Source organism: Rhinolophus sinicus, linkage group LG01 (genome assembly GCF_036562045.2).
Source record: "Rhinolophus sinicus isolate RSC01 linkage group LG01, ASM3656204v1, whole genome shotgun sequence".
Taxonomy (NCBI): Eukaryota; Metazoa; Chordata; class Mammalia; order Chiroptera; family Rhinolophidae; genus Rhinolophus; species Rhinolophus sinicus.
Window position 1 is genome coordinate 202,241,652 of NC_133751.1, and position 117,044 is coordinate 202,358,695.

The following is a 117,044-nucleotide window of genomic DNA, read 5'->3' on the forward strand; positions in this document are numbered from 1 at the left end:
GAAATTACAGCTATTTTCATATCACACCACAGTTGCTGCCGATATTTCAAAATATTGTTTCATCTCAAGTCATCATTAATTCAAAATTATGATAGTTATCGAACTGTAACTAGACCTTATTCAAAGGCCTAAGTAAAGATGCACATATATTTCTATATCACAACTTTCAAATTTTGACAACTGTATTTTAATATATTAGGTTGCCTTTGTAATTCTATGCATTTTACTTTAAGCATTTAAAACCGTTATTCTGGGGAAATTTTACAAGCTTCTCCAGATGGCAGGAGGAATCCATGGCACAAAATTGACTGAGACCCATGGCCACACAGAGAGCAACTGGCCACATCTTTTGTTAAAAAAGGAAAAAAACAGTTTTTAAAGGAGCTCACCACAGTTCTAAGAGCTAACGTTTATCGAGTCCTTGCCAGGTGCCTGACGTTTTCTACATGTTATTATGTCAGAGGTAGAGTTGTCATTTCCACTTGAAACTGAGGCATGGTACATTGAATGCAGTAACTTGGCAATGAGCACACAGAGGTCAGGGTTGGAGCCAGGAGTCAGCCTTGACTTTTTGACCCAGCACCCGAGTTTTCACCATCCTCAGGCAAGCTGTCTCTGAGGCCCTGGCAGCCGACTCCAGTGAGTGTGTGTGTATTGTGTGTGTGTGTGTGTGTGTGTGTGTGTGTGTGTGTGTGTGTGGCCAGGGCCAGTTCAGGCCAGGGGAGGGGATTGGTCGCAGATCATGCAGCATTCAGCCCACCAGAGGTGGTTGTGGCCTGCTCTGAACCACAGGCACCAAGCAACAGTCAGTTTCCCCAGGTCACCCCAGCTCCCTGCTCCTTGAAGGCTTAGCTACGCCTGACCAGAACCCTAATGGCACAGTCTTGAGGGGGAACGGAGCCCTCTCTATGTCAACCAAGCATTTTAGAGCTGACATCCTTCCGCATCTCTTTTTCCTGGTGCTGCCTCAGGCCCCAGGCCTCCCATTCCTGTTTCCACGTTTGTTCACACCAGGCACTGCACGGCTTTCCATCGTTTACTGGAGATTTTCCTGGTCACACGTGTCCTCTGCTGTCCTACTGGTTCTTTCCAGCTCCCTGACCCTCTCTCGTGTCCCTCCTTCCTTTCTATTTTTCTGCAGCAAGATTCTGGCCCCTTCCCCTCTTGGGACAGTTTCTCCCATTTTCACCCCCAAGGACTTTCCCAAATTCTTTCCTTTCTGAGGGGGAATTTTGGTAAATAACACTTGCTCAATCTCACTGACATCTAATTACTAAATTGTGTCCTGTGTTCGTTCAGGCTGCTATAACAGAATACCATAGACTGGGCGGCTTAACCAACAGTTTATTTCTCACAGTTCTGGAGGCTGGGGTTCTGAGCTCAGGTTCTGGTGAGCCCTCTCTTCCTGTTCCTAGACTGATTTCTCACTGTGCCCCCACATGGTGGAAGGAGCGAGGGGGCTCTCTGGGGTCTCTTTTATCAGAGCACTAATCCCATCAGGAGGGCTCCACCCTTGTGACCTAATGACCTCCCAAAGGCCCCACCTCCTCAACCATCACACTGGGGTTAGGGTTTCAACATCTGAATTTGGGAGAACAGACACATTCAGTCTATGAGGCCCCAATTGCCCCAACCGAGGGAGGGAGCCCTGGGTAGGATATGTGCACACCTGGTCGTTGGAATCAGGCATCACTCATTCACATCATTGGTACCCAGGCTTTCTCAGCTGGTCTGCTGCATGTCCAGCTGCCTGGAGGCGGGCAGCATCAGTTAGGCACTGAGAAAGCCCACTCTTTAGCCCACCTGCCCCCATCAGTCTACCATTCAAGGTGGGACTCTGACACTTCATGCCCTCAGAGAGTCTCAACGTTACTTCAAGGCAAAGACTCTGGGTCTGGCTTCTGTAAAATCCCCACACTGGGCACCAAGGTCTCCAGCTGCCTTTGTTTCCCAGGACCTTCTCTGCCCAGCTGCCTATTTTGCATTCCTTTCCAGAACAACGTGACTTGCTCTGCCCTCTGTGGCTTCCCACCCACCTCAGACTGGGCCACCTTGCTTCCTGGGGCCGGCCACATGTGCACCCCTGCCCTCTCCTCCCAGGGCTGAGCCGGCCCCAGAGTAGGTCCAGCCGAGTGGCCTGCTCACCCCTGAGTGGACCCTGGGAGGCACAGCCCAGGACCCCTCCAGTGAGGACTTACTGCCCGGCTGCTCTCAGGCCCTCAGCCCAGGGAGCTGCTATCCAAGGTCACGCCCCTCTCCAGGCGCACATCCAAGATTAGGCCACTTGGGGCCTCCTGGCCTAGGGTCCCATTCCTACTGAGGAGACTCATAGCTGCAGAGGTCTCCCGGGGTTGGCTGAGGCTGTCCCAGGGCCTGCATCCCAGCTCAACTTCTCCACCTGCCCCCACTGTTTCCATCCCCTCCCTCCTCAGGTGTCGGTCCTCAGGGAGCTCCTTAATAAACCTTCCACATTCTAATTTCCATCTCAGAGTCAGCTTTTCAGGAAAGCTATCGTGTAGGGCAGCTCTGTGGCTCCAGCCTAGGGTGGAAGCCAGGCTTTCTCGAGAGGAGAGCGTGGGGTTGAGGGTAGGTGTGGGTGGCTGGAGGGCCTGTGGGCACCACCGGAACCCCACAGACCTGCCCACTCGCACGAAGGTATCAGGATGCCCTGTGTGCTCACAGGTTAGTGCAGCTGGTGGTGGGGGTGGGAACTTCTGTAGAAAGGCTTGGGGAACCCGCCCACCACAGTTCCTCCTTATTCATCCTTTTACACATCAGACCACCCTACGCAGCCATTTAAACTGCTGTTATGATTTTTCTTTTTTTTTAAGAAACCACATGCTACACGCAAGGCCTGCAGCTGGCATGGGTTCAGGAATCACCCTGTTCTCCGCTCCCCAGATGTTCACTGGTCTCTCAGAGGGGCTGTGAGCCCCCTGTTCTGTCCGTCCTGTCCCACACAGGACTGGACTCACATGAGTTGCCCAGGAAACATGATGCCAGTTGAACTGAATTGAAGCTGAAAGTGTTCCATCCACGGATAGCAGGGGGCACTGCCCACCAGGACTGCAAGTCGCAGGGACTGCTGGTAAGAAGAGACTGCCTAGAAAGTAGGCTGGGCTGTGTACCCAGAGGTTGGATGAAGAAAGCCCTGCACAGTTGTTGGGGAGAGGGCGCAGAGAGGAGTGTGACCATAGGGGATTAGAGCGGCAGCTCCCTGAATCTGGAACGTACAGGGCTGTTCCAGTTCTAAGAAGAGCCAAGACAAACAAGCCCCTGTGTCCTCACAGCGTGACAGGTTAGCTGAAGGGTGCCACAGGCTTGAATGAGAAAGACCACTTAACACTGAGGTCTCAGAAGCTGCAGGCATGAACCTCATGCCCAAGTATGACACGGATGCCTCATTGAAGGGCCTGCTAAATGGACACTGTATCTGTGACTAGTGTAAACCGAGACCCAAAGATCTCTGCAAATAGTGTGGCCGTAGAACTTGCGCAGGGTCCTAGGAGTTGGAGGGGACCCCAGACGATAGAGCTGGAATACCCTACATTGAAGCTCATGAGCTCAGAGCAGGTTACATTCAATGTGAAGAAACAAAAGCAGCGCAACACTTTTTTTACTCAAGGTTACAGAGTACATAAATCCATATGCAATGAGTAGTCTGAATTGTATCCTCCAAAATTCATGTTTTGGAGCCCTACTCCCCAATGTGACTATATTTGGAAATAGGACCACAGGGAACACACTTTGCAGAGGATGTCACACAGCCACACCTTGGGTGACTTGCGTGACTGTAGGTGGCCCAAAGAGCCCCAGGTCTCAACAGCCTCCCTCAAAGACAGCGTCTTGGTTATACTTGCTCAAGCAACAGCCCCCCAGAACAAAGGCTGACTGAACCTCAAGGTGAACTCAGGGCCCCTCCACCAAGCAGAACTAATGTCAGGCTTTGAAGTGACAGTGCTTCAGATCCTACCTTCAAAACTTCAAAGGTCTGAGAGCCAAGTTTAGTTCATGACTCACGACCAAGAGCCATGTGGCCCCTCCTGCAGCAGCTTTGTGAAGAGGGCACATCTCACAGGCTCTTGGAGGGGGATGGGGTGCGTGAGACTGAATTGGGGAGGAGGGATGTCTCTTTGTTCTTCCTCTTCAAACTCCTAGAGTCCACCTTGACCTGCCATACAGACCCTCTCAAATACCCATTCAGACTCTATGTCTTGAGCTCAGAAGAGAGGCCAGCTCTGGGTGGAAAAGAGCAAGAAGTGGCTGTGATGGTAGTTTCAGGGCTGTTCCCCCCAAAAAAGCACCACCTTTGTGGGTCTTTGAGTGCCCTGCCCGATCAGCAGTGGGGTTTTCATGATGGCCTCAGCTGCCATTCCATGGCCCTGGAAGGTCGCTGTCCACAACACAGCCTACCCTCTAGGCTAGATGGAGGGTGGTGTGGTGTGGGCATCTCCACCATCTCCCCATGGTTCCTATGTGCGGATGCCTCCATCCCTACCTCGTGACTGTACTGCACACCAAGCTGTCCTCACACCCATATGGTTGCTCTTCTCAATTTCTATTAACAAAATCCTTTTTAACCTCTATTAGTCTCTACAATCACCTACCAGATCTCAGCCATTTCATTCATCTTTGCAATTACTATTTATTTGTGGCAACTTGCTACAAGGCTACTTATTATCTTACTGTTCCAAATGCCATTAACACCCTGTTGCAGCTATACACATTAATATAATGACTTTCAGCTTCATAGGCCCTCCAGAGAGGGACTCAAGAGGAATATAGTTGACAAATGCAGCTTGTGGACTAGCAATCTTCCTGGGCGCCAGTATCCCAAGGGAGGGTCATTCCTTGCCCCTGAGGGAGCATGGCCCCGATGGGAGGTGGCTCCTGGGTTAGCAGGAGATGGCTGTTGTATCAGCCTTCTCAGGCGGCCATAACAACATGCCAAATCCTGAGTGGCTTTAACAAAACACGAATTTATTTCTCATGGTCTGGAGGCTGGAAGTCCAAGATCAAGGCACCAATGGGGTTAATGGCTACTGAGGGCTCTCTCCTCTGGTTGCAGACAGCCACCTTCTCCCTGTGCCCACATTTCCTCAGTGTGTGCAGGTGGAGAGAGGAAGTAAGCGCTCTGGTGTCTCTTCTTATAAGGGCACTAATCGCATCATGAGGGCCCCACCCTGAGGGCTTCATCTCAACCTCTGTATCTCCCACAGGCCCCATCTCCAAATACCAATATATGAATTTGGGGGAGACACATTTCAATCCATAGCAACTGTCAAGGAATAAGGATGTCCATAGTTAGTACTAACACCCAGGTCATGACTAGGCTGTGCTCAGGATTGTGGGGAACTCAGGAGAAAGGGGTGGCCTGGGCCAGTATGTAGCAATTCACCTTCTCCAGGAGGTTGCAGGATTCACATGTGAGGAACCACAAAGGAAAACACAGATCTAACCTGGGAGAGTCGGACTCATTTGGTTGGTGGTCAGAGAAGGGAGGGGTCAGCAGGGGAGGACTCCTAGAGAACTGAACCTGTGTCTTCAGCTCATTAGTGGTCAGCAGGCCTTCTAGGCTGGACTAGAAGAGCCCAGAGCCTTTGAAAGCAGCTCCAGTGTCACAGTGGTAGTGGGATAAGATGGTGGGAGAAGAGTGGGATGGACCCTGTGCTGCAGGGACCACAGCAGGGCTTTTGGGGTCTGTTGCTACCACAGAGAACCAAGTACCCAAGTGGATGTGGGGAGCTGTAACTAGACCCTGCAGGGTGTGGCTCCTGGCCCCAGCAGTGCTCCTATGGCAGGCCTGAGGTCACCTCCCTGTGCTCTCACTCCTGGTGTCCAGGTGGCTACTTCCACCTATTCCCTTCTTGGTCTTTTGGACCATGATCGTTGGGTCACCTGGCAAGGGCTTCAGGAGCCAGCTCTTCTCTGGAGCCAGTAAGTACAGCCCAAGACAAGGTCATACACATCACAGTAATCTTTTTTTTTTTTTTTTTTTTTGACAAATCACATTAATCAAATCATTTTTTTCCAATTAATTGTGCTAGTTTCACACATGTACAAGTAACAAGTATGTCCCAGGGTTTTCCAGTCTAGGAGTACAAAGGTCACATTTATGGCCAAACAACATCTCCAAGCTTCTACTGTCTTTAGTAGCAGGAATTTCAGCCTTTTCCACCCCTAAGTTCAAGGTTCCCCAACTCATTGGCTGCCACTTGCTGCAGGATTGGACCCTTGGGTGCATCTTCACCGTAACCCTAACCCTGACCCTGACCCTCTGCCCCTTCCTTGCCTGCTGGATCCAAGTGCTGATAGAGGGCCGGGCTCAGGCCCAGAGTGTGGATCCTCTTACAGAGCAGCCTGGCCTCAGTGTTGGACCTGTGCCCACTCCCGAGGACCCTGATGAGTCCTCTGTGACTCACAGGACTAGGTGGGTCACCATGGGGAGAGAAGAGGCGCCCCTTTCCTCACCTCAGTGTGTTGGCATCGGTCAAAAGGTCATTAAGTTTCACCCACCAGTCCACAATTGTCACATCAACCCAAGACTGCTGTACCCCTCCAAGGACCTACACCTTATAGTTACACCCTCTCCGTCACCTGGCTAGGCAGGGTCATACTGACCACAATCCAAGATCTTATGTTTATGAACATCCCTGGAATGATGGGTGCTTAGGGCCCTGCTGTCCCTTTTCTCTTAGGAAGCCTGTTTGGCCCTAAGCACGTTGGTAGATCCAATTGCAGCTTGAAGGACGCCACTCACCTCCAGTGAGCAGGCTCTCAGTTCCCAGTGCAACGAAAGAAAGGAGGAGGAGTGGTCCCTAACTCTACCCACACATGGGCTCTGATCCCAGTCCAGCCCCCAGAGTCCCGCTGGATCCAGCAGTCTGGCTTTCTAAGAGTAGAACAGGCGTGCCTCTGTCTAGGATGGCTGTGGGACAGTGGAACCTGCGGGCAGGGGAAGGAGTGTCAGTGCTTGGGGCAGCTGGGCAGGACTCCCCTTCTGGGTCTGCAGAGCCCCTGACTCTGGGTGCTGGTCCCTAGAGGCCCAGTCTAAGGGGCAGTAGCCTCTGGTCCTGGGCATGATCGAGCCTCCAGACCCATTTCCACCCCTTCATTGCTACTTTCTTCATCACCCTTCCCTCCAGCCGCACAGAGTGCCACCTGACCACTGAGTCAGAGGCAGGAGAAGACTGGGCTCCTGACCTTGGATGGCTCTCAGTCAAGAGGGGACTGTCAGGCAGGAAGCAGCTCTGCCCTCCATCCTTCCTGCCCACCCCACCCCCTTACAGAGCTCCATCACATCAAGTGCTGGGCAATCGCCCAGCCTTGCATCCTCCTCCCGTCAGGGTTTTATTTAAGTCACCCTCTTCCTCCCACACAGCCACCCCTCCCTTCCGTCCACTACTTGGTGGTGGAAGCCTCCTGTCCCACAGGTGGAAGGTGGCGGCTCTTCTTCTGAAAGACCTTCCCCTTGTCTCTTTTGTTACTTCTCGTCCCACTCATTTCATCTTGCAAAACCACCCCAAAATGTATCCTGATAGTCATTTGACTCTCTGGAGCAGCTGAATCATCTAAGGCTTTCGGTTGTCACTGCTGCTCCTTCTCTGGATCATTAGAGGAGCCGGAGCCAAGCCGTGATTCAATTGTTTCGTTTCCAACCAGGAACTGCCAAGAGCCTGTGCCCTCAAGATGGTTCCTCCATTCCTGGCTGACCCATTTTCTCCGCCCGCCCCCCCCCCCACCAGCACTGGAGAGGGACAACTCTATGGACAGTGCCACCATGGCCAGTTGCCCAGTTGGGACTCAGGTGGACCTGACACACACATGTTCCTTATTCTCCTCTGGCTGAAGCAAATCGAGCCTGATTCTTTGTCATCGTTCTCAAAGAAACCAAGTTTAACAACTTCCCAGTCTGTTCAAGATAGCAAGTTGGTCACGTTCAGGAACTTCCCCTCTCCCAGGCTTGTCTCCACTGCCTCTCCCACACCAGCCCAGTGCTAAAGCTCCATGGAGTGGGTTTGCCAGTGGCAATGTGGGAGGGGCTGTCCACTTCCAACCCTTGGCCTGTTTCCTTCCTTCCCCAGGTGTATCCTGTACCCTCCTGGCTCTCAGGTGTCATCAACAACTATCCACTCTGTCCCCACTGCTTCTACAAAATATCCACAGCTTCACCACAGCCTGGTCCACACCACACCCCCTCATTTTTCTGCAGCCTCCTGGTGGGCACAGAAAGGTTTAGGTGTCTTTACAGGCCTTTCAAAAGCCCATAGGAAACTTGTACGAGTCCACTCTCTTTGCATATTTGCTCTGCTCTGACCACCTCCACGTCCTGTCATCTCTGCAAGGTTATTGGTCAACAGAGCCCCAGAAGGGACTGGAAAGCACAAGTCTGCTCTGCCCCAGGACCCCCAAACTAAAAAGGAGCTTGATCCATCCCTACCACTCCATCTCTGCTCAGGACACCTTCCACCATGACCAGCTCTCTTGATTCTCTCTCCTAACTCCTCTCTGTCTTCCCTTCCAGAATTTTCTAATCTAATGGAAGGATAGGGGAGAGTTGGGAACCAATCTCGTTCAGATGGTTTCATTTTCTTTCCCAATTCTTCTGCTTCATGCGTTTTAGGCTGAGAAATCAAGAATTCACCTGGTTCTTAGGTTCATCAGAAACCCCAAACACTGGGTGATTTATGTTGAGCTGTCTGGGTGTGGGCGGAAGGTCTTTGGGGCATAATGAGCACAGACAGCATTCAATGAGCATCTAAAGGAAAAGCACACCAATCAATGAACTACATATCACCCCATCATATCAAAATCCTGACACAGGACATCTGCTACTGGAATTCGGGATTGGGGTTTCCTTCTTCTGATCAGGGCTTTCTTCCCTGAGGCCCTGGTGGTCAACTATGGTATCCTGGGGAACCAGGGAGCCTCTGGAACGCTGGGAGGCCATGAGGCCCATGCGGAATTCTTTGATGACAAAGTAGTAGCAGAAAACATCCAGGCAGCAGTTGATGTTGGAGAAACACATCGACAGCTGCAAGAACAAGCTGATGTTCTGCTTAGCTCTGCAGTCCTCAATAAAGCCGTTCCTCACCAAGAACTGCAAGAAGAAACCCAGGTGGACTGGAAGAAAAGAGGCCACAAAGACAGCCAGATTGGAGGCGATGGTCCAGATGCATGCCCTCTCCTGGACCCAGTTCTGGGTGTGGTTTCGACGGCTGACCAGAATGAAAATGCTCCTGCAGGAGCAGAAACCCATGACACTCAAGGGAAGAAGGAAGCCAAACACCTGGAGAGGCAAGATGACCTTGGCACTCCAGGTGCCGTCGGACATATTGTGGAAGCACGTGGACTTGCCCTCTTTCCCATGGAAGTTGTAGATGGGGATACTGCCGGCCCACACCAGCACCCAGATGGTGCAGCAGATTCCAAAGATCTTCCTGGGGGACCGGCAGTGCTTGACCAGGAACGGGTACTGAATGGCCAAGAATCTGTCCAGGCTGATGAAGCAGATCATGAAGACGCTGCCGTACATGCTGATGAAGTAGAGGCACTCGGCCAAGGTACAGAGGGATGGGAAGGGGTTCCGCCCATGGCTCAGGACTGTCTTGAATGGGAGGGAAAGCACCAGCAGCAGGTCAAAGATGGCCAGGTTGATCATGTAGATGGAGGTGGCAGAATACTCCGACCACTTCTTCTTCAGGAAGGCGTGGAAGCCTCGAATGGCCAGGAGGTTGAGGAGGAGGCCCAGGAGGAAGGTGGGGACATGGACCACCAGCTGCACGGTTTTCATCAGCTTGTCCACATCTTGGAAGGAGCAGTCCTCACTTGTGTTTGGCTGGCTCATGTTCTTCCCTACAACGTCAGCAATAAAGTAGATGAAGTTCCTCTCACTTTGTAAAAGTGATTGAGTCAAATGACTTTATCAAAACTAATAAACTCTTCTTTTTATCACACAGCAATTCATGCTCATTGAATAACAATTAGAAAACACAGGAAAGAAAAATTACCTTTAATCCTGCTGCCCAGATACATTCAACCACTGTTACTTTTTCATGGGTATCAGGGAGACTCTCTTTCTATACACAAAGTCACACACACACACCTTTTCCTTTTATAAAAATGGAACTGTGCCTGAACGTCTATTCCTTTTTCATTCAGGACTCCTTCTGCTAAAAGTAGTAACAATGACACAAACCCTGACCCAAACTGGTTTTAAGCAAGGAGAGAATTTCATATAATTGAAAACACGAAAACTGCAGCAGGGCTGACTTGAGCTGCAGCTTGATACGGGATTCAAACACCGTTTCCAGGCCCCAGCTCCAATTTTTACGTTGTCCCTCTGCATCACATTGCGCTGGACACAGTCACTGGTTCACTGGTTCAGCGATGGACCCATGAACCACCAGAGGCAATGAAAAGCAACAAAACTCTGGCTTGGGTTTCTAGGAAGGGGGCTGGGGTTCTTTCTGTGGGACTTTAAGTTGGGAAGATACACAGTCTGGAGTTGCCACTGCCTCTTGCTACCCTGAGGAGAAAACCAGACAGAAAATGGAGAAATATGGAAGAAAGAACATCCCCAGAGGGAATGAAGTGAGGGCTTCAGGACTCCATAGGGCACAGGAAGGCCTTAGACAGGTAGAAAACTAGTGCTGGTCTCAGGGACAAGAGAACCAAGGCTGTAGGTGTGGCTGCACAGGGATGCTGGATGCCAGCAGACAAAGAGGGGAGTGTCACAAGTCAGGGCTTCTGATCAGGCCAAAGACAAGGGTCCAAGGCAGGCCCTGGCCAGGTCTTACGTAAGAGCCTGGCTAATTTGGGGTTTGGGCACAGGGGTCTTGCCATTGTGGAGTTTTGTATCAACGTAGGAGGCTGCTGTAACAATACCATCAACTGTGTGGCTTATAAACAACAGAAACTTATTTTTCACAGTTCTGGAGGCTGGACGTTCAGGATCACGGTGCACCACGGTCAGGTGAGGGCTCTCTTCCAGGTTGCAGACTGCCAACTTCTCGCTGTGTCCTCACAAGGCAGAGAGAGGGTGAGAGAGCTCTCTGGGGTCTCTTAGAAGGGCACTAATCCCATTCATGAGGGCTCTACCTTCATGACCTAATAAATTCCCAAAGTTCTCATCTCCTAATACCATTATGTTGGGGATTAGAATTTCAACATATGATTGAAAATGTATTCTATGCCCTCAATAAGATATTCAAACAGTACAAAAAACCCAGATATGACAGTAGCCTCCATCACAGCCCAGGGCTTCAGTTGTCCTTTCTCGAAGCAACCCCAGTTAATAGTTTGTGCATACTTCTACCAGAAATTTTCCATGTAGATGTATGTGTGTGTGTGTGTGTGTGCACACACGTGTATACATATACCGAGGGTACCAAAAAATGTATACATATTTTAAGAAAGGAATCTGTATTAAAATTGTAATACTCAATATATACTGATAACAAAAGATGAATACAAGTCACGTTTGACTTCTGCAGTTACAAGAGGTGCTCAAAGTGGTTACCACCAGCGTTCAGACACTTCCGATTACGGCCAACTACTGCTTGAGCAACGTTGACCAAAGTGTCCACTTGTATACATTTTTTTGGCACCCCCAGTATATATTTGACTTCTTTAAATTTGGAAAATATTATACCCACAGTTCTGTTCCTTACTTTTTCACGTTATCATGTTTCTTGGAAATTGTTTCACATCAGAATCCATGAATTGACTTTTTCTTTCTAATGGCATCATTGCATTCCACTGGGTGAATACATCACAACTCATTTAGCCAGTAGCTTATTGATGAACATTTAGGTTCCTTAGGGTTTTCCTGGGAAACAAAAAATTCCACCACAAACATCCCTGTGACTTATTTCTCTGCTACAGAGCTATAGGTAAGGGAATTCCGTTTCTTCTACTGTTTCTTGTTACTGCAGCAACCTTGGGAGACTTTGGGAAGGAAAAATTTGAGTATTTTTAAGACCCTATATAGAATGTCATCCCCAAACCCTCTCTAAGTGCTAGCAAAGAGGGAAAAAGAAAACATATTATATATGGCATTCATTGAGAACTATGTGGTAAAAATTTAACATACATGACTTGATTTGGTGGCTTTCCAAAGATTCTATGCTTTCTTATGTGTTTACATTTCTTATGGGTTTATGTCACAAGAAATCTAGGAAAATGTATTTCATCATATTTAAAGCTTTAGACTCCTGTGGTCTATTCAGTGGTGCCTCCTGGAGTCGTGCAGGATAGAGCCCCAGGTGTCACTGCTCCCACCCCAGGATGCCTAGAATAAATGCAAGATGGCTGGCTGCCTCTTCCTGACTCAATATGCCAACATATCCACAGGTCTGTCTCAAAAAGTAGTTAGAATAACTTGGAACCCACAAGACAAATTTCAGAAATGGTGAGCAAAGCAGGCAAAAACCTAGTTCTGGTCTCACTGAAAAGCATTGAAACACCAAATTGGCTCCGAGAAGTCACCTTCAACATCAGAAACAGCAGAAAACCAAGACCCACAAAGATAAGAGAGAATACAGGTTTGTGTTTAAAGAGATTCAACAAGACTGCAGAAAAGGAACTCGGGGCAACTGCTTTGGGCTCGGCACACAGAACTAAAACGGCTAACGAAAAAAATAAATGAAAAACAGAGATAAATATTCTGATGGAAAGCATACTCTCTAGAATGCTGGGGCTTGTCTGAATTGACTGTACCAAGTGTCTGTACAGAAAATAGATGGCATTTGGCTATCAGTGTCCCCAGTAGGATGATCCTAAAGGTCACATTTGAATTACTGAGAGACTGCAAATGGGAATCTTTGAAACCACAGAAAGTCCTCTATGAACTGACAGAAAGAAATTAGGTTGAAAAAAAAATACTTCCCGCTAATGGCAGAAGGAGCAGAGAATCTGAAAGATTAATCCTCTCAATTCCCTTTGAAAGTTCAAGGAAACCTTTTTTTTTTAAAAAAATATTTAAAAAACTAAGATCAAGAACTTCACTGGAATCAGATAAAAAGACTCCAGGCTGCAGCAAGAGATAAAACAGGCACTTTTCTCAAAGATGGGTTGCCAATAAAATCCAGGTCAGTTGCAGTGGGGGCCAGCAAGCTCCCCACACAGGTTGCCTGGGGCCGTTGATAGTTCTGTCCCTGCCAACCCAGGGATCCACACCAATCAATCTGTTGTACTAGAAGGTGAGTGGGCAGGAGGCTGAGAAGCAGATGCTAAGACAGTATTAGACATTTGCTAGATGTATTAGGGGAAATACCCATGAAGGAAAGGGGAGAGGAAGCAGAAGCAGACAGGGAGAGTCTTCAGACCACAAAGCAAGTCTGACACCCGTGGAAGCAGTGAAGGAAGGAAAGACTGCATAGAAAGAGACTCAGGCCACCATGCAGCTCTGAGAACGTCCTGGCCAGGCTGACAGGGAGTCCCTGTCACAGGGACTGCCCATTGAAGGCATCCCAGGTGGAAGAGGAATCACCCAGGACTAGTACCTCTGCCAGGCTCAGTCACTGGCTGGCAGCAGCCCAAGAAGAGCAGGACCCCCATGTCAACATCACTTCTGCAGCTGAAGGGGCAGAGCGGAGCTGTCAATCACAGTGCTCTCAGCAGACAATAGGTTCTTCTGAAGAGGGGTGGAGCCACCACCACCTGATAGCCACCACAGAGGCTATCCCAATGTTTCCATTTGTGTAGGAATCTGGTTAGTGTGTTCCAGGCAGCAGTGGCAACATTCTCAGTGACCATTCCCAGTAGGATCATTGTAGTGTGTTATTTTTCTTCAGCAAGGATGGTGGCTCCCTTTGCCTCATAGGAAGATTTGACTGGGACCTGGGCCCAGTCTCATACCAGGAAGGAAATAGAATTGAATGGAGAAAGGTCATGGGTCAAGCAAATCGGGTCTGTGAATAGATCTGAAGGACCCAACATGGCCTTTGTTAGTCTCCAGAGCTTGGTGCCTGAGAGGTGGGGTTGAATCGAACAGTGAGAGGAACCATGTTTCATGCAAAATAATAGAAAGAGAGCCATTCCCAGATGTTCCACTTATATCTTTCAATGTCATTAATATGGAACTTTACAAACCAAGCCCCTTGGGAACCTCTCTGAAAAACATGATTAACACCAGAAGACATTTGAGAGAGAAAAATTTAGACACAGAATTTTATACCCAATTGGGTTGCTATTCAGGTGAGACGGTCAAAGAAAGCCACCCTCAGGTATGTGTGGCTTCCAGAAAGACGTTGCCTCCAAGAGGCAAAAATTTAGATTTCCAAGAGATAATAACAATGAAGAATGAAAACATCAAAGTGGGGAAGCTTGGAGCTGAGCATTAAAAGCAGGAAACCATGGGAAAAGACTTATGATGATGAATATAGTTCCAAAATTGAAAGATTTAAAATTAAAATTAAAAAAGAAATAACAGTGAGAGAAATCATCCATGTCCTTTAAAAAAGACAAAAAGTAATACTTTATATCGATTAACAGAGGAAGAATGCTCTTAGATTGTAGGGGGTAGGGATAGTGGAAAGTAATAGGACTTGGGCAAGGCCAATATTCCATAAAAGGAAATGAAAAGTTACTGGGTTTGGTCTTTTTTTCACTTTTATAATTAACCGAAAGTATAAGATTTTTTAAACCTCGAAGTAACCACTGACTATTAAAAACAGGACTCTTATCTTCAAAATCACTGAAGACAAAAAGAAACAAACAAATCCAACTACATAGCAAAGGAGTACATAGAACAAAAAAAGAAACTAAGCATAGAAATTACAACAGTTAATATGAAAAATTCAAACTTCCCTTTTTTAACTAACATTTTCAGTTCAATTACAAAATAAAAGTAACTCTTTGTTGCATATAAAGGACATACTTAATGACAGAGAAGTGGTCAGAGTAGAAGTCCCACGATGATATAGCAGACAAATAGAAGCAAAAAGAAAGTCAAAGTGGTAACGTTCATACCTAGAATTGTAGAATTTAAGAATAAAACCATACATCAGGATTAAGGTTACTTTATGTTAATTGAAGAACAATTGTGACAGCAAATATAGTAATCATATGCGCTGAATGACATTGTATAAAAGTACATAAAGTAAAATAGTTGGAATTCAATGAGCCATGGGTAAAGATACATTGTAGTGGCAGACTTTAATGTCCTAGAGATTTGAACACATCAAGTAGGTAAAATATAAATTAGGATATAGAATTATGTAAATAATATAATGAATACAATTTAATTAATAGCTCTTGTATTTGGTTTGAAACAAATAGATAATCCACTTTTTCTCTAATATTGAAGAAACAGTTGCCAAAACGAATTATCTGCCTAACAAGAATAAAACTTTCCATTAAAAAAAAAAGCAGAAATTATGTTGGCTACATTCTCTGACCACAATACAAAAAAAATCTGGGAAATAGAAAATAGAGTTCTCTATTTACAAGTAAATAAAGTCAGAACTACAAAACAAAATGAATGGGATATAATCAAGAATGACAAGAATTTTCTGGGTTGGTTGTTTAAAAAAACTCACAGGATGCAGTCAACACTATTCTCAGAGATAAATACATAGCCCTAACAGCTTTAATCATTTTTTACAAAAGGAAAATAAATAAATGAATTAAATACTCCACTTGAGCATTAGGGGGAAAAAACGAAAAAGTCATAAAGAAATCAGAAAAAATTATAAAGATAAAAGCAGAAATAAATAAATTAGAAAAGAAGAAAATACCAGAATTAATCAATTTAATAGCTGGTCCTTGGGGTGGGGAGTGGTAAACAGTAAACTAAGCAAAGCATGTATTTCTAACAACTATGATCAAGGAAAAAGATTCAAATGGACTGGAACTAAGAAAGAAGGCGTTAAGCTTAGATGGAGAGAACAGAAAAAATAAGAAGAAACTACTTGATCACTTATGTGCTAATCTGTTTTAAAACCTTGATGTAGTTAATGATTTAGGGTCAAAACCTAATTTAACAAAATTGACACTAGAGTCAACACAGGAAGAAGTATTGATTAGACCCACAACCTTGAAAGAAACAGAGAATATTATAAAGAATTACTCTTAAACAGGCTCTAGCTTATTTAAAATTTCAAGAAACAGAAAATTCCCATACTCTGTAATTTCAGAACATAAGATAACGTAAAGGAATATGTGTTATGAAACTAATTTACCCAAATACTAAAACATGACAAATGTAGACAACAGATAAAAACTATTGCTCAAATAACCAAATCAGATTTATCACAGAAATATAAGACCATTTCAATGTTAGGCAATCTATTAACATTGTGTAGTACATCATTAAAGCAAAAATGAAAAGCCATCTGCTTATACCAATCGTTTTTCTGCAAGAGTCATTTAAATGAAGAACCAGAATGATACTTCTTACAGATGATAAAGAGTAACCTGTTCACATCAATGGCTAACTTTTAATGGTAAAAGAAAACAAAACACAAAACAGGCATTCTTGTTGAAATTGGCAACAAGACACTTGCCAACACCCAGAAATTCCAGATAATGCACTAAGACAATTGACAGAAATCAGAAGAATAAATAAGCATACATAATACAAATGGAAGGCTTAGTCAATAAATGATGTTTAGATTATCAGTGAACAATTTGGAGGTAAAAACCAACTTAGATCCTCATTTCACACTGTATAGCAAAAGAAATTCCAAATTCATTAATGAATTAAATTTCAAAAAATCAAACCATAAAAAAAAACTAGATGAAAATGTAATAGACAACTAATAAAAGCCAGTGGAAGGAAAAGCTCTTTGTCAATGTAGAATGACTGAAAACGAAAGAGTTAAATTAAAAAAAATAGACACCACAGGTTTGTACAAAATTAGAAAAACTTTTTTTTGTTAAAAAGTTTTAATGTCAAGTAATGTACTGGAGGAAAGAAAATGCAATAATCATTCTAGGTAAATGATGTTCTTTCTGTGAAGAATATAAAAATGTATAACATCAAGACCCACAATAGATAAACAGGTAAAGGACACAAATACAAGTTCTCAGAAGAGGATTTACGAGAAAATTTTTGTCCATTGAAGAAACTGGCAAGGGTTCTGCGAGGCAGTCACTGATACGCTGGTGATCACACAAATTAATACACAACTTTTGGGACTTGACAATTTATATAACAAGCCATAGAAATCATATTAGTCTTTCATCTAGTGATTCTAAAAATTTGTCTTAAGTAAATTATATAAAAGAAGGAAAACTAGTGTACAGAAATATGTTCACTTTAACATTTTTTTCCAATAGCAAAAAATACACAGGCACATTTAAATGACAAGAGCTTAGTTTCACTTTGGTAAATTTACTCAATGGGAAATTTTTTTGTCTGACTGTTATGTTTATGCTGACTATGTTAAGTAAAAACCCCACAAACTACAGAATTATACATTGAGAATGATTTCAACTATGATTTTAAAAGCCCACGCTTAGGGAAAAAAAAACCTAGAAAAAAATTTCCATATGCCAAACATAGGTTGCATTCTAACAGTTAGATGGTGGGTGATTTTTATTAAACTGATAAAAACAGATACTGTACACTGAATCTTAGCCAAAAGGCCAAGAAGTGATGGGGGGCTGATTTTCAAATCTTTTCTCTTTATCTCTCTCTCTCTCTTTCGGTGTATTTTTCTAATTAATTAATGATAATATGAAAACAATTTAAGTTTTTTAAAAATTGTTTTAAATGCAGGGATAAAAGGAGAAAAGTAAGAATAGCTTTTGACTTTTCCTTAAAAGAAGAAAAGTTTGGGTGTGTGTTCGAGGAGGCAGAAAGGAAATTTTCACCAAACTTTAAAAAAATGCATTGAACTCACCGGTGCTCAGCTAATGAGGCAAAAATCTTGCCAAGTCAAGGGTGAACTTCAATGTGTAGTGTCTGAGGGACTTAGGAACAAAGCACTAAGAGAATTGCAAGTGACAGGTGAGAAAGCAAGTGTCGCCTAAGAGATGAGAGAGAACAGCATCGAGAGCCTGATCCAAGATAAAAAGTTTCATCTACCCACAGGTTGGCTATTACATAGTAACAACTGCGCATAACATAAGGAGTCAAGAACGACATAAAAGAGACGCAAAAAGTCAGATTGGGACTTGACAATTTATATAACAAGCCAACAATGAAGCATGGGTTAAGGGAAGGGACGACTTTAAATATAATTCTCCCAAAGTTTGGAGAGTTGTTCAGAGAAATTAATGTAGAAGTTAAAACGAATATTTTCTAAATTGGACATTTTAGTTAAATTACCTTGTCTATTTTAAAGGGACAAAAGGCAAAGAAAAATTCACAATAGAAACTGAAAGTGAAAAAATGCACTGTCTCAATATAGAAAGCAGAGGGGCAGCCCCATGGAAGTGAACATAAATATAACACTTATAATTATAACACTCCCGGACAAATATAATGCTCCCTCTTAAAGGGGGCATCCATTAAAGAAATCAAAAGCCGATCATCATTTGCAGATAAGAAACACAGAGAAAACAAAAAGGCACAGACAGAGTACAATGACCAAATAATCTATGGTTTATCAGACGCTAGAAAAGAAGGGACTATGACGAAGCAATATTTTTTAGTAGAAGGAATTGAGAGAATAAAACAGACTCCACAAAGGTAAAAGGTACAATAAATAATTAAAACACAAAACACTTAATTTATGTTCCAATGAGAATAGCAAAGACATACATAATGGAAACATGACAGAAATGCAAAAAGAAGTAGAAATAGAAATATAGGTAGAAATAGAAATTGTAGGTAGAGACCTTTATGCTTTCTTGGTCAAGTAAACGGAGAAATTTAGAGCTCTGAATGGTCCAACTACTAATAAGATACAACCAGCAGATCCGTCAGGACTAAATCGTAAATAAGGGGAATGCATACACTCTTTGGGAGAGGACAGGGTTTTCCACCAAATTTATCCCATTCCTGGGTCCAGCTGAGCACTTGAAAGCCATGGCAATTCTACCCTTCTCAGACCAAGAAGAAAACAACTATTTGCTGCAGCACCACTAATAATATTAATATTAGTAACATATTAATAATATAAAATAGGCATTTTTATGCATCTCTTAAGGAGTCTCTTAAATAACGTGTGAGTGACAGACAAAATCAGAAGTACATTACTGAAATATTGGAAAGGAACAGATGTTTATGCACAAAACACTGATGCAGTCACAGCTTAAAGGAAAATGGGAATTCCTACGTATTGTTGTGAAAAGGAAAGACAGTGAGAAATGAGGTGAACCTAGGTTACACTTAGAGAATCTTAAAGAGTGACATGGGGTGTCCATGGCCCGTGCACTGCTCTGGTCACCCCGTGCCCCGGGGCTGTCAGCAGGGGCTGCGTGTGGACGGGCTAGGAAGCCACAACACAGTCAATACGTAGAAAGGACTAGAGCAGCAGCTCATAATCCATAAAAGAATAGACATATTAGCCTCCTCCAGGGCTCAAGACATGCTCCACTGTATGACACCATGGGGCTGTAAAAGGAATGGGTTCCAAGTGGCGTAGAAAGCAGACCTATCTAGCTACCAGAGCATGTTCCAGAGCAGACAAAGCAGCCTTGCTAGGTAGTGAGCTCTCTTTCACCAGAGGTATGCAAGCAAAGGCAGGAGATCCATTTATCCAGAATGTTGCCAAGGGAATTCACACATATGGAGGGCTTTTTTTTTTTTTTTTAAATCCTGAAATGGAATCTTCTGTCAATAGATCAATGTTTAGTGAAAAGGAAAGAAAACATCCTGTGTGTGAAAAAGGACTGGGCTGGGAGTCCAGAGGCCTCAGCTCTGCTCCTGGCTGTGGGGCCTCGGTCTAGGTTCTCTCATCTGAACAGCACTGCTCAGCCCTGTGCGCCCAGAGCCCCCCACCCCACCCGGTGGCCTCACTGTGCTGGCTTTCTTACTGCCAGCTTGGCCCAACTCGGGGTTGCGATTCCTGCAGCTCCCTGTGCCCCGGGTGCCCTTATCTGCAAACACCTTCCAGGACCCAGTGTCCCACTTGGGACAACCCCGAGCCCATGTCTGCACAGCTGGGGCACCTAAACCCCACATCGGCAGACTGGACTTGCCAGAAAACACCAGCCACAGGACAGGAAGAGTGCAACTTTAGCAGGTTTGCAGGCTAAGAAAGGACCCCCCTCTCTTGCATTGCTAGACACACACACCCCCAGTCGCATGCAGCACCAGAGATTAGGGGGCAATCCTGGCTGAGCAGACTGGGTACAGCCTAGGGGATATAGGAGGAACACTGCCCCAGACCAGTGTTTTCCCAGGCAGCTTCCTCAACTGAAAACCAGTCTCCTCTGCGGGTACAGTGTTGAATGCCACAGTTAGAACATAAATATTTACTTGGATGCAGTTATCTGCCACTAACACCGTGAATAAATCCATCAGTCTACACCCCAGATGGACTTCTGGGGGACACGATGCAAGAAGGAAAAGGACGCAGAGGGACAGAGCACATAGACAGAATCTCCCTGACTCCAGAATTTTGCTGGAACTTCACCCTGAGCTTGATGAATTGGAGTAGGGGTTTGGAGAGTGGAGGGGACAGCTCAGGGACTTGAAACATGGTCCTGTGCTAAATCCTCTATGGAAGGAGCTTGGGACATTCCTGGGACCCTGTTATAGTTATGCCCATTTTACAGCTAGAGACAGTGAGGCTCAGAGAAACTAAAGACTCTACCCAAGGTCAAACAGGTAGTGAGGGGCCTCACTGGAACTCACATTCTGAGTCTCTCCTTCATCTTGTCCCCACCCTGGCCCCCCACCAACATCGCCAGCATATGTAGGAGCACCCAGCACTCACTGCCTCACTCCTTTGAGAGCCTGGATCCACCTAACATCTCTTTTCCCTCAGACTCTCTCCTCCTCTCCTAAAAACCCCATCCCTTCCTTCAGATGTCCACTTTCCTGATCCATCTGCATCATCTGACGTCATTTCCTTGCTGTGACTGAGTAGGGGCCGTGAAAGTCATCTGTGTGCCTTAGGAGTGAGTGTCCCTGCTGCCCTCGCAACCCTGGGACAAGGACCATGTCTCCTTCACTCTTACGTGACCGTGCCTCACAAAAAACAGGCCCCTGGGAAGGTCTCACTAAGTAAAAGGGTGAATGAATGAATGAGTGAGTGAGCGAATGACATGGCGTGTGGCAGCTCCAGAGTGACAGGAGGTCCCTTTAAAGCTGGGACAACCAGTCAAAACTGGAGAAGCACCAAGCCCCCACAGAGTTCTGGGCAGCTCTCCGCACACTCCTGCCCCCCAGCCCCACTGCCTTGGAGGCCAAAGCCCAGCCCAGCCCAGCCCAGGCCAGGCCAGGCCAGGCGGCAGACATTTCCTGACCTCCCGCAAGAGAATAATCCAGTTATGATGCATAAAGCAATCAAATCTTCCTGGGCACTTCCTGGTGGGCAAGCACTTCCATCACTTGCTGCTCTCAAAAGCCCCAATGAGGAGAAACTACTATTGCTCCCATTCCCCAGAGAGGTACATTGAGGGAAGTAACACCACTGGCGAGTGGCTGGCCTGGATTCCCAAGCACGGCCCTGGCCTGCTGCCAGCACTTGCTCAGGGGCTGCAGGGCGATTCCTGACAGTGTACTCTCAGGCTTTTGGTGCTTTCCCAGCCAGACTGGGGGTGAGGGGGAGGGGGACAGGGGGCGAGGAGGCAGCCGGGTGGAGGCGGGTGGTGGCACGCAAGCTGAGCTCCCCTGGGGAAGTCTCCTGGGCTGCCTACAGTGAGGCTTTCCCACCCCGGCAAGATGCTGCAACCCTGAGTCAAATCAGGAGGAAACTGAGGGTTCGTGAAAGATGTCACTGATTATCAGGGACAAAGCAGCCTTCCGTCTGCTGCTGCCACTGCTTCTGCCACCTGGGACTACCCACTGAGTCAGGGCACATGTGGACAGTGCCCAGGCCACGAAGGCCCAGCTGACTGACCTCAAGGAAGTCACCTGCAGTCCACAAGAGCAAGGTCAGTCTGTGGCTCTGCGCCTCAGTTTTTCTAAATGACCCAGGGGCTGTTGTTACCTGTTGGTGGTCCGGTGCAGCTGAGTGAACTGTGAGATGTCGTTTCTCCTCCCAGCTTGGTCACCAGCCTACTCTGGGGAGTCACTTCCCCCTCTGGGGCTCCGCTTCCTCCTCAGTAAAATGAGAGGGTGGGACCCGGTGCTCTTCAAGCGGTTCCAGCGTCAGCCTTGTCTGGTTGGGGTCTCCTTCTCTCAGGTCTGGAGATGGGCTCTGTGGGGGTCCCTCCCTTAAAGAGGAACTGGCATGGGGCAAGGGGAACATGTTTCCAGGAAGAGGGTCTACACTTTGTGCCCTCTCAGGGGTCTGCATGCTAATCTAGCTTCCAAAAAAGAGTCAAGAACCTCTGCATGAGCAGAGAGGCACGAGAAACCTCTGGAATAGAAGGAAGCATCTTTACACCAGAGATTTGAAGCCAGGTGTCACGCAGACAGTGCCTGAGAAAGGCCAGCGTGGATTCCAATGCTTCTGGGGTATAGGATTAAGAGCTGCTGCCGATCAAAAGGCGGGTGGTGCTGGATCCTTCATACTTAGGACTTGGAGGCCAGGAAGGACTCAGGGCCCAGCCCAGGGGACACCTGAGCCCCGGCAGGAGTGTCCTTAAGGACGAACAGCAGGGGTGTGCCCACCATGCTGGGCCCCATACTGCCCCATAGCCTCCGCTTCTATGCCAGACCTCCACAGTGATTTGGGTCAACCTTGGGTGGCAGACCTCCCAAGGGCCCCGTGAGCAGAGATTTCCTCAGGGCCTCCCATCTCCAGGGCTGGGACCTGAGACTCACCCATGGGACCTGGGTGTCTCTCAGCAGAGAACACTTGCAGATTCCAGCCATCCAGGAAATTTGGGCTGAAATGCAGCCCAGCCTCTGAGCCCAGAAGCGAGTAGGAGATCCCATGAAACACCGAGGCTTAGGTTATTTTTACAGACTGGCATGCTGTGACTTTCAGGTGTCTACAGGAATAGAAACTCCCTGAAGTGAGGTTGGCTGACTCAGTCCAGCCTATGGGTCATCTCTGTATAAGTAACAGCTTGTGTGTGACTGCAGGGAAGTAGCTGGCCCTTCAGCGCATGGACTCCCTGTCATTTGGTGAAGAGGCTGACGGAACCATGACAGACTTTTAAGTTTTCAGCACCTTGACTCTGCTCACACCCGTGCTTGTGCAATGCGTAGAATCAAGTTCACTCCCTGCCCTGGGCCACAGAGCTCCAAGCTGGCCTGGGCGTGAAAACAGGGCTCTGGGCAGCCCTTCCCTGAAGAGAGGCCCCCAGGCCACTGGCCCAGTCTAAGCTGAAATGAGATGTCCAGGCTGGGGCATCAGGGTGTAGCGGCAGGAGGCCAGGAGCATGTCCGGGAAGTAGCAGGGAGGGGCACTGCAGGGTGATTTGTGCTGGGCCAGAGCAGTGCAGGGGAACTGCCCCCACCCAGGGAGCTGCCCGGGGGAAACAGGGTCAAGGGACAGATGAGGGTGGAAACTAGGGGAAAGGAGAACAGCCTAAGTGCACACACGAGGAGGGAGGCACTTTACATTTTGGGGATTCCGAGGGTCTCTCTGTGTAACTGAAGGCCAGGGTATTGGGGGAATGGCAAAAGCTGAGGCTGGGGGGCCGGCCAGCCGGACAGCAGCAGGAGCAGGAGCAGGGCTGCTCAGAGTTCTCAGGGAACACATGCATTGGACAGGAACACCGTACAGGAAGCCACCTCATAAAAGAGAAACCTGAGACAGTGTAGTGCCTTTCTTCAACACCACCCAAGTCAGGGCCAGCTACGGTGGGATGGGGCAGTTCAGGGACCAGACGCAGGACAGACCCTCTCAGGAGGCAGGATCAGGGTGGGGTGAGGGCAATTAGGATCATGTAACGCAATCTGCTGAGAGAAGATTCCACTGAGAGCTCAGGCAGGCCCCGGGGGCAGTAGTCGCTCCCCCATGTAGCCACTTTGCAAACTTGGCTCATTGCCTAACTTCTGTAAATTGTGGTCATACGTTCATTCAATCCACATGTATCTGTTGATCGTCTGCTCTGTTCCAGGCAGTGGTGGTCAAGACAGACAATAGCACCATATCAAAAACACTGTTTTCAGACGTCTGTATAATCACAGCAAGCATCGGGTACTTGATAGTTCAGAGACCTCCCCCACTTCCAGACACCACTGAGGGGAGTGGGACCCCAGAAATAAGAAGAGAGCCCAACAGAGAGAGGAGGGCAGGAGAAAATGAGGACGGAAAGGCAGGGAGAGGTAAACAGGCCCAGCTCTCTTTGTGCCCTCCCACCCTCTGCACCAAACCTCCAGGCTCTGTCACAGTTCTGTCCCCAGGCTGGCCCTGTGCATTTAGCCTGCTGACTCCATTGGAGCACAAATGAGGCCCTTTCCTGGAGTCTGATCCGAGTCCCCAATGACTGCCCCCACCCTGCCCCCTAGTTGCCCAAAAGACAGCTGAACCCTCAGATCCACCTACAGAGACTGAAATGTCCAGCCTCCTTGAAAGTGAGCAGTGAGCAGCTGACAGCATTAACGTCACAAAGCTTAGTATCAAGGCCAGACTGAGGCAAACAGAAAGGGGCAGCAACCCTTTAGAGTCCACCCTTCCCCTCCTACACACCCCCTCTGGCTCTCACTGGGAATGTCATAGTGAGGTGAAGGCAGAAAGTTCTGGATACTCAGATATCTGGGTGTGGGCTTCCCTTCAGTTCCTGTTGTAACTCTGGTAATTTTTTCAGAGCTCCCTGCTGCCCACAATCACCGAGCCGTTAGCCACTGATGGCCCTCCTGTGGCCTGGAGGCACCGTAGTATGCAGGTCTCAGACAAAGTCCATCTTCACGCCAGACACTGAAATTCCACAGCATACAGAGGGGCCAGTCACCACAAAGGTTATAAAGACCACGTGTTCTGGAAAAGATGGACATCCAAAGCTTCCCCTTCTGCTGAATACAGGGGAGGAAATACTCTGTGATTTATATGAGCGGGGCCAGCACTTCCTGGGAGTTTTTCCCCATCTTCAGAATTCTAAGTAAACGTCCCAAGTTAACACAACTGGCTTGTCTTGTCCAGGCTTCTCAAGGTCTGGCCTTAATGGGGCAGTGTCCTGGCTGAACCATCCTGGGCGCTTCCAGGCCTTTCCTTACTCTGCCTGGCAACCAGGGCCCCTGCCCCACTCCAGCCTGGGCCCCGGGGGCTTCTCACCTCTGTCTCTACTTGGCTTCTTGACACCTGCCACAGGTCACAGCATATTTACACTTGCATGTTTCCTGGAGACATGGGGGGCGGAGGGAATGGTGGACCATTATGGAATATTTCTTTTTATGCTTCCTTTTACATCAAGTGGACTATGTCTTTAGCCCACCTCTCCATCTGGAGCTTAATAGTTTCCTTCACGCTTTAGTTATTAAATGTCCATCCTACTTATTGTGGACGTTTTCTCCTCACTTCATCCCTTCCCACCTCTCCCCGACATATACATGTTTTTATCTTTGTTTTGCTACGTGGACTTTGTTAATTTGGGTATAAGAGTATGTCCTTTTGTTCCCATGAATTGTCTTGTAGCATTGTAATAATGAGCCTGTCTTCGTCCCTCCACTGTTAGATTAAGTGTGTTATTCACTTCCTTCCTGGAAATCTTTTAATTTTGATTTAAAATACACACACACACACACACACACACACACATATCCTGGGTTGGATGATAAAAAAATCTTCTCCAATAGCAATGGCCAAGCAGGTCTAGACTAGGGGAGGTCCCAGGCCCCTCCCCCGCCCCACTCCTCTCTAAGGGTGAGGCCAGCAAAAACCCTTTGTCCCCAGAACCTCTTGCCTCCAGACATGAGTCCTCCACCGCTGCTCCTAGTTGTCATCAGATGTCTTCCTGGTCACCCCCCAGTCCTGGCACATTCCCCACCCCTAAAAGACCCAACCCTTCGAGGAGGCTTCATTAATGACAGCAAAGGCACCCTTCACCATGTATATTGCAAGTCCTAAGGACAAGTCAGTAGCCTGCACACTTTATAAATAAACTCAGTTCATTCTTCAAACAACCTATGAGGCGTACACTGTCATTAGCCTCATTTACAGAGGAGGAAACATTTACAGAGGAGGAAACAAGCAAGGTCGAGTGTACACGGTTGGACTTGGCGATTATTCCGAGACCAGATTTGTAGCTGCCAGGCCTGGTGCTGAACACACGCCTGCATCACCTCATGGGATCCTCACAGAGCTCCATGGGGCAGGGTCTCTGAGCACCTCCATTTTACGGGCGTGGAAACGGAGATGTTGAGGAGTGAAACGGCTTGCCCGCTGACCCAGTTAGTAAGAAGCCTGACTTCAAAGACCCCAACTGTAAGTCCTACTCTAACCTGCCTTTTTATTTCCACGTTCTGCGCTTACAGCAGGACCTCGTCCTACTCTCGTGTCCTGCCATTGGGCCCCCCATTCCTACAGGAGAATCTTAGCTCCGGAAAGCTCTCCTCTCCCTCTAGCCCTCCCTCCACACCCAGTGGTGGTGCCTTGACCCTCCAGCCCATGCCTCTCCAGTGCCCCGTTTGTCCCCAGCCTGGGTCCGTCCCTCACTCCTTCTCCACTCCACACCCAGGCCACTGAGCCAGTGGAAAACGCTCCAATGGGGCAAAAGGAGTGTCATGCAGGGTCTCTGGTCCCGCTCCCTGCGCCAGAACACAGGATATGGTGAGGCCAAAAAGGAACACCAACGGAGCCATGGATAATGGGTTCATACCATTATATTCTCGCTGGCGGCTGGGCTGGAGACACAGGAAGCAGGAGCGGCAATCTGCCATCTGCTTCTCTACCAAACAACCAACCCCTTGCTAACTGCAATCCGCGCTTGCTAGCTCAGCCACGACAGTTATATCAGTGGCCAGTGGCTAACTGGTTACAGCTGATGGCCAACTAGATACAGCTGATGGCCATCTACTACCCAAGCCATCACCTTTCCAAGTGAGGCCAAGAGGCTGGAAACTGCTCTCTGAGACTCTGTCCCCACAAGGAGCCACTCAAAATGGTGATCTTAGAGCACCAGCATCCCTTCCTGGTGCAAGGTCAGCCCCACCCAAGCCTTTTCCATTCCTTCTTAAACCCTCCCTGGGATTCCCACCACCCACCGATACCTTTGCCTCCAACTTGATAGAGAAAATCTGGCTTATCACGTGTGAACTTATAGCAACTTGTCCTCAGAACAGCTATCTGTATCCAACCACCAAACACAAGGTGTTTCTGCTGCTCAGAGAAACTCACCTCCCACCTGCAGCCCATCCCACCTGTCTCCTCAGCAACCTGCCCCCTCAAGTTGTCACTGCTGTTTCTGAGGGGTGTCCCCATAGGACAGATAAAAGGTTAGAGGATGTCACAAGAACAAAACTGTGTTCCCTACTAATTTGTTTTGAAGGTAGAAAATTACTCATGAATTGGATGGATATTATAACATAAGGTGACCAAAAGTCTTAATTGTATTATGTAATTTTTAAATTACCAAGATTTCTGTAAAGGCCCATTAATTTCTGTTATATAATGCACATAATGCTATATGAAGGGAAAGCTATTGTGTAAGCTATTATGTTTTCAGTGTTCATTAAACTAATTGGATCTACACCTCTCCTAAATGAAAAGAATATGAGTATGAATATTTATAAGATGAAAGCACAGAGGCCTCAACTATACAAGCCCCCGCAAAGTTCTGAACTCAGGAAGGTGTTAATTGCAAGGACAGTCTCCATGCAGGGTGGTCTTTCCCCTTCCACCTGCCCAGAGGCATCTAAGGCCCAATCTCTTGCTCAGTCTCGCCCTCCATCCTGACCCAGAACGGCTCATTGGCCAGTCCCTTGATCCCATCACTTAACAGCCTCCTGTGAAAAAGCCACCTGGCTCTGTCCCAAGTGCTGCCTCTGCTGGCCTCCTCCAGGGCCTCAGTTTCCTCATCTCTACCATGGGCACAGTTATGCTGCAGGCAGGCTTTCAGCGATCATTCTCTAGATCCTAAGGTCTGAGGGAACAGAGGCAGACAGAACTCAGATTCAACAGCCCCACAGTCAGTTTGGGTTCTCACTCTGCCTACTGGTAATAATGAAGAAAGAGCAGCCCTACTATTATCCTGCTGACGCCAGCCCGCCCCTTCTCCTCCTCCTTCCCTTGCCTCCTCCCCCTTACCTGCTCTCCTCCACCCCTGCCTTCTGCAGGCCCCCACTGTGGGCCCTTGGCCTGGCCCCCCTCCTGCCCACCCACCTCACCCAGGCAGGTTGCCGTCTCTCACCAGTGGGCCCCTCCTCACGTTGGAGCCCACAAGGCCTATTGTCCCCGCAGGCCCCCTGGAGTCCCGTGCTTCCTTGCCCTGCCAGTCCCCCTCCCCTCCTTGCTCTTCCTCGTCCACTTGGCCTCCTTCTCTGCTCTTCACTCTTCCTTTGCCCTTGACCTGCCTTCTGGCCCTTCTGTGGCCATCAGCCACCTGGGCAGACTGGTCACCTGCCCCAACTCCAGCCTTACCCTGTCACCACCTCCCATCATCTCCCCTCCCTTGGGCCATTCCCCAGGCCTGCTGTCTGTGCCAGTGGACACCTGGACCTCTCGGAGCTTTGTGAGTTGGGCACCTCAGCCTCCTAAGAGACAGTGACTGAGGGGGTCCCTTTGGCAGAGCAAAGGCTACCTGGGTGGAAGAGGCTTTGGCAGCAGGAGGGGTAAAGCCCTGCTGTGAGGTAATGGGGATGGAAGCTTGCCGGAATGGGAGAGGGGAGGCGGGGACCTAGGTTCTCAGGGGAGGCATTACCAGATTCTCCCTACCCAACCGTGGACTCAGAAGTCCCTGACAGGTGTCCAAGGTCACACCTATAGCTGCCTCAAAGCAGCCTGCTACCGCAGAGATCCGGGCCAACCTCGAGTCAGCCCGTCTTGCTCCCAGCCACCTTGCCTGCCCGTATTGTCATCTGGGGTCAGGTGCTTTCCTTGTCCACCTTATAAACTCTCCCTTTTGGAGCTAACAGACTCATTTGCCTCCACGGGGCACTGGCCTTGGCACTGCACTACCTTTTGGGCATTGCACTACCTTCACTGCCCTGGCTGTTTCTTCTCTGCATCTTTTTTAACACAAAAGGCTGATTACCTCTCTCCTCAAGCGACAGAACTTGGTGGCTGCTAACCTAGCCCAGGTGTGGAATCACAAAACCTGGGTTTGCACAGGGACCAAGACCTCTCAGCACCTCTCTCACCAGAAGCAGTGAATAAGCTCCAATTATACATTCATGGGTCCCCAGCCACACTCTCAGCCCCTGGCTCTGTTGGCTTTGTCTATTGCAAGACCTAGGGGAGGTCTGGAGGCCAAATGTGAGGTGAGCTCTTAACAGCATGAGTCTCCTCTGAAAGCCCCAACCCCGAGCTCTTGGTTGCAGGGAAGGTGGACACAAACCAGAAGCAGTGGGAAAACCACCTTGGCCAGTCTGAGGGTGATGAGCCAAATTCCCAGGCTCCCCACTCCCTATCCCCTGCCCCCTCACAGTGCACTCAGGGACCTGAGGTCACTTCCTGGGCCACAGGCAGCTGCCCCTCAGGAGGCCCCAGCTTGCTACCTCGGTGCCAACTGTCCCAGGTGCCCAGGGCTGTAGGGATTCCTGGGACACTCGACTTTCGGTGTTAAAACCAGGACAGTCCCCTACAAATGTGGAGAAACTGGCCACCGCAGATCAGTCAGGGAGCTGTGGGGACTGCCCTATACCTTCAGTCTGAGGGTTTCTCTCCCTGACTCCACCCCCTAGGGAAGGAGATTGTCCTGTTGGGTTTTTGGCCCAGCGCCCTGCTTCCAGCTGACTGCACCCAGGATGCACAGATGCTCTCTGGCTCTCGAGATGCACACGGGTACCCCCTTTCCTCCACCTGGACAAATGAGCACACACAGACCCCTTCATTGCAGGGACACCTGGGCCTCAGAGCAAACACCTGGGGGAGGGGCCAGTACTTTTCCTCTCTCCCTCAGAAATGGCTGGCAGGCACCCCAATTTCAACACCACAGTGACCACATTTCTAAGAGAAGTCTCTCAGACAAAGGGGCTGTGTATTACCTCAGGCTGAGCTTGTTTGCCAGCATGCGGGGACGTCTGGAACATATCAGAAAAGAGGCTTCAGCTTACACAAAATGGCCTGTCTCAGCAAACTAGAGTGTGTAGTCCCAGGCCCAGCAGCCACCCTCGCCCCAGCCCAGCCTCCTGTCTGGGGGAGGGGCCCAGGCAGCAAAAGATGACAGGACTCCACATGGCTGTTCATTATTTTCTCCCTCAGGAAGTCTCTCCTTCTTAACTGGCTCCTAGAGGGACTCAAATGGGTAAATAGACCACCTTTCCATTAAGGGAACTTTGCCCAATCAGTTCAGTCCCAGGATCCAGAACAGTTGTGCTCTGTGTTGTGGTCTTTCCTCAGACTTTCACAGGCTCACAGCCAGAATCGTGCACACCCGCCCTCAGATACACATACATACCCACACACACACACACGCACACACATATGTGGACATGTACAGACACACACATACACACCCATACTCCCAAAAACACCCACACATGCTTATGCTCCCATAGACACACTCACTCCCAAAGACATAGGCTGTTACAGTACAGACAAATCACACAAATGCATAAGGAGATCTAAAGTCAGAAAACTATACACAGTCACCCAAATACACAGAGCTACACACACTGACAGGCACACCCCTGAACCACCCCAAATCCTATCCAGCTCCATTACCTCATATCTGGTACATGACCGCCTATCCCTCCCCGCAGCTGCGGTCCTAGCCTCCCAAGAAGTCCAAGGGCCCTTAGCAGGAAAGGTGGTGGCAGGTTGTTCCAGAGATTCACCCAGATGGATGGAGCCAGGGTGCTAGCAAACGGTAACCTTCCTGCTATGGCACAATCCTCACCCTCATCGCAGCCCATGGGCAGGGGAAGCCTCCAGACCTGCCAACCACCTGGGAATGCAGTTGAAGAATTATGCCACAGGCTCTTCACTGGCCTCCGCTCCCCTATTCTCCTCACTTGCCCTCATTACAGTGACTCCCTTGCAAACACCCCAAGATACTGGCGGGTCTTTGAGAAGGGCCTTCCTGTCACTTCTCCGCAGTGAGGGAGTCACAGGGAGAGTATGACAGAGCCTCATATGGGATGTGGGGATCAGAAAGCGAGGAGGGCGGCGGTGTTGCTCCACCTGCCCGGGTAGAGACTGAGGCAGCGTGCGAGCTTCCCAGAAATCCCGGTGGTCCAGCCTGGCATGGGAGCCAGGCTGATCCCTGCACACCTGAGGGTGGTGGGAAACCATGCGGCACCTCCTCCAGTCAGCGCTGGGGGGATTCTACATCAGGGGCCACGGAATGACCACTGAGCCCGTGAGGGGGGAAGCAGGTGCACCTCCAAGCAGAGAAGAGTGTGAATGGGTTTGCACAGCCTGGGGGGACTGATGGCCCAGGCCATGTCAGGCCAGGGCTCCTCGTGGATGGCACTTGGCGTGGGTCAAAGAAGCTTCGGAGGCCTGGGCCTGACCCTGACCCAACTCCCTACATAGCCCCGCCCCACACACTTGATCCTGGGGAAAGAGGGGACGAATCCTGAGTTAACCAACACAAGGGTCCTCAAAACCGAAACAAGCCCTGGATAAAATGAAGAAGCAATGGCCTCATCACACCCAAGTTTAAGAACTGACATGTGTACGGGTCTCATCAGTGTGGGCAAACCCCACCAGTTCAGAGGTGAAGGGAAGAAGCTTGGGGAGGGGATCGGAGGGCACTTGGATTCCAGTAACCCCCGCTGGATAATTCAGAGGGAAAGGCCTGCCGCAGAGATGACTGTGACATGGCACGAGAGTGAATTCTCAGAGTGAAAACGAGAATGTCGTGTATGTGGGATCCCCGAGAATGACTCAACACCAGTGTTATGCAGGACGTTTGCTACAGCCACAGATTAAGACGATCTTTCATGAGCAGAGAGAATATAACTGAAAGCTCTGTCACAAATTTACTTGGGCCTTATTCATCACGACTCCTCAGGCACAGGCCACTGTCCCAAAGATGACAAAGAAGGCCCAGCCCGTGCCCACCCACAATAAGAAGTCCTTTTTGACGCCCTCAAGTGACAGGCAATGTGCCACACCCTGAGGTTGCAGTGATGAATTAAGACGCATTTCCAACCACAGACGCTGCCTAGTGAAGAAGGCAGATACCCGAACAGCTAACAAGGCCCTCAAATCCTCCTCCAAAAAACAGGAACAAGTATTGTCACTGTGCTGGAACCTCATTCCTTCCACCACCAGCATCTAAGAGGAAGGATGTGTGCCCTCTGGCTCAGCTGGGCTCTTCTTTGTGATAACAAATCCTGGTCATGGGCTAAGCAGGGAGAACACTAAGGAAGACCGGAATGATCTGTGCAAAAAGATAGTGGAGGTGGGAGAGGAAAGCACTGCACACCAAGTTAGTGGGAGGTCGGAGAGGGTGGATGGGATGTGAGCAAGAGACTGACAGAGCTTGAGTTCAGGGAGGCCTTCTGTATGGAGTGTATTTTGAGGCTGAGTGCTGGGAGGGGATTTCAATTACATGCTGTGCATTAAGAATGTACTTGCAAGCGATGCGGCTTCCTCAACGAACCAATGGCACAGAAAGAAAAACAAGAAGAGGGAAGGTTGTTATAGACTGCAACGTGTGCCTTCATTTGGGTACCTGACTTGGAGAAACCAGCTGTAACAAGATACTTTTGAAACAATTGGGGAAGTGGGTATGGCTTGGGTGGTAGATGGTAATAAAGACTAACTTTTAAATTTGTTAGCTCTGAGGATGGTGCGGTGGTTGCATAAAAAAGTGTCCTTCAGGACACTTCTTGCTGAATCTACTGAGAGGATGAAGACCGTTCTCAGCTATCAGACTGTGGACATTCCAGAAAATGTGGACGTCACTGAAGGGACCACAATCGTTGGGAGGGCCCCAGATGCACCCTGCAGAGGGACTTCAGTCACATCAATGCAGAGCTCAGTCTCCATGTAAAGAAAAAGAAGAGGCTCCGGGTTGACAAACGGTGGGGAAATAGGAAGGAGCTGGCTACTGTCCGCGCCATCTGTAGTCACGTACGGAACATGATCAAGGGTGGTACCCTGGGCTTCCATTACAAGATGAGGTCTGTGTGTGCTCACTTCTCCATCAACGTCGTTATTCAGGAGAATGGTTGTCTTGTTAAAATCTGAAATTTCTTGGGTGAAAAATACATCCGCAGGGTTCGGATGAGGTCAGGGGCTGCTTGTTCAGTATCTCAAGCCCAGAAAGATGAGTTAATTCTTGGAGGAAATGACATTGAACTTGTATCAAATTCGGCTGCTTTGATTCAACAAGCCACAACAGTTAAAAACAAGGATATCAGAAAATTTTTGGATGGAGTCTATGTTTCTGAAAAAGGAACAGTTCAGCAGGCTGATTAATACGGTGTAGGTTGTCCAGCTACAGAAGCACCAAGACGTCAAGACACCAAGGGAATCTGAACTTTGTGATATTTTGAAGGTGCAATAAAAGACATGTATTGATTTTTTTTGGTGGGGGAGAAGTGTCCTGAACAGAAGAGATGCACCTTGAAGTATTATTAGGCTGAGATGTCATGAGGTCAATGGGAGTGGGTCTGGGGAAGAAGTTCATGAAAGAAGATTGGCGGGAGTTGATGTGGCAGCTGGGCATGGGGTCCCAAAGGGACAAGTTCCTGCTCATCCTGATCCCACACCTGGCAGAGATGGAAGCATGCAGGACTGACCCATCAGACCCTTGGGGAACTCCTGGGCCTCTCGGGACCATGACAGGTGGGTGCTCAGTGAGGTTCTTTAGGACTCGACAGAGGTTCAGCGAGACATACCTCCAAACTGGAGAGCAGAGCATCTTAGTCACATGACATTCTAGTGAACCCCCCAAAATAAATAAGTTATAGGCTCATGCTGAACTTTGCTCGACCTAATCTATTGTAAACTTTCCCATGTTTGACTTTGGTGTATTCAACTTTCCAACAGCCCTATTACCTTGGCCACAATACAGACCCACACCTTTCACACACCCAATTCAGAGAGACCCATTAGTGTCAAACTGACATTTTGAATTATGATCTGGAGCACCTGCCTGGCAGCCAGTGGCTGTTAGTGCATCTGCCCCTCTTGGTCTGTACCACATAGTTTTCCTGGTCATGGGATATTTTACTGAGGTTACTCCTCACTGTTTCATGTCTGTGAATGAAAAATGGAAAAAATACAAGCATTGAAACCAGTGGTGAGACATGACCTTAATCGAGGTGAGACAAAGACGGAAATCGTGAGGTATGCTGAAGCAGCCACCTTTGAACTTCAGTCAGCTGCACCTTGGATGAAAGGCAGCCAACCCTGCTCCAACGTGAAGAGAGAGTGCACAAAGAGCATGCATGCAGTCATAGATGATCGCATCTACGTTGCAAGGTGTCATTAGGGATTTGGTTGTATTCACAGCTCGGGGGAATAGAACCCATTTCACACTCTCTACTCCTTTCCCACTAACACCGAATCTGGGGCTGGACGTGAGGACTTCAGCACTGTATTTTAAGGACCACTGTGTTTAACTCGACTAGTCTCCCCCGAGTCTAACGGCCTGCACATGGCTACCAGCATGGTTGTGTCCATGCGGAGTCTCTGCATCCCAGCTCTCCAGCCCAGGAAGCTTTGGTGTCTGATAAATTTCCCTCCAGGCCCTGCAGTCCTCACTCCCTCTGGGCCAAGACCCACCCAGCACCGGCAGCCTTGCAGCTACCCTTACCCAGCTCCTTTAGACACGGTGCGGCCCCTGAACCTTGGTTCTCTCCAAGATGTGCTGGTCTGCACTTGCCCTCACCAGCTTCTCCTTCCCACTTATGAAGTGAAGCACCATCCCTCACACCTGGTCTTCTGTCATCTCCCCACAAGCCTTTGATAATAGCTGCTTAGCCAAAGGTTTCTTATGTCACCCCTGAAAGGGCACCATGGAATGAGCTGAAGCAGCAAGTCCCCACCCCTGACTGATGCCCCTCCTTGTGCCCCCCACCCTTGCTTCCCCGGCTCTGGGGACCTAGGTGACTCGGCTCTGCTCCTGCCTGACTACACCAACCCAGAGGAGCAAGACAGATTAGAAAGCCCTTATTTCAGTTTTCACTTATTGCAAAACAAAAAGGAGCAAGCATCAAAATAAACATGGACACACACACACAAAAAACTTCTGTAATCTCTTGTCCATATAGCTTTGTTTACAGGTATCCAGTCTTTCAAGAATGGTAGGCATAGAAGAGTGTGTTTTATAATTTGTATTTTTCACTTAGGGATATATAGTCCTTTTCTGCTGCTATATAATCTTCATAATTATAATTTTTAAACCATAAAATATTCTGTTAAGTAGATATACCAGCATTACTTAACCATTCCCCAATTATAGATCATTTAAATAGTTTTTCTTCTTTGGGGATTATTCTTTTAAAATATATTCCCTGAAAGGGAATCACTGTACCAAAGTGCATGAATGTTTTCATGGACCTCAACATATTGTTAGATACCCCTTCCTGGGGAAGGAGGAGAGAATTTATATCAATTTCCCCCTGCCTAAATCACTAGTTCTCAAACTGTGGTCCAGGCACCCCTGATGGGTTCCTGCAATACTTTTAGGGACTCCACAAGGCCAAACTATTCTTATAATACTAAGATGTTATGAGCTTTTTCCACACTTGTCCTCATGAATGCACAGTGAAGTTTTCCAGAGGATACATAATGGGTGGTATCACAACAGATTGAATGCAGAAGCAGAAAGGATAGGCCAGCCACCTTTTATTAAACCAGACATCAGAGACATTTGTGAAACTGTAAAAATAATGCCTCTCTTCTCACTAATTACTTGAGGAAAATGTATTTTTCAAAAAAATGTTATGTATGTAAATATTTTAAGCTTTTGTTTTGATTTCTAATATAGTAAATACTAATAGATATCATCTACAGAAATAAAAGATTTTGGGGGTCCTTAATAATTTTTACTAGTGTAACGGGATCCTGAAGTCACACAGTTTGAGAACTGCTGGCCTGGATATGATGTGGCAGAGTGTAGGGTCACCTGACTGAGGCTCGTTTTAACCATCGCCTACTAGCCTATCTCCCAGGCAAAGCCCCTGGGACAAAATGCAAAGCGATTCTACATTTTTCTTTTTCTATCTCTTCTTCCCTGCTTTTATTTCTTCTGTTCTTCCTTTTCCCTTCTTCCTAGCTTTTCTATTGTTTTTCTCCTTTCCCCTCCCGCAGCCTCAACTCTCATAACAAAAGTTACACACATCATGACACCTTCTCTTCTTCATATGAATTGACATTTTTTTCTCCTATCTAAATAGAGACTTAGTGACATTTGAAATAGACTTTTCATTATTACTCATCCCATTCAAACGAAGTAATGTCCATATTTTAAAAACACATCTTCACATGTAATCAAAGAACTGAAAATGAAAATGAGGTGTTTTTTTTAATATCAAATTGGCAGAGATTTATTAAATGGCAATGCTTAGTGCTGGCAGAAATCTACGGAAAGGGACATCCTCATATGGTTTCTAGAAGGCAATTTGGTGACACCCATCAAGAGCCTTAAAAATAGCCCATCCTTGACCCAGAGAAATGTAATCTGTCAACTCCGCTTGGTGCCAGTTGCAACTTGGAGTTGCCTAGGATCCTGAGAATTGAGAATTAAAAGGAACTACCCCCTTTTTCTTTGGGTCCAGAGAAGAATAAACTGGGGAGCGAGGAGGTTCCTGGAACTCAGATTGAAACGACATGGTCAAAGGCAAATCCTCCAGCAGGCAGTCGGCCAGGGCCTGCAGAGAGCAGGAAGCCTGGGAGGTGTGCAGCTTGGGGGCCAGAAGCCACAAATCCGGCAACTGCTTTGAGTGTTCTCTGGTTTGGAATGCCCTCCTGCTACCCCGGAGCCTTCAGTAACATACGATTAAAAAGTACAGACTAGGGGTGGCCAGATGGCTCAGTTGGTTAGAGCGTGAGCTCTGAACAGTAGGGTTGCTGGTTCGATTCCCACATGGGCCAGTGAGCTGTGCCCTCCACAACTAGATTGAAGATAACAAGCTGCCGCTGAGCTTCTGGAGGGGCGGCCGGATGGCTCAATTGGTTAGAACACAAGCTCTCAACAACAAGGTTGCTGGTTCAATTCCCGCACGGGGTGGTGGGCTGCGTCCCCGGCAACTAAGATTGAAAACGGCAACTGGACTTGGAGCTGAGCTGCGCCCTCCATAACTAGACATATGACTTGGAGCTGATGGGCCCTGGAGAAACACACTGTTCCCCAATATTCCCCAAGAAAATTAAAATAAATAAATAAAAGAAAAAATTAATTAAAAAATATATATATACAGACTGGTCTTAGCACTGGTCTTAGCTATGAGATCCAAAAGTCAGCTGGAGTCTCGCCACCCTTGAGCTCTAGATGAGATTGGCTCCTCTGGACCTCAAGGGGCTGCAGAAGAACAAAGCCCTCCCTGGGATGCCCCTGGGATGCCCTGTTCCCAAGTTTTCTGTGAGCTCTCAGGCAGGGATGGCTGACATCTCCATGGCCACTCTACATGTCATTTTCTTTCCAGAGTTTCATCAAGATTTCCTGCCCATAGGCAGTCATGAGTGTCCTGAGCATTTTTTAAGTTTGGGGGCTGCAGGATGATGAGAGAATTCACGTCACAGAAACACAACCTTTGGTTTGTCAGTCAGACATCTCCACAGCTAAAATTAGACCCTGTCCAGGTAGAACAGCCTCAGACCTGCGCCCACAGGGGCCCCAGCCTCTTTCTGGCAGGCTCCTCTCACCCCACTGCTTTCCTGACTCTTCTGTCTGCTCTTATCTCCCACAGAGCTCTGGAAGCCTCTGAGTTGTGGCCCAGGTTCATGCTGACACCCACATTCTTAAATCCCACCTTCTTCTCTCACAGTTGTCGAGAAGTTTCCGTGGGTATGAGCATTTCTGGTGCCAGGTGTTACAATGATTGTTTCATCCCATTGCAACTGGGCCTCGGGGCATTTGGATGATGCCTGGGTCCGCGCTTGGGGTGCAATAGAACAGGGAGAATGTGCACCCCAGAGAAGCTAGTTCTGAGGTGGCCAGAGGTGAAGGACAGACACTGACTGAGGTGACCAGCAGCCACTAGGAAGGTTGTGTGAATTCTGGAGCATTCCTCAGGGCTCCTGGGGGTCCCCCCGAGGATGTCCACGTACTAATCCCCAGATTATATAAATATGTTAAGTTACATGGAGGGAAACCAAGGTTACTAGCTGTTGCCCTAAAAACAGGGAGACTGTTGTGGATTATCCAGGTGGGCCCAAAGCAATCACAAGAGTGGTAAAGAAGGAGGCAGAAGAGAAAGTCAGAGGGATATGAGGTGAGAAGGTGTGGGAATTGAGCCAGGAGTGCCGTTTCCAGGCTCTCAGCCTCACGTGGAAAGGTGCTCACTCAGGTAGTAAACGGCCATCAACTATGATTGGATGGCCATCAGCGGTGGCTAATTGGCCATCAGCTGTAACCATTGAGCCACTAATATAACTGCTGTGGCTACGCTAGCAGCAAATGGGGGGCTAGCAAGAAGATGGTGGCTGGGCTAGCAAGGGCGGAGTGTGGATTGCAGATCGTGTGGCTCCTGCTTCCCGTGTCTCTAACCCAGCCACCAGCGACAGTATAGTGGTATGACTCCCCCATCTATGGCTCCGTGGGTGTTCCTTTTTGGCCTCACCACGTCCTGCGTTCTTCTGTGGGGAGCGGGAGCAGAGACCCCGCACAACACCCTGCATGACAGAAGGACACAGCCCACTGTTGGTGGCTGTGAAGGAAAGGAGCCAGGAGCCCAGGTGTGTGGGCAGAGCCGTCTCTGGAAGCTGGAAAAGGCACAGAAACAGGTTCCTCCCTGGAAGTTCCAGATGAACGCCGCCCTGCTGGCATCTTGAGTTTAGCCCAGTGACACCTGTGTTGGACTTCTAACCTACAGACTTGTAAGACAATAAGCGTGTGTTGGTTTAAGCCACTGACTATGTGGTCATTTGCCACAGAAGACACCGGAAACTAATACAGCTTCCCAGACACTATTGGGGGAGGAGAACTTGGTAAAAATCCTGGGTCCCTCGGATTGTAATGAGAGCATTAAAAAGCAGGATCAGCCAGGAGGCCATAGAGGCTGGAAATATCCGGGATACATATGTCCAGCATAGACCTTGTCCCAGACCATGAACGTGATAAGTATGAATCTACATTCCACCAGGAAGAGATGGCTGGCAGTCCCCAGGTCTCCTGGAACCCATCACCCTCGGGGATTCCCAGGGCCGGTCCTCGGTCTTGGAGGCTCAGAAATCTGATGGGTGGGTCTCATGGAGTGAGCTCATGTTAGCCAAGGTCATTCTGAGAACCATAGCTCCCAAGGCTACAAGCCCACTGGCTTCTGATCAACAGGGCCTTATGTCACTACAGCCAAACCACCCAGGAAACCAAATCATAACCAGAAGGCAAGTTCTGAGCAGGTTACGTGATTGAATGTTTCACAGCCCCACAGTCATGTCCACAAGAGCTGTTCCTACCATCAGGTAGGATGCATGTGTCCTTGGGCCTGGTCCCCTAACCTCAGCCCCAGACAGTGTAGCCACCACCACCAGTGTCCCCTCCCTGACAGTCCTCTTCCAGTGTTTTCCCGATAACTAAGCCCTTGGCTCTGGCCCAAGAGCCACTGTGTCTCCTGAAGGGGATTTTGTTTAACTCTCTTATGGTCCATTATCTGTTGATTTTTTAAGCTTAGCCTTCAGACAACAATCTTATTTCCCTTCTTCCCACATCACTGGCAAAAATGTCCCGGTAGTTCCTGTGCGTCTCCCAATCTGTTTGTTCTGGAGACAAAAAAATCCTTGCAGATAGCAGTGTAGCTGGGCTCTGGCTACTTTTCTGGGAGGCAGGTGTTGGTCCTTTGTCTCCATCCCAGCAGCTGCAATTTCTCAGGACCTCCTTCCCAAGCTGCACCTATTTTGTCAGTTTGGAAGCCTCTCTGGCTTTAAGATCAGCTGCTCCCTTTCTATTTTATTCCCGAAGTCTGTAAACTTCAGATTCTCCATAGCTTCTGGGGCTTTGGCTTCCCAACAGAAAGAGAACCCTGAGATCCGCCACACCCATCTTTCACCACCAAGTCTCTGTGTGACCTTTGGTAAGGTTATTTACCTCCCCTAAGGCTCAGTTTTTCATTCCACAAGTATTTACTGAGCCCTAACTAAATGCTAAGCAGTGACTTAGAAAAGTTGCTAGAAATCATGCAGTCAACAAAACACACAAAAATCCCTGCCCTCCGGAGCTTACATTCTAATGAGAAGAGACAGAAAATAAACAAGTAACTAACGCACATAGAAGGTCAGGCGGTGACAGGTACCAAGGAGAAAATTCAAGCAGGGGAGGGAGAGTGGGAATGACAGGGACAGAGTAGGAATTTAAAATACAATAGCTAGAAAAACCCATACTGAGGAGGTGAGCAAAGACCTGAAGATGACATTAATTCCTGTTTGTAACATGGGGATGATAACAGTATTTACCTCATCAGATTGTTGTGAGGATTTGATGAGTTAATACACACAAAGCACTTAGATTACTGTCTGGCCCAATACAAATACTTAACAAATATCAGTTATCGTTATAATCATTGCTTTAACAAATGGTTTTTTGAAGGCTTTAGTGTTTTTCAAGCATCCAGTTTAGTTTGTGCTGGAAATTCAAAGATGGCAAATGTGTCATTCATGCCATTATACTCCTTCAAAAAATCATAACGAGACATCACTAATCAATTACTAACTCTTTCTCCCTGAGCCAGGAATCCTTAACATAGTGCTCTAGGCAGTCCGCATCAAATGATTGGAATTGGCAGGTGGAAAGCAACGTATGTCTTATCCCTTGATGCAATTGCATTTAGGGACAGATTTGTCTTTTGAACTCCCCCCACTATCCTTACCCATTTACTATGTGACTGTAATTTCCTCAGTCATCAAGAGCTGACCTCCCAACTCATTCATCCTTTCTGTGAAATGATTATCTCCATCTGCTTTGAGTGACACAGAAAAGAAAAATTCACAGTCCACCTTTCAGAGTATGTAAACAATACAATACATTATTAGTTGCCTAATGGTTCCATATTATTTCTTGAGGGGTCACCCAGTAAAAAAAAAATCTTAACTTCCTACTTCCTTTATGTGATGACAGGTCTGAACTCTTGTGGTCATGTGTGACCATAGATCAGATGTTTCTTAGGAAAGAAAGTGGCTTTCACACAGACTTCTTGTTCTCCTTACATAATTGTGAAATTCCCACCACCTAAACCCACTTTCTCACTGCACTTTCTCTTGAGCCTGTTCAAGACAGTCCGGTGTCTAAATTTAGGAGCACATTAGTAGTATCATTACTCAAGGGCCTATTACATATCAGCTAAATGGAAACTTTCTTAGAACTATAAAGCAAAACCAAATACAATTCAAGTATAATGATTACACTTCTTCTTGGTAGACCAGGTGTCCATAAAGGAGGCATACAGTAAATGTAACCAGAAAAGATTATGCCTGAGTCTTTAAGCTAGAGGCTTTACAACTCTCCTTAGGAGAGAGTCCCAATGTCTAGGCCAGCTTGTCCTAGCATTCATCTGAAATCTGGGCTTTATGCCCAACTTTTTATGTTTTTAAATATCAAATTTACAGAAAAGCTGAAAATTAAATACTAATTTACCCTTTACCAATTATATGTGTATATATATCTATATACATATTTATATATATATATGATTGATAATGGGTAAATGAGTACATACACACACACACATACACATACACACTATATATGTGTGTGTATATATATATATATATACACTTCTTTTGCTGAACTATTTGAAAATAAGTTGCAGACATAAGGTTACTTTCCCTCCTAAATGCTTCATCTGCATCTACTAAAAGAAGAACATCCTCTTATATAACCACAATACCATCTTCACACCCAAGTAATTTAATATGGACACAATAATATATAATAAACAGTCCTTATTCAAATTTCCCCAATTATTCCCCAAATGTCTTTATATTCTTCTTTTAAAAAATTATTATCCCGGGCCGGCCTGGTGGCTCAGGCGGTTGGAGCTCCCTGCTCCTAACTCCGAAGGCTGCCGGTTCAATTCCCACATGGGCCAGTGGGCTCTCAACCACAAGTTTGCCGATTCAACTCCTTGAGTCCCGCAAGGGATGGTGGGCTCTGCCCCCTGCAGCTAGCAATGGCAACTGGACCTGGAGCTGCGCTGCACCCTCCACAACTAAGATTGAAAGGACAACAACTTGACTTGGAAAAAAAGTCCTGGAAGTACACACTGTTCCCCAATAAAGTCCTGTTCCCCTGCCCCTCCCAAAAAAAATTATCTTGCATCCAATCAAGGTTCACACACTGTATTTGATTCTTTAATATATTTTTATCTAGAGCTGTCCCCCCACCATTTTTGTCTTTCATGACATGACATTTTTTAAGAATCTTGTGGACTATTCCTCAATCTCTATTTGCCTAATTACTTCCTCATGATGTAATTCAGATTAACTATCTTTTGATAGGAATACTACATGGGTGATATTGTGTCCTCTTTTCCTAATGTATCACATCGGGTAGCACATAATTTTAGTTTGTCCCATTATTTTGGGGGTGGGGGATCTTTTTATTTTTAGTAATTTTTTTCAATTATGATTGATATACAATATTATGTTAGTTTCAGGTGTACAAAATAGTGATTAGTCATTTGTATAACTTACCAGGTGATCACCCCAATAGATCTAGTACCCATCTGACACCATACATAGTTACTACAATATCATTGACTATATTCCCTATGCTTTACATCCCCATGACTATTTTGTGACTTCCAATTTGTACTTCTGAATCCCTTCCTCTTTTACACCCATCCTCCCAACCCCCTCTCCCACCTGGAAACCCTTAAAATATTCTCTGTATTTATGAATTTGTTTTTGTTTTGTCTGTTCATTTATTTTGTTCTTTCGATTCCACATATAAATGAAATCACATGGCATTTCTCTTTTTCTGTCTGACTTGCTCCACTCAGCATAATACCCTCTAGGTCCATCCATGTTGTTGCAGATGGCAAGATTTCATTCTTTTTAATGGCTGAGTAATAGTCCATTGTATATATGTACCACCTCCTCTTTATCCACTTCTTCATTGATGAACACCCAGGTTGCCTCCATATCTTAGCTATTGTAAACAATGTTGCAACGAATATATGGATGCACTTGTCTCCTCGCAGTAGCATTTTAGGTTTCTTTGGATATCCAGAAGTGGGATTACTGGGTCCATTTTTTGTCTCTTGTTATAGCCTTTGTTTTAAAATATATTTTGTCTTGTATAAGTGTTGCTGCCCCAGCTATTTTTTTGTTTGTTTCCATTTTCACAAAGTATCTTTTTCCATCCCTTTACTTTCAGTCTGTGTATGTCTTTCAATCTGAAGTGAGTCTCTTGTAGGCAGCATATATAAGGGTCTTGTTTTCTTATTCATTCAATCACCCTATGTATTTTGATTAGAGCATTCAATCCATTTACATTTAAAATAATTATTGATAGATATGTAGTTATTGCCATTTTATTATTCATATTTTTTAATCTTTTTTTTCTTCTTCTTGAATAAGTCCCTATAACATTTCTTGTAATACTGGTTTGGTGGTGATGAATTCCTTTAGCTTTTTATCTGTCCTTCACTTTGCTAGGTAGAGTAATCTTGATTGTAGGTCCTTGCTTTTTTATCACTTTGAATGTTTTATGCCAAACCTTTCTGGCCTGCAAAGTTTTTGTTGAGGAATCAGCTGATAGTTTTATGGCACTCCCTTGTAGGTAACTAACTGCTTTACTCTTGCTGCTTTTAAGATTCTTTCTTTGTCTTTAAACTTTGGCATTTTAATTATGATGGGTCTTGGTGTGGGCCTCTTTCGGTTCATCTTTTTTGGGACTCTCTGAGCTTCCTGGACTTGAATATCAATTTCTTTCACCAAGTTAGGGAAGTTTTCCATCATTATTTCCTCAAATAGGTTTTCAATTCCTTGCTCTTGCTCTTCTCCTTCTGGTACCCCCATGATGTGAACGTTGGTATGCTCCCAGAGGTCCCTTACACTGTCATATTTTTGGATCCTTTGTCTTTTCACTGTTCCGATTGGGTGTTTTCTGCCTCCTTATCTTCTAAATTGTTGATTCAATCCTCTGCTTCATCTAATCTCTTGTTGATTCCCTCTAATGTAGTTTTCATTTCAGTTATTGTAGTTTTTATTTCTGACTGGTTCTTTTTTTGTTTTCTATCTCCATTTTTATGTTTCCTATCTCTTTGTTGAAATTCTCCCTGAGATCACGGAACATTCTTATAACCAGTATTTTGAACTCTGCATCTGGTAGATTACTTGTCTCCATTTTGTTTAGTTCTTTTTCTGGAGCTTTTTTCTGATCTTTCATTTGAAACATGTTTCTTTGTCTTCCCATTTTGGTTGCCTCCCTGTGTTTGTTTCTATGTATTAGGTAAAGCTGCTATGTCTCCCAGTCTTAGTAGAGTGGCCTTATGTAGTAGGTGTCCTGTGGGGCCCAGTGGTGCAGTCTCCCTGGTCACCTGAGCTGGGTGCTGCAGGTGTGTCCTTTGTGTGGGTTGTGTGTGCCCTCCTACTGTAGTTGAGCCTTGGTTACTGTTGGCACATTAATGGGAGGAATTGACCCTCGGGCTGATTGGTTGTGAGGACTGACCATGACTGCAGTGGAGGTGATGTTCTTCAGGGTCTGATGCTCTAGAGCAGGATTCACTTTAGCAGGGCTCTTGTGCCTGCTCAGTCTGCCCTTTGGGTGTGTTGTCCACAGAGGCAGCCAGGTGGTACTTCAGCTAAGCTGGAAGCAGACCACAGGGCATGATGGACATGGGGCCTTCTGGGAGGGGTCCAGCCACAGGCAAAGTTCAGCCACAGCCTGTGCCCTGCCCAGGGCCACCTGGAATGAACCACAAAACAATTCACATATGGCCACCACCCATGCTGGGCTTGGAGGTGCCCGGGAGAGGCTAGGCTGGGAACAGAGGCCAGCTGACACTAGTGCTGGGTTTGGGACTGCTGATCAAGAGGTACAGGGCATGCCAAAGCGAGATGCTGCTTGTTTGGGGTTTCTGAACCTTTGAAAGATTTTAGGAACATCTGTAGCATGAGCCAAGTTAGGTTGTTCGCATGGAAAAACCACTGGAAGTGGCTTGGGTAGGCCCACAAGTTGGGTGGGATGGGGTCTCAGAATCACCAGGGTGGGTAAATGGTGTTAGCAAGGTTGACAGAGACTCTGATATGAAGCTCACCAATGTCTGCACACTGGGAGGGGGTTGGTTCATCGAAAGAACAATGACTACTGCTAGCACTTCTGTTTGAAAGAAAGCTGCCCCTCCAGCCCTCACCCTGAAGCCAGAGAATTCAGTTCCTCTTGTATGTCCCTGGAGCCTTTCAAGCTGCTGTCCCAGAGCAAGTGAGTCTGTAAGTCAGTAAGTCTGTGTGCAGACCCTTTTAAAGGAGGACCTGGGACTCCAGCAGTCCTCTGACTCAGTCAGCTACAATCTCCACTGGTTTTTACAGCCAAAAGTTATGGGAACTTCTCTCCCTGGCACTGGAACCCTGAGTCAGGGAACCTGGTGTGGGGCTGGGACCCTTCATTCCTCAGAGGGGAACCTCTGCAGCCAGGATATCCCTCCTGATTTTTAACTGCCATACACAGGTGTGGTACCAGCCCTTTCTGCATCTCCACCCCTTCTACAAGTCTCAAGGTGACTTCTTCTATATATTTTTAGTTATAGGACTTCTGTTCAGCTAGACTTCAGGAGATTCTCAGTGATGGTTGTTCTGTGGTTTAGTTATAATTTTAATGTGGTTGTGAGAGGAGGCAAGTTCAGCGTTTACCTACTCTGCCATCTTGACCAGAAATCTAGTTTGTCTCATTATGTATGAATTGAATTTTGATCATTTTTTAAGGTGATGTCTGGCAGGTCCTCCACTGTAATCAACACATAATCTGCAAAGTGATACTTTGATACTGTGTGAATATTCTGTACCCAAAAATCTTTCACCCATGGTTGTAGTATCCGTTGATGATATTGACTGAATCAGTTATTTGCAGGGGTCTTTGCAAAATGATGACTACCTAATTCTATAATTTCTTCTTTATTTATTAGCTGGCATTTTTCTGGTGAAGACAAGCTAAAGCCTGGGTTTTTAACTGTTATACATCACAATTTAAAAAGCAGGAAATCTTCCCCTGGAAGTACAATGGTAAGCATATGTACTACGTTGTCTCTATTTCCTTCTCCTCCCCTTTCTTTTCCCCCAACTGCTCCATTTATTGAGCACTTGTTCCCAGCACTGTGGTGAGTGCTTTATGTATATCAGATCATTCAATTACTCCTAACACCCCTAGACGGTAGATAATTTCAGTCTCATTTTGCAGATGAGGAAACTGAAACACAGAGAAGCAACTTACCCAAGGTCATCCAATAAGTAAAGCCAGACACATTTGACCAAAAAGCTATGCTTCTGCCCAGCCACATTCCTATACCACTGTGTTATCCCTTTTTGTATACATATATAGCAATTGCAGCAATAGTAATCCTTGATTTTTATTCATTCTTACAGAACTCTTTATCCTTTCCCTGAGCATTAACAATACACAGTAAAAAGGCCACAGGAATTGTACCAAAATAGTGCCTCTGGTCCTATGAATCATGTTTTATTTTCCTCTTTATACTTATCTGTATTTCCCAAGTTTTCTACAAGGAACATGTATTGATAGTTTGGGCAAATTTCTAGTTGTCATATTCAGAAAGGGTCTTCCTAGTTGTCGTGTGTCCCTTTTAGAGCCAGGCTCACAGGATGGACACATGGGCACAAGCCTGGGCTTATGTGCCAGTAAGTGGCCATTTAGTGATGTGTATGATACATTCTACACCAAACCAACTTGGGGAAAGAATCCCATTCAACTAATGGTCCTTTTTCTCAGAGTCCTAATCACAGACTGGCTTTGTGGGAGACTGCAGGCAACTATCGAGAACAGAGAAGGCTGAGCCTTGGACCTCACATTGTTTGCAGAGTAACAGCAAGACAAGGAAACACACAAGAAACTTTTAAGAAGGACAAGATAAGAACTGCTTGGTGGCAGAGTAAGAGAAGTGACCATCATCCGCCAAGGTCAGATACAAGAGAGGCTTTAAGAAATCTCTAGAAGGGAAATCAGAATCATAGACTAGAAATTCATTGTTCTGAGAGATTTTATAAGATTCTGAGCTTCTGTAACTTTCCCATGTCTTTTTCCTATAGTCTTCAGCAGATAAAAGAAAAATGCCTTTAAAAGGAAACAAAATTAGTAGGGAGCTAGAATCACAATACAAAACTATGTGTAATTCTGAATAACAAAAACCATCAAAAAACAGTTCCTACATGTAAACAGCTTGGAAGTCATTACTTCCCCTTCACAAGAAAAAAGTTAAATAAACTGAAAATCAACAACTTGTCTTAGATCTATTAGAGAACTGAGGTCACAGGACAAACCACCACCCCGAAATCTGGAGAGACAGAGGAAGACAGATAATTACAACTTACCGAGAGCAGAAGCCGCTGTTGGAGCCGGCAACTGGTAGGAACAGTTAAATGGTTTGATGAATTGCTGGAGGCTGAGTGTGGACTAGCTTGAGATTTTAAACATCTTGGGGTTCCAGTCTTAGGGAGGCCCCACGCTTTCCTGGGGTTTACCTCCAGGAGCCCCACCAGGTTCTCACTGTGAAGGTGGGAAAAACATCCCCATGCTTCAGAGAAGAGGAGGAGAAAAGTAACTATTTTAAAATATGTTCAGGGGAAATGTAACCATTTTTGAAAGCCCAGACAGGGCATTCTGTTCTCCTTAACAAAGACCTACCACAAGGAAAACTGCTTTACTACAGCCTTATCTGCCCTGAGCGAAGGGCAACAAGACAGCTCCAGCCCCCTCCAGACTTCCGGTCTCATATAAGGGGAGAAAAAGAAAGGCCAAGGAATGCTTCTGCAAGTCAGGCCCAGGACCTCAGGCCCACTGAGATTTAATCATAAGATTACAGAACTTCTACTCCCTCATTACCTTACTGTATTATTTCCCTAAGGCTGCCATAACAAAGTACCACGAATTCAGTGGCTTAAACAACAGAAATTTATTCTCTCACAGTTCTGAAAGCTAGAAGTCCAAAATCACAGTATTGGAGAGCCATGCTCTCTCTGAAGGCATTAGGGAAGAATTCTTCCTCACCTCTTCCTAGCTCCTGGTGTTTGTAGGCAATCCTTGGAAGTCCTTGGCTTGTAGCTCTTCTTCTACAACTCTATCATCACAAAGGTCTTTTTTCTGTGTACATCCTTGAGTGTCCTCTCCTTTTATAAGGGATTAGTCCTTGGATTCGGTATGACCTTGTTAACTAATTACATCTGCAAAGACCCTATTTCCAAATAAGGTCATATTCTGAGGTTCTGGGTGAACATGAATCTGGGGGGACGCTATTCAATCTACTATACTTACAATCACATCAACAGGCTCCAGGATGATAAAAGCAAATTACAACTGAGAGAGCTTCAAGACACTCTATTTAAGATGCAGTTCTTAAGAAAACCCCCAAACAGCAGAGGAGATAAAAATAAAATGAGGAAACTGAAGTCTCTGGCACCTACAGCTACAGAAAAAGTAAACATAGCCCAGACCCTAATGAGAGTGACATAAAACCTCACACTAAAACCTGATTAGCTCAGGTCCTATTATCACATATATCATATCCAGCATTCAACAAAAAAAATTATAGGGTACGCTAAAAGACAACAAAATACTCAGTCTGAAGAGACAATGCAATCATCATAATCAGATTCAGATGTGACAAGATTTTTGAATTATTCGACAGGAAATGTAAAATAACTATAATTAACGTGTTAAGGGCTCTGACAGAAAGAGTAGATAGATACATGCAAAACAGATGGGTGATGAAAGCAAAAAGATGGAAACTCTAAGAAAAAAATCAAAGGAAATGCTAGAAATCAAAACTGAAACGCAAAGAGAAAAGAGAATGAAGAAAATGGAATAGACTATCCAAGAGCAAAAGGACAATTGCAAAAAGTATAACATGTGTAATACTTTGTTACAACGTATTTGGGATTATCAAAAAGAGAAGAAAGAGAGAAAGGAGCAGAAGAAATATTTGAAACAATAATGGTTGAGGATTTTCCAGAGTTAATGATAGACACCAAACCACAGATTCAGGAAGAGCAGAGAACAAGCAGGATAAGTACCAGATAATCTACACCTAGAAATATTATATACAAACTGCCAAAAAAAAAGGCAGACCAAAGACAAAGAGAAAATCTTGAGGAAAAAGCCAGAGGGGGAAAGAAACCTTATCTATAGAGGAACAAAAATAAGAATCACATGGGACTTCTTGTCAGAAACCATCCAAGCAAGAAGGAAGTAAAGTGTTGGGAAAAAACAATGAAACCCACTAACCTAGAATTCTGTATGCAGTGAAATTATCCTTCAAAAGTGAAGGAGAAGTAAGGACTTCCGCAAACAAAAACTGAGGAAATTTGTTGCCAGTAAAATGTGCCTTGCAACAAATGTTAAAAGGAGTTCTTCAGAGAGAGGAAAATGATGTAACTCAGAAACTTGGACTTACATTATTTTAATAAAAGGGAGAGAATTAGAGAAGGAATAAATGAAGGTAAAATAAGTTTCTTATTTTCTTATTCTAAATTGATCTAATAGGTAATTGTTTATTCAAAGTAATAATACGGTGTTTCCCTGAAAATAAGACCTAACCAGAAAATAAGCCCTAGCACGATTTTTCAGGATGACATCCCCTGAACATAAGTCCTAATGCGTCTTTTGGAGCAAAACTTAGTATAAGACCCAGTCTTATTTTCGAGGAAACATGGTAGTAACAATGTATGAGGTGAGGTGGTTATAGCTTATGGATAAGTGAAATGAATGACAACAATGTCATAAGAGACAGGAAGAAGGAATTGGGACTACCACTGAATCAATATAGTGCTACTTGAAAGTGGATTTAGATTACCTATAAATGTCTATTGCACTCTAGGGCAACCACTAAAAGAAGTATAATTGATATGCTAAGAGAGACGAAAAAAGTGGAATCATTTTAAATGTTCAATTAAAGCCTGAAAAGGTATAAAAAGAGTGTAGATTTTAAAAAGATACAAATACCAAGTTCAATGAATACAAGCAATTACAAACATGGCAGATATTAATCCAACTCGATCCGTAATTATTTTAAATGTGAGTGGTATAAATAGACCAATGAAAAGACAGAGATTGTCATAGTGGATACAAAAATAAGACCCAACTATATGTCTTCTACAAGAAAACTACTTTAAATATAAAGGTACAGATAGATTAAAACTAAAGGGATGGAAGACTGAAAAAGGACAGAAATTCTGACACACGCTGCAACATGGATGAACGTTGAGGACATTGTGCTAAGTGAAATAAGCCAGTCACATAAAGACAAATACTGTATGATTCCACATATATGATGAATCCCGAGTAGTCAAATTCATAGAGACAGAAAGTAGAATGGTAGTCACCAGGGGGTGGGGTGCAGAGTTATTGTTTAATGGATATAAAGTCTTAGTTTTGCAAGATGAAAAGAGTTCTGGAGATGGATGATGGTGATAGTTGCCCAACAATATGAATGTACTTAATACAATTGAAATGTATGCTTATAAATAGTTAAAATGGTAAATTTTATGTTGTTTGTATTTTACCACAATAAAGAAAACTTTTATTTTTAAAAAAAGTAAAATGATGGAGAAAAGTAAAGGAGTGTACCATGCAAACTAATCAAAAGAAATCTGGGTAGCTATATTAATTTCTGATAAAGCAGACTTCAGAAGGAAAATTATCAGGAATAAAGAGGGGCATTGCATAATGATAAAGAGGTCAATTCTCCAAGAAAACATAACAATCTCAATGTGTATGCTCCTAACAACTGAGCATCAAAACATGTAAGGCAAAACCTGATAGAATTGCAAGGAGAAAGAGATAAACGCGCTATTATAGTTGGAGGCTTCACCGTCCTTCTACTGGTGTCAGGAGTTGACAGAGCCAGCAGGCAGAAAATCAGTGAGGATATTGTTGAACTGAATAACATCATCAATCAACTGGTTCTAACCAGCATTTGTAGGATACTTCACCCAATGAATACACATTCTTTTCGCATGGAACATTCACCAAGAGAGACCACTTTCTGGGCCATAAAACAGATCTAAACAAGTTTAAAAAGGTATAAATCATATAAATTATGTTCTCAGACCATAATGGAATTAAACTATAAATCAATAACAGAAAGATAGCTGCAAAATCCCAAAATATTTGAAGATTAAACAATACATTTTTAAGCAACATATGGGTTAAAGAAGTCTCAAAAGAAAAAATATTTTCAGTGAAAATGAAAATAAAAATTATCAAAATTTATGGAAGGAATGCAACAAAAGCAGTGCTTAGAGGGAAATGTATAGCATTGAATGCTAGGGGGAAAAAAGATCTAAAATTAATGATCTAAGATTCCACCTGAAGAAACTAGAGAAAGCAGAGCAAAGAAACCTAAAACAAGCAGGAGAAAAGAAATGGTAAAAATTGGAGCAGAAATCAATGAAATTGAAAGCAGGAAATTAATAGAGAAAATCAACAAAACCAAAAGCTGGTTCTTTGGGGAAAAATCAATAAAATTGATAAACCTCTAGCCAAGTTAACCAAAGAGAAAAGACAAAACTAATAATATCAAAACAAAAATGGACAATTACTACTGATCCCATGGACATTAAAAGGATAATAAAGGGATATTATCAACAATTCTATGCCCACAGAGGTGATCATTTAGAGGCACAGTCTACCAAAATTTGCACAAGGAGAAATAGATTATCTGAATAGGTCTATTCAAAAAAATAGAATCAATAGTTAATAACCTTTCAAAAAGGAAAGCACCAGGCCCAAATGATTTCACTGGGGAATTCTACCAAACATTTAAGAAAAAAATGATATGAATTGCCAGAGTAAAACACTATAAGAATTAATGATGACTGTGGAAGGCATTTATTTTATGTACCAAAAACAGTTATTAAGAGCTTCCCAATAGATAAATCAGGGAGTAGATTGATGGTTAAGAGAATGTGTTAGCTAAATAACTTTAAGACAAACAATGCATCCTTTATAGGGCAACACATAATGTAAAGTTTTAGATGAGCATATTAAGTAGAATAATAGATATTTGGTTTATTTGAATCTTTATAAAATTGCTTGGTATACTTGCATTTGCAACATTAGACTAAATTACCATTAAGATGGCTCTCTAATTTTTAGTTATACAATTCAATTATATATTTAGGCTATGAGTCACTCAAGTAAAAGCCCAATTTGGGGATTCTTTATATTTCAAAATTTTATAAGAAAGAAAAGTTCTAGAATCTTGTCAAACAAAATCCATGACATACTCACATTTAATAAGCGATTAATATCCAGGATATATAGAGAACTCCTAAAACTCAAAAACAAAAACTAAAATAAAGAAAAGACAACCTGATTCAAAAATGGGCAAAGGACTTGAATAGGTATTTCTCTAAAGAAGACACACAAATGGACAATGAGGACATGAAAAGATGCTCAGCATCATAATCTTTAGGGAAATGCAATCAAACCCAAAATGAAGTACCACTTCATACCCATTAGGATGACTATTATAACAAGTGTTGATGAAGATATGGAGAAATTAGAACCTTCAGTGGGAATGTAAAATGGTGCAGCCACTATTAGAAACAGTATGGAAGTTCCACAAAAAATTAAAAAGAGAATTATCATATGATCCAGCAATTCCACTTCTGGAATTAAAAAGAATTGAAAGCAGAGACACAATAGATATTTGTACGCCAGCATTTATAGCAGCATTATTCACAATTGCCAAAAGTTGAAAGCAAACTGAGTGTGCACCTACAGATGAATGGATGAACAAAATGTCATATATAATATATATATATATATATATATATATATATATATATATATATATATATAACAATGAAATATTATTCAACCTTTAAAAAGGAAGGAAACTCTGATACGTGCTATAATATGGATGAATCTTGAAAACATTACGTTAAGTGAAATAAGCTAGTAACAAAAAGACAAATACCATATGATTACACTTATATGAAGTACCTAGAGTAGTCTAATTCATAAAGACAGAAAGTAGAATGCTGGTTGCCAGAGGCTGGGGTGGGAAGGGAGAAATGGGGAGTTAATATTTAAGAGTAGAGAGCATGCACTTGTGCAAAATGAAAAGAGTTCTGGAGATGGATTGTAGAGGTAGTTGCACAATGAGAATATATTTAATGTCATCAAACTGTACACTTAAGAACGGTTAAAACAGTAAATGTTATGTTATGTATTTTTTATCACAATTTAAAAAAGAAATAATATCATAATAATCCATGGTAATAGGAGTGTCAATATAATTTATTGTCCAAACTGGGACACTTTGGGTTGTGAAAATAGTTGTTTTTTGTGACTACACCTAGAACCCAGGAGTAAACGTGACTGTCCTGGGTAGCCCAGGTGTCCCCTAAATATCCTGCTCCTACCTCAGTGGGAAAATATCCACTACCTCAGATAAAAGTGAGTGTCTTTTTAGTCTGGCAAATGTTTAGTAGAGTAACTATGGAAGAACTCTCCCAATTAACAGCACTAAGAAATAATTACTCCTGTTACATAACCTCAAACTTTAAAAATGTGGCCACTAAACTTTTAAAATAAAATGTTTGGATACGTTTCAGATTTATGGGTTTATCCTAGAAGTCCATTCTACTCTGGAACACTCACCTTTGGTTTCCGGGTTCAGCCCTCAGTTACATGTATGTGGATACACCTTTACCTTCCTCCCCTGTCCCCTTCCATCTCAATGCCACCCATGCTTTAAGGTGAGCCCCCCCCCACAAACACCCCCTCATCTCTTCAGCCTTTCCTGATCCACCAGGTGGAAGTTTTCCACTTCCAAACTTTGTGGTACTTTAGTAGGCATGAGGCTACCAGGAGATAAAACCTACATTATTAAACGAATGTTCTTGGCATCTGCTTGGCTGCCATAATGAAAGTCATTAACCGGATATAAGGAAAACTTCCTTGGCCCTCGCCATGTAAACTCCGTGGGCAGTGCCTCCTTGGGTTTTCCAGGAGTTTGCAGGGGGCTTCATGCCAAGGGATAAAGAAAGAATCTGATTTGCTTCTTGGCTATAGTGGGAACTCATGTTCCTCTGAGTGTTTTTCATATACAGGAAGTGGTAATTCTCACCCTTGCTGGTCTCAGGCTCTGACTCACTGGGGTCCCTAGCCCCAAACCTGGCCTCCAAGCTGCTAAGGCCCTGAGCAGCATGGTAAGGTACCTGGCTGAAAATTCCCCTGGCGGGCCTGGTCGTAAGATGGGTTACTCCCGCAATTCATGTGGTTTTCTCAGGGGGACTAGATGCCCCAGACTGGGCCACATTACCTTCACCACACACACATTGTAGCTTTACAAAGAGTCTTATAGGTCGCCTGTCTCATTAAGTATTTCACACCCTTCCCCCAAGTTAATTATATCACCTGTTTTTCTATACTCTCACAGTACATTGTGAGTACATTGTGAGTGTGGCTATATGCTGGAAAAATACCAAAAAACTTTTTTGCAAACATTCAGCTCACATCGCTTTATATATGTATATAATTCTCCTCCTATATCCATGAATCCCTGGGGCCATCAACTTAATGTATATGAAGCCTCATCTGATTTACAGGAAAATGGGAGCTTTAAATAGTCTGATGGGACCAAAGGGCAACATTAGAGCATATAACAGGACATCTCAAGCTTGTGTCAAAAAGTCTATACTTTGACCACTTACACCACTGAGATGGCGGCTATAATCAAAGACACAGAAAATAACAAGTGTTGGTAAGGTTCTGAAGAAATTGGACCCTCATACTGTGCTGGTAAGAACGTAAAATGGTATAGCTACTGTGGGAAACAGTTTGGTGGTTCCTCAAAGGGTTGAACATAGAATTACCTTACAGCCCAACAATTCCACTCCTTCATAGATACCCAAAAGAATAGAAAAAAGGTGTTAAGAGACTTGTATAAGAATGTTCGTAGCAGCCCCATTCACAGTGGCCAAAAAATGGAAGGAGCTCAGCTACTTATCAGTTCACCAGCTGATAAATGGCTAAACAGGCTGTACTATATCCATCCAATAGACATAAAAATGAATGAAATACGGATACATCTGCAACATCAATAACCTTTGAAAACATTATGCTGAGTGAAAGAAGCCAGACACAAAAGGCACAGATTCTACGATTCCATTTATCTGAAATGTCAAGAATAGGCACATCCATAGAGACAGAAAGCAGATTAGTGATTGCCAGGGGCTGGGGGAGGGGGAAATGGGTATGAGGTTTCCTTCGGAGATGATGAAAATGTGGTTCTGCAACATTGTGAATATGTTAAAACCACTAAATACACGCTTAAAAATGGTTAAACTGTTGAATTTTATGTTATGCATTTTACTTCAGTTTTCTTTTTTTTAAGTGTGTGCTTTGACTAAGACAAGTGTTTGTCACAAACTGCCTCTCTCCTGGCAACATTTCATAATCTTCCAGTGTCACAGCCCCTCCTCCAAAACTCAACTCCAAAGCCACCCACATCCTGAGAGACGCTGGAGGACTGGAGGCAGGACAGGAGAGGTCAACCTGCAGTGTGACCTTCACCAGCATTTGGACCCTAGTCCTATTGCCTTCTCATCACTCTCAGAATCTAGAGGTCGTGCCAGCCCCAGAGAGACCCAGGGATTGCCTGACACTGACACTGAGGTTATCATAGCGTTCTGCCAGATACTCAGCATCAATTGATTAGGCAAAACCCAACACTGAATGGATCCCATGTGAAGGCGGGATTTCTACAGCAGGAAGAAATGAAAGTGCATGCCAGAGGTCTGTATAAATGGGTAACAAAGTTCAGAGGAATGTGAAAAAGAGGAAATATGCTGGCTTTTGTAAAAGAAGGAAGAGAAAATGTGTGTGTGTGTGTGTGTGTGTGTGTGTGTGTGTGTGTGTGTGTATTTTCATGAAAAGAAATACAGGAAGTATAATAGAAACTAATTATGGAGGTGGGAGGAAACAGTGTAGAAGGAATGGGGGTGATGGTGACACCTCTTGTATACCTTTTTATATTTTTTTAACTTTGAGCCATATAAATATTTTATGTAGTCAAACAACAAAGTTAAATTTTAGAAGGATGGGATAAAGCAAACCCTACAAAAAAGTGGAAACAAGTAGAGAACAAACTGATTACGTATTAGACTCATAACCTAACCACACAGAGCGAGGAGTTAATCTGAGTACTCTGATAGTACATTCCTAATGGGGTCTGTTCTAAGAACAAAAACAACTGCAAAAAACAAACCTTATATTTCACTGAGTAGGTGTATTGTTAAGAGTAATATCGGTCTTGTAATTGTGAAACTCCTTTCTGCACAGTATAGTATTAAACAAATACGTATTTCACTGTGAGAGAAGAAAAGATGCTGGTAATAAGTGAAACAAGTTAAAGAAAAACCCTATAATGTTAAAGTTGAAGTAGAAATATCAGTTTGAACTCATGATTTTTTTAAAAACGGAGTTTTCCGATTCTGTTCACTGACAGACCTAGAAGCAACACCACCCCCGTAGCAATGAGCACACATAGCCCTAAATTGTTCGTTTTTATATCGTGTTCCCCACTGTGGGAACCGGGACTCCGTGGCGAAATGGTTAATTCTAGGTCTGAGACTGAAAATGTACAAGGTGAGCCCAGACTACCTTGTGGTGCCAGAAAGCAAAGAAGTGCACGAAGGTAAATGTGAGGCTGTCAAAGTGATTCACCAGCTGACCGAGCGGGCTCCTGTGGCTCCGCGTGGGACAATGTGGCAGCAAAATGAATAATGATAGTATTAGGTTATAACACATGTTTTCAAATCCACAGTGATTTTTAGGGGGGGAAAAAGGAAAGTGAGGGTGGGGGAAATTCTTACAGAAAATGCCAGCTAGTAAAATGTGGAAGGAATAAAAGAAGAAAAAGCCACCCCTTTGCAACCCCCATTGTGGTACTTGATTCAGGCCACCTCATCGATGATTGCTAAAACTACTGGGTGACCTGGATAGTCAGTTGATCCTGTGACTACGTGATGATCCCACAAATAACTTACTAATTACAACGGAGAACGTGGAGAGAGGCTTGTTGATCAAACTCAGCATCTCCCAGAGGGCACAGCCTGACATTACTGGCCCCCTGACGTGATGCAATGAGGAATCCATTGGTATCACCTAGGTGGAACTCGCCAAAAGTATTAAACCTGAATCTGACCATGAATAAGCAACCAGATTAATCCAGCAGGTGGGACATCCTATAAGACAACTAGCCTGGACTCACCAAAAAAGCCAACGTCGGGGCAGCCGGTTAGCTCCGTTGGTTAGAGTGCGGTGCTCTTAACAACAAGGTTGCTGGTTGGATCCCCACATGGGCCAGTGTGAGCTGCACCCTCCACAACTAGATTGAAACAACTCCTTGACTTGGAGCTGATGGGTCCTGGAAAACCACACTTAAATAAATAAAAGTTTAAAAAACAAAAAAGCCAACGTCACAAAAAAGAAACAATAGCAATAATGACAACAAAAAGATAGACAGTTTTAGGTGAAGATAGACTAACGTGACAAAATCAAATATCATACGTGAACCTTGATCGGATCCTAGATCGGAAAAACATGCAGCTATGAAATATATTTGGGGGACAATTGTGGAGATTTGAATACAGATAGTATACTGGATGCTGTTATGGTTATGATAATGGTATTGTGGTTTTGTGGGAGAACATCCTTATTAGGAGATGCTGAGATATTTAGAAGTGAAGTGTCAAGATGTCAGAGACTTGCTTTCAAATTGTTCAGCAAAATTAAAGCATGTAAAATATACAGAGAGAGGAGGAGAGAAAGAAAAAGCAAACATGGCAAAATGTTAACAGCTAGAGAATCTCAGGGGAGGTACAAAGGTCTTCATTGTGCTCTTCCTTCAATTTTTCTGTAGTTTTGACAATTTCAAAATAAAACGTTGGAGTGAGGGCGACTGCAGGTGGACAGAGAGGTTATGATAGAGCTTCCTGCCAGGACCAAGGTAGTCTGCCACCCATGAAGGGAGTTTAGAACGGCTCCCCAAATTACACTAGATCCATCCTCCCTTTAGGTCTTCCTAAAAGAGGGAAGGGTCTACATTTCATGTTCCTTGAAACACCTCACCCCCATTAGTCACCTGGTAAAACCCCCACCACTTGCAGACACTCTGGAAAAATCCAATGGATGGGAAACACATCTAAAACACCACACAGGTGGAGAGAAAGAGCCTCCCAATGCCCCAAGGCTTGGGATGGAGCTCCCCTACTCAAGGTCCTGGGGCCAGTGACACCTCTGGCTTGTCCCAGCCTGAAGCTCAGGTGGGAGGGGTGGGGCCTCTTACTGGGCGAGGGTTCCACCATTCTTATCCAAGAGGCCTGGGGCTATTCCTAGGTGGACTTCAGCTCCACTGGGGAAGTTTCTCTATTCCTTCCCAGCAACATCTGGGTTCAGAATTGCTCTCATTCATTCATTCACTCATTATTCAATCATTTGCTAAGTATTTCTTGAGTGCCAGGCACGGTTTGGGGCTCCGGGGAACACTCTGATGGACAAGCAGCCTTGTCCTAACAGAGCTCACAGGCAAATTGCAACCGTGACAACTGCCGTAAAGAGGATGAACAAGATGCCAACAGAGATGGTGTTGGGGGGAACTGCTAACATGACATCTGAGTCACAAGCTGGAAATACAATCAACGGGCTCCAAGGATAGGGTGGATTTGGGGGACAATAAAAAGGAGTGCGTCAAGGGGCCTTCCCCAGGTACATCCTGGAAGAGGCCTGCCATGGAGGGGCGTGACAGATCTCATTTGGTCACTGCACAAGCACACAGAGGCGAGGCCTATGCTGTGCTTTGGTCTGTCAGTCCTTATGGAGGCCCCTCCCAGAAGCACACACACAAAAAAGCCTTCAATCTTGTGCAGCCTCCTGGTATTTTGGTCTTTGTTGTCAGAAGCAGATTCTAGGCAGCAGCCCATATCCCAGGTGACAAGCCTCCTCTGCTTTGCTGGCCAGGAAGGAGCTGGAGAGGAACAGCTTAGGAACACACATGCAAGCTCTCTCTCTCTCTCTCTCTCTCTCTCTCTCTCTCTCTCTCACCCCCACCCCCACCCACACACACACATGCACACGTGCACGCGGTCATATGCACAATTCTGTCTTTTGGGTTTGCACCCCAGAGGTGTCCAGTTAGCTTTGTAAAGGTCGCAGATCACTTTATTTGCCCAAATTTGGTTAAGAGAAAACCCAGTATTTGCACTAGAGAATGGAACCCTTCTCTGCTAATTCCTTCCCCCAACCCTCATCACCCATGGTCTCAGTGGGGACAGAGCCAGGAGTGCAGTTTCCAGGCTCTCGCCCTCACGTGGAAAGGTGCTGGCTCAGGTAATAAATGGCCATCAACTGTGATTGCATGGCCATCAGCTGTGGCTAGCTGGCCGTCAGCTGTAACCGTTGAGTGGTTGGCCACTAGTATAACTGCTGCAGCTGTGCTGGGGAGTCGAGTTGAGGAGAGGAGAGTCAGTCGGTTGGCAGAAAAGTGAATAGCAGGTCGCACGTTGTGTGAATCCAGCCTCCAGTGAGGCGACAGTGGTATGACTGCCCTACCTATGGCTCCGTGGGTGTTCCTTTTTGGCCTCACCATATCCTGTGTTCTTGTGTGGGGGGCGGGAGCTGAGACCCAGCCTGACATGCCACGTGACAGTCTCCTAGAAACAAGAAATTCTTGGTGCAAGTGCATTTTACATGGAACGAGAAGGCAGGACCCAGCCTCACTACCTAGCAAAACACGGAGTTCGGAGCAAAACAGGGGGGGGAAAAAAAAAACACGGAGCAAAACAGGGCAAAACACCAATGTATTGAACAAGAGCAAACCCTTGGGAATGAGCAGACGCTGGGGTTTGGGAGGTGTATTCATTTTCTGGGGCTCCTGCAACAAACTACCACAAACTTGGTGGCTCCAAACAGTAGAAACTTCCTTTCTCACTGCTCGGAAAGCCAGAAGCCCAAAATCAAGGTGTCAGCAGGGCCACACTCCCTCCAGAAAGGCTAGGGGAGATTCGCTTCCCTGCATCCTCAGCTTCTGGGATCTGCAGGTGTTGCCTAGATTGTGGCTGCATCACTCAATATCTGCCTCCATCTTCACTTGACCATCTCCTCTTCTGTCTGTGTGTCTCTTATAAGGACACTCGTCATTGGATTTGGTGTCCCTCCAGACAATGATCCCACAGGTCTCTTCATCTCAAGATCCTCAACTATGTCTGCAAAGACCCTTCTTCCCAATAAGGTCACATTCACAGGTCCCAAGAATTATAATGTGGACATACGTTTTGGGGGGCCACCATTCAGCCCACTACAGGATGAGACTTTCATAGACCATGGGGGATGGGACGCAGCGGTTAAGCTTTCTTTCTTTCTGACTTGGCGCTGGCGCTTTGTGGTGAGGGCCACTCATTCTAGAACTGCACTGAGAAACCCATCACTCCCTCAGGCTCTCACCACTTTTTGAGAAGAAAACAAAAGGCATTCTGGGAAATGCTGGTGGGCCCCAAACCCCTTTCCACTTATGCAAATGATATCCCCTTTCCAGGGCCTGTTTCTAAGCCCCCTGCTTTGCGGTCCCTCTGCCATCCACCCCAGGCCCCAGCTTGCCCTCCACTGGACTCTATGACCTTGGGTATTGATTTTGTTTGAACCCTCAACAAACATTTGCTGGCTGCCTACTCCAGGCCAGACACCAGGCTTATGAGAACACTCATTTGGCAATTAATCCTGCTAATGGCTTTGGCATGCCAACCTTGGACTGGTTCTATGAAGTCCCAGATTCATAGGGGGTAAGTGGGAAGTTCAAAAGTCAGTACAGGAAGCTAAAATTCCTCTAGCCAAAGTCACCCTCAAAGATCCACTTTGATGATCAAGAGCCAGACCTTGAAAAGCAAATATCAGCTTGCTCCCTTGTACTGTAGGTAGGTAGGGTCTCTCTGGCCCTGGGGCAGATCTAGTTTGGAAATGGGGTGGGGAAATGGAAGACAGAAATGCATTCAGATTTTTTTCTTTTATTTCTTTGTCTACAGATGTTATAGTTGGCTTTATCAAGTTATGGGCATGTGTGTAGCAATTCATTATTCTTCTCATGAATGAGCCATCCTCACTACGAGCTCTCTGATGGCAGAAAGAGACCCCCCACACACACCTGAATGGGCCCAGAAGTAGTGTGTGCAAGGCTGAGCAGAATAGGTGCTGGATAACAGCACTGAGGGAAAGTAGGGAGGAAGGCACAGTGATGACCACACCTGTGTGTCTCACTACTCCATGTGAATGTTGTCCCAGAGGTATTTTCCCAGAGATTGTTCTACTGAGAGGAATTCTGGGGTAAGCTGTTAATAGAGGGTTTTCTCAGCTCATTGCCCAGGTCCAGTGTCTTTCCTCTGGGCCAAAAATCCATCCAAAGCCACAATAGGAACAGACAAAGGCCCACACTATCCAGTTCTGGAGTCTCAGGCGGCAGCCATGTACAGAGACTCACTGTGCCCAGTGCCTGAGAGCACAACACATAGTAAATACTCATTAAATGCTGACTATCTCAAAATTCTCAGGTCTGCCAATCTCATTCAGGGCCCTGGGGCTCCCCTGTATTATTCAGAGATCTCCAGAGAAACAGAACTAATAGGATAAGCAGATAGATAGATAGATAGATAGATAGATAGATAGATAGATAGATAGATAGAATTATTTTAAGAAATTAACTCATGTTTCTGCAGACTGGTAAGCCCAAAATCTGCAGGGTAAGCCAGCAAGCTGGAGATGACCCAGGGAAAAGCTGATGCTGCAGTTCAAGTTTGAAGACAGTCTGCTAAGAGAATTCACCCTCTCTCCAGGGAGGTCAACCTTTTTCTTAAGACCTTCAACTGATTGGATGAGGCCCACCCACATTATGAAGAGCAACCTACTTTACTCAAAGTTTACTTATTTAAATGTTAAGCCCATCCAAAACCTGCCTTCACAGAAACACCTAGAATATATCTGACCAACATCTGGGCACCATAGCCCAGCTGAGTTGACACATAAAATTAACCATCACAGTCTCCACCTTTGTCCTGATGAGTCCCTCTGAGGCTCTCCCTCTCATTCTCTCTGTCCACTCTCTTCCAGGCTAGGCTGATCCTGAGGCTCTCCCCTGCCCTGCTCTAAAAGGCCCCAGGAACTTGAACTCCTCCTTCCTGGACCTTTCTTTTCATCACGTCGAATATTTTGCGTCAATCCCTTCCGGTCTGCAAAGTTTCTGTTGAGAAATCAGCTGACAATTTTATGGGAGCTCCCTTATAAGTTACTAGTTGCCTTTTCTTGCTGCTTTTAGGATTCTCTCTTTATCTCTAACCTTTGCCATTTTAATTATAATATGTCTTGGGATGCCCCATTTGGGTTCATCTTGTTTGGAACTCTGTGCTTCCTGGATGCACATGTCTATTTCCTTCACCAGGTTAGGAATGTTTTCAGTCATTATTTCTTCAAGTAGATTCTCAATCTCTTGCTTTCTTTCTTTTTCTGGTACCTCTATGATACGAATGTTGTCCCAGAGGTTTCTTAAACTATCCTTATTTTTTTGGATTCTTTTTTCTTTTTGCTGTTCTGATTGGGTGTTTTCTGCTACCTTGTCTTCCAAATTGATGATTAGATCCTCTGCTTCATCTAGTCTGCTGGTGATTCCGTCTAGTACATTTTTCATTTCAGTTATTGTATTCTTCACTTCTGACTAGTTCTTTTTTATCGTTTCTATGTCCTTTTGTAGGCTTGCAATCTCTTTGTTGAAGTTCTCACTAAGTTCCTTGAGCATCCTTATAACCATTGTCTTGCATTCTGTCTGTCTCTAGTAGGTTGCTTGCCTCCATTTTATGTAGTTCTTTTTCTGGAGTCTTCTCCTGTTCTTTCATTTGAGACGCATTTCTTTCCTCATTTTGTCTGACTCTCTGTGTTTGTTTCTATGTATTAGGTAGACCTGGTATGTCTCCCAGTCTTGGCTGGGTGGCCTTAGGTAGTAGGTGTCCTGTGGAGCCCAGTGGCACTGTGTCCCTGGTCACCTGAGCCAGTGCTCCAGGAGTGTCCCTTGTGTGGGTTGTGTGTGCTCTCCTGTTATAGTTGAGCCTTGATTACTATTGGCACTTAATTGCTATCAGTGGGTGGGATTGACCCTCAGGCTGACCAGCTCTGGGGTTTGGCCACATCCACAGCTTATGGGCTGCTGTGTGAGAGGCTTACCCCACTGAGTGGGATTTGTACCAGTGGACTCTGGTACCTGTTGAGACCACCCTTTGTGAGTGCCACTTGTGGGGTTAATTGGGTGGTACTCTGCTGTGGTCTAAAACCAACCTCCAAGTATGTTGGTTCTGTGGCCTCTTCAGAGGGGCTCTGGTGCAGGCCAGGTCTCCCCATGCCTGTGACTGGCCGGGGGCTACCTAGTAGGAGCTACAAAGTCATCCACAGTTGTTCACTGCCTGTGCTAAACCTGGAGGCATATGGAAGAGGCCACATTGCGAACCGAGGATGGCTGCCACCAATAGCAGGCCTGGGGTAACTCCATAAAACGACAGGACACCCGGAAGTCTGCTGCCACCTGTCAGCTCCCTTAAGGTTCAGCCACTGATAAAGCCTCGTGTGGTACACAAGTTGGGTGAGGCAGAATTATAGGGAGTCACTAGAATGGGAAGAGTTGTAGACTCTGGTTAATGTAGACTCTGGTTTACAGGTTAATGTAGACTCTGGTTTGGTGCCAGTGCTGAACCTGGAGCAACTCAGCAAAAGCCTCAGAGCACACTGAGGACAGTAGCCGCCCACCTGGGGCCCATGGACAGTTTTCTAAGAAAGAGTGAAATACAGAAGGGGCTGGCTGCTCACAGAGAAAGTGCCTCAGGCAGTGCTGAGTCAGCAGGGTGGAGCAGCAGAGTTCACCAGACCAATCAGATTCAGATTTGGCTGGATGGGGTGGGCTCAACACAGGAAAGATGGCGCTCACCTGCTGGCAACACAAGAGAAAGACCTTTCACTGGGAAAATGCCGACTGTCCTCCAGTCCTCCTGCTGAAGCCATACTCCTCAGTCTGTACTCTGTATGTCTCTGAGGCCCCCCCACCCCCAAGTCACCGTCCCACTGCTGGAGCCCAAGGTGAGTTCCTGTGAGTAAGTGAGTCTGTGCGCGGGCCGTTTAAAAGGACATCTGGCTTTCCTGCAGCCTTTCATCCTACCTGAACAGTTGGAATCCCTACTGTTTTTCACAGCTAGATGTTGTGGGGTCACCTCTTCCCGGCACTAGTACTTGGGGCTGGGGAGCCTTGTGCGGGGGGCGGGGGGGAGAGGCGGCTGGGTTCCCTCACTCCTCCAGGGGGAAACAAGACAGCTGAGATATCCCTCCTGATTCTCAACCACCACCCACAGATGTGGGGCCTGTTCCACACCACTGCCCCTCCTACCAGTCTCGACATGGCTCCTTCTTTAAATTTTCAGTTATAAGACTTCTGTTCAGCCAGACTTCAGATGCTTCTCCCAGTTGATTGTTCTATAATTTAGTAGTAATTTTAATGTGTTCACAGAAGGATGCAAGCACAATGTTTATCTACTCCTCCATCTTGGATCTCTCTCAATTTACGGTTTCTGAGCATCTCCACACACATGCCCAATACCTTCTTTTCTCTCTCCTTGGCAGCTAGACCCTCGATTCCCTGAGGACAGGAGATGTCTTCCCTCCTCTCTTCTGGAGTCTGTTCACAGTTGAGTGTCCCAGAGCAGTTGAGTGTCGCTTTCAGTCCCTGGGGGAATATGAGCTGTGTCAATGAGGAGATACCTGGGGTCTAGTTAGAGGGAAAGGACCAGGACACGCAGGAGGGCCCAGATGGCTGATATCTCCATTCAGCCCTGCAGACTCATCCACAGTCACAGCAGTTCCAGGGCTTTGCAGAAGAAAGGGATGTAGTATATGCTATGAAGATAGAGTTCCACCTTTACACCCGGTTCTTCCTGCATATTGGCCCTGTCCTGGGGACTCCCCCAGGGCCACCTGAATCCCAGCACCCCCTGGATCCAAAAGGAGGCACTGTTGATCTTTCCCTCTCCCCTGACACTGCGGTCCCTGGTGTCCTGAACCTACAGCCCCGCAGCGCCACCTGGTGCTCGGTGTTGCTCAGCCAGCGCGGGCAATCTCCGCCCCGGTCAGGGCAGGGGTGGGAGGGCAGATCTATTTACTATTTTAGCTGACGGGTGGGTAATCCAGGAATCCACCATGCACACTTCTAACTGCTCTCGCTTATACAAGGTAGGACTCGAGTTGGTTCCTCTTTTTATTTCAAAAGTAGTGTACATTTTAGGGAATATAGTCAGTAATATTGAAATAACTATGTATGATATCAGATGGGTTCTCGATTTAGCGGGTGATCATTTCATAAGTTACATAAATGTCTAATCACTATGTTGCACACCTGAAACTCATATAATGTTGTATGTCAACCGTAATTGAAAATTAAATGTTTGAAAAGCAAAAATACTGTACATTTATTATTTTAAAATACACAAGTAAGCAAAAAGAAAAATCTCCATATTAGGGTTCCAGATAAAATACAGGACATCCAGTTAAATTCGGATTTCAGATAAACAATGAATAATTGCATGGGGGGACATGCTTGTTCTAAAAAATTGTTCGCAGTTTATATCTTAAATTCAAGTTTAACTGGATGTTCTGTATTTTTATTTGCTAAATCTGGCAACTCTATACCCATAACCTCATTACACCCTAGTTAATATGTTGAGATGTATTTACACAGCTTTCTTTTTTTTATCCCTCTATGTACATTATTTACCAAAAAAGAGGGTGGGGTGGGGGCTCTGTAAAGTAGACTGTTTTGCAACCCAATTTCGACATTTAACAATATCCCATGAGCATCTTTCCATGACATCAAATGCTTTTTTATAGCACAGTTTTCCATGCTGGCATAACATAAGACTTTCAGACATCTGGAGATCATATAGTTTCTTGATCCCCTATTCGTTTTTTCGGTCCCAAACTGCCCTGATCCTTCTCTGGTTTCCAGTACCTCACCGGTGGGCTGCCGTTCCTCCACCCTGGCTGTGGGCCATGTGTAGCACTCCTAGCAGGTATAGGTCTGACTTCTGCAACGCCGATGAGCAACAGGCAGGACTTTCCTCAGAGAACCAGAGATCCAGCTCAGGAATTAGACTATGGGGTCGAATACCTTCCCTGGTACTCCTCACTCAATGGCCTTGCCCATGGCCTTGTAATGGCTCAGCTGCATCCTCAATTGCAAAATGGGGCTGGTGATCGTGGTAAGGATATTGTGAGGACTAGTTTTTCTCTTACCCACTAGATGGCAACCTCTACCTAAGCAAAAAACCTCCGTTCATCATGGTCATCATTATATCCTCATATGCTCAATGCTTATACATCACAGGCACTCAAAAAATATACACTGACCAAATGACGGATGCTTTTACATGGAAGGAAAGGAGGTGACTTTCCACTTTGGGGGAGATAATACTGCACTGTTAGGATCTGTTAAAAGATAAACTGAGGCAAATTTAAAATTTTAAGAGTTTATTTGGGCAAAAATCTACTTGAATTGGGCAGCTCCAAACTGGAAGTGGTTAGGAGCCGGGAGAAAAACAGAGAGATAAAGTGCTGAAACAAAGAAAGGAAAGTTTGATTGACTGACTGTCACTTCAAGCCCAGTTGACTACTTGTGATTAGTTGTGCTCAGCGTTTTGATTTCATAACCCTGAGGCCTTTACAGGCTTGGGCTGTGGGTCGCTTACATAAACCGACACCGACACCTTAGAGCCACCTTAGTCTAGTGGCCTACCTGGATAATCTCCCTATTTTCAGATCAGGGATTAGCCACCATAGTTCCATCTGAAACCTGAATTCACCTTTACCAGGTAACCTAACATAGTCACAGGTTATAGGGAGTAGGATGCAGGCAACTCTGGGGGCCAGTATGCCACCTACCACAGACCTAGAGTAATTATATAACCTCCAAGAGTCTGTTTCTTTATGAAGTGGACTTCCTACAATGGGGGGGGGGGCAGGGATTAGAGATGGTTCTGTCAGTCATCTGTGATGTGTAACAAATTACCCCAAAACTTAGTCACATAAAACAATATTATCTCACACCCTTTCTGAGGGTCACAAATTATTGACCAGTGTGGCTGAGTAGTCCAGCGTGGGATCTTTCATAAGATTGGTTTCAGTCAAGATGTCAACCAAGGCTTCAGTCATCTGAAAGACTGGCTAGGGCTGAAGGCTCTTAAGAAGGCTTCCTTGGGCTGGCCCGGTGGCTCAGGTGGTTGGAGCGCCATGTTCCTAACTCCAAAGGCTGCCAGTTTGATTCCCACATGGGCCAGTGGGCTCTCAACCACAAGGTTGCCAGTTCAACTCTTCAAGTCCTGCAAGGGATGGTGGGCAGTGCCCCCTGCAACTAAGATTGAACACGGACGGCACCTTTAGCTGAGCTGCCGCTGAGCTCCTGGATGGCTCAGGTTGGGTGGAGCACGGGCTCTCAACCACAAGGTTGCCAGTTCGACTCCCGCAAGGGATGGTGGGCTGCACCCCCTGCAACTAGCAACGGCAACTAGACCTGGACCTGAGCTGTGCCCTCCACAACTAAGACTGAAAGGACAACAACTTGAAGCTGAATGGCACCCTCCACAACTAAGATTGAAAGGACAACAACTTCACTTGGGGAAAAAAAAAGTCCTGGAAGTACACACTGTTCCCCAATAAAGTCCTGTTTAAAAAAAAAAAAAAAAAGAAGGCTTCCTCCATGGCTGTTGGTAGGAGGCCTCAGTTTCTTTCATGTGGACCCCTCCATAGGGCTGCTTGAGTGTCCTCACCATGTGTCCCTACAGAGAGTGATCCAAGAGAGTGAAACAGAAGCCACAATATCTTTTTTTTTACCGAGCCATGTACATATATTCCTATTTTAAATAATTAAATGATTTTTCAAAATAAAAGTATCTATAACATTACTCAGTTTTGTCTAGTTCTGAAGTTTCCAAGCATTATCAGCAGAATCCTTTCCTCAAAAGAGATTTTCTAGGGTATCCCAATATGGCAACCAGATACAAGAGCAAGTAGCTTCAGTGGGCGCAAGGCCTGGGGACCACCTATACGCTTCTCACTCAGGTTACAAACTTCTGGATTCAACCTTTTATCTGAGCAGGACATTCCCAAATTTCCAAAGCTGGAAATAAGAACTTTTATGAGAATTTGAATTGGTAAAAAGATTATTTTCTCCTCCTCCAGGGTCTTTTCTTCTTAATATCCCTTCATTATGAAAATATTTGGTTTTATTATTTTTTTTGTCAGAAAGTTACAAGCCTACAAAGGAAAGAAGGAAAGATTAGTCATTTAGTTAGAAGAGAAATTCCCAACCTTTTCTCACTGTGCCCTTAAAATTATACCCAGAAGGCTTTTCAACCCAGGAACTTAAAACAATTAGAGGCCTTGTTTCAGGTGTTTTCCTCTGCTCCCACCCCCTCACCCACTTTTCCCTTCCCCTCCCTATCTCCCCACCCTCTTAGTCCCCCATCCCAGTCATTATTAGCCTCCAGAAGCCAGTATGACAAAGTGTAGGCCCCACCTGTCAGTCTCAGGTTGCTGTGGCACTTACTGCGTCCTGGCAGTTACCTACGATTTGCAGACAGTCAGGCCTGGGTTTAGATCCCAGATCTACTACTTAATGATTGAATTTGGACAAGTTAATCTCTCTGAGCCTTGGTTTCTGCATCTGTAACTTGGGGACAGTGCCCCAGTCCACTGCTGGGCTGCAGAAAAGATGACACATGTAAATACCCAGCACACAGAAGGACCCCAACTAATGGCCTCCTGCCTTTACCTGGCCTTTTCCAAGCTCCCTGGCCTGGGGCTCCTGGAGCTTTTAGCAGGATTCTGGTTGATGGCTTGCTTTTTGGAGTCTTTAATTTTTATATTTTTCAAGTAATTGTAAACACCCTGGTAAAGCTCATTAAAAAAAATAAAGGGAAAATTTTCCCCACCATTAAACTGCCAGTCACTGCGGCTGTCCTGGGTACTCCGTCCCACCTCCCCAGGGCTCTCTGCTCACCTCATGTGCCAGGCAAATAAGGCACTTCTTGTTTTGTTTTGTTTTGTTTTTTGTTCTGTCTTGTTTTCCTGAAGCTCTTTCCTGGCACTTTGACAGGCCTCTGGTACCCTGTGAGATAATAGAAAATATATGTTGGTCTCTGCCCCCAGCTTCCGGCACAAAGTTGCTGAAACCCTTGTAATGTTCTAAGTCATAAGGGCACCAGGAGCTCTTCTGTTCTAATATTTGGTCTTAGACCCTGCTTCCTGACACCCAGCTCCTACATTGCTTGGCATTTCCTGGGTAATAGGAGTGTCTTTTGTTCTAATGAGGTGACTCTGTGTGGGCTCCTGGATGGGGGCTGGTCAACAGAAAGAACAAGCCATGCTTAGAAGCTTGGGATTTTCAGCTCCATCCCCATTCTCCAGAGAGGGGAGAGGGGCTGGAGATGGAGTTAATAACTGATCATGCCTACCTGAGGAGGCCTCCATGAAAATCCCAATAGTATGTGGTTTGGAGACCTTCTAGGTCAGTGAACACAGTGCAGGAAGAGTGGTGTGCCCACCTGGAAGCTCCATGCACCTTTGCACATTCCTCGTGCTAAGGATATCCTCCATCTGGATGCTCCTCTGTATCCTTTATCACATCCTTTTATAATAAACTGGTAAAGAGTAAGTAAATTGTTTTCCCGAGATCTGTGAGCCACTCCAGCAAATTAATCAAACCCAACCAGGGGGTCGTGGGAACCTCTGATTTATGGTGGATGGGTCAGAATGACAGGTAACAACGTGGACTTGTGATTGGTGTCTGAAGGAAGGGGGCAGTCTTGCGGGACTGAGACCTTAACCTGTGGGAACCCTATGCTTTCTTCAGGCAGATAATGTCAGAATTGAGTTAAATTGTAGGACACCCAGCTGGTGTCACAGAATTGCTTGGTGTGCAGAAAACCCCCACACATTTGGTGACCAGAAGTGTCAGAAGCGAAGTGTTCTGTGTAAGTAGTAGGGGAGACACACAGAGGGAAGACTGGGTTTTCAAATGCATACCCATTGAAGAGGGGACCCCTGAACCATCTCCCGCAGCCCCAGAGTTTACAGTAGTCCAGGACTCTGGTTCCCGGATTACCCAGGGGGCAGTCAGCCTGAGCCTGGGTAGGACCTCTCTCCCAGGCTGCAGCCATCTAGAACCAGCCTCTTTGCTCCTCACTGCTGGTGAAATGTGTTGGGTGCAGGGAGCATCCAGGTGCACTGCTTTTTAAATGCCCTGGTTCCACACAAATCCATTTTACTTGGAGGCTTGGGCATAACGGTCCATCTATGGGATAAAAGGATTTGTCCTTTTGACATCAAAGACATACAAAATGATAGAGAAACTAAACACAGCAGGCTTACACCAGTGCCCCAAAGCAACTGCGCTGTGTTAGAAGGTTTCTGAGGAATAGTGAGTGGGTGGAGAGCCTTGGCCACGACAGGAAGGGGTAAGGTGCAGGGGTATTGTGACATGCACCAGAAAAAGGCAGCTTTCCTCTTAGACAACGGAAGCCCAGGAGCAGAGGTGCAAGGGAGCCGGAGCAGACATGGAGCCTGGGGCCCAGCCCTCCAGGGCCCCGCAGGAGCTGAGGGCCGATTCACAGCAACAGGCCCCGGCCCAGGCCATCGAGGCCCACGGCCAGGTGCTGCTGCTGGGTGAGTTCTGGAAGCAGGATGAGTGCTGCCTGACCCTGCAGGACATTCTGCAGGACCCCACCGATCGGCCCGCCGGGCCTTCGTCCATCCGAGCCACAAGCGGCCACAGCAGCTCCAGCAACTGCGCCAGGCAGCGGCCCAAGCGCTCCCGGGACAGCTCCTCGCACGACGCCGAAGGCCCGGCCGCCAAGTCCAAGCGCTCCACCCAGCAGTGGCCGCGCAACAGGCACAAGGCTGTGGACCCGCCCGAGTGTGAGCCGGAGGCGGCTCAGGCTCAGGCCGGGACCCCTGGCCCCGGGGCCGCGGAGGACCCGGCGTCGGGATGCTGGGACCCGTCGCAGCCGCCAGCACCGCCCGAACCCGGCGCGCGACTGCTCCTGGTCCTGTGCCGCGCGTCCGCGCTGCGCTCGCAGCTGCCGCGGCTGCAGCTGATTCTGCAGCAGGTGCACGCCCGGCACCGCTGCCCGCCCGCGGCGCTCGTCGGGATTGTGGTGCAGCCGCGGCCCGACGAAGAGGTCGAGGCGCGCCACTGCATGGAGACCCTGCTCTGCAGTGCCTTCGGGCCGCACAGCCCCGCGGTGGAGGTGCACACGGCCGTTTTCAGCCCCAGCCGCCCCGAGGGCACCCTGGACGTCCAGCGCGCAGCCAGCCGAGCGCACAAGGTCGCGGCGCGGGGCTGTGTTCCCCTCGTGGATCGAGGGACTCAGACGGATGGTGAGGGACCCGAAGGCGAGGGGTGGGAACGCCAGGCTGTAACGGGCATCCCCGGGGGGGGGGGGGGGGAGTTCAAATACGGAGGGAGGCCAGTGCCCCGCCCCCACTGGTCCCAGTAGTGGACAAGTCCCTCTCTTAGCGCCTCCACTTACACCGTTTGGGGTGAAGATGGACTAAATTTCTCTGCCCAGGTGTGCTCACTGGGGCAATCTCAGGTCAAAAGTATTCGAATTAACTTCATTTGTAAAGTTACACTTCCCATCCATCCACCTGACCCCTTGTCCCCTTTCTCACGACCCCACTCAGGCTTTTGTAAGATACACATATGCTTGGTTCTTCAGTCTCCTCCCCCTCCCTCTTCCCCCAGGGAACCATAATTACAATAAAAGCATGTGTGTTGTGAGCCAGGCACTATTCTAAGGGTTTTTCAAATCTCATCCTCACAACCCTCTCAAGGAGGTATTTGTTTTAGAGTAGCTGGCTGACTACAGTTCTTGAGATCCTTCTATGGAGGAATCTGGGCCTGTGGCCCCAGTGGGTTAATCGGTGGGTCTAAGGGTCCAGGGCAGTGAGCTCTTAAATGAGCACCAGGTGTCTTCTGTCCCCAGAAGCCCGTCCAGGGCAGTGGTGGGGAAGAAAGAAGTGCTCTGGGGAGGGGGGGAAGTCCAAAGCTCAGTTACTCCAGACTCTGCACCCTCCTGCTGGTGACCAGAGCAAGTTGTTTCTTCTGTGGGCTAGTTGCCCTCCTGACATGTGGGGGCCAAGGGCCAGCTGATGTCTGAGGTACCATCCTGCAGCTCTAAGATGCTAGCTTAGGACAAATGTTGACATGCTCGTTCTGGCTGCCCAGGACACATCCAGATGGCCAGAACCACTAGGGACCTTCTGGGCAGGACTTCGTGCTAACGACCTGACTTTGCATCCCCTTAGACTCCTTCTTCTCGCTCTCCCAATAGTCCATGAGGTTTCCCATGGTTGTCATTCCTGGTTAGGAGAGCCCCTTGGCCATGCACTGCTCCGACCATGATCCTCAGCCAAAGTCAGACTCCAGTCCATCTTTAAAAACAACTCCTTAGTGACGCAGTCTCTGAGGTGCTTTGTCCCCCATCATCCACGCCCATCCTTCCTTCCTGCTTTCTTTGTCTTCCTACCTTCACCTTCAAGCGGCTTTCATTGAGACCTTTCTCTGGACTTTGGCCCTTCATGTCTCCACAGTCTGGGAGTGGGGAACATGAGAAAGTAGAAGGGTAGAAGTCATTCTAACACCACGCAAAATGTGATCTGGGCTCAGAGGGAGACATGACTTCCAGTTGCAGATCTCAAGAAAGGCCTTTTGAGGATGTGGGTCCACTTGAGATGGATCGTAATGATGGGAAGTGTTCCGACAGAGAGGGAGAGGGGCTTGATGGAGGGGGAAGGGCTTCCACAAATTTAGGAAAGTGAGGTGTGTTCACCAGACCTCTGGTACTCGTGATTGGCTAGAGCTAGACATGGATAGCATCAAAGTGGTCTATAAGCCTGGGACAGTGGGCTGTGACTGAGTGACAGAGGAGTCAGACTTCCAGGCTAGAAACTTGCGCTCAAGCCAGACGGCAGAGGCACCATGGAAGATATTCTAGCAAAGATCTATGGCAGTGCCATGTTTCCTCATCCTTCTGGGCCAATCTATTATTCCACAAGTGCCCTCCCCTGCATATTGGGACCACTCTTACTAAAGAACCCACACATATTTTCTCCTCTGCCATAGAAAACTCCCCACGACTCCTGAGGCCTGACACTGTTTTTCTTCTCCCTCCTGGGGAACAAGGACTTGTTTTCTGTGCCTTCTTTGGCTCCTTGGTGTAAAATGAAATGCTTCTTTCATTCCTACCAGGAAATTCTACCCGTGTATGTCTGCCCCTATTTAATTCATTTAAAGCAGTGGTTCTCAACCAGGGACAATTTACACACACACACACACAAGGACATTTACCAATGTCTGTAGATATTTTTGTTTGTCACAACTTGGAAGGAATGGTAGTTGCTATTCGCATCTCATGGGTAGAGGCCAGGGATGCTGCTAAACTTCCTACAATGCACAGGACAGCCCCATAACAAAGAATTTCCTGCCCAAAATGTTAATAGAGCTGAGGTTGAGAAACCCTGGTTTCAAACAGGTTGAAGACTTCAGTCAAAAGCCCATTGGTGCCTGAAAATCTGATTCTGCAGAAATAAGTGCCTTTGGAGGTGTCGACCTGTCTGCTAAATCTGGACAGGCTTCCTGACTGGTCCCAGTCTCTGATTCTAAAGCAAATCCCCAAGGGATCCACCTTCCTGTAGCCTCACGTGCTCCCTGAACCTCCTCACGCTGAAGCGCAACCAGATCCAGCCCAACTTTATTGATCTAAGCTTCCTTCCACGTCTAGTCCTCCTTTGTGCTTTTCCTTCCATCTTCTCACTCAAGGGATTTTTTTCATTCATTGATTTCAAGGCCTGTATAAGTATCTGAATCCCTATTGCCTTCTGGAGTCATGAAAAGAGAGAGAGCCCTGAACAGGAACTTTGCCCCACCAATGCCGCCAACCAGCTGTGTGACTTTGGAAAGGTAATTTAACTCTGAACCTCACTTTCTCTGTGAAAAGAAAATCAGCAAGGTCTTTTCAGGCTCTAGAATCCCTAAAGTACTTCCTGTCATTCACTACTCACATTGGATCTGGCCTTGCGTGGAGATTCCTCCTAGCTAGGTCTTCCCTGAACCTTATCCTGGGGCAGGAGTGTCACCCCCCAGATGCAAGGGGTTAACAGTGGAATATTCACCCACCTTGTGATGCACTCGTGGAAGTAGAGTCTTCTAATGTGAACATATTTTATGGTGTAGTCAAAATGTGCAATTTAAGGTTGTCTTTTAAAAATGCTTTTTCCTCTCCCATCCTAAAAGGAAAATCACATTGTTAACCTCGAGAAAGATTCATAGTCCCCTAATTGACCTGAAGAGTTTGGGATTTGAGAGGTAGTCTGTTGTGGCTGGTGTAATGAGTTTGAGAAAAATGTGGTTTTTCCAAACAGCTGTTACGTTTTCAGGGAAATTCTTTTGCCAAATGCAAGGGTTCTTCTCAAAGTTGGGGATTCTCCCCACACACAGTGGGGGATGGCAGGCTTTGGAAGAAGAGGGAAGGAAGCTACTCTATAGAAGATAATCTGGGGGAGACAGCTGAGATGGTAGGAGGATGTGGGCTTTCCATGGACCTCCAAATCTTCAGGAAAGTTACCTAAAACTCACAGGATACATGGTGAAGTAGTTTTGGGGTGTTTGAGGGTTGGACTGTGGTACGTGGAAACTGGTGACAGAGCTGAGCATCACAGCCAGGGTATCTTAGAGCCAATGGAAAGTGCACAGGGACCCAGGAACACACCAACAAAGTGCCTGAAGGAGGCACGCCAGTTAGAATCGTGGGGGGTCCAGGTTGTCACAGGCTTAACCCAGGTCTGTGAGGAGTCCAACAGCTGCCCTCTGCCCATCCCAGTAGCTGGGGGGAAGGGAGAACATTAGGCTGGTGCCTGCAGAGAAGACTGTCCCCAGAGCACTGCCATAGGAGCCACCCTGGCTTTTGTGACCTCACAGGAGGGGGATGGGTGACCTTTCTCTGTGGGGCCTGGGTCTAGCCTGAGGCCAGAGCCTTCCCCCAGGCCAGGAGCAAACGGCTCCTCCAGGAGGGAGCCGGGAGATTAGGCAGCTCCATGTAGGTCCACGTTCAGGTTGGGAGGACCCACCATGAAGAAGGGCAAGAGGAAGAAGTCAGAGGCCAGACGCCGTGGCTCCATCTTACAGCAAGGTAGCTCCGAATCTGCCTCACAGCAGCAGCCTGGCTCTGGATCTGATTCCCAGCAGCAGCCTGGCTCTGGATCCACCTCACAGCAGCAGCCCAGCTCTGGTTCCATCTCACAGCAGCAGCCATGCTCTGGATCCATCTCACAGCAGCAGCCTGGCTCTGGTTCCATCTCACAGCAGCCCAGCTCTGGATTCTCCTCACAGCAGCAGCCAGACTCTGAATTCACCTCACAGAAGCAGTCGGGCTCCAGACCCGGACTTGCGCCACAGCAGCCTGTGTCCCAGGCTCTCAGAGCTCCCGAAATCAGCCAGTCAGCTCGGGGCCAGCCGTGTCACAACACGAGCACAAAACCATCCTCTGGACCTAAAAAAACAGGTGGGCAGACTTCTAGCTCAACAGTTCCCACCTTTCCATTGCTGGCGTCCCAGGGTTACCCCAGAAGCTGGTTGTTAGCAGGTAGTGATGCCAGGTTTATGTGTGTTCTGGAATTGTGCTTGTGGAATGCGAGGGGTTTGGGTTCTGTTTTTGCCCAAGAGACCAGGATTCCTGGATTTTGTCATTCCTCACCATGCTGAGTGTCACTGAAGAAGGCAGCCATGCATACGTATTAGCGTTTAACGTGGCTCTGTGGTAATACTAGCCCATTAGGAATCAGAAGTGCCATGTGGCTACTCAAAAATAAAAACCAAGGATGTCTTAATAGAATTATATGGTTTAGGACAGGGAGGTGATCATACTGCTTAAGTCTGCCCTCATCAGGCTATCCAGGTGTGCTCTAAAAGATACCTGCAGTCTAGTCCAAAGAAGAAAGTGCAGGTTGATGGGGGATGAGAGAGCTAGGGGGAAGCAAGAGCCATTTGGTGAATGAGAGTTGGTTGAAGGAATTGGAGGAAATCTGTCTGTCAGGTAGAAAATGTGAGTAGACTTCTTCCATGTTGTCCTCAGATGTCTGACTATGAGCCCACGGATAGCGCTGCCAGATAAAATATAGGATATCTAGTTAAATTTGAATGACCGTAACAACTAATTTTTCAGTATAATGTGCTCCAAATATTGCATGAGAGTGCTGTATTTTTATTTACTAAATCTGGCAACCTTACCCATTAAAGACACTATATAGACAGACAGATTTCTACTTAACACTTAAAAAAATCCCCAACAATTAGTTCTGTCTGACAATGGAATGGCCGTTGAGGCAAAGTGATCCCCCATCTTCTTGGGTAGCCAGAGTCTGAATGAGCACTGGATTGTGTAGAGGGAATTCAAGTGGTATCCAGGAGGTGGGCTGGTTAATACTACTATTAGTAATAATAATGGTAATAGCTAACTAAGGATCACCAAGCATTTATTGTGCACGCAACGTTTGGATCGGCCATCTATGTTCATCTTCTCATTTAACAATCCCAGAAAGGACATACTAGTATCATCATCTCCATTTTATAGATGGGGAAACTGAAGCCCAAAGAAAGCAAACAACTCGCTCTCAAGCAGGCACTGAGAGGGGAACCTCAGTCTATACTCACTCCAGAATCCTTGCTCTTAACTACAGCCCTGACCTGCTGAGCCTCCTTCCCCCTGGAGGAAGACCACCCTTCTCTGAGCTTCTCCTGGATCCACCCTGAGCCAGGGCCTGTGGCTCTGTGATGCTGAGCAGGCCACACTTCCCAAGCCACAGAGTATCCCTCTGGGATGGTGTGGACGTTAAAAAATAAATAAAAAAGAAGGAGAAGGGGAAGGAGAAGTGGAAGAGGAAGAGGAAGAGGAAGAGGAAGGAGAAGGAGAAGAGGAAGGAGAAGAAGGAACGCAAGCACTAAATCCAAGGTGTTGCTGTGACACGATATTTCTGTGGCTAGAAATCAATCCATTCTTAACATATGGAAATGGTTTCAACTGTTACGCTATATATTGTATGTATTGTGATCATCAACCACTGAGCTAAATATTTCTGGATTATAGCCTTCAGAACTGGTATCTGTAGACTGCAAAACTTTCCATTCCCAAATCTTTTAATGAACGCACATGACTCACAAGTCATGTGGGGACGAGTTCTGATTATTGAGGAGGCAAAGCAGGAAACAGTAGTTGCTTGTCAGTAGTTAAGATGGATACCTACTCCTCTTCTGCCAAAGGAATTTTCTCCCTTTGAGCCAGAGTAGGAAGGGATGTTGGAGATAAGGGATGAGGGCCTTTAAATAAAGGATGACATTTTCTAAAATCCTTAAACTCTTCTAAAATCCTAAAACTCTTTCGTATGCAGAAAATATTATAGCTCAAAAAAACACGGGTCTTCCCCTAGAATGGCTATAATCAAAGGTGGACAATAACAAGTGCCAGTGAGGCTGTTGGGAAATCGGAATCTTCATACACTGCTGGAGGGAATGTAAAATGGAGCTGCTGCTATGGAAAAGTCTGGCAGTTCCTCAAAGGGTTAAACATGAAGTGATCAAAGAACCCAGCAATTCCACTCCTGGATGAATACCCAAGAGAATTAAAAACATACATCCACACAAAAACTTGCACTCAAATGTTCACAGCAGCATTATTCAAACAATAGCCAAAAAGTGCAGACAAGTCCACATCCATCAACTGATGAATGAATAAACAACAGGTGGCACATCTGTACAATGAAATACCATTAATACTATTTGGCAATAAAAAGAGATGATGTACTGAGACATGCTACAGCATGGACAAACCTCAAAAACATTAGGCTAACCGAAAGAGCCAGTTCCAAAAAAGCTCGCATATTGTATGATTCTTCTTATGAAATGTCCACAATAGGCAAATCTATCGCGAGGAACTGGGGGGAGTGGAGAATAGGCAGTGACTGCTAATGGGTACAGAGCTTCTTTGGGGGAAATGAAATTATTCTGGAATCAGATAGTGATGGTGGATTAGACCTTTGTGAATACGCTAAAAACTGCTGAACATGGTATGGGAATTATATGTCCATTTCAGAAAAAAAAACATTAATAACCAAAAAAAAAAAAGATAAATCTTGCCGTTAGAATATCTTCTTTCCTCAATCCAGAAAAAGTATCCGTCGTGGGCAGGTCTAAGAAGCGAGTGTGAGGAGTCTGCCCAACGTTGATCACCGGCTTCATGGAGCTTTGGTTGGAAGAATCTGTAGTTCTGTCAAGAAGCCAGAAGCCCGGACAGAAGTAGCTGCCTGCGGAATTATGGGGCCAGAAATCCTCTTCTGTAACAGCAGAGGGCGCCATTTTGAGTTTTGCTGTGATCCACAGCACAGTAGGCCAGAAATGGAGATAAGTTTGGGAAAGTATTTCAAGGGCTGTAAACTGGAGCAGCGGTGGTCTTCGGGGTGAATCAGTGAACCCCACAAAAAGGGATGTGGCAGCTTCCGGTGCAGGAATCTCAGTGCCACCTCTCATGGGGTGGGCAGTCATCTGTTACCACCACTTCTACGAATTCTGTGGAAAGAGCACCAAATTGAGAGAAATCCTGAATTGAGGCCCCCTTCTCCAGTCTACTTGCTCTAAGGTCACATCCTTGCAGTCTTTGAGCCTTAGTTTCCTTACTTGTGAACTGAGAATAACAATATTTCACTTCGAAGGACTGTTCTATTAAATGAGATGGATAATGATGTGAAGGATGGAGCGACAGGTGTAAGCTATTACGTCATTATTCTTTTTATTATTCCCAGGTCGCACCAGTCTATAAAACAACCAGTTTCCTACGCAGTTAGTTTCTCTCCTGTGTCTTCCAGGCTCTCCCCCAGACTCCCAGAGGCTGGTAGATCCCTCATCTCTCTCCTTTTCTGTCCACCCAGGGCCTCTGACTCGGCCAGGCCCGCACCCCTTGTGTTCCTGTTCTGCTTGTCCCGGCAGCTCTACTTGCTGGCGTCGTCTGGGCCTGTGTCACAGCCGCATCTTCGATGTCCTTCTGCCTCGGGTCTGGCCAACCATGCCAGGGAGAGGATTCCCAAACCTCCTCACCTTCTACAGGTTCTGGAGCACATGGGGGTGCTGGACCCTCAGGGCACACGGTTCCCAGGACCAGGCTCTGCCCTGGACCGGACCATATTAGCAGTCACGTGTAACTTCCTCTTGGGAACCCTAGGCCAAAAGGAAAGCTTAGGTGGCCGTATCCTAGGGGTTGGCACTCAGCCCTTTTTGACCAGCTTTCTGACCAGACCCACCCTACAGGGAACCCCACCGGCACAGAGAGGTGCTGATTTTCTTCCTTTCCAGGAATTGTTTATTCAGGGGTCCATTTTTCTTTTCTCCATACGCACCCTCCTTCCTCTGAGCACATTCCCTCATCGCGCTTTATAAATTCCATGTCACTCAGGAGCTTTGTTATTAAATGCTCTGTTTGGCCATTGGCCTCCTTCTATGGCCATACCATAGCTCAGAGCTTTAGATTCTTGACCTGCATATGAATTTCCCCTGGAATTTAGTGACAAATACTGGTTATAACTCATATGTCCCTTTGGTAATAACAAGACCTCCACCCGCTTCATAGGGTCTCAGGCTATTTCTAGCAGCTCCCACAGGGAACATGTCCAAGGCAGCGCAGCCCCCTCCCCCCAGCACCAAATACACACACACACACACACACACACACACACACACACACACACAGCATCATTCAAAGTATCTGCCCGTCTTGTCCTCTTTCATGAAACTACTAGATGAAGCCTGCATATGGGAAGACCTCTGTCGGGAACTGGATTACTCTGCTTTTCCGGTGGTGCACGGTTATGTGCCAGGGCTGGGAGAGGGGCCTCTGCCTACCCCTAGCTCTGGGCCCAAAGCAGCTCTGCCTGTACTCGGGGTCTCACAAATGTCCACGGAAGAGGACTTCCACTTGGGAATCTCATACCCCTAACCCGGAGCACAGACCCCCATCCTCCATCTTTATCCGGCTCCTCTTCCCAGCCCCTCCCCCACCAGACCCCTTCTCCTATCCATCCTTGAAAAGCACCATCTCTCAGACATGACAGAAACAGATACCCAGGTGTGTTGGGAAAATATGCCTGGAGCTAAAAATACTCTGCAATTTGGTAAGCCCTATCCAGGAAGGGCCTGCCCGCTACTCACCATTATTAACTGTTCTCCCACACGCTTAGTATTTCCGTCCATCTGGTACCAAGTTGTACCATGGAGTCATATCACTTTAAAACCAACAGGCAGGAAAGCCTACTCTGCATAGGATACTAGGCACTATGAGGGAAACCAAAACAGGGAGATTTACCCTTAAAAATTGTACAGTCTGCGTTGTAAGCTCAGACATGTGCATTTAGGAACTAAGATACAAGCTAGGGGTGATCCATGTCCTACAGGAAGGAGATGTTCAGAGAGCTGCAGAAAAAGAGGGTGCTCACTCTTAAACTGGGGCCCAGACAGACTGTAGTGTCAATCATATCTGAGTTTAGTCTAAAAGGCCCTGAGGAGCCTCTGTGGCTTCTTCTAAAGGGAGAGCATTCTAGGTGGAGGAAAAGGCAAAAGCAAGCTAGGAATGAGGAATCTGAGGGGGGAGAGACATGGATCCAGCCTGGCCAGGGTAAGATACATAGTCTTAATGCAGTTCAGATTTAAGTACCCGCTTCCATAAACTTTCCATTTCTCAATGGAGTGGAATGTTGGCTGTTAGCTTTAAATACACATTCATGTTAAATGAGAATCCTTACTGTAATAGGATTTTTGTCAAAATGGACATTGCATTTGTGAAAACCTTCCTCACAATTATTATAAACATATGTTTTCCTTGCCTTTGTGGTTGGTGTAATGTGTTTCCTCAGATGCTTAATCTCCAAAATGGAGCTACATGGTAAAACCTCCTTCACAGGGTTGTGGGGAGGCTTAAAAAGACACCGGGTGTACGGTGTTTAACACAGGGCCTGGCACACAACGGCCTTGACCACCTTTGTAACCTGCTCCCTGAATGTCCAGGGGAGCTGGCGTCCCAGGCCAGCCCATCCTCAGATCCTGGGGGTCTTGTGGTAGGGTTTTATTGGGAGCAGTAGGTGGAGCTATGCCCTTGAAAGGAGGGCCAGTGTGGGGGACATGGGTATTACTGTAATCCTGAGGGGACCCCACAATTTCCACTTTCCTGTAGAAAGGCACTGAAGCCCCAACTTCTCCCAACCTGTGGGCTTTCTGCTTTTCTTTACAGAAAACCTACAAGAAAACACTCCATTCATCGTAATTCGCGTGCTCCAAGCTCTCGGGACTGTGGTGGTAGCTCTGGGCGCCCTGGGAGCAGCCTACTACACCATTGAATCGCTGTGAACAAACCCCCAGGCTCATGGTCCGGCAGGTATGGGGACCTCCTTCATGCCCACTGCCCTTGGCAGAAGTAGTCTTCAGGCCCTGGTTCGCCAGCCCTACAGTGCAGGGCTGATGGGGTGTCTGTCCCTTCTCTGAAGTGGGGAAGTCTTTACAAGTGGACTAAGCCCCCCAGCCCCTCAGGGAAAGCTTGAGAACTGAGTGAATCCTTCCTGGCCTCAGGGAGGTCTGGCAGGGCTGCTTGACTTGAACGCTCCTGGTCAGTTCTAGACCCATTAATGGGATTGTCAAAGCAGAGTTCCCCAACCCCCGTCATTGGCTCCCCTAGCCACGGATACCAAACAGGAGGAAATGGAAGATGTAGGGGTAGAGGTTCCTACCCATCTCAGGGCCTTGCCTTGGAACTTTCTTCCTGCCCAGAAAGCTTTTCCCCTTTCCCAGCGTTTCAAGCCCTACCTATCCTTTGTGGTCTAGTCCAGTTTCTTCCATGAAGCCTTTCTCTCCTACTGCACCTCCAGTGATTTTTCCCTTCGTTTTAATCACTGTTTCCTCCAGCCTGTTCCATCCTGTATTGTGGATGACTTTTTTGTACGTACGTGGCCTGTCTCCACAACTATATTGCACGATCCTTGAAGGCAGGAAGCAGGCCTCCCACGGCATCTTCAATGCTCCCCTATCCCAGACTGGGCTCCTCAGAAATGGAGCAGAGATTCGTGTGGCAGGATTTATTGAGGAAAAAGGGAATGAGGGAGGCAAGAGAAGGCAGAGGAAAGAGCAGAGCTAGGACAAGGTCTCAGCTGAAGTCCAGCCTCAGCCTGATCCCACGGGACTGCTGGGCCATGAATTATACCACAGAGCTGGTCTCACCTTGAGGCAAGAGGGTTGGCTTTTCACGCCCCTCCATCATTCTGTCGTTGGCGGTAAGGGTGTGGGTGGGGAGTGCATGTCTTTGTAGAAAAACAGCTCCCGTTTGGCTGAGGACAAGTCGTTGGGGAAGTAGATGGACAGCTCTGAGTCATTAGCAACCAACATTCTCAACTCACAGGAGCAGGACAATGGATGCACCAGCCCAGAAAGGGGATCTGGGTGGGCACCAAGAGCACCCACAATGTCCCCATTGTCAAGTCCACCCACAGTGAATGCCTGATAAGTGGTGATGGGGTGGGGGGTGGTCCCTATCATTCCACCCCCAGACCTCCAGCAGCCATAGGAGTGGGCAGGGATGGCCACAGTAGGAGGGCACATGGTGGGAACAGGTGCTCAAAGTACCTCAAAAGCCCAGCCTAGGAAACAAACTCCAGTGAGAGCTCAGCAGCTGCTCAAGAGCTCTGCTGCCTGATCAAGGGACATTCATGGAAGAGCAGAAGCACCTTAAGCTTCACCAAATACCACAGCAGTTGAGAGCCTCACTTTCCTCATCTGTAAATAGGGAAAATCACAGTACTTTCCTCTTGAGATTGTCGGGAGCAGGAGATAAGATGCTTAGAGGACAGAGCAGGCCAGCTCGCAGGCCTTGTGGTTGGAAAGACACTGGCTATAGAGTCAGAGCTGTAGGGTCCTGTCTTGACTCTGCTACTTGATAGCTGGGTGTTAGGGGCCATGTAACTTAACCTCTGGGAGAGTCAGTGTCATCTCTGAAGGGAGGAGAATAGTAACTACCTCCAAGGGTGATGGTAAGGATTAAATGAGGAAGCATGCAGAGGTGCAGGGCCTGATTACAGGGGTAGATGGTGACTGGCAGTGTGGAGACTGCACCAGAGCTAAAGTGTTTTGTCCTAGAGTCTCCTTACAGCACAGCTCTCTGGTGTGAGCTTGGTTTCTGGTGGAAAGGCAGGCTTGGGGTCAGATCCCCTTTTAATATCCAGTGTCGCTAGGGCCTGAGGCAAGTTCCAGAACTTGTGAATGGATAGGTTTCCAAATACCAGGAGGCATTTTGAGACTTGATTTGACAAATGGATTGTGAGTTAGATTACTTGGTGCTGCAAATTTTAGAAAAGCTAATTCAAAATGATAATAAGATTATCTCACATAACAATAGAACAGTTGGGAAGTGTCAGGGCTGGTTAAACTCAACAGTGTCATCAGAGACCTGGGGAGGGACTTCTCCAGCTTTCCGCTCTGCCACCCTCAGCAGAGGGCAGGCTTGTCCCCCTCATGGGCAGATGGCTGGAGGAGCTCCCAGCATCACACCCTCATGTTCTGACAGCCAGAAGCAGGAAAAAGGCTACCTCCTTCTCGTGTCTCTTCTTGAGTTAAGAAACACTTCCCAGGAGCCCTGTCTCCCAAAATACTTGCCCTCTCATTGGGGTGGCATGCCCCTGAATTGGGTTTCATGCTCCTACAAGCAAATTAATAACATAGGGGGTTGAATTATCATGGCTGGATTAGACCAATCTAGATCCATCCCCCCAGGGCTGGGGCTGGGGTTGCTTCCCTCCATGACAAAGTTGGGCAAAGGAGGAGGGCAGACAAATCAAATGAGGCCCCTGGCAGGAAAGAAGTAAGATTGGATCGGGGAGAAGGGGGGTAGCCAGCATCACCCACTACAACAGGCAAGAGTGTTTTAGAAGGTGATGTCATAGCCAGTGCAGCATGAAACTCAGCACATAGACCTGTTGGCTTAGAGGCTGGAGGCGTGCTTCAGCCGCTTCAGGTGTGAGAAAGTCAATGTTACGTGGGGTAGGTGTGCATTGCAGGGGTACACCAAGTCCTCTTGAGTTTCGTAGGCTCAGCTCTTAGAGCCTCCAGAAAGAAAACAGGCAGTCTGGTGTCCTTCTTAGTCCACAGTGAAGAACCATCTGATGACAGTGATAAAGTCTACTGTCTGGTAAAAGCTATTTCTACAATTTTCTTTCCTAAAGCTTGGTGAGACTTTCTCTCTCAGCAGCCCATCAGCAAATAAAGTGGCAAAAGCAAAGGGCTGCTTTTCCTCTCCTTTTGGCACTGAACGAAGTAAAACTCACCACCACAGCCTAGTTTTGCGGGTGTGAGGCTCCATCTTAGCTGCTGGGCCCTTGGGGAAGGGAGAGGAAATGGAAAGTGCCAACGCTGACTGAGCCAAGAACATGCCAGACACTTTGCATGAGCACGTTACAGCCTGAAGGAAAAAACAAAGTCTCCATGTGGCTGTGTTTGCATGAGAGGAAGAGTGGACATGAGAATGGAAGAAATTTGAATCCTAAATAATTTATTTTTCCACAGAAGGATCTTAACTGCTAAACCCTCACCCATGAGATTGTAAAAACAGAAAGCCACCAGAATTCTGGGGTCATGGAGTATTGTGTAAGCTAATGGCTCTGTCCTTATTTTTTTTACAGATCCAGTTTCCATCAAGGATCTCCCTTGTCACCAAAATAGAACAAAACAAAACAAAACAAAAATTCTGTTTCTTTAATGTGTTTTACCCAGAGACACAAAGTTGGTTGGATTTGACCAATGGGTTGGGAGGTAAAGGGGAGGGGACTTTAATGACTTTGTGAGCCCAGGTAAACCAGGGTGGGATCCTGCCATTCCTGTTGGGGGCCAAAGACCCAAGTGGGGGCAACTTTCTCTGCACACATTCACAGAACAAACTGTTTCAGATTTTCCCACTCTAAAAGCAGGAATTATGCAACTTAATTCAACACCTACCACAATTTGTCAACTGCACTTCCGTCTAATGGTCATCCCAGTTAGTGGGAACGGGAGCAGTGTGCTGGCTCCTTTCCAGGAGAAGAGAGGCCCTGAGCCCAGGAAGCTCTGAATCGTGGCTTCATTCAGCTTTACCTGTGATGGGGGCGGGGCAGGGGCAGGGGCAAGGCATGGCTTGCAGCCTGTGGTCTGTCCTGGTGACTTAGCTGATCCCAGCCAGAGCCTGGTGGTTTTGGCGTCTAGTTCCTGAGCAGCTCAGGTGGAGGTCTTAGTTCAAGGTGATCCCAGAAAACACCAGTAGGGGAGAGGGGTGTGAAACAGGGAAGGAAGGACAGTCAATACAAGTGCAGTAGCCACAGGAAGGCAACTGAAGCTTAATCCTCCTGGGGCAACCCTGGGAAACAGAACACACACCTCAGAGAAATTCCACCCAAGGGGGATGGTTTGCACACCCATCCTGTCAGTCATCAGCAAGGGCTGCTGGGAAGGAGGTGGTTAATTCCCCTGCATTTTTGGCCACTCTAGAAAGGAAGCCCCCAAGTTAAGAAATGCAGATGGGAGGCTGGGGTTCCAGAAGGCAGTAAGAAGCAGCAGTAAAGGCCAGGAGGTATTAGGGGGCAGTACCAGGGGTGGGAACAACCCTGAACTCAAGACAGCAAGTGCACAGAGCCACGGCCATGTGACCTGCTGTACCTGTAAGAGCTGATCAAGCTGAGAACTAGCAGGGCATCCCGCGGGGAGGCAGGGAGCTGGTCTACCTACAACAGCACAGGTGTGATTCGGCTGGAGATCCAGGCCAGTTACCAGCAACCTGGAGCCCACCCACCATCTTCCAATCCCAGGATTTTCTTTCCGAATAGTCACTGCAAATTGCGAGAGGGTACCCTTAAAGTGACAGGAACCCTCTCTGGGAAGCCAGCCTCCCAAAGAAGAATGCTCTTTCAGATGGTTGGGTCACACTGTAGTCCTATCCTGCAGGTCAGGATGAAAAGGGCCGTAGACGTGGTCGAGGGGACCAGGGCCCCATGACTGCTGCCTCTGGTCACCTGGCTCCTCTGACTAAGATACTGAGCTCCTTTCTCTGGCATATTAATTAGTTACCTTTTATTGTAACCGTTGGACAACCTAACCCAAACTGGTCTGAGCAAAATGAGAATGCCTTGACTCCTGTAAAAATCAAGAAATGATTTCTGGGGCTGGCCCGATGGTTCAGGCAGTTGGAGCTCCGTGCTCCTAACTCCAAAGGCTGCTGGTTCAATTCCCACATGGGCCAGTGGGCTCTCAACCACAAGGTTGCTGGTTCAATTCCTCAAGTCCCGCAAGGGAAAGTGGGCTCTGCCCCCTGCAACTAAGATTGAACACGGCACCTTGAGCTGAGTTGCCTCCCGGATGGCTCGGTTGGAGCGCGGGCTCTCAACCACAAGGTTGCCAGTTCAATTCCTCGAGTCCCACAAGGGATGGTGGGCTGTGCCACCTGCAACTAGCAACGGCAACTGGACATGGAGCTGAGCTGCGCCCTCCACAACTAAGGCTGAAAGGACAACTTGAAGCTGAATGGCACCCTCCACAACTAAGATTGAAAGGACAACAACTTGACTTGGGAAAAAGTCCTGGAAGTACACACTGTTCCCCAATCAAGTCCTGTTCCCCTTCCCCAATAAAATCTTGAGAGAGAAAAAGAAAAAGAAAAAAAAGAAATGATTTCTGGTTCAGATGTGGCTTGTTCAGGGGCACAGAACCCATTTCTCTCTCTCTCTCTCTCTCTCTCTCTCTCTCTCTCTCTCTCTCTGCTTTTGCAGACTCGGTTCTATTCTTAGGCAGGCTCTTTCCACAAGGTAGCCAGATGGCTGCGGCAGCAACAGCCCCCCAGCCTTTGAAGGTCAAGTTTGGTAGGGAAGGCAGCCTGTCTCTTAGCAGGGAAAGGCTTCAGACCGTGCTCTGATTAGGTCCTCTGTCTCTCCTGGAGCCATGCTCTCTGCCCAAGGTAATGCAGTGCTCTGATTGGCCAGGCTAGGCCTGCACAACCACCTTTGGAATCGAGGGTCAACTCCAAGGAAAGTATGAGGGTTGAGAGCAGGGAAAAGACAAAACAGAAATTTTGGTAACCTGTTACCAAAAGAAATAGGAATAGATGCTAGGCAGCTGAAAACAGCAGATATCCACTCCAGGTGAGTTTGGGCCTGCAAACAGGGCCCTGGTGCTGTCCCCTGCTTCTGCCGCCTCCCTGCCATCCCCACCACTTCACCAGAACAAATGCCTGAGTAGCCAGGAGCTGAGAATTCACAGGTGCCTGGAGCCATGACACTTGTTGGTTGGATTCCCCAGGGTAGTGGTGACCTGGGCAGTACCACACACCCACCCCCAGAGAAATGTATTGACATTACTTGTCACAGTAACTGGGGGATGCCACAGGCTTTTCCTGGTTAAGGCCAAAAATGCAATGCCAGGACGGTTCCCACACAACAGATTTACCCCATCCCATATGCCAATAGCATTATCACCAGCAATCACTGCCACAGGGGCCCTCATCTATGAATATTCCCCTACACTGCCCTTGCACTGGGTGTCACAGTACTTGTCATGAAGGAAGTTTAAAGCTAGCAAGAAGCATGATCCAGTATATTTCTGAACACAGTGCACTAACTAAGGCTGCCACAACCTGGCTGAGCCTAAGCCTGTGGGTCTAGCATCTTTGCAATCTCCTGTCTGGGTTCCAGGTGCAGTGCCATGTTGGGCAGGGCAGTAAACGAGGCCTGCAGCCACCAGTCACCCATCAGAGTTAAGACGGCTCTTCATGCTGCTGTTGCAAGTTCTGACTTCACTGAGAGACTCAAGTGTCTCTCAGACAACTGTATATGCAGGGACAGCATATACATTAATAATATGTAGATAATATACATTATTACAGCTCACACAGCCATTCACGGAGACTTGGAGCAAGGCTTTGAACTGGCAGAGTGCCCTTGTCAGCATCCCAAGATGCATTCTTAGCCAAAGCCAGGAGGAACTGAGCCATGAGCTGGCAAAAGAACTACAACTGAGAAGGCTTGCTAAGAGTGTAGCATTGTTGGCTGCCACAGAGGGAAATATCCAAGGAAGAGGGCTGGGTGTTTTCATCTGCAAGCCTGAGCAAGGGATCCAGGCTCAGACTCCTCCAGGAGGTTGAGAACTAAAGAGTTCTGTTCAAGTCTAGGGTGATTCATCTCAGTTAAGGAGTACGTAAAACAGATGACTGGGAAAGCCCACTTCCACTAGAATCAGGATGAAGGATCTGGGTTGACTAGTTGACCGGATCCACAAAGAAGCTGAACCCCAGGACATGTATTCTTCATACCCTTCTTCTCCTCTCCCTTCCACTTTCTCTGCGCCAGTCCTCCTGCCTGCCCACTTCCAGTAGTCAAGAGTGAACTGTTCTGAGGACTCTGATTATACCCTGATGTTGGTGTTTGGATTTCAGTCTGCTGCACATGGCACTGGGGTTTAGTTTTATCTTATGGTGGCTCTATTCTGCAGGTGTGGTAGGAAGGGCTTTTAACAGCTGATGAGCCATCTTCAAGGATGTAATCTATGTAGAAGATTCCTGAGGCTACAGTTGCTCAAAGAATCCCCTGGGCTTTGGAGAGGCCCCTGGGTGAGCCCCTGGAGATGGACAGAGCTGATGAAGAAGTGGGATGGAGGATTGTTTGAGGTCCTTTTTGCACCTTTGGTGATTAGTATTTCCTACATATTTGGGATATTGCTTTCTCCACAGGAATAGCAAAAGGAAAGTCTTTTTGTTCTGATGAGATTAGGAATTAATTTGGTGTTAGAAACTCCAACTCCCTTGCCCATCTCCCTTCACCTTGCTCACTTGGCAAAACCACACCCTGGTCAAATCCAGTTCTCTGTCTCCTGTGCACGTGCACTGCTCAGCTGAACTTGGGGAAGCACAGCCATGTGCCCATGGGACTCACTCCGAGTTCATGACCTCAAACTCCCAGTGGGCCTCAGTCTGGCAGGCACTGAACCACTTCACATTCCCCAAGATGCTTCTTTCTGTCTTCAGGCCTCACACACACACCCAGAGACTTCCAAAACTCAACCCCAAGTCTCCCAACTTGCTAGCCCCTCTCTAGTCAATAGCCACGCCTTCTCCACCCAAGAAAACCTCTGGTTTGATTCCCATCACAATAGACAGACACATAGTTTTACGTGCTCTAAAAACTCATAGAAGTGAAATCAAACAGCATGCACTCGTGTCTGGCTTTTTTTGCTCAACATAATGTTTTGAACCCAATTCTTATTCCTGGATATGTCAGTAGTTCCTTTTTTCTCTCTGAGGAGTAGTTCCTTGTGTGACCATGTCACATGTGTTTATCTACTTGCCTATTCATGGACAGTCAGCTTGTTTCCAATTGGGAGATTTGAAGATAAAGTTGTTATGCATATGTTTGTATACTTTTTTTTGCAGACTGAGGTTTTAATTTCTCTTTGGTAAATACCTAGGAATGGAATTGCTGGATCCTAAAGTAAATATATGTTTATAACTTGATAAGAAACGGCCACACTGGTTTCCAAAGTGGCTGCACTCTCTGACCAACCCTCTTGCACTAGAGTGGGAGAGTTCCGGTGGGCCACGTAACCTGACCATTTCCAAAAGTAAGTCAGAGCATGTGTCTCCACTGCAAACCTCTTCACCACACAATGGCCCAATGATTGAAAATGTGATTATGTTAGGGAAATGTGGTAAACTTTTAGGCGTGAAAGTGATGTTAGGGTTAGGCATAAAAGTAGTCCTTATCATTCAGAGATACATACGGAAATACCTATGGATGAATCGATGTGATGACAGAGAGGCAGGGGTTGCGATACAGATGGGGCAACTTGGCCATGAGTTGGTCACGTGGAAGCTGGTTGATTAATATGTACTTCTCTCTACCTTTATATTGTCAAAGAACACCAAAGCCAGACAGGATTGAAGCAGTGGAGGCAAATTTATTCAGGAACTACTGCAGTAGGGGAAGAGAGATCTCAGTATAGCACTGAACTCCATTCCAAATACAATGGCAAGTGGGGATTTACAGCCAAGGAGCAGAGTAGGGTCAGCGGATGGAAGATTACTAACAGGAAGCAGGCGCGTAAAGGGGGATTCTGACTAAACCGACTCGATAGGACTCTTACCTAAGGCTGCAGGGTGAGAGGTGAGGAATTTAATCAGATATCAAGCATGGTCAGATACCAAGGATAGAAGGTTCTAGCTAAACTGACCCAGAAGGATTCCCACTGAAACTGGACTAAAGAGGCCAACGACAGAGACTAAAGTCGAGGCCCAGAATAGCTCGACTAGAGTTAGGTCAAGGACAGACTCTTTGTCATTGTGTTCTTGAAATTTGCCAGAAGAAAGAGTTTTTAAAAATCCTCCAGAGGCTTTCCATCTCAGAGCAAAAGCTGGGTCCTTGCAAGTCTCCCTTCCCCTCTGACTGCATTTCCTGTGAGGCCGGCCTCCTGGACTCCAGCTAGCTACACAGACCCCCCTGTTTCTCGCCAGTACCAGGTACACTCCCACACCAGGCCTCTGTGCTGGCTGTTCCCTGGCCTGGCACTCTCTTCCCCGGATAGCCCACCGCTACCTTCAGCTGAAGGGACTTGAAAAATGGCAGGTGCAGGAAGGAGTCTGTGACCTTCTCCTGAAGGAGGTCATAAGACCCTAATGTGAGAGGTGCCCCCGCATACCCAGAGGAAGGAGCACCCTTATGTCCTGTCACACTTTCCCACAACTTTCCAGTTGTCATCAAACAAGCATAAAAACACTCGGGTTTAATACCTTCTTCAGGTCTTCATTTCCATTTGAAGGCTCCTGTGTCACAAAAAGCTTATATTAGATAAGTTTGGATGCTTTTCTCTTACAAATCTTCCTTTTGTTATACGGGCCCCAGCCGAGAATTTGGAAGGGTACGAGGAAAAGATGTTTTTCCTCCCCTACATTTGCTTTCATTCAACTCTTTGCTCAAATGTCCTTTTCTCAGTGAGGTCAACCCTGACAAACCCTCCCCTCCCCCACACTCCTCTCCCCCATGGCCCTCCGAACCTTCTAATATGCTGTAAACTTTACTTATTGCTTATGGTGATTATTTATTGCCTGTCTCCCTCCTCTAGGCTGTAAGCTCTACTGGCCAGGGATGCCTTGATGGTGTTGTTCACTAAAATATCACCAGCTCCTAAAACAGTGCCTGGCAGATAGAAGGAGGTCAATAATATTTTGTTTGGGTTGAGAGACAGGAACAGAAGGAGAGACGGAAAGAGGAAGGGAGGGAAGAAAAGAGAGAGAGAGAAAGAGAGGGGGAGAAAGAGTGGGGTAAAGTGTAACATTTTTCAAGGGGAAGGAGACCACTTGTGGAGGCATTTTGTTCTACAATATTTTGTCTATTCTATTACCTTGTTCGTTAGTTAATATCAGAAATAAAATCAAGGGTAATTTCTTGGTCTAATGTATAGGCTGTTCTTAGAACAAACTCACCTGAAATGATGTGCCACGCAGGTCAGTGGCTTCCAGGGGACATCCTGAAGTCACACGTCTGGACCCCTCAGCCCTTTATTCCCAGGACCACATACAGGATCTGCAGCAAGAATTGGGACAGTGACCTCATAGCGTCCAGGGCTCCCTGGTGGGGCTACAGGGAGCATTAGCAAACCACACGGGTGAGGTCTCCTGACTGCTGTAGCCACCACAGGTCCCCACTGGAGTCAGAAGGGATGGAAAAGAAGCCTATCTGAGTGTGGGGCTGAATCCCATACAAACACCAGACCGTCAGGCTCTAGACCTCCCCAACACTGCCCACTGGGCTATGAAGGAGTTCAGATCAGACCTCCCCAAGCTGTGCCCCTTTGACATGTGAATTCTTCTGAGCTGAAGGCAATGAGACCCTGCGGGACCATGAGAAAGTTTGACCTCTTCCTTAAAGAATTTAACTTTGGGGCCTTGTCCATCATAAGAGTTGTTACCAGAGATAACTCTTTATAACCTGTCTATGGAATGGGACGGGGCAAACTTCTCATCACTAAAAGTCTGCAATGACTTTCCTCCCCTCTGAAGCCCCAGTTATCTTGTCTCATCCTTAGCTCAGAATGTCACATAGATCTCATTGTCCCTTTCTGTCTCTGAACCTCTCACATCTGTGGCGTTCCCATACATATGTATGTAACTAAATTTAGTCATTTTTCTCTTGTTACTCTATCTCATGTCTATTTCTTAGACCAGCTGGAAGAACCTAGGAGGATGGAGGAAAGTTTCTTCCTCCCCCACAGCTACCCTGCCCCTCCCCACAAGGCAACAGGAGGCTGCAGAGCATGGAAGAGTGGCCCTTGGAATGGGGAATCGGGTTGCATGTTTACCTCATGCAAACCAGCTCCCTGGAAACCTGCAGGGGAGAGGCGACTCAACACACATCTCCCAGAATCCTCTCTGGCTCTTGGCAAACGAGTCTACCCCCACTTGCTCAGCCGCAGCGGCCAGGGGAATGCAATGTGCTTCCTTTCTCCTGTGCCTCTTGTACTGTTCACAGGGAGCAGCAAACACAGAAAGACTTTATTCACAGGCTCCATTGCTTGGCCCGTTCTTGGAAGCTTTCTGAAAATGCAAATTCCTCAGAACTGGGTTCTTTTCAAATGCTTTAAAAGTGCGTATTCCCAATGAGTGCAGTTAAGCAGATCGAGACTTCCCTAGGCAGGAGGCTCCTTAAAAATAATGTTTACATTTAAAGGAGAAACTTCTGAACCAGGCCAGAAAGCAGAAAGTCCAGCTGTGACGTCAGGCAACACACGGTGGGAGCCCAGTTTCTTGGGCCTTACCTCATTGGGAGTGTGCCAGTGTGAAGCCCCTTTCTGCTGCCTGTGCCCCACCCCCACCTTGGCCTTGCCTCCTCCAGTCTTTCATTTGATACTGCCCTGCCCTGGTACCTACATTAGTCCTTGACAACTGGGGACTCAACAAAAAGACAGACTTGTTGCCCACCAGGAGCTCAAATCCCGGGACCTGAGTCAACTCTCCCCTCTCCAGGGGCCCTGGGACTCCCTGCTCCCTTCATGCCACAGAACCAAGAGGTTCTGGTCTCAGGCCGTCCCCAGAGGAGCAGACCCCCACTGGGCTGACTGTTGAGTCCATATGCATTGGGCATTTTAATTCTTGTGTTTCTATGTCCCCACACTCCCGTACCCACTTATCCCCCAGTGCCCACCTTGGCATTTCAAAGACTAGTTCCCTCCCCCCATACACCCTTACACACCCCTACACACCCCACCCCCTTCCCCATGTTTCTGCCTCAACCTCCAGCCATGTTTCCTGGGATGCTCCTCCCTCCCCCAGAGGGTCTCCCTGGAGGAGGGGTTACCTTCTCTTACCTCAAGCATCAGATAAGACTCGAGCTGAGATAACTGAAAAACACAGGATTCCTTCTGTCCTCTCACTACCTTTGCCACCCCCAAGCAAGAGATTACTCAGTAAAAGTGGACATTTTTTCCTGATTACATAGGATTTCATAACATATAATTGTTACCCTCTCTTTTCACTTCTCATGGAAATCTTTCCATGCAATACCTCATTTCCAACAGCTGCATCATGACCAGTTATCTGTTTCATAATCAATCAAATGAGACTCTGGGGTCTCACCGTAGTGCTGACTCACAGTACTGCTCAGCGAATACGGGCTATGATGTTAGTCAGACTTATTTCCAAGGAAGGGGGAGCCTAGCTCCATCTGGCTTAGACAATAAGGAAAGCCATGGCTCATGACCTACCCGTAAAGTCTATAGGTAGAGCCGGCTTTGGGGTGGGCTTACTCCAAAGATCTCATTTCTTTCTTTCTCCCCACTCTGCTTTCCATGAAGTCAGCTTCATACTGAGCTTGACTCTCATTGTTGTAAGAGGGCTGCCAGCAGTACCCAGGGCTATAAAGGGTGGCAGACTATGCCACCCCAAAATATGCCACTTTGGAATAAGGATTATTTTGATCTAAAAGCACTTGAACACAAAAAGATTACCCAGGTACAGCTGAAGTCATTGAACCAGCAGAAAGATTATGGGCCACTTGGGGTGGCATCAACGTTCTATGTTGGTGCATCTGAAGATGATTTAAGAGCATCTTGAAGTCGTAAGACCAGTGCACAGGTCTGTTATATGTGAGGTTGTGCACAGAAATGTTTTTGGTGTTTTTTTTGCATCTATTGTGAGTACAAAAAAATCGAGTGAACACTACTTCCCCTACTTACTACATTCTATAATTACATTTCATTTCTGCAGATCATGGGTCACTTTTATTAAAAGCATCATTACTATAGTTGGCAGCAACTTACATTTTATGAGAGATGCTTTTTATAATTGCATAAAAGTCCGCAACATTAGAGCACTAGTTAAAATAAAATGTGGTTAAACATGTACATAATACTGTTTGGTTTCTTGAAGTGACAATGTCAGTCTGTAGGAGTGGACATGAAAGGATATCCAGAATATACGGTCCAGTGAGAAAAGCAGGTATCAGAACACAGTGTACTGTGTGATGCCATTTGTACAACGTGTTTTGGACTGTGAGATCTATGGTGGGAACATAGAGGACGAACTGTGTCTAGTTTTTATGGACAGAAGAATGTCCAAACCTGGAAATAATTTTTATAAGATTATATTTTAACCAAACAGAGGATTCACCTGGAAGCAAGAGCTCAATAGACTGAGAAAAATACTTCACTAGAATAACAGCTTGCAGCTTCTTTTATGCGTTGGGAATTAAGGAGGGAATGTAAGGAAGATTACTGGGAGGTGGGAGAAAGCAAGGTGGGGGATAGATTACAGGACAGCTAATAAGATTATGTGCTCTCTTGAGGGAGATTTCACTTGAAGGATCTGAAAAGAGGTGTTTCAAAGGTATGTTAACCTAGATGCACAGAAACAATGGACAGGCCTTGCTTAAGGCAAAGATAAGCCTTTTAACTAAAGAAGTTATATGCCTGGGACCTGACAACCCACAATGACCTGCCCACTTAGGAAAGCCTACCAGTGAGGTGCCTTTCCAACAAACCCCTTTCTCGTCCACATTTGTAACACCGCTAGACTCCAGGATATAAAATGGTGATTTACACATAGCAGACTCTCAATAAATATTTATTGACTAGGGGCCGGTCCGGTGGCTCAGGTGGTTGAAGCTCCGTGCTCCTAACTCCGAAGGCTGCCAGTTCGATTCCCACATGGGCAGTGGGCTCTCAACCACAAGGTTGCTGGTTCAATTCCTCAAGTCCCACAAGGGATGGTGGGCTCCGCCCCCTGCAACTAAGATTGTACACAGCACCTTGAGCTGAGCCGCCACTGAGCTCCCAGATGGCTCGGTTGGCTGGAGCACGGGCTCTCAACCACAAAGTTGCCAGTTCAATTCCTCAACTCCCCCAAGGGATGGTGGGCTGCGCCCCCTGCAACTAGCAACGACAACTAGACCTGGAGCTGAGCTGCGCCCTCCACAATTAAGACTGAAAGGACAACAACTTGAAGCTGAACAGCACCCTCCACAACTAAGATTGAAAGGACAACAACTTGACTTGGGAAAAAGTCCTGGAAGTACACACTGTTCCCCAATCAAGTCCTGTTCCCCTTCCCCAATAAAATCTTAAAAAAAAAAAAAAATTATTGAATATAACAAGCACTTTGTTCAAAACCTGGAAGTCTAACCCTCTAGTTGCTAATAATAAGAAGCCGGGCAATATTTTTTCTTTTTTATTATTTTGTTTTCTTTTTCTTCTACAAGAAACATGCTGGGAAGGGGATTGTGATGCTTGCCTTCAGAATTGTACTATAATGAACACGTAACTTCTTCTGTGAGCAAACACTGAGTTTTCAGGCCCCAGTCATGTCTGCTGGTGGCCAGTGGAGACTTTACTGAACCTCACTGACTGCAGATTCATCTTCTCAAGTTTGCCTCTAAGACAGACTAGTGACTTTTTGATGTTGAGCTGTCCCAGATCCATGCCCAAAGAGAAAAAAAGAAAGCTTAAAAACTTGAAGTTCTTAGAATTCTTTTTAGAGGATTATAAAACTGCCTAAGGACATGAGTCTCTGAATCCCAGTCCACTATCCAGAGAATAAAGATAAGTTCATAAATACCCTGTCAGGTATCAAGTAAACATCAGACTGTGGTAGAAAGAATTTTCATCTACTTGCATTCTTTCAAATATCTTCTTCTTTCATCTGACAGCTCTGATGGCCATTCCAGAAAAAGAGTTCCAAAATTGCTTTGAAGGGTGGACTAGGCACTGGCGTCAGTGCATAGCTTCCCAAGGGGAGTACTTCGAAGGTGGCCATAGTGATATTCAGCAATGAGGTATGTAGCACTTTTTCTAGGATGAGTTTGCCAACTTAATTGTCAGAACTTGTATGCATATATCAAATCATTATGTTGTACACATGAAGCTAATATAATGCTATATGTCAATTATGCATACCTCAATTGAAAAAAAAAGAAAGAAAAAAGAAAAAGAAAGGAAGGAAGGAAGGAAGGAAGGAAGGAAGGAAGGAAGGAAGGAAAAAGGAAGGAAGGAAGGAGGGAGGGAAGGGAAGAATGGAAATACAACCACATAGATAAGCAAAAAAGTAAAGATATCAAAATCACCAACATTTGGCTGTCCAGCCTTTAGGGCAGGTGAAAGGCAAGGCTCATGCTTATTTCTCTCTGGAAGCCAAGAGGGAATCAAATATTCTCTCTTCCAGCTTCTTTATAATAAGTACTGCACATGGTCACATGACCTAAACTAAGCCAAGTAGGTGCTCCTACCAAGGACTTTGAATGGTGAAGGGAGTGATGCAAAGTCCCTGTGGTCAACCTGAGAATATTCACAGTGGCTGCAGCAGAGACAAGAGCCCAAGAGCATAATCCTGAGGGGCTGGCAGCAACGATGCCAGGGCTAATGTACCAAGTAGACTGTTACTGGGAAGATACTGCCATCAAAATGACCTCTCTGATTTCAACAGAAGATCCCAGAGGGGCAGGCTGACCTCTCTGATGTGTCCATTCACAGTCCCTTGAATTAACTCGAGACTGGGTCCCCTCAAGAATAGACCATGCAATAACATAAAGCATATATTCTACTACCTTATTCCTGCTTTTCCCGCAGAGGACCTGACCATGTATTAGGGAAACTGTGCCTTGGGGAAAGGAATGAACCAGAATTTCCAGGAGATTTGGGACACTAGCTCTGAACTAACACTAATACCTGGGGGATGGGAATACCACCGGGTTGTTTGATAAATGGAGCTTTGATTGCAGTTCTGCTCATAGTAGGACTGGTAGAATCCTGAACCCATTACTTCTCCAATGCCTGAGTGTAGAGTTGGAATAAATACCCTAAACCTCAGCCAGAATCCCCACATTGGCTCTGTGACCCCAAAAGTAAGGGCTTTTATGACAGGAAGGGCAAAGGGAAAGCCCCTGGGTCCCCGCCTCCCCAACAAATAGCAAATCTAAAGGAGAATTGCACCTCAGGAGGGAGCACAGCTGTTAGTATCACTGTGAACAAGTTGAAGGCGCATGTGGGGAGCGTGGGGTGGGGAAATGATTCCTCTCACAGCCCTAGATAGCGCTCCCATCTGGCCAGTGCAGAAGGGGGAGGAGAGAGTGGACAGCAGAATGTTTCCTCCATTTTCCTTCTGAGCTCTGTGCTGGATGGACCTTGACACCCTGCCTGTCCTACAGGACATCATGCTAGTCTGTTGCCTTGATGATACTGTGCATAGGCTTGGTGAGGTTCCTTGGATGCTCATGGGTCCACTGAGTTTTACCAAGTATCATCAATAATTCGTAGAAAAATATTGATTGTCTTGGCCTTTCCCCCATGATGACAAGATGGCTGCCACAGCCCGAAATAGAAGTTCACACAACTGTGTCCCAAGCAAGAAGAAAGATGACGGGGCCCCCAAAGACTATTCTATTCACCTTCCATAGTCGAGGAAGAAACTCTTTCCCAGAAATCTTCCCAGGGGACCTCCTGTTGTGTTGGACTGGCTAGAATTGAGTCACGTGCCCACCCCAAGACCAATCAATCATTGTAAAGAGGAATAGGAGGGTCACAGATGGCTTAGTCTATTTGTGGTTCAACCCCTGAGGTTGGGCCCATTACTTCTGTCATAAAATCAGGGCTCAGTAAGTGTGAGTAGCAGTGAATAAGAAACCAACAGCGTCTGCCACAGCTGGTACCCCTGTCCTGTCACTGTCTGTTGTTGAAAACCAATTGAAGCCAAGTTGTCAATAAAACCATGGAAACCAAACCTGCAAGAGAATGATGATATAGCAGAACTTCTAGACGTGGTGCCCAGTGTGGCAGCTACTAGCCACATGTGGCCGTTTAAATTGAACTTAAAATTGATTGAAGTTAAAAAAAGTGTTCCATATAGTTCCTTAGTTACACTAGCCACATTTCAAGTGCTCAACAGCTGTGTTGTTAGTAGCTACTGTACTGGACAGCAGAGTACAAAACATTTCTGTCACCACAGAAAGTTCTGTTGGCGAGCGCTGCTTCTCCAGCTGCCACTATCAGTGATAAGAGGCTTCTACTAAAGCTATGAGGTGAGGGTTTCGCTGTGCCCCCCCCCCCAATGTAATGCCACCATCATGTGCCTTCATGCAGCGTAACCTGAGATTGGCGAGCTGAACAGTGATCACAGAAGCCTCTGACCTGCCAGGGTCCCATGGAATGCACAGATCTGGCCATGAAACTGAGCCCATTCAGACTGAATCCTTGATCCATTTTGATGGTCAGGAGAGGCACTGGCTGAGAGCTGGCCTGAGCCGGTAATGCTACAGAAGATTAATATTTAATATACCAGGCACCCTGTAAACCGTGATCGTGAAGTCACCCACTGCCCATGTCCCTAAAACATACACACTTCCTGTATCTCATCAATCAGGGTCAAAGGGGCTGCAGAAAGTGCACAGAATGATACGTATAGGTTCGGGGGCAGGGAGGCCATGGTGAGAGCTGGCCCTCAGGTCCACACCAAGGACACAGCCGGCATTGTGTTTGATCACCTATAAAGGGGTGCTTGCTCTGAGCCTTGGCTGAGGAATTGGGATGCTTCTCGTGATAACTGCCCTTTGATCCATTCTAACCTAGAGGGGCCTGACAGGTAAGAGTGCCTGGTTGGTTCATTCATGTTCTGGGGAAGGTAAAGGCCCCATTCAGCTCTTTGACACCAGGGCCACTTCCTGGCCACGCTGGGCCGGCACCATTGTCCCACAAGGCTGGAGCTCGGGAGACTCATGGTCTGGCTCTAACTTGATCCGACCAGGAGGATCTTAAAGGAGGACCAAGTTGAGCAGCTTTGAGGTCACCACCATATGTCCTTACAGCACAGGTCAGCTGCTGCTTTACTCCTGCCAGAGACTCAGATGCTGCCAGATCCCCGTGAAGTCACCTTGAGGCCCTGGGTGGGTGACAGCTGCAGACACCCTCTCCAAGCTTGCTTGCTGAGGCTGAATTTTGCCAACATTGCCCAGAGCTGAAAATGCGCAAGTGCTGTTCCTGCTCAGGATGGTTTGTCACCTGCTCCGAGTTGCTAAGCAGAGCTGGCTGGTCCCCCACTTTGCCCAGAGGCTCTTGCAGTTGTGATTCCCCAGTCCTCTACTGTGTGCCCCTCAGGGGATGGGTGGAGATGGGAGGGGTAGGATGGCTCAAGCATGATCTGAGCACAGGATTCTGCTGATGGAGGATTGCTCCCCTGCCCCCTGACTCCCTCAGGCAGCATAAGTGTGCCCAGGGGGCACCCACCTCTCCTCCTAACACCTCTGACCCATCCTGGATACAGCAGGGGCTTAAGTCAGGGCCTGCGGCTCACAGCATTTCCTCCTGGCTTTCTTAGGCTCGTAAAGTTCAGGTAAAACTGAGGTGCTTAGCTCCCATATGAACGCCAGCGGTCACGGAGATCTGCATTTCCAGTACCCTGATGGCAACCAGCCCTGGCCAGGTAGCCCATGAAAGGGAACACACTATGCCACCCCAAAATGTGTCACTTTGGCATGTGGATGATTTTGAGCTGAAGGCCATCAAGACTCAGCAAAACCTTTACCTCCCCCTTAACTGCCTAAGAAAATTTAGATAGGGGGCATGTACCAGCAAGAGAGCTAGTTTTCTTTTCGCATTTGAAAAAAACTGCATGGCAGGGCAAATCTCTGATGGCCAAACATCTACTTTTCTCTTCTCCTGTGATTAGCTCTCCTCCCCTGTGAAGGCCCCGGCCCCTACCCCTTTCCATAGCTCAGGATGGCTTATAGGCCTCAATTGCCTGACTGCCTTTGAGTCTCGTCTCTGTGGGGCTCCTGTACGTATGTAAATAAGTTTGTTTTTCTCCTGTTAATCTATTCTATATCAATTTAATTGTTAGAACAGCCAAAGAAACTAGAAGGGAAGAAGGGGAAATTCTTCTGCCTCAACAACGTGCAACTGAAGTGTTAGCACAGTGGGGCCCTGTTTGGTCATCCGGCAGCCAAGACAACAGCCCCTGGCTGCTGCGCTGCACAGCTCACACCCCTTGTTGGACCCAGGCTTAAAACTTCCTGCCACACCTCCTCCCACTCCAGTTTCATTCCTCTGTGGGCCCTGGGAACTTCCCCAATTTCCTTCTGCTCCAGGGTCTTCCTCACATTTAAGATCTTGCTTCCTCTATCTGGCTCCCCAGGAAGCCCATAAAGTCTCCCCAAATCCCACACTCCTGGTAGCTCTCAAAACAATTTTCTTAGGGAAGAAGAGTGAATGTGGAGGGAGAAAAGAGAGGAAGGAAAGAAGAGAAGAAAGAGCGATGGAAAAGGAGACAAGGCAACGGTGGGGACGGGGAAGGGAAGAGAAGGCAAAGAAAGGGGAGAGGGGGGATGGGAGGAGAAGGGAAGAAAAAAAAAGAAGAAGGAAGGGAGAATAGGATGAAAGAGAGGGAGAAGAGAGGAGAAAGGAGGTACCTGCAACCAGACCAAGATTATTCCTTCTTTTCCAAATCAGCACTTTTCTGTCCCTCTTCCTACCAAGTTCTGCTTGAAAGAACATGAAGAAGCAAATTATTTCAGAAATCCTAGTTTCACTTTATATCTCCATTGAAAACCAGGTAAGTAAGAAAAAGACTATTTGCTTTATGATATTTTCTAGGGCATGCACAGAGAGGAGGAAGAAATATTCTTGGCATATGGCCTTTGTTTTTTTCTTTTAAAGGTCTTTGTAGTTTCCTGTTAATTTAATACCTGAACCTTTGCCATGTAAATAACGCAGGTAAAGATAAACTGCACTGGCCCTGGACTCTGACCTTTGTTTAACACCCACCCCCTCTCTGATCCCTCCTCCATCCCATCACTGGAAAGTTCAGAATTTTTACCTGGAAATTTAGAGTCAGAGAATAGAGGCAGAGCATGTTGGTTTTAGACAAGTCTTGTAAGAAAGCAAAACATAGCAGCACATCTGAGAGTTCTTCCCTAGTCAGCGGTTATATCTTCCTCTCTTCCTCGAAGAGGCGACTTCAAGGGGTCAATTTCCTTTCCATTCACTCACCAGCTCTGCCACTGCCTCAGTTTAAGGCCTCCTAGGCTGTGCTTTGCTGGCACTGCACTGCACTGCACCATTTCCTTAGACAAGCATAACTTAAACAAGTGATTTAATCCTTACTCACTATTGTTGAGTATGCCTGTAGTAAAATACTATAGTATATACTCTTCTTGTTGGAGTGCTTCCTCTAACAGCATCTGCAAAGAGGGTCTCTACGTGATAAACTTTCTGATCCTTTCAACAACTGATAATTTAGCCAGAAATCAAAACTTAGTTCAAAGTTCTTTTTCTCTGATACTTTAAAAATATTACTCAACTATCTTCTTAAAGCCAGTGTTAGTGTTAAGAAATCTCAAGCCAATCTGATTTTTGCTCCATCCTCAGCTCTCTGCTATCAGGGATGCCTGGAACACAGATGTGATACTCAGTACATACAGGTTGAGTGACTGAATCACTGAGCTGGTGCTGGAACTCAACCCTGATTCCAGCCCAGGGCTTCCGGCTCCAAATTTTGGGCTTTTCCCACCAATGCCTCTGGGTCTCCACCCTGGACAAAGACAGTCCACAGAGGCAAGAGGTCATAGTAACTAGAAACCCAACAAAGATATGGGGTCCTTCCCCCAAACATTGGCTGAACCAACTGCTGGATGATCTGACTTAGGGCAAGGCTGCTTATGCATCTTTGAATCCCCACGGTTTGCACACAGGAGGTGCTCAAAAAGGTTTTCTTTTATTGAATGGACACACAGACTCTCCAGGAGGAGATGGCTCAGCATAATTACAGGGAGCAGGAAACAGGGTAACTAGAAGAGCAGATTGCGGGGTAAATGGTGGAGGCGAGAGCTGAGTATTAACATGTTCTTGACCCAACGGGGCCTCTGGTCTCTACTGTGTAACAGAGGGGACTACAGAGCCTTGACCAGCGCTATCCAATGACATAGCCACTAACCACAAGCAGCTATTTACATTTAATTACAATTAAATAGTATGAGAAATTCAAGTCCCTCAAGTTGTACTAGTCAAGTGCTCCGTGATAGCCACGTGTGGCTAGTGGTTACTGCATTGGACAGTACAGGTAATATAAAACACTTCCGCCACCACGGAATGTGCTATTGGACAAAGCTGACCTAGACCCTTAGAACTAAAGGAACCGCATTCCTGCTTCTGACCCCGCCTACCGACAGCCTCCTGTCCCCCCACCCCACATAGAGTAGTGCTCCACATTTGCGCCCCCCCAGATGTTCTGCTCCATAGGGAGCAGTGCCATCTGCTTTCTTGATTTTCACCCCCCGCCCCCAGTGTCAAGGGCAGTGCCCTGTAAGTAACAAGTATTTGTTGAAATAAGGAGCCCTTGATTAGTTTTTGTTAAATGCTGAAGGCCCAAACGTTAAGTGACAGAAATAACAGAAGAAACCACTGCTTCGCCTTTCTCGCCCCCTGACTCCCTTCTCTGCACCCCCTTCTCTGGTGCCCACCACCACTACTCCAAAGCAGCACAGTTAGGGGCAGGCCCTGACTCTAAAAGTTCCTGTCCCAAAACCATGCGGACTCCTCAGACATAACTGCTCCAGGTCTCAACCCATCTAACTTGTGAGGGTGTATTTGTTCACATGACAATTTTCTGTCTTCCTCCCCCTTAGGCTGCGCTGCACTTAGTAGGTGCTCAGTATTTACTGGGTGGATGGACTGATGAATGAATGAATGCATGAATGAATGAGCGAGTGCACAGCTGTCTCCCCGACCCCCACCCCACCCCGGTCGGCCACAGAGACTGCGGGAGGCGCCACCCTTAGAGGGCTCAGGGAGAAAGCCCCTGCCCCCAGCCCAGCTCCTGGTTGGAGCGCAGAGAGCCCGGCCCGCGGGCCTGGGGTCGGGTCCCGCGCAGCCTTCAGGGGCGTGTCCTCCCGGGCTCCGCGCGGCCGCCAGGAGAGGTCCGCAGCCGCGGCAAGGCTGCTGCGGTCGCGGAGGACTGGCGGCGGCCAGCATGGATCGCGAGCTGGAGACGCTGGCGGCCCGGCCCGCGCGCCCAGCGGAGCCGCCCTTCCAGGCGCTGGTGGAGGCGGCGGGCGGGCGCGGACAGGTGCTCCTGGTGGGCGAGCTGTGGGAGCGCGAGCAGAGCCGCGCGCTGCTGCGGGACTTCGCCCGGGCCGTGTTCCCGCCGGAGCAAGCCGCCGGAAAGCCAGGCGACGCGGCAGCCGAAGCCGACGGACCCGAGGCGCCCGGGGCGCAGTGGGCGCCAAGGACGGCAAGGGCCCGCGCCATCTATTCGCCGCTGGTCTTCGTGCTGTGCCGCGCGTTGTCACTGGCCTCCCGGGAGCCGCGGCGCCGCCTGCGGGAGATGCTGCGGGACGTGCGCGACCGGCGGCCGGCTGGTGGGGCGCTGGTCGGGGTGCTGGTGGCGGAGGCCGGGCCCGAGGACGCGGTGGCGCGGGGATTGCGGCTCCTGGAGGCGCTGCTGCGCACCGTGTTCGGCCGCCAGGCGGGGGGCCGTGTGCAGGCGGCCGCCTACTGCCCGGGCCACCCCGCCTCCAGCCTGGCTGTCCAGGCGGCCGCTTGCAGAGCCCTGCAAGCCGCCGGGCCCGCGCGACCAGGTGAGGGGGCGCAAGGGCCGGGAGGGCGCGGGCAGGAGGCGCCTGGGGGGATGCCCCCAAACTGGAACTCTTTAGGCCAGCCTCTCTCGTGGCGCACCGAGGTAAACTGAGGCGCAGAGAAAGGAGGTGCCTAGCACTAGGCCTCCCACCTAGCGTGTAGCCGGCCTTGGGTAAGGGGTCGAGTCTATCCTGGCAGGATCCTGAATGCATGGGAAATACAAGAGGTTAGGAAAGCCGAGGGGACAAGCAGAAGGCAGAGGAGGCTGGTGGAGAGAGAGTTGAGCTGGGCTGGGCAAAAATCCGGGAGCTGGAGAGAGGGGGTCGAGGGGGAGGAGATAGGAAAGAGGTTGCGCAAGTTTCAACCTGGGGAACGACGGAATTGGTACTGGGGGGAGGGGATTGACTGTGCCAGGAGCTCCTAGGACGCTGCGCAGCCAGGGATTCCACCCGTAGAGGCTCAGTGTGGAAGCGCTGCGGGGTCATAGGAACAAGGCAAGGCGTAGATGCCGGGACTTGGAGGTGTGGGGAAAGGGTGTGAGGGCCTGAGGGCCCAGACTTTTCTAGCCTCACCTTGGCTGTGCAGCCACTGCCGTGCCTCCCTCCCTTCCCTTCAAATTCTCCCGAAGTGTGGGGAGGGGAGTGAGGGTCTTTTTCTGCTGCCATCAGCAGAAGGGTCAGAATCTCCTCCATCCTGGCACACCAGGTTTTACAGGAGGTTTCCAGTGTCCCAGAATTAAAATACAGACATTAAGTATGGCTGGATCTGGCAAAGCTGGGAGATGCAGGAGCGTTCTTTGCGCTCTCTGTCCTCCTCCAGCACCTGCCCTTCTCCAAGCCCTCCAGCCTTCCCTCTAACCTCTGCCAGCTTCTTGCTAAAGAGTTAATAGAGACAGGGCTGTGCTCTGCCTCCCTGGGCACTGGTGTGTTAAGGAGCAAGAACAACCAGGAGATGCCAGATTTGCAGGGGGCCTTTTCCAGCTAGGAGACCTCTGTTGTCACAAATGCCCCAGACCCACCTGCCAGTGGGCCTGCCTGCACGAAGGCCATCCCTCTCAGCTGTGTAGCCTGGCCTAACTGCTCCCACACCCACAACTCCTTTATGTCGAGTCTGTGAGGAAGCTGCCTAAACCTGAAACAACACAACCATCATCCTGAAAGACAGGGCGAATGCCCTGAGGTGGATTGTCATTCTGATTGTTGATGCCAGCCCCAGTCGCTGACCTAGTCCCATGGGGGGAAATTTTCTGCCCCCTAATGAGTTGGTGCCTAGAAAATTCTCTGAGCCCTTAGTCTCTTAGCCCTCTCCCATTGCCAAGTAACAACTTTTAATCCCACAAAGCCGAGCTTGCTCTGGCCTCCTAAGCTTTTGTACACATTGCAGTTATCTCGCAATGAAAAGCCTCTCCTTTCATCCCTTTTCTTCACCTGACCAATCCCATCTCATCATTCATAACAGATCTCCTCCTCCAGGAAGACTTCCTGGACCCTCCTTACTTGTTTGCATGTTTGAAAGTGAAATCCCAGAACCCGCTCTCCAATCTCTTACCACAGTTTTGTCACGTCCCCTTGTGAGTTTAATCACCACTGTATTCCCATTTCCCGACACCTGCCTGGCATGCAGAATCCTTGCCTCCTTTTCAACAATAACACTTAAGAATATTTTTACACTTTGCAAAGGAATCAATCTTTACTGTGTTAAATTCTTTTCTACTTTTATAAAAACATACCGAATAACGTGAAACCTGTCATTAATGATTAAAGGTCATGAGTGTAATTTTAACTCATCGTCCACTCGCTTCTTCCAGGCTTTGGCAGTGAGCTGCACCATGCACGGGCGTTGCTAAGGTTTTGCTAGCAATTGCGTCTGGCTTTTCCAAGTTTTCCAGTCTCTTTCCTCACTGCTTCCTGGCTATTCTTACACTTTTATTTCGGTTGCCTGCCTCTTGGCATGCCCTTTTACCCAGTTTATTCCTAATCTAGCTGCCTTTGGGTTGAAAAACTAAGGATCCAGTGTTGTTAGAACTGGCCGCAAATTAAGAAGAAATAGGCCCCAAGTAAAGAATTAGGAAAAAGGATTTTCTGTGTTTTGACTGCCTACAGTCCTTTTTTAAAACTCTGTGGCAGTTGCCTTATTCCAGATGGTTGGGGCTCTCAGGGGATCTCCTGATAACTTAGGTGGTACTATATATAATAAGGAAACTAGAATCAACATGTGATTGTTTTGTGTGTGATTATCAAAAAAGTTTCAATCTGTTCCTATTAAGAAATAGTTTGAAATAAAAGTCGGGGAAGTTACTTCTCCTTTAGTATTTTCTTTGTTACTATGTAATTGTGATTCATTTCATGCCATTCTTGTTACTGTATTACTGTAGTTTCCCCCATCATAGTACCTACGCCATAGGGTTTTTGTGAGGATGAAATGATACCATATATATATATATATATATAGTAATCTTTTTTTTTTTAAGTACAAAAACCGTGGGGTCAGAATCTTTGTTTATTTTAATCAGACCATTGAAACTAGGACAGTTGACAGTTGAAGCTCTTTGGTTTGCTGAACAGAAAATCTCTGTCGAGTCAAGCACCCTCTGACCTGCTGCCTCTGGGACTTTGTGTTCCTTCTAGCAGAAGGAGCCTGGGAGAGACCGGGCCTCCCCGCGCTGCTGGCGTGCTTTTCCTGGGGTCCTTGGAGCCGGGGGAAGGACCCGGATGCCACTTCCCCCAGTGGCCCAGCTCAGGGTGAGTGTGTCACCTTCCTGGCCTCCTGGACCCTGAGGTCTGGGCGCTTGGGATTATGGGAGTGATCACACGCACACAGGGACCTTAGGGAGAGAGTGGACGTGCATCCATGGGGGCACTTGCCGTGTGTGGGTGTGGAGGTTAGCAAAGTGCTGGTTTCCCACCACCCGGTAGTGGTACACAGGCTGGGTCAGCAGGGCTCCAGCCTCAGGAGTCTCAGCCGCGTGAGGCCATGTGGGCAGGGTTGTATGCAGGTGTCGGCCACATGTGTGGTAGGGCCCGGGGTCCAGATGTACAGTCTCACAGAACAAGTGACATTGGAGTGGGGGTCAGAGGATCTTCTTAGGAAGAAATGGGAAGATCTGAAGATGGAGCAATGTAAACAAAGGTGTGACAGCATGAGGTCATGCTCAGAAAAGGGACCCCTGTCAAGAGTGCCAGGGATGAGGTGCAGAAGGAGAGACCGGTGAGGACTGAGGCTGACGAGGAAAGTTGGGACCACATCGGGGCCTAGACCGGAGTCTCTCAGGAATAGTGAGCCACTGGTGCTTTCTGAGCAATGGTGTGGAGAGGAGGGGTGTGTTTAGAGACCATGACTGGGCTGCAGGAGCAGGGAGCGAGCAGAGGCAGAGCCCAGCCAGGAGGGAACTGACTGCATAGTCCTAGGAGGGACGATAGACAGCCTGGACCCAAGGGCGCCAGCGTCGGAATGGAGCTCACCCACCCTCGAGCCATTTCTAGGATAGAATCATCAGGCTGCTACATGGAGGTGAGGGAGAAGGTAAAGCGAAAGAACTTTGCGAGGTCAACAGGCGCACTCACTCAGGTAGGCGGAGTGTGCTGCGACTGAGCTAGGACATAGGGTCATTCGCTGCTTAACCTCGAGGACACATGCTGAGAAATGCATCTTAGGTGATTCCGTTGTGGGAATATCACAGAATGCACTCACACAAACCTAGATGGTACAGCCTACGACACACCTAGGCTCTGTGGGGTAGCCGATTGCTCCTAGGCTACAAGCCTGAACAGCCTGTTAACTGTCCAAAACAACAACACATGGTGAAAGCAAGCACAAGAGAAAATGGTGCAATTGAGAGATGCAGTAAATACGAGATGTATGAGGTTGCTGCCGGTGTAACACATCATACTGTTTTACAGCAAACTTTTTACTTTGCAAGTAGAAAGAGTCTAAAGTAACAATAAAAAGTATAGTATAGTATTATAAATACATAAGCCAGTAACATAGTCATTTCTTATCATTATCAAGTATTATATACGGTACATAATTGTATGTGGTAGAATTTTACACAACTGACAGCACAGTAGGTCATTGTGGGGCATATGAGTGTACTCAGGGGAGCAGGTTGTAACCAGCTGACTGTACATGACCCCCACCCCCAAAGTGTACTGAACAGTGAAGCTTTGTTACAGATGAGTAGTGCTTTAAAATGAAATTTTATTGTGTCCCTTAAAAAAAATCATTAGTTGATTTATCAATCTTCTATTACTGAGTAGCAAATAACCACACATTTAGCAGCTTAAAACAACACCCATTTACTCTTTCACACTTTCCAAGGTCAGGAGTCAGTGCAGGGCTTAGCTGGGCCTTTTCTGTGCAGGGCTTCACAAAGGTGCCTCAAGGTGGGCCGGGCTGCATTCCTTTCTGGAGCCTGGTCCTCCTTCAAGTTCACGTGGTTGTGGGCAGAATTCATTTCTTTGCCACTGTAGTACTGAGGTCCCTGTGTTCTTGCTGGCTGTCAGCTACAAGAGGCCTAGCAGTTCCCTCGCAGGCTCTCTCACAACACGGCAGCTGCTTCTTGGATCAGCAGGGGCTCTCCAGGCTCCTAGAATGTACCGTAATCAGCAGAGTGGCTCTCCATCCCCTTCGTCATACACAGTGCCCAAATCAAGGGAGTGATTCTCCCACCATATTCACAGATCCCAGCCACACTCCAAAGGAAGGGGAGTACGCAGGCCGAGCACACCAAGGGGTAGCGTTCTTGGGGGCCATCTTAGAATTCTGCCTATCAGTTGAGAGCTCAGAAAATGCAAACGAAGGAACACAAATATTTAAAAAATCATTCCCTTCATTCCATTACTCAAAGATAACTACAAGTCCATATTTTGGGGTAGACCATTCTGTCTGTCTATCTAGCTCTAGCTCCTTGTACTGTTTAAATTTTAATACATTTACTTCTGTATAGTATATAAATCATCTACATCAGATATTTGAAATATTTAATCACAAAAATGTTAACTCCAGCTTCTCCATCATCATTTTGAATGTATGTGGAAACTAAGGGAAAGCAAAAAATCAAAGGAATCAAACAATGACACATAAATCTTCAATAACTGTCCTCTGTAGCATATTTTGAATTGTTTAATCTCCTGTAGAAGTGAATGTACTAAAATGCAAATTGCATTAATAGACTATACATATGCATTTATAATATACATAATAATATGGAATTATGCATACATACAAACATTTATACATATTGTTTCGGGATCTGCTTTCTTCATCAATAATATATTGTAACTATGCAATATGCCATGGCAATAATTATATGTCAACATCTTTTATCTTTTTTTTTGAGGTAATTTTCGATTCACATGGAATTCTAAGAAATCATACAAAGAGATCCTGTGTACACTTCGCCCAATTTCCCCCAATGGTAACATCTTGCAAAACTGTAGGATGATATCACACCTGGGATATTGACACTGAAACAATCCACAGATCTTATTCCTATTTGCCCAGTTTTACTTGGACTTGTGTGTGTGTGTGTGTGTGTGTGTGTGTGTGTGTGATTAGCTCTATGGAACTTTAGACATCATTTTTAATACCTGAATCCCATCTTCTGGGTGAGCTACAGTTTATTCAACCAATCTCTTTCGTTGGACCTTGAATCAACTGGGATGTAACTGATTTGTTGCAGGTAAAGAAACCATGGCTCCAAGTAGCAAAAGCAACAAGGGCATCGTTATCTCACCTAAAAGACAGTCTAGAGGTAGAGTCAGCTTCTGACTGACTGGTTGGTTCAGGGGCCCAGCGACCCCATCAAGGACCCAGATTCTTTCCTTCTGTCTGCTGGGCCGTCCTAAGTGTTGTTTCATCCTTAGGCTCGGAGCAAGGTGGCTGCAGCAGTTCCACTAATTATGCCTAATTATTTCCTTAGGATAAAATCCTAGAAGTGGAATTGCTGGGTCAAAGGGTATGTACATTTTTAAGGTTTTTGATACTCATTTTGTTGCATTTTTTAAGTAGATAGTCACTGGGGCCAATTTCCTCCCTCTCAGTCTTAGCTTATCCACTCATAGACTTTGTCTTCTGACGGGATGATTCCATCTCTTGTGTTCCAGGTAACTTCCAGGACTCAGAGGAGGAGCTGGCACTGACAGCCTTATTTCCCAACAGAGACTGTGAGGATCCTGGAAAGGCTTCGAGAGCCTGTGATGGAGTTGTTCACACTCCTGCTGAGCCCACTGGAGACTTGAGATGAAGTCTGGACCCCCGGGCTGCGCCAACTCTAACCTGCAGACTGGGGGGCTGGCTCCTTCTCATGGAGCCCAATGCCTCCATGTAGACCTTGGGGTGGCAGGAACTACGAAGGGCCCACCTGCTGGGGCCTCACTGACAGTTACCAACAAGGCAGCAGGATTCACTAAGCTAAGCTGGGCCTAGGAAAACGTGTCATCGGGAACCTGCCCCCCATCTCGCATTTGGTCACTCTTTGGTTACACTGAGTTTGTTTTTTTCTCTCTGTGCCTTGTTTTTTCTATGCCATTGAGACAGATGGCTGTCTACTTTGAGGCTCTGCAGTGCTGTGGCATGTTTGCATGAGCATCCATCATTTTAAGTGCAGCTAGAAAGAACTCTGGACCAGAAGTCATCAGATAAGGAGGGAGGGCCTTGGACCTATCACTCAACCAGGGGCCAGGCTACCCCTCCAGGCAGCACTGGACCCGTGTGTGTGTGTGTGTGTGTGTGTGTGTGTGTGTGTTGGGAGGGTCACTGACTGGGGGGCGCCCCTGGCATTTAGTAGACATCTCATATTGTGTAGGACAATCTCCAACAGCACAGAGATTGTTCCACTCAACATATCAATCACAGCACCTTTGAGAAACTCTGGATGAGCCAGTCTCTTCCCTGTCAAATTCTAGAGTGAATCTCCCAGAGCAGAGAGGGTTGGGCTTCCTGGGACCTTGGCTCCCAAGCAAGCCAGACTAAAGACTGCATTGCCACGTGGGGGGTCCTGTGGGGTCAGAGCCAAGATACTGCATTGCTGCAGGCCCAGGGCAGAAATAGCCATGCCCATATGTGAGAAGAAAGGGCCCTTTTTCTTCGTCATGTTGACATTGACTTTTAGTGCCAAGTCCTTTGAGAATAAAGATGCCAGGGGCTGCTCACGGCACCAAACAGAAGGAAAGTTAGGGGTATAGATTAATACAACGGCATAGGACTTGCTCTCAATCTCAGGTCCTAACCCAAGGTAAAAGTCGACCGAGCCTAGAAGAGCTGAGTTCCTGAATCCTTTTTTCTCTATGTATGAGTCAGACAGGGTCGATGATGTTCCCTTAAAAGCCAGGAAGCCCATCTGTTCACTCAGAGAGGGAACTCTGCATTACCTCCTTTGTCTTCCTTGCCTGCCCCTGGAGAAATGCAGTCTTTGGAATGGCAAGGACAGCTCCTGATTTTCCCTGGTAGGAAGTACTATCTAAAGGGAAGTAGCTCAATTTATTCATTCATGAATGATTCACTCAACAGACATGCAATTGTGCCTACTATTTACCCAGTCACCTGCCAAGTGCTGCATTACTTCCTTTAGTTATTTCAGCTCTCTCTGTGATGGTGCCAAAATGTGGAATGGGAAAACTGTGGCTGAGGGGCTCTGGGATATTAAGAGCAGCCTTCTCTGCTCTATGCCTCAAATTTATTCTCTGTAATAGGGCGCCTAATCCCTATTAGTGTGAGGACAGGTGGGTGGATATCTTATTTGGGGTGGGTTGGCAGCAGTTATTTTAATAATGCAAAGCTCTCTCACCAAGAGAAGGATCCAGCTGACTTCTACACAAGAATGAACTCAATGAATTACTGTCGATTTTGTTTTAGAATGGGGAATCTGGTATCTTTGAAGTTGCTATATTTTTCCATTTATCCGTTAATTTCTTTGCAATGGTTTGGTCAGAATTTTTTTACTTGATGTGGGGAGGTAGCTTTTTTTAAGTTAGGAAATTGTCTGAGGCCAAAGTTACTATACAAGGCAGCAGCCTCTGATGTGTTTAAAAACTTATGAGTTCATTGCCAATATTTGAAAGTTGGGAGACTGCACATAAAAAAGCCAGTTTTGGGGGTGGAAGGTGAGGCATACCGTCATCTCCATGTTGCTATAATCCCACCCCCCCAACACATGAGTCCCTCTCCCATCCACCCACCCCACCCCTCTACAGCACTTCACTCATATATGCTCCCTGCCTGGCCCTGGTCCTCGTGGGCATTTGAGTTTGCAAGCTTTTGATGTAAAGGGTGGGTTACACGTTTTTTCATTACCTTTAGTACTTCCTGTGACTAGTTGAAGACAGGTGTTTCTTTTATTGAGGGTTGGGTTCTGCCTCCCAATTGATAAAGGCAGGGCTGAGATGCTTCTGGGCCCATCTTGGCTTTCTTGAGATATGGCTAAGCTAAGCGCCATCCATTAAGAACAATCTAGTTGCCCTTTTCTAGCAGACAGAAGAGTTAGGTAGGTGCTAGAAGGGATGACATTGGTGGTGAATCTCTTCTCCCAAGGTCTATTACAAGGCATGAAGGTTGGGATGGGCTTGCCTGAGTGGAGACTTTGGATTAGGTCAGTGGTACCAGGAGCCTTTGGCAAGGAGCCTGCAGTCAGGGCACAGTCTGGGCTCTTGGGTACTAATCTTTCTAATATGGCAGTAGTTGTACTGCTTCTGAACTTGAATTGGTAATTCCTTTATCTAATAAAACCAAACAGTACCTCATTGCTGTCTAGTCAAAACCAGAATGGGTCTTCCCCTTTATTTTCATAAGGTGTCCCTTGCAGGAGCATTTGGGAACAGACCATCGGCAAATGGAAACCTCTGGAATAGTCTGGCCTGAAAGTCCCCCAGTTCTTCCCTGGGTGACATCTCCACAGCCCTGTTGGCTGCAGTTAGAAAGTAAATATTTTTAAAGAGATTTTTTGAAAGATGGCATTTAGCTTGGTATTTAATGGTGTGTGTGTGTGTGTGTGTGTGTGTGTGTGCACACGTTTAACGAGATAAAATGGCCTTATCTGAGTCTCAGAGAGCCCTTTAGAATATCTGTGTCACAGTTTCTTCTCAAAGTATTTCTGTGGCAAGTCTCCGAGACTTACCACACAAGAAGAGTCCTTTGGTTGTCAAACCAAAAGCAAGCAAACCTGTAAAGGGGCCGAGGGCTGATGCCCCCCAAACCTGTGATCTAAACAAGGCCTTACCCCAGACAGGGAAACCAGTCGATGACGGCCACATGACCCTGAAAACAGTCTTCACCTCAAAACCATGCGACAAGGCTGGTTCCCTGTGGCCAGGAGACCTGCACTTTGTCCTCTAGGGTAGTAAACACATCCAGCTGAGTGGAAGAAGCTGGTTGTTTTGCACCGAAGGGTGTATAACCCCTTGTGACCTGGTTTTGTGTGTTAGTGAATCAAAGATTGAGACGGACATGGAGTTTGGCCTGGGCAACCTGCCACTTGTACTCATATAACCTTGGAGTTTAAGGGGAAATGGGTACGAAGCAGGGTGGACAACCGGGATCCTGCATGAACCCCTCAGATGCCTTTGGCCCTTGAGCTGGAGCCGTCTAGTTACATTAGGGCTGCCTAGTTGGGAGCAGAGGTAAACCTACCCCACTGGGCCGTGCTGTGGGTCATGGGTACCAGCGTGTGGGAGAGCTCTGGTTCAAAGGTGGGCTGGGCATTGGGGCCACCCCCTGAGTACCCCATCCCCAGCTGGGGCTGCAAATGCAGACCCACGCCTGCCTGTCGTTGACCAGTGAGAGTCAGAGATCCTCAGGTAGGAGTTCCAATGTTAAGTCTAAGTCAGGCTTGTCGCTGTCCTGCTCTGAACGTATTTGGAGTATTGAGGCACTTAGCTTAGTTCTTGTGACCAAGCCCTCATTTTGAGTCCTGGTTGTAGAAGTTGGGTCTCCATCTTGTCGCACTGAGTGCCTTCTCTCCCTCACTGCTCATCGAGGTCTGATCAGAGCAGCTTGTTGCCTTGGGTCAGTACCCTAAGCCCAGACGACTCTTACCCTGACCACCTACCATCCCAGGTATATTGCCTGCTCTAGAACTCCCGGCTGCCAGGGCAGCCGCTCCCAGCCCCTTGCTCCCTGACAGGGGAGGGTCTCAGCTTCAGCCTCTACCACCTCGTCTGGTCTGGCCCAGCATGCACCAGCACCAAAGCGCAGGCAAGCCTGAGAAGCAGGCCAAAAAGCCAGGCCTACGTGGGAGGCCAGAGGGAACGAGACCTCGGGTGGGTCTAGACCAGCCCTGCCGAGGAGAAATCGAACACCAGGCACATCTGTAGCTTTAGATTTTTCTGGTAGCCACATTGGAAGAACAAAAAGAAACGGGAAATTAATTTTAAAAAATATATTTTATTTATCCCATATGTCCAAAATAGTATTTCAACTGCAAATATTAAAATGTAATAAGACATTTTGCATCTCTGAAATCCTGTAAGAATTTTACAACCTGCAGCCCAATTCAGATACTAAATTTTTATCCAAATACTTGATCTGTATTTAGATTTTGTTAAATGTATAGTTGAAAAAATAGATACACATCTTCAATTTATTTCATATATAAAAGTTTTCCTATACCTGAACTGAGTATCAATGTTTAAATTTCAATGAAACAAAACTAAATTTAAAATCAGTTCCTGAGTTGCACTAGCCGCATTTCAAGTGCTTGATAGCACCTGTGGCTAGTGGCTGGGATGGGACGGAGAGGGTTTGGAACATGGGAAATGGGCAGGAGACCTGTCCTAGGTCCTGTCCTAGGACAGTTGGGCCGAACCCGTGGCTCCTCCCACCCCTGGCCACTTGCCCAGAGCTGGCTGGTCATCCCAGACCAGCAGCAAAGGGACGACAGTGGTTTCCAGTACCAGCTCGTTCAGGGCAACCTTCCTTCTGGTTGCCCTCCTGGGCACCATCCTTAAAGGGAGGGTCGCGGATGGCTTCCCAGGTCCTTTTGTGCCTCAGTGCACCCAGGCCAGTTCCTTTCCTGGCAAGGCGTTTCCCTCCAACCAAATAGCCACCCACAGGAGGCCCGTGTCACTGGATGCGTTTCACATTTCTGCTTTCATGAATAAATGCTTTTACTCCAAAAGCATGTGGCATGAATGATGTACGTGAAGCAACCACTAGCTTTCTGGCCAGTCCTGGTGACATAAGATCTACGTTTATTGAGCACTGTTCTATGCCAGGCCCTTGATGAGAGAGCACATCCCCTCGCAGCAGCCTTGCCAGGTAGGTGGACCCGCCCCCTCTACGGCAGAGCTTCAGTGACCACACCGCCACAGCGCTGCTAGGTGGCAGAAAAGGGATATGATCTTGCGTCTCCTGGCTCCAACGCCTGCGTCTCCTGGCTCCCACACCTGCTCTTTCCACCTCATCACGCTGCAGCTCAAAAAGCAATCAAGCTCGATTTTTGACAGTTGGGCCGAACCCACCTAAAACCCAGGATTAAATGCCAGGAGGCTAGGAGTTTGTGGGTAGCGGTAGGTGGTCACCCGGCGCACGCCGGTTCTGGAGTTCCCGCCTTCTGCCGACCACTGTGACCACTAGAGGGCGTCGCGCGGGTCAGGGAGATAGATGCTCCCAGCAAGTTGAGAACTGAATCCTGTGCAAGGTGGGCACACTGGCAAAGAACGCGCCGGGTCACGGTTCCCTCCCTTCACCCTGAGAGAGGCCCCCGCCCTGCCCATACCTGTGTGAGCCCACAGCTGTCCTCGTTTGGGCTTTGAGACGTTTTGTGTCACTCCTATAGTTGGAGGGAGATCGCTGTTTATGAACAGAGCCCTCGGTAAGAATTCTTCCCGTGATTCTACTATGCCCTAAATCTTCCCTGAAAATATATAGAGCCCGTTTCAGAGTCTTGGAGAGGGCAGGGTATCAGAGACATAGTTATGAGATCTAGCCAGTGCCAATAACTAACTGACCCTGTGTTCATCCATTTATCCAACAAACATTTAATGAGCACTTACTATGTGCCTGATACTGTGCTAGTTACTGTAGGGGACGCAGATGAATAAGATGTGGCCGTGCCCTTGAGTACTTCCTTGTTCAGTTGGGAAATGGACAAAGAGACGTGACTATAGCTGTAGTGGCTGGTGACCCTGTGGAACTGGCTTTCCCTTTCCGGGTCTCAGATTCCATAATTTTTAGATTGTTCCCTGTAAATAGGGCCATTTTAAAACATCTTTAAGGGTCCCACCTGATAGATCGAACGTATTAAAATGTTCCCCATGCCACTTTAAATATAATTTATATATAACCTTAAACATTTTGGTTTGCATTTGCTGGTTGACACAGTATCATGTTTTGTAGACAAGTAAAGCTTTCTAAAATGTGAAAAAAAGGAAAACGGTATTTGCCC

The 117,044-nt window shown here is 46.9% G+C and overlaps 3 protein-coding genes, 1 long non-coding RNA gene and 2 pseudogenes across 10 annotated transcripts; 3 read left to right on the plus strand and 3 right to left on the minus strand.

Moving 5' to 3' along the window:
* Positions 1-3,596: 3,596 nt before the first annotated feature.
* On the minus strand, positions 3,597-57,942 carry GPR55 (G protein-coupled receptor 55). Of its 3 annotated transcripts, none has more exons than XM_074314811.1 (2): positions 57,626-57,942; positions 3,597-9,855 (listed from the first exon to the last, which is right to left on the minus strand). In XM_074314811.1, exon 2 carries the CDS (start codon positions 9,845-9,847, stop codon positions 8,807-8,809), a length of 1,041 nt encoding a protein of 346 aa, XP_074170912.1. In that variant the 5' UTR covers positions 9,848-9,855; positions 57,626-57,942; the 3' UTR covers positions 3,597-8,806. The 3 variants fall into 3 exon arrangements, with proteins under 3 accessions (XP_074170912.1, XP_019595301.1, XP_019595300.1); XM_019739742.2 differs by lacking the exon at positions 57,626-57,942 and adding an exon at positions 47,718-48,089; XM_019739741.2 differs by lacking the exon at positions 57,626-57,942 and adding an exon at positions 22,053-22,178 and having other exon boundaries at positions 3,598-9,855.
* LOC141568137 (U2 spliceosomal RNA) lies at positions 17,474-17,604 on the minus strand (annotated as a pseudogene).
* LOC109451460 (large ribosomal subunit protein uL6) lies at positions 32,917-33,761 on the plus strand (annotated as a pseudogene).
* A 13,041-nt stretch (positions 57,943-70,983) lies between the features above and the next one.
* Positions 70,984-85,331, plus strand: SPATA3 (spermatogenesis associated 3). The gene is made up of 3 exons (XM_074318581.1): positions 70,984-71,856; positions 81,804-81,947; positions 85,234-85,331. Exons 1-2 carry the CDS (start codon positions 71,034-71,036, stop codon positions 81,917-81,919), a joined length of 939 nt encoding a protein of 312 aa, XP_074174682.1. The 5' UTR covers positions 70,984-71,033; the 3' UTR covers positions 81,920-81,947; positions 85,234-85,331.
* Positions 85,332-91,258: 5,927 nt separating this feature from the next.
* On the minus strand, positions 91,259-101,622 carry LOC141567508 (uncharacterized). The gene is made up of 3 exons (XR_012490172.1): positions 101,503-101,622; positions 92,043-92,142; positions 91,259-91,382 (listed from the first exon to the last, which is right to left on the minus strand). It is a non-coding gene; the product is annotated as an uncharacterized LOC141567508 (long non-coding RNA).
* Positions 101,623-103,969: 2,347 nt separating this feature from the next.
* LG01H2orf72 (linkage group 01 C2orf72 homolog) lies at positions 103,970-113,403 on the plus strand. 5 transcript variants are annotated; one of them, XM_019739804.2, is made up of 4 exons: positions 103,970-104,667; positions 107,293-107,406; positions 110,586-110,621; positions 110,770-110,871. In XM_019739804.2, exons 1-3 carry the CDS (start codon positions 104,061-104,063, stop codon positions 110,588-110,590), a joined length of 726 nt encoding a protein of 241 aa, XP_019595363.1. In that variant the 5' UTR covers positions 103,970-104,060; the 3' UTR covers positions 110,591-110,621; positions 110,770-110,871. The 5 variants fall into 5 exon arrangements, with proteins under 5 accessions (XP_019595363.1, XP_074170952.1, XP_019595361.1 ...); XM_074314851.1 differs by having other exon boundaries at positions 107,296-107,406; XM_019739802.2 differs by lacking the exon at positions 110,586-110,621 and having other exon boundaries at positions 110,770-113,403.
* Positions 113,404-117,044: the final 3,641 nt, after the last annotated feature.

Excerpts from the sequence above, each read along its gene's own strand:
- GPR55 (XM_074314811.1), bottom strand. The coding sequence starts at position 9,847 with ATGAGCCAGCCAAACACAAGTGAGGACTGCTCCTTCCAAGATGTGGAC.
- SPATA3 (XM_074318581.1), top strand. The coding sequence starts at position 71,034 with ATGGAGCCTGGGGCCCAGCCCTCCAGGGCCCCGCAGGAGCTGAGGGCC. Across the intron at positions 71,857-81,803 it reads TCGAGGGACTCAGACGGATG|AAAACCTACAAGAAAACACT; the intron begins GTGAGGGACCCG and ends TTTTCTTTACAG.
- LG01H2orf72 (XM_019739802.2), top strand. The coding sequence starts at position 104,061 with ATGGATCGCGAGCTGGAGACGCTGGCGGCCCGGCCCGCGCGCCCAGCG. Across the intron at positions 104,668-107,292 it reads CGCCGGGCCCGCGCGACCAG|CAGAAGGAGCCTGGGAGAGA; the intron begins GTGAGGGGGCGC and ends TGTTCCTTCTAG. Across the intron at positions 107,407-110,769 it reads CCCCAGTGGCCCAGCTCAGG|GTAACTTCCAGGACTCAGAG; the intron begins GTGAGTGTGTCA and ends CTTGTGTTCCAG.